Source organism: Lepisosteus platostomus, chromosome 14 (genome assembly GCF_059453375.1).
Source record: "Lepisosteus platostomus isolate fLepPlt1 chromosome 14, fLepPlt1.hap1, whole genome shotgun sequence".
Classification (NCBI taxonomy): domain Eukaryota; kingdom Metazoa; phylum Chordata; class Actinopteri; order Semionotiformes; family Lepisosteidae; genus Lepisosteus; species Lepisosteus platostomus.
The window spans coordinates 27,846,752-27,990,930 of NC_142624.1; the positions used below are offsets into that span (position 1 = coordinate 27,846,752).

The window sequence follows — 144,179 nt, forward strand, 5'->3', positions numbered from 1 at the left end:
TTTATGTGGTAGATATTTAATGGTGGTGTTTATTTCTTTCCTTCAAGAACCAAGGTCTAGAGTCCGTTGTTTAGTCTGTTTTGGTTTTTTACTTGTTTTTAAAAATTATTTGGTCATAGTTGGGGTTTTGTCAGGAAATGCTTCCTTTGTATCTGACAAAAATAATACTGAGAGGTTAAAAAACACAAATGCCTTTCCTGTCTGACAACTACCACACAAAGAGCCTGAAAAGGAAAATAAAGATTTATTAATAGTAGTACATTCAGTATTATTATTATTATTATTATTATTATTATTATTATTATTATTATTATTATTATTATTATTATTATTATTTGTTGTTGTTGTTGTTGTTGTTGATGATGTTATAGCCCTAGAGCCTTTTTTTTAAATGAAGATGATGAAAAAATGAAAACATTGAGTTATTTAAACAAGCCGTTCATGTGTCTGTGTCCTTCGAATGAAATATGTGGCTATTCGATCACATTGAGTAAAACAGATGAATATTTAGTCTTTCCCCATAAGAAGAAAAGGAGAACTCTATATTTTCTTCAGCTGGATAACATGATGAATACAAATTGTACCGTAGGCTGTAGTCTCACTTGAGATTTTAAGAGGATATGAGCAGGGTACCCACTGTTGGAAAATTACTGGTAGTTGAAACTGAAGTAGTCAGTTAAGTACAATTATTAAAAAAATAAGATAAGTTGAATCTGTAAATTGCGAATTATTGATTCAATCTGAAGTGTAAAGCCACGGGAATGGAATAAAATCCTCACCCTACAATGTGAGACTACTTAAAACTAATTATGATTTATACAATTGAACATATCTGTTTACCATTTCTTTTAATATGCAATAAAATATGGATAGAATAAAAGTTGGTGTTATTAACTTTTTATGTCAAGCTTTTCTTTTTGTGTTTTATTGATAATGATTTCATAAGACAGCTCATTTAATAGTGTTTAATACAGTTTATACTAGGTTGACAGTGACTAATACATACAGTAGCTTTTGTGACAACACAATATTGCAATATGTTAGCACATTGTATACAGTTTTCAAAGAAGAAGAAATTGTGTTATACTGTATCATGAAAGTATCGCCACTGTACGCAAAGAAAACAGCTGTTGTGTTTTTTTTAAAAAAAACGTCTATTCAATTGGCTTTTTAAATGTTGCTTCCTCTTAACATACCCTCATGATAGAAAAAAAAAACCTTCTATTGAGTGGAAGCCTTGAGCCCCTGCTGTTAGTTATTAATCATCTTGTGTTGTATAATGAAAGGTTATACAACAGCAATTCTCAATTTCTGTGCAGGTGAAACACTAATGTTTAAAGCTACCATCGCAGCAAGACCGCAGTTTTTGTCCCCTTGTTTCAGAGGCAGTTAGTTGAGCTGAGTTCATTAGACTCCCTGCGAGGTGCAGAAGAGGGAAAGGAAGCTGTGTGAAGTTATTCATTGTCTTACGACTCAATTCTAATCACCTCACTCAGCATGACTGACAGAGAGGCGCTTTCCGCTGTGATTGAGAGTATTGATTTCTCAGCCCCTTTTCTGGGCACGTTGAAGAGACACAATCAGAGCCTTCACTTTCAAAAAACCTCTTCATCTGCCTTAATCATCTGATCAATAATTAGCGTCAGGATAGTGGATCTTTGACAAAGCTATCTCCGACAGCTTTTTTTTTTTCTCCTTTTTTTTTCCCTCCACTCCTCACTTCTCCTCTGGGTAGTGAATCTGCTGAGTCAAGGTGATCTATTAGACCAAAGGAGTTAGCAGTTCACAGCAGAGGGTGGCAGCCCCTAAGCGGTGAATGCCAGCCGCAGTAGCTCCTCCTCATTGCTCTGACTCAACCCTTCTTTTACAGCTCCCTTCCCCCACTCTTTCATGCAAGAATGGTTCCCTAGCTATCGCCATCATAAACTGCCAAAAAACTCCACAAGCCCTTGGTATCAATTCTCACAATCCTCACAGCCTTTCATCTTCGAGTGCCTTTTATGAACAGCCCATAACTATGTCAATCAGTCATCAAATAAAAAGACATATAAAAATGGCTTTTCCCCATATAAGAAAAACATAAATGATTACTCTAGGATTATAATTATTGTCTTATGTTATGTATTGCATTGTAAATGATCATAGCACAGACTGTCCTGCCATGAGGAGTAACACTTTTGTCAATAATTGAAAACACATTTGGTAGTTTACTAGTGTACGTCTTTCACAAGCTAATCTTTTCCTTTCTCAAATAGAGTGGTAGTTAGAATTGGAGTCCCAGTGCTGTATAAATGCATTCTTATTCACGGTATTTGAAAAGAAGTGCTCCTTTATTCTCAAATCAAAGGTTACTCGGTCCAAAATACTGCATCATAGCCCTAGAGCAATAATATTGCAGTACACTTCAGTAAGGCTTGTTTTATGTTTTGCCACCTGCCCATGATGCCGTGGGCTCTCTGTGACGAGCACGGCAGGGGCCCAAGATAATAAAATTCTCCACAATTTCTGCTTCTGCTTGCAGCAGCTGGACACCTCTGGAATTGCCCGGGCTGTTAGCAAACTGTCCTCCCCTCACGCAACCATCAACACTACCTAAAATACATATAAAACTTAACAAACAATAGAGTGTGGCCACACAGCACTCCAATTCATAATGTGAACATAGCGCTAGTTTCCCACAGCACCTCTTTATTTAAATTACAGAGCACATTTATCATGCCTCTGTTCCACTGACTGAGAAATACCACAGTACAGTAGCTTTGTTTTGACCCCATTCTCCAAAGCCTTCCCTGAAAGTGTGACTAATCTAGTGCTAGATGACAGCTAACTTCAGCATCAGCCGACAGAGAAATTGAAGTCACTTTTTATCTACTTGCCAGTCTGTGAGCCATCTGAATAAGCCTCGTCAACTTCATTACAAACTCATAATCTCTTGTGCAGATAATGATAGCCTAGGCTGGTGGGGAGCTCGGCTTCTTGTTGTTTTACTGACTCTCACTGCCTTTAGGCCAAGCATCTGTGGGGATAATGAATAGAGTAATTCTTTTGGAGGAAAACAAAAGGCTCTTGGGGTGGAGGCGAGAAACACATGGCGTCAGTCTAGAACTTGCTCTCACAAGCTAAAATGGTTCATTATGAATAAAGTTCACAGAACAAAAACAGCAATAAAAGAAGGAAAAAAAACAGTGGTACTTTGTCATTTGTTTTGGAAAAATGGTTCCACTATGAATGTGAAACTATTTCAAAACAGCTCTTCTGTTCTGCAGCAAGCTTTTGTGAAACTTTCCTTGCTTTGAGCAGAAAGCAATACAACAACAAAAAAAAGACAAAAAATTCAGCCATTGTTTAAATGACGGAAGTGATTTCTCTTCATTGTTGATTTTTTTAAATGGGGATTTTATTTACCAGACCCTCTAGGTTTAAACCATTTAGAAAAAAAAACTATCATAGAAGGACTACGATTTTATGATATTTAATTTTTTTATTCGACAGTAAGTGAAATCATAGTGAGTCGTTTATTGTGTAATTACCCTTTTGAAGGTGTATTTCTCTCCTGTCTTTAGTACCTTCTCTCAATATACCATTTCCATTGAAACATCCTCCCCCACAGTGCAAACCTTAGATTCTATATCTCTTTCACATGATATAGCCAAGACACTTCTTGCTGTTCCGTGTCACCTAGTGTCATGGAAAAGGTAAACACCTTTTAAGATAAACTATTGGTCCTCTTCTCTGAAGCCACAAAGTATTTTCAATGATTACACCACTAAACATCTCTGCTCAACAACTAGTTGGCATTTGTACATATACAAGTCATGGCATTAGAACTGTGTCAAACAATTATTTGTATTGCTAACAGTGAATAGCAATAGCAATGCGAAGTAGGTTTCTACTCCAATAATAAGTAAACTGTATGAGTGGAACTATGGAGAGATGATGTAAAATAAAAAAATAAACTTGAATGATGAAACAAAAAGGTTGAAAAGACTGATACTGTTACAAAATCGAGCCCTTTGCAGTGCCTTGTGAAGCCTCCTTTAGCTCAACAAAAGCAGAGAAAAGCAGAAAAGTGAAGAAACTGGAAACAAAACATGCAGAATTTTCCAGATGAAACTCAATTTCTGAACTGTATAATTTGGAAAAGAACGGACAGAATGTGGTGTTTTTCTGCATGAGATCTGATAGTAATATCCCCTGTATCGATTTATTGGCAGGAATATCTGTAAAACGTCCATTGCTGTATAATATCAAAGACAGCAAGTGTCTCTACTGAGACTGACTCTACTGCCATTAAAATAATAATTCTACCTAGAACGAGGTATGAAAAATGTCACATAATGTCTAGGGGGTGAATTTAAATATGTGCTATTTAAGGTTTATTTACAATGAAGTAGCCTCAGAAAAGAAAACTTTTTGAGCATGGTCTAGAAAAAACAACTTGATTTCCTGAAGAAATGAAGAACCAGTCTCCGTTCCACCCAACATATCTGCTGCACTAGGAATCCAGGACTCCACATGCTATTAGGATTTGACACCACTGCCACACCACTATAATAAAAATCATTTTGCATATATACAATAATCAAAGAATAAAAGCCAGTTCAGATTTGCTGATATTTCACCTGGACAATTCAAGACCACACAGTTTCCAATAATTACAATGGTACTGTAGGCCATTATATATGTCAAAATAAGGCAGTGGTCAGTTTTATCTCCTTAAATATTCCTGAGATCACTTAGCCAATGATTTCACCAGGTCTGTGCTTCTATGTTGTCACAATTGTGTCCATGCCGTGGAAGGTCTTACCCAATATTTTGTAATGTTTTAATTTTAACAGTATGTCGTGTCTCATAATGAGACTTAATCACAATTCTTTGATCTATATTTTGTACACATTTTCTACAATTGCATTTGATATCTATGTTTAAAATATATCACACCTGAGTGTCAGTATATTAAGAAGAAAGATTTACAAGATTCATTTTTATTCCCACTCTGGTCGTTAGAATTAAGTGCCAGTGTGGGGATACATCTGTATTTACTTATTATAAATCCCTTTTCTATACATATGGTTGTGGGAGGTAAAAAAAGATACAGAAAGCTTGGGAATAATAAATCATTCAACCTCTAAAATAAAATAATAAAGGAAATTAACTTCATGAGCACAAGCACATTTTCCAGCTGCTACCTACTGTGTTCTTTATGTGAGACAAAATAACATTTTATTCATTTAGTAGTTTACAACATAGGTGCAAACAGGACTCTAAAATAAAATATAAAGTGTTTTTGTTCAGCAAATATCTCGTTTCCTTTTTGTACGGCTTAAATGCATTTGAAACAGAATGTGTTCAAGTGGTTTTGTTAAATGACATATTAAATCCTGTTACAAACAACAGGATTTAATTGAGTGTGATTTTGAAGTGAATGTAAAATACCTCAAAAACAGAAACAGAAAAACAAAATGCAAAGCTCTTCAAGTGATCTCCTACTGTTTTTCCCTAGAATCACAAATAGTTTTTCGTTAATTTTTTACAGTTTTCCAGTTGAGAACACACAAGAAACCACATATGCTTTATTTCATCAATCATATTTTGCTTACCTACCTATCTTATCCTACTTCAGCTCTCAAAGAACACGGACTACTGTATTTCTACAAACAACAGATATCCCATATAAAGCAATGATTACACTACTGTACATATTTCCACACCTTTCTTATATCCAGAAACGCTGGCAAATGTATAATTTATATTCAGCTTGTGGACTTTAGCATCAGCTCCATGGGTGCTGGGTGGGCTCAAGCGCCTCCAATATTTTTGATCTTATTATTGTTAAAACTCAAGTGAATTCATTTTAACTTCATTGTGTTTGGTACATTACCATAGCATTGTACATTCACAATGGTAAATAACTTATCTGACTGTTAGTTCAGTATGATTTAGTTAAGTTATTAATGATCCACAGTGAATCATAAGTGATCATAAGTAATAGGCAGGCCACTGCCAACTGACAAAATTCATCTGGCATTAAATATTTCAGGAATGAATAAATTTGCAATCTGAAGCACCAGACCTACAAAAAACCAGTCCAGTATCAACCTTTAATGTGACTTAATTTAGAAACACAGAGTGATCTTCCAATGAGCTTAATGATGGCAAGTAAGCCAGCATCTAAATCAGAGCAAACTTTTAGAAAGATCAGAAAATATCAGGAAAACAGCAGCATTCATATGGCTCATCTTCAGTGATGAAATGGTAAAACCAAAATGACCCAAGACACACATGTTAGTCCACATCCAATATCTTGGAGAAAGGTGAAAAAGACACCTTACAAAGACAGTTGTTTCGCAAAGCTTACGAAAGTGCTTAACATCATAAATCTACTTTTGCTTTTGAGCATAGAAGTGGCTGTCAGGAATTGAAAGGGATTGATATGGCATGGATTTTGCATTCCAATGTTTCATGCTCCAACAATAAAACATTTTCTCAAAAATGAAGAGAACCATTTTTAGGAAAACAATACAAGCTCCTAAAATCTGGCTGATGTTCATCTAGCATTTTCTTTTTACTTTGCTCAACCCAAACATAGGTTTAAATTATAATTTATTAAAATAATAAAAAATGATGAGCATTTTATTATTAAAGTAATAAATTTGTGTTAATATTGTTACCCATGGGCTATATGCTGTATAGTAGAGAGATCACAGTATGATTAGAGGTTTTCATTGTTATTATAGTTGTAAATGTCATATAATTTTATATATATTTAATCATGATTGAACAAACTTGATTTGTTTTAAATAAGTTATAGAAGAGTTTGGTTCACTTCAGAATACTGGTCACATACTATTGTCTTAGACTATTGACTTGTGAAAATGATAAGCATTAGAGGGTATTATTGTAAATGTAATTATAAAACTCCCCAAAAAGTTATAGCAAGGTGACAGGAAAAGAACAGATGAATGCATATCTCAATCACCAATAAAACCCTAACTTGTTGGTTATGAATTTATAAACTGAGATTACATGTATCACACTCTGTTAGTGATGCAAATTTTATAATTATTATAACCGATTAAGCCAACTTTGTTTAAATTTATGTGCTTAAAAAATGTTCATATGGATATTTCCCCCCTTGGGATAGCCATATTCTTTTCTTCTTAAAGATATCTCGGATCAATTTATTCTAGCCTCCTTTATCATTAATGTGGATACACTCCATAAAAAATGGTGTCAGCCTTCACTCTCATTATATTTAATTTATATTTATATTTATTTAATTTTTTTTTGGAAATAATTTGTTAGTAACTGGGAAATCATGGGTAACCATACATCTTTGATTTTCTTAGTTACTTAAAACATTTGTTAAATTATCAATATTCATTTTGCAACATTATGGATCAAGTAAGGATTTTCTCTTAGTTACAGTATATTACTGAACTGATATATTTTCAGTATTCTGGATTCTTGGTTATTGTAAGTGATTATTTATTTCTTATATATATATATTTCTTGTTTCTGGATTAACAATTCCATAGCAGTTAAAAAAGTATGGTAAGACACGACATTGTTATATATATCATTGTCATTCCCCTCTTTTGGGGACTAAAATCCTATTTACTGTAGAAGTGTTGAAATGAAATATAATGGATAAAACATTTTAATGACATTTCTAAAATTTGAACTAAAACCCCACGATTACAGTGTCTTATACAATTACAGTGCATAAACAAGGGCATCAGGTAAGAATTTAATATCTTAGGTAAGATAAGAAGTTTCAGAAAGATCTACAACTAATCTGATGTTATTCTTAGTGTCTGAGTGGACTCTTACAATGTATCAAAGAAGAGATTGGGATATCATGTTATGATCTGGCAGTCTTTCTTTACCCACAATTTCTTTTACATTTTGATTTACTTAGGAAGCTTGAAAGAATTTACAGTACCTTATAACTAGAAATTAATTAAATCAATTAATGTTATATATTTTGGACTTTTATTTTTTTTCTTTGAAAGCGCATAAAGAATATAAAGGAAAAAAAAATGGACATTTTCCAATGAAGTCACTTGTTTTCTCATTTTCCGTTAAGAGAAGACGAGCACATGATTGCAGACACTCTCCATATACATGGAGCCTACCAATGGAGGTTTAAAAGTGGCAATTTTCAAATACTTTAAATTAGAAATACTAATATCAACTCCTGCCTTAAAGAGTGATGAACTTGCACCCCCCATATGTACTCAATACAACATCTCTATTCAGTAAGTGCCTGTTGGAGTAAAAAAAAAAATCCACAATTGATTATATAACACTAGAGTAAATCAAGTAGCCCTTCCTTTACTGTTTCCATCCACACTCTTTGTCTGTTTATAATTGTATTGGACCCGTTTCTGATTTTTTAAAAAATATTTTATTGTTGCCAATTTGTTTTTGAAAAAAAAAATGATAAAACTTTATATTTCCATAATCACTCAGCAAAGAAATGATATGTTTTTTATATATAAAAAGTAATTTAGAAAATAAAACAAAAAGTGATATTTATTAGTAACTAATTGCTCTGCGTATCTCATTGAGCCATTATTTTATAAAAGCCACAGTATTTGCTGAAATAACATAGACGGGTAGGTTGTTACATACCTCAAACTCTACACTCTATAAAGTATTTCAGATTTTTATCTTCCCATAATGGTGTCAGTTCTGGATAGGCACTTTGTTTGGAACATTGGTACTTAAATTATAATTATTGAGTAACAACATCACACAATAATGACATAGGAATGTGACTCGTGTATGAACAACTTTAGCTTAACCTGCTTAGCTGAGTGCCAGCTTCCTAGTTGTAAAATAAGAGAAATGGAACCCCTCATAGAGAAAGAGGACTTAACAAAGGGGCTAAAAGAAAAAAGATGAATGCAAGCAAAAGAGAGAGGTTTATTATGGTATTTATAGTTTTTTTCTGGAAGTGACACGATAAAGAAATACAAGTTAGTGTTACAGAGGTGAGAGAGAATCTGGTTGGTGTCATCTCTCTCGAATATTTGTTAAAAACTAATCCTTTTCCAAACAGTGTTTGTTTTAGCAATTGCAGAATTTGTTTCATTCAGCAACATATTTTTTAAAGTATGCACCTTTCCTTCTAAGAAACAGTGAGCTGCATATTGAACGATAATGTCTTTATTTACAGTCTTTCACATTTTGTACCCAATAACAATAGTTACTTTCTGTGAAACAGGGCTTTTTTTTCTTTTGACTGAGGACTCTCAAACGGGAGTTACATTGTCCTACATCACAATCAGCGGCACAGTCACTAGACATCACGGTGGCCATTTCAACTCTAGAATATCTAAATAGTGGATTCAGAATGAAGGTGTCAGGATCTATCATACACATTGGCTTGTTGATTAATTAAGCAACTCTTCCTGACTGGGAATGAAGACATTCCAACTGAAACTGGGCAAATAGTAATTAGTGTAATTTAGAGATATTCAGTGATAATTCTTGGTTTAATCTGGGTTCAATCCAGCACAGCAACAAATAATGTACTACAGACGTTTCAGTGATGGAGGTGTGATGGTAGGGGCAATACACAATGGTCACCATTAGTTTTTATTGATGGCACATTGGCTGTGCAATGCCATAGACAATATTTTTGCTTCACACACTGCCTCAAAATATTTTCTTTGTGCAAAGTTATATAGTTCACAGAGATGGGGCACCTTTTTCACCTGACATGAATCCAGTAAAGCACCTCAGGGAATCACTGGATTGGTGTGTGTGTATAGTTAGGATCCATGGCCATGTACACCTGATGACTTGGATGCAGCACTTCTTGAGAAGTGGAATATGAATTCCTAGAGAAAATATAAGCACTTTGTTAATGCCAATGTCAAGTTGGCTACGAGCATTGCTAGTAGCAAATGGAGGATACATGTTGTACTGAACTTGTTCACTGAAAAAAAGCCCCCCCTTGGTATTTAACCTCCTTTGATTTAATAATGGGTTTGAACATTAATGTGTCATAAGTGTCCCAGCTTTATCTATAGTCCATTTTTTGCCTTAAGCATAATCTATCTGTATTTTGTTCTTGTTCAGTAAAAGTTGATGTTAAACTCATTTCATGCCTCTTAGTATATATCTATATAGATAAAATAAGCGCTTTCAATTCTAGAGAATTTCTTCCAAAGGACCCCAAAACATTTTTAGGAGGGTTCCCATTTCATCCACTACAGAAGTGCCCAACTACAAATACAGCAGATGAAATGGAGAAGTGAGCAATTAATGCACCTGTTGAACTGAGGGAAATTTAAGTAAGTCATATTGCAAGCTCACAGTGGAATTTAGCAAGGACACTGGGATAAACACTCCTACTCTTCCAAATCTTGCCATGGGGTTTTTAATGACCAATCAGTCAGGACCTTGGTTAATGTCTCTTCCAAAGGTTGGTAGTTGGTATCACAAGCGTGATACTGTACTGTAGCCTAGCTTGGAATTCTGTTCCAGAGAAAAGAAAATAACCTACTGGTGTGCGAATACCAGTGACTTTTGCCTACATTCTTGGGACACCTCAATAGCCACTTCAAAAAACCTAAGCAATACATATTTCAGAAGATAAGACACACTGAGCTAGTCAATACTGCAATGGAAACAAAAACGTCCTAGGAATTTAGGCAAAATAGTCAAACATCTAGCTAGTGTCAACATTTGTAGTTCTCAGGAGCTTCAAAGCAAGAAAGGAACTGAACTGTTTACTTGAGTCTGAGACACTGATCAAAGGAATCATCTGATTTACCTTAGTTAATTACGTTCTGGGTAAATGATTAAGAGTCTTCAACAATTGAGAAATAGAGGATAAACCAGGTACTGTACTGTAGGTATAGAGAGAGACGAGAAAATAAGGAAAAGAGAGAGGGAAGAACACGAGAGGGAAGAAGAGACAGTGGAGGCAGAAAGTCCTTGTTCCGATCGGCCTTTAAGACTAGATTTGAGTTAATTATTTGAACCCTGTTAAGAGAGCTTGTCCTTTGGTTGTTTTTAGGAAACTGTGATTTCCTGTATAGAGAACTTCTTGGTTAAAAATGTCCTGTCCTGGTTAGAGGATACATGTTTAGAATATGGAGATAGGTTCCCATTCACTTTGTATTATCTGGATTTATAGAGAAGGCGATTTAATTCTAGGTTTTATTTGTTTTTATTGTTTATTTGTTGTCTGTTTGGTGCAGAAGGCAGATTTATTGTATTTCAGGGTGTGTTGGGTATTATATAGGATTCTTGGAAATACTTGGTAGCAGTCTGGGGTCTTCTGTTTCATCAGAACATAATGTAGGCCTTCGAGATGCCTTGTTTGTAAATACAGTAACTTGTATGTTGTACCCAGTGTGTCTGACTTATTACTCTTTTCACCAATGCTAAGCCAGAGCAAAAAAAAAACTCAGGTGCCTCTTATTATACCAACTGCCCAGACATATTTTATGTTTTACTTTTGTTTATGTGTTTTATAATTAGGGTGTAATGATTTTTTTAATTGTTGATTATCCAGCTTGCTCTATTTCTTGTATTCTCTGTTTTCGTAACCTCCTGTTTGTAACTTTATATATTATACAGTACATCTATACCTCTCAGAACATCATGTATTTCAATAGCTGGTATTGGTGATAGCAGGACCAAACTGCACTGATTTTTGGGCAGCCAGGTAAGATAAGGAGCTGTCTCAAAGACTACTTCAGCATTCAGAATACTGTCAGCATTCCACCATATACTACACTAGCCATGTGAGCTGATGTCTGCAGTGAAGCTTGTTGACATACTGTAGTTCTGTGCTATCGACACCATACATTGGAAAACAACAAATATAACTTGTTACATTCATTACACATGCACACAAATATATAGATGATGTCTTGGTGAATAAAACATTTATCATTCACTCACGCATGAACACAGAGTTCAACAGTATCCAACATAAGAAGGCTACACTGGCCTCTGCAAATAATACCTATAGGTTTATTTTAACATGTTTTTATTTTTCCTTGTTGTTTGAAAGATACCTCTGATCAAATAATTAACGAAAAATGAAGAACTCTTAGATTAGTAAACTGACAAACTGTTGTAGAGGACCTAAGCAGATTAATGTAATGTTTTTCTACCTTTAACCTCCCAGCCTTGAGTCCCTTGATTCTGTGTCACCAAACACAGCAGTGTAATGGAGCTGTGGACTAGCTAATAGTGTATGCTATTCTGACTGTCATGCTCTATCACTGTAACTTACTGCATGTGGTCTCCTTGCAAACACAGAAACCAGGGCAAAAGGGATTCAAATAGAGCATATAATAACCTATTCAGTATATCGCAATCATCCTTTATATGTAATTACACTATATGGGGTTACAATTAAATAGAGAGATCAACAATGGACAAGATAAAGATGTTGAGCAGAAAGTAGCATATACCTTTTATTTGTTTTGTTTATTTCTTTATTTTTGCTGATGCCTTTTTTTTCCTCTTTGAAAACAGCTTACAAAAAAAAGAACCTCACAGCTACAATGGAAAAGGGCATTCAAGCCCTACAGGAGGAAATAGAATGTTTTGTGTGAGTTAACTTCTCTTTTTAAATTGCCTTTGGTAAAAGCACATATGAGGTTCAGCAAACTCTTAAACATTCAGTGTCAATGCTTCTTTTCCACATGGTCAGAATAACATGAATTATCCTGGTCTTTAATGCCAATGGGTGGCACAATGAAATATTCTTTAAAATAAGACACAGTGAGGTAATGTGATACTCGTCTAGTACACAGACAAAAAAGACAGGAAAAGTATAGTGACAATACATTTAAAAAAAGACATCTGTCGGTGGACATTGTCAATTTAAGTTAATGTTGACTTTTTTGTTACTTAAGCAGGAAGAAAAGTAAAATATTAAGAAACATAACAACAATAAAAAAAGAAATTTTACTTGTTCTGCAAGAAAGCAGGTGTGTTGAATTCCTGAAACGGGTGCCATGTGTTACGACCCCAAGTGTCTAGGGGTAAAGGGGTGTAACATTTAGGATACTTTTTGGATGTAAGGTGGGTCCTGGTGAGGGACTAGGAAGCGTGATAACAAGGGTCGGTGCAAAAGTGATGAATTTAAGTTGAATAAGTGACTGGTATGAAATAAGACACAATAACACACAGGGTAAGGGAACTAGAGTGGTGCCAAAGAAAAGAAAATAACAAACAAAATGGAGCTACTGTAGCTAAGAAAGTGAGGAAAAGCTAACTTAACTGCAAAAGAAAACCTGAAACACACGGTCTTCGGCGTCTTCAACACCCTAGCTAACCTCCACTGACTACGCAAAACCATACAAGACAAACGGCATTCACCATACTAAGCTAGTGTGAATAATACGAGAATCAACTACGTGTGTGCAAAATGTACCCAACAACCTGAACTAACTCTATACACAAAAGTTCACACAAATACACAAGTGAACTACGAATACAAATGAGAGTAGACAAGTAACAGGGTAGAAAAGAACACAAAGGTTGATACAATAACAAGTTTGGGCAAGGTTATGGCAAAATAAGGATAACACAAACAAACAAAAGTACAAAAAGATGAACAGAAACCAACAAAATAACAAAGCCAAAGCAAAAGCGAAGCGAAGCCGAGCGGGACCAAAGTCAAACGAAAGGCCCCTTCCTCCTGAAAACCTCCATGTTTTATACTGAATAAGATGAGTTGTGATTGGTCGAGAAGCTAATTGAAGATGATGTCATATGGAAACAGTGTGTAATGGTGGGCCAATGGGAGGTAGAGAAAAATCAAAGTCAGAAGTGCGGAACACAACAACAAAAACACACACAGACCACACACTGGGACGTAACACATGGGTTGCCCTTTACTATGATGTTCCAATTTCAGGTAAATGAATTCCAAGCTGTCAATAAGCATAGCTTACAGTTTGTCACCTGTCAATATCCTCCAAATCCCAAACTAAAGATAACCAACTAAAAAAAAACAGCCATCATATGCATTCAAGTCCCCTGAACCCCTATATGTGATGGAAGAGGTGAAATAACATGTCAGATCAGCATTTCAGGATATGTTTATTGTCATGAATGTTAATATTTTACCCCATAAAGGTGTCATTGTCATTTATTTTGTAACAACAGGCTGTTGGATGCATCAGGACAAATATATATATATATCTTAAAAAAAAAACTTATATTTTTATATAGTGTGTTATGGTCTACTTTCCACCTTTGTTCCAAGTAAGACACATAGATGATGTAATTTTCCTCTTGGAACTGTTTAGCTGGGCATTTCTTTGTTTTTCAATGGCTTAATTATGGATCTTCAGACAGCAATGCTGTTTTCCCCCAGAGTAAAGCCCTACTGGAGAGATGCCAGATTTTCCTGACTTGATTTAATCTATAAATCATTTATAACTATTTTTTTTCTTAACCTGCTAAAGAGGAAATAAGAAAACAGAATATTGTAACTAGATCTTGCAGTATAGTTATGACATGGGTGTTTTTCAAAATGGTAGTTCCATAATTAATTTAAAAAAGCTTCTTAAAAGTACAGATGTGGAAAATGTAGAAAATGACAAAAATGTTATTAGCTTATAGTAACTGAAATAGTTGACTGTGGGCATAAATTACATTTAAATACAAAACTGAATGCATGTAGACAGTTGTTAAAAGTGTTACTCTTACAATGATTCATTATTTACTCTATTTAAAAACTGTTTTATGTTCTCCATTCCTCTTTTGTACTGTAATCCGCAATCTGTAATTCTGACCATTGACATCAGGTAGCAACAGCCTTCTGCTGTTCCAGTGGTCTTTTCTTTCGGCAAAGGTGTGAGTATGTAAAATTTAGAAAATGCCTTTTTGTTCTACATTTGGTTTTATGTCCCAAAATAGTATTTTACTTTTTTTATCTTAACACTAATCATATTAAAATGCTGAATTTCCTTCATGCAGAGGACATTTCCTCCTTCGAAGCATAAATATTAACATTGATAATCATAATTATCAAGCTCTGTAGGACATGCTTAAAAACTGGACTAAAATCAAGAATGTTTAGCAAAGTGATTATTTTTTAATTGAAGTCTTAGTCAGTCATCCTTCTTAAACAATTTTTATTTAATGTGTTAACTAGAGCCATTAAACATTCTCATAGAAATTGCACACAGAATAAAATTTAATGAAACATAATCTCAATCAAAGAAGTTTTGAACATTTAGCACCATAGATGGACTATGGCATGTTGGCTTGCAGTATATTGGACATATCAGCTCTCACTAGGCTTTGAAAAACTAGGCTTTTCATAGCTACTGTACCAAGGAAGACCCTTGGGTAAGCAAATATATTGATTATCTAATGTGACCTTTGGTTCGATTTGGTGTGAGTCGATAGTCTTGGAACCAAAATTTTGAGCAGTTATTAATTGTACAATTAAGAATCTGAAAGGGCTACAGAGTTACAGTATACCATCTAAAATAAAGACCAGACATCCTGACAGGCAGAGGATTACTTCATTTGGAAAAGGTCAGGGGGATAAGAGTGTTGGTGAAGGACATGCATTACTACTTATGCTACTCTACTTATGCAGCTCTGAGCTCTCATATGGTGGGTTCTAAGTTTTAATCTTCTATGGGATGTACCCTTAAGCAAACTCCTTCACTTAAATTGCTGCAGTAAAGGCCCTGCTGTACTAATGGATATCTACATTGCCATTGTAAATTAAATTAAAAAAGGTTCCATATTAGGCTAACTAGAAAATGAAATTTTCGAGTTCAAGCACAGAATTCTTTTTTGCTTTACAACAGCTCTTAACTACCAAGCTGAGAGCAATTCTTAGCTTGTGCAAAAAAAAAAATATAAGTGCAAGAGCCTCAAAACTATGTTTGAAAATGCAATTCATTTAGTAACAGAAGGGGGTAGAGTTGGTAGGGAGGTTGAGTTGGGCAGGTCGTAGAGGGTTGACTTCATTTTCTAATTCTAGAGGAGCTAGGGTAGCATTTAAAAGCCGTTGAATGGCACAGTGCTGTTTGATGACTGAAATTAGAGTGTCAAGCCCACAGCAGATCAGCTGCCAAAGAGATGAATCCATTGGACACATGGGCAAAGCCTACACATATGGAAATGGATACCTCTTGAACAGCAGAACAAGCAAAAGAAAAAAAAAATATTATGATTGCTACAGTACAATACAGAACGTGAAGAATGGGTAAATTCTGCAATTCTACACCAGAAAACAATTTTAGTCTTGTTTTATCTCAAGGAGTATTTTAAGCCCGATATGCACAAACTGCAATGGTTTCATTCTGTATTTATTTCCTTTTCATATACACACTTGGATTCACCAGTTGCTGTGACATTCCATATAATGTCAGAGATTTAAGAGAATTGGAAACTGGCACGCTTGTAGGAGACACGTGGAAAGGTCTGTCTCTTTTTCTCAAATGTGCCACTTTGTGTCAATGTGCCATATCTTATGTTCACTGGTAAAACACTATTAGGAGTGATAGGAAAGCACAGAAGGTCCTAACTCATTCCTACACCCACACCAAAATAATCTTCTTTGGGAAGAATCTGCACCAGCACTAATTATCTTCTAAGAGAGATTGTCCAGGGGAAAAAGACAGCAAATAATATTTATGTCTTCATAGCGCTTGCTATTTCCCACATTTTCTAAGTATTTCCCCCATTTATTACAGACAAACGGGCCATCTCATTACTTTTACATTCAGCAAGAAACACGGTGTTTGAAAGTAATGCCTTTAGCCCTCCCGCAGGCTTAAGAATTTCAGAGCAGGTATGTGCGTGTTATTGCCTTATGGCAAGCAACTGCTGTCTTGCATCAGTTAGTCAGGATTCTCTTATTTCCAGCATGCTCAAGACAGCAGTTGACTGTGACTCACACGTACATTTATGTTAGTAAGTGTTCTTTTTCTCGTAACTAGGACTGGATTTGCTAATAGCATTAAATTATTTTCACTGTGTCTCAGGACGCTCATAAAATTGAAAGGAGTCATAAGCAGGGTTCTAATATTTTGCTAAAATCAGAAGACTTATTTCATGAATGATTTTGGGCATTTAACACCACTGTGTTCTCTTCTAGCAAAGACTAAAGAGCCTATGGTATGCTCATTAAACTAATGAATGGCATTTCATAATTTTAGAAACACAATTTATTTTAGCTTGGACCATGATTATAATGCATATTATTTGTAAATTGGTTAATACTGAATATGTGCAGTTATAGCTATAAGGGAAATATCAAGAAAATTTTGTATTTATAAAACTTTACTATAATATACTTTACTATAGTAATAGTATACAGTATACTTTTTATACTGTATACTATTATACTGTAATTATACTTATGTTTTTTAAAAGACCATAAACCTCCAAATCACTACTACCTACATAAAAACTATTTTCCTACACATCAAATTCTTTGGCCATAAGAGAAGTTCAGAATTATTTTACATAGAGGCATTCCAGAACTAGAACTTATACTAAAGGATGTGTGGAAGCTAAGCTAATATTGCAACTATCATGACTGTTTTGATCAAAGAAACTCAAAATTCAGACCACCGTTCATTGCTTTAAGAGTAACCATCAACTTATACTGAAATGTTCTTTCTCAGCTAACATGAATCCAACCGGTTTACCCAGAGAAGAAAAACTTTAATTGTTTATAGTGTGCTTATAGTGTTCAGCCTACTCATCAACAGACCCTATTGGGAACAGCTTGGTAGAGTTCAAGCTCTGACCCTTTCTTAGTGAGGGTAGCTGGTGCATGTATTGACTGAGTACTGCACTAATGTGCCTTAGTACAGCATACACTCAGATTAACAACAACAAACAAAATTGTGATGTCATGTTTTGTAGATGCAGACAGAATCCTCCCAAAGGTCTACAAAGATTTCTTTGGCTTGCTCTGTAATCAGTGTGCTGCTGGGTTCACAAACAAAGAAATATAGAGAACTCACTTCTCACTTCAGATTCCAGATTCCCTGATTTAATGTATTTTAAAAACAAATTCGTTTTTGTAGGTTCGCAGCCATGTACTTATAAAATGGTGAAATGAACTGGGGCACATAAGCTTTATTGTTACTGTGCCTTCACATAAATAAGCAATTTTTGACTCTGTACACCAGCTTAAAAAATTAATTGAAAACCATTATTCTCCGCTGTGTTGTGATAGGTTGTGGAATACTACAAATCAATATTCCATGTTAATTCACATAAATTCACAAGAATTAGTGACACTGCTGTAGTAATGTATCTTTTACCAACGTGTTCATTGGGGCCCTTTAAAGTAAAAGCATCCTTCATCAATGATTTACCTTTGCATTTGTCCAACATTGAGTACAGACTGAAATACTGCTGAAAGTAATGCTGTTCAAAGAATGAGTTTATTACTCAATTCAGACATCAGCTGCACTTTTTGTACAATAATAAATGCTTCTGTCTCTTATTTGTAAGTCCTGTCTGTCAAGAAAGCACACCTCATGAAACCTAGACCTGGACATCTGGCTGACAGCTTTCTATTGGTAGTTATGGCATCACCGTCACTGCAGACTGCACTCATGCAGAAAGACATGGAAATAAGTTCATATTCAATCTTTTGCAGCCATACAAGAAAAAATCACCCTTACGGTCAAACGGCTTGCAATGTATTGAAAACATTAAATAGTATGCCCATACATTATAAGCATAAATATTGAAAAGACTGTACAGTATGATCCAACATAATTGTAACCTTATTTTATGCACATAAAGACACTTTTGTTGTTTTTAATATTCTTAGTACAACTACCTGCATGAAAATTCTAATAGAATTAATTTTTACTGCCTTCAAAAGTGCTGTGCTGGAGAGGCTACATTATTGGTGCCTGATATTCTCTCTCATCCAAGTATTTTAGCTCATGTTCAATCATCCAAAAGCTAATAGAAGCACCCCACTACTGAGCAATAAACAAACACACGCTGGCAAATAGTACATAATAAAATGGAGTGGTATAGGTAGGACAATACATATTTAGTTCATTTACAGCACTTTCCCAAGGGACTTTGAAGAGCCCGTGAGTCCTGCTCAATCCACACAAACACTATCTGTAAGCAGCTGAACCCCGGTTGGGAATTTGTAAAGTACACTGAAAAATAGCCTTGGAATCGAGCATCAGAGAATTCCATTTCTTGTCTAACGTCTTCTTGTGAGAGAGCGTTTGGTTTAGACTCAGTAAACAGCAGACTCCATCACTCACAATGAGGTATTTGTGAAGTTAGGATTACCTCAAATGAGGAGCTTCAGGAATAATTGCAAACTAAAATAAGGACGGGCAAATCTGGGATGGTGTAGTAAACTCATCATGGAAAAAAAAGTTATTTTAATTTTCCTGGCTGTTTTTGGTCCAGCTAGGGCATGCTTATTTTTGTGTTTATTTTTCAGCTGCCTGCATCCCCTTTAAATATTAATTAATAAATATGAAGTTATCACTGGATCTCACTGAAAATAATTTATTACCTGCAGGATTTAGGAGGATTTACCTAAATATCATAAGGTTTTAATCGCAGCATCTGTAATTACTGTATACTCCATATGTATTGTAACGATATTGTAATGCATCTATTGTAATATATAATGTAGATGATGTCTCCATTGTAATACATATAGTCATATATATTTTAATATGAAAACATAACATACAAAATCAAACTTTACACAGAAACTAGTAATTAAATGTGAATTTAACAGGTTCAAAGACGACAAATCAACATTAACTGTATAACCTGTTTGAAGTCTAAATGGAACAAAACAATTTGCATTTCAGTAAAGATATTAAGCAATGAACCATCATGCTTGGTACTCAACAGCTTTATGTTGTTTTTAATTTACAAACTTAATCTACACTTAAGTTTAAAAAGTAGTAATATGGCCAAAAGTAAACCAGGTACAATTCAGTTTATTAAGAGCATTCAGTAAAAAGTAATTAATTTTGGGCACATTAACTCAGGGTATGTTTTTTTTTTAATTACCCCACAATGGAATTTTATTTTCTTATTTGTAAGTCAGTGTACAGGCCCATATTTTTTAAATGAAAGAATTAAAAAAAATAATGCAATTGCATTGATCATAACATGTTGTTGTATTAGCTCTGTGGAACAGTTTCATCTATAAATATCTGCCTCACAGCTAAGCAACCAAAAAATTCAGTATGTCAGCAACTGATCTTGCAGCTGAACTGAATTTTCCTGTATATCCTCAGCACTTATCAACAGGGTTTTCCCCAAGAATGAAGTGATGTGCACTGCATATAACATAACTTGCATATAGCATACTCTCTACTCTGTCATTGCAGTATACATATTTACATAAACCTGATACATGAGGTTTGTAGAAAAATGCTATTAAATACTGCAAGAAACTACATATCATACTATACACTTCTTTGGATTTCTGTTCTCAGTAAATTTAGAATACTGATTTCACTGCAATGCTAAACCATCACTTTTTTCATTTCTGTGAATCAAGAAGATAATGAAAAAAATAAGGCATATAAATAAATAATCAACAAAAGTGACTGCGCTTTAAGCTCAAAATATCTATACTTTAACAATAAACTAAGTTAATTAAAACTATTTTTTGAAATTCTGCATTGTTATGATTATTATTGGAAATAAAAGTGGTATGGTAATGCAATATGTAGATGATTGCATTATTTTTATTTGAAATGTCCCAATTATTGTGGAATCTCTGCTCTAATCCACTTTACCACTTAATGTTGCAATTTAAATGTTCTAGGAGAAGCAAAGCCTTCAAGTATGAAGCATGAATATTACCACGAGGGGTTGTAAAGTGGAGTCTATTAGAATATATCATCAATGTATCAAGGGACCATTTTGCACGTTGGTCTAAATACATCATTTAATTACAATAGAGACATTACTTCATGTTTCTAGTGATGTAAGTATTATTACAATTCATGAAATTCTTAGACTATTGTGGGCCATTACTTTGGGGCATAAGCTATTCCACAAGATTTAGTACTGGAGAATTGCAAGGATATTTCAGCATTAATGGATTCCATGGAAACAGGCTTACCAGTACATCTAAGATCCCAAAGCAAGGACTTGTTGACTTATTATCTTCGTGGAACATTCTTTAAATCTTATTAAATTCAAAAGGTTAAAGAATTGTAAATCTTTATTTTGGAAGCACCCACATGGAGCTGTAACAATAATAATACAACTCTCACACGACATTGTTATTTTTCCCTAATCCAGATCTCTAAATTTTTTATTACAATAGCCCTTGGAGTTGTACTACATTGTTTACAGATAATCCCTGGATACATCAGCTCACATACAAGATAAGGCTGGTATATACATGAAGTGCAGGATGTGGTTGCACAGGAAAACACAAAAACACAGTGGATTATGGTAGTGCTGCAAGTTGCTCACGTTGAACTAATAATGACAGCAACATTAAAGAACAAACTGTCAGAATTCAATAGCTGGTGGTCAGTCTTTCTCCTTCACCGCTCCAGAAATCCACTTATCATAATTATCTGCTTCCAATGGCATTTTCTGTGCTTAACCTTTTATTTCTTGCTCTGTGCCAGGATTTGTATTTGTAGGTAATTAAAAAAGAATAAAAAAACTCATCTCTTTGTATTGTAAGAGAACTTGAATTATCTTGTGAATGTCAGTAGCAATATTTCCAGGAGTAGGTATAGAGTGAATTTCACGAATTCTTTTGGTTTAGGTTTTCTCTGTAAAATGTACAATTATTTTAAAAAAGTAAACTAGATAAATGTATCTATAATAATCTTACTTTTAAGATATCAGTGTTCTTTTTAAATAGTTTGTAAAGAATGTTAACAATTATCTTACTGTTTTCTTTAAAATTCATTTTTTGGGGCATATTTCAATCCATCCATCCATTTCAAAATGACAATAATCCCTGGATAGCATGTTGACAAATAGAAGTTTATTCTACAAGCATGGAGCTTTAAATGGGACTAAACACTGGTCAAAATGGGTCCCTATACACAGTTCAGAGACACTACTTAACCTAGAACGTTTTTGGAAGAAAATCAGATCACTAGGAGAAAACATATGTAGACACAAAGAGAACATGTAGACTCTACACAGACTTAAATAGAACACAAGCTATTTACAAGCTATGGGTTCTAGTGGTACAAACTATTATGCCAGCTTGCCACCTCTTTGCATAGATAGTGTCATAAAATAAAGCCAAAAAAGTCTAAAAGCAAACATTGTTCTTGTACGTTAGGCTCTTTGTATGAATATAGTGCTTAGATGGGATGGATAGGTTAGTGAATGACAAAGAGTACTGAAGTTGAAAAGAGTTATAAAAATGAATGAATTGTATAACCTTAGCATCAACTGTTCAAATGAGGATAAGTTCCACTTAACTATCAAAAGGGATACAGTTGAAAAATATTTTAATATCTATAAAAAAACAACTTTGACAAGTCCCACTAAACAATGACCATTGCAGTACTGAATGGAATTAAATTGTTAGCTGTATTGACCTTCTAAATGATTCTATTGAGCTTAAAATAAGTATAGCTGTCTCAGTAGTTACAAACCAATTACAATGCATTCCACAAGGTGTGTCTGTAACATAAATTGCCTCATAATTAAGGCACTGTGAAATTCATGGGTGAATTTGAACAACTAGCCAACATTGCTTTCAAATGTCAATCAAGCCACTCCATTGAAACTGATCTAAAGAATAATTAAGTAATCAACCCATCAGCTACTCACTAATTATAAAAATAACCCCTGGAAATGAGGGAAAGTATTGTCCATTCTGCAGTTGATGGGTTTAAAGGTAAAGCTTGACTGCATCAGAGCAATATATAATCTCATAACAGCACAAAACAAAATGAAGTACTTTTATATTCTACTGTATTTGTCTGCAGTGACATTTTCCTGAAATAAAATGCAAATAATACAAAGCTGTATGAATTCTTCAGAGGTACAGTTCATTGAGTGAGCATCTGTGCTGTAAAAATCTTGTGCCATTGCTAGGAATGCATTTATTAATTCAGCAACCGTATAACTTTCTAATGAACTTTAACATTATGGCTCTGTCAGGTTTGCAACTCCCTTAGAGTGCATAGCATTACAATCAGGCAGAAGTGAGATTTTAACTATACATTCTTCATCAAACAGAAAGGGCTAATAAGTGGGGGGTGAAGAATTTACTTGGAAATTTAAAACATGTAGCTGATTTGAATTACCATACACATACTTCATGCAATTATTAAAATACGGCTCAAAAACACTTCTTTTAATCTCTTATAATTTACTGAAGGTATACAAGCCTATTATATAGGTGTTGCCTGTTTCTTTTGCAAAATAGAAGATATTTTCACATTCAAACGGACACAATCAAGCCTCCTTTCTTTCCTCACGCATCATTGTTCATTCGCTTTTTCTAAGAAGCATATTTTTGTCATATCAGATGTTAGCACATTGCAGTTCATCTACTGTATATAAATGTATTGGCTGTAAAATAACATTCATTGTTTCTCATTAGTAGAGGATGTTTGCACTTATGAAATTTGCAGGGCCTTAGTCATTAGTCATAATGCTTGCAAAAAGCTCTCATTATAAGGAGAACATTTGCTGGCAGTTTGTCCATAGCACAGTTTTAATAGTTTTCTATTCTATCAAAGTATAGCCACTACCATTGAGCCCAGTTCCCATCTCTCACCAGATTCTACAGGTGCATCAGTTTCCCAAAATATATGCTTTTTAAATTAATTCAATAGTATCAGAACTGAATATTCTGTTTTATACAGCAAAATATTTCATAGCTAAATCAAATAGATAATAAGCCATCATAAATAACTAACATGTTTTGGTCACATTGCCATAATTACCACAGGTTCCCATTCAGAGCTTTTTACAGGTTAGTGTAAAATGAATTTCTTGATGATAATGTTTGCTCAAATAAATTAATGTGGATATCCGATTCTCTATATACACGTACACATTTCATTGGTATTCAGTCATTGGTCAAAATGTGCACAAAATATTCCCAGACAACTTTTATTCTCCAAGGCCTTTCAAATGAAAAGTGGAAGCTTTATTACAAATGAATGACTGTATCTCAATAAGTAAAAATGCTTTCTTTCAGAGGAAAAATGCTTTCTAAGTCAAGGCCATTTTATTTTTCTCTCTCCATTTAAAACTTGGAAAATCAAGTACCCTCTTGGTTTTACTTCACACATCTGAGTACAAATCCTATTTGCTGGAGACGGAGGGATGATATTGTTTCAATTGGCTGAAATGAATAAATGTTCCTTTTATTGGTCTGAACAGGTTTGTATTGATATTGAATAAACATCACTTTGGCAAATTGGTTTCAGTATTTAAAGAATAGGACCAATTGCTATCAAATCCCTTTGGGTAACTGGTCACTATTTCATTCGTTCTTAAATTGGTCAATTTGATTCTCTACCATTGTAAAAGAGACACAAATAGAACTATATTATTTATTCCTGTAAGGTGTTTTAGGCTAGATGAAAAGTGACTATTAACCTGAAGGGGAGAATATATAAGGGACACTTTTTTTGCTAAAAAATAAAATATTTTAAAAAACAGAAAATGCTAGGAATCATAAACCCAAATATTTATTTTATTCGCGCCATTGATTATATACATTTTCTATATTAAATATGAAATACATGTTAATTATTATTGTTGTTGTCATTGTTGTTATCACTGAATAGAAACCTTTTGGTGCAATGTTTTCTTCATAAAGCATATAATAAATACTTTATAAAATATTATTAAAATAAGCATGATAACAAGTGAGGTAGAACAAATGTTTATCACCCAAAAATGAAATATATCTTTAAACATCTTTATTGATATGACAAGATTCAAAGGGTATATAATTCTCAGACATTTGAATGCAAAACAATTCAGTCTGTCCAATGAACCATATCTGTAGTCTTGTCAATTCTAAATTCATTTTTTTCTTGTTTTCTTTTTGCCATGCTGCTGTATACCTGAATAAATATAAATAAAAAATGAGTTCATGGCAAATCTATAAAACATTCTTCTATATAACTTGATACTTTGTAAGAGATGCAAAAATTAAAAATGAAACTGACAAAAACCAAGACAAACTGTATCATAAATGACTCAAATTATTATTACTATGAAATTCTGAAATGCAGAGCACACATTTCTTTATGCTAAATTTTTTTTTTTGACATTTTACACAGGAATATATTTGGAAGACAAACACAGGTAGAAAGAAAGAGTATTTGAATGACAGGAAGCACAACCTCACAAGCAGCAGAGATGCAGGTAGGTTATACATCATCTCTGTCTCCTCTGAATGTTTTTTCCCTGTCATATATTTTATCCCCTAAGAAAAGTTAATTCTGGTGCGATGTGAATTTGAATGTGCTGTTTTGAGGTTAATAAAATATTTGATGCCTATACTGTATATATATATCATACATTTCTACATTTATTTAATATACATGGAAATCTCAATTTAATGCATTCAGTATATCCAGTTGTAGATACATGTGTACGAGCATTGTGAGACACATTTATTTGTAATTACATCTAAAATACACCTATATCTGGACAAAAATATATTGATGTTATTTCAGTCTTCTGGTGTTACAAATGTAAGTCTCTTGATATGGTACTCATGATGGTTGACTAAATTAGAGACCCTCGGTATCATTACACATTTAGATTTAACAGAAAGCTTGGTGAAGTGGCATGGTGGTGCAGTGCTTAACTTTGCTACCAGGGTGCTGGTGCCCTGAATCTAATTCCTGGGATGTTAACTGCATGGAATTTATATGTTCACCATGTGTTCAGATTGGTTTCCTCTGGGTGCTCCAGTTTCCTCCCACAGTCCGAAGACATTCCTGTAAGTTTATTGGCTCGTGTAAAATTGAACCTGGTTTGAATTTGAGCGTGTGTGTTTGTGTCTGTGTCAGCCCTGCAATCGAATGGTATATAATGTCTTGTGCCAATTGCAGGTATAGGCTCTGGCTCCCCTGTAACAATATACAGGATAAAGCGGTTAGAAAATGGCTGGATAGATGAAGCTTGGTTTGGTGTATTACTGATATTATCAATGTTGGTGGCAGTAGTAGCATAGGCCTTACTAGATATAGTAGCAGCTGTTGTAGTCATAAGGACAAAAAAATCTAGATTGTCATCATCAAATATATTTTAAAATATGAATGCAGATACGTAATGTAGAGCATGTGGTTGCTCTCAGTCTGTGACTATACAATGGCTATTTTTAAATATATGATTATGAACAAAGACGTGTAGGAATAATTGCAAATTGCTCTGCCTGATTGATTGATGTCACTTAAGTATTAGCTGTCAGAACATGTGTTTAGTCACTGCTTGTACTCAAACAATGGAAAGCTATTCCAGTTTGCTAATCTGATATTAGCAGCCCATTTTACAATTAATGAGACATTATTCAGTTCTATCTAATCAACCTGATCTTCACCTTTTTCGAAATTCGTTACATTTCAGGGAGACTGTGTTTTATCTAAGCAAATATCATAAAAGATTTCTTGTTTCAGCGTAGACATTTAGTGAGCATCAGTCCACACCAAATGTCCACTCAACAACAGGGCACAGTTTCACCTGCTGCTGACCCACAACTAAGAAGCAAGGAATTCAGAACAAGAGCTAAGATAAGCTTTAAGGGATATGAAAAGAACGCTCTTGTTACAATTACTGGCACCATGCACAACTAAAGTCAGAGTAATTGTCCTTCACCTTTGGCATATGCTCACATTTATTTTGAAATTGTAATATTCATAGACGGTTTTCTTTCTTTGGTGCTAGAAAAAAGACAGCCTTTGTGGATGCTCTTGACAGAAGAAAATAAAAAAAAGAAAGGGGCTGTATTTTATAATATTGAAAAAAATAACCAAGAAAAATCACTTCCAATGTATTGATGTATCTATTGTCTAATTATTTTAAAATGTATCTTGAGAAACAATTCGTGGACATTTGTATGGTCAGATCCTGAGGAGACTCAAATCAACTTCCAGCAATATGTTACAGAGGAAGTTTTATTTCTTTAACTCCTCACACTCTTGTTCATCTCTCAGCTTTCTTGATAACTTGTTAAATCCTACAGTGGAACTATTGCTTTTCATAGTTTTCCATCCACAAGTGTTTTGAAACTGCCAATATTCTCTAACCTGAACAGATGGAGCAAGTCTGGTACAGAAGCTATGCAAATCATCGGATACACTAGTGGGACTTACTTCCGATTCATTTGCCAAGAGGCAGTCTTATTTGATTATTAATTGAAACTTGAAATGTGACAAACCTAGTCATGGGAAATTCGTATCTTTATTACCGTTCTTTTGACTTGTCATCCTTTTAATGATGTACAGTACATATGAAATGGACTCATGGCTGCCTTGGTCAGTTTTGGGCAACTTGTAAAAATCAAAGGTCCACAGAAACATGTTTTTAATAATAGATATTTTGTATTTATTTTCTGAAATAAGTATCTACAATCTAAGCTATGGGTACTCACAGCATTCTTATAAATACATATAAATAAAAAGACAGCACATTAATCTAGAATTCATAATATTTTATATTAGTCTTCCTGCGATGAGCTGTACAATGACAGCAAGCGAAAAAATACAAACAACACACATTTGTAAATGGATTTCATATTTCCAGTCTTTTTGGTTTTACAATAAGAAATACGTTTCATTTTCTTCTATCCCACAATATTTGAGTTTGATGATTGTTTTCCCCCATTTCTTAAGATCAATGTATAAAACAAATCAACAGACCATTTCTCATGTCAACAGTCAATAGTCAAACTCAGTTTTAATAGTGACATATGATTGGTCAATAGTCTCATGGAAGCAGGCAATAATCTCACATAAGTGGGCTACAGTCTCACATTAGTAGTCATTTGTCACACGTAGCCTGATGTTACAAGTTCAAACTGAAATTCGAAATGGCTGATTGCTCCTCAACAGGCAGCTCCTCTCATCTCTAAGGAGGATTTTTTTTTATCTTCAGCAGGGGTATTCAAGTAGAAATTGCTTTTAAGCCAAAATCTCCTGGTCATTTGTGCAACTACTCCAATTTCAGAAAGGTCTTTGTTATTTTTTCAACTTCTATTATTTCTTCAGCTCCAAAACAAGCACAGTATATGGATGGAGAAAGAACAAAATTTAAAATAATAATAAAACATAAACCTTCATTATTGGGACGTCAGCAACTTGTATTCTCATTTACTTGAGAAACACAATATATGTTGTTCATATGTTTACATTCTGTAAAGTCTGCTTGAGGTAATAGATAAAAGCCTGCCAGTAAATAATACACTGGCAGATGGCAGACTGGTAAATGATCAACTGCAAAATAGCCCACAATTTAACAGGGAACAAACCCCATATTCCCCATAGACAAATGGGTTAGAGCTACTTTATTAAAAGAGGTGCTTAATTGACAATATATTAAATTATATTGTGGGGGGCATTTCACCTTGTGCTCCTTACTCTGGTAAACTATCATACTCTCAGTGTGTTTGCATACTTCCAATTCATTTGCCAAGTGTTGGTCTTGAGGTAAATGTAAAATCCTAATTACCTAGTAAAATATGCATCGTTACTATAATTCTTCTGTTACTTGTCACTTTTATCTGTCGCATGTGTGAAACACACGAATGAGTGGCTTGATATGTTTTTGGCAACCAACATATGTGTGTGACCTGTTTTCTTTAAAAAAACTAAACACAAGTATCTGTGTTGATTTTAACTTCTTTACAAACTCTACTGGACAAACTATAAAGAGTCATAGCCATGTGTTTATTCCTTAATTTTCTGATGTCACCTCACCAAGATATTCACAGAATTTGCTAGAATAAAAGTATAAGTGTGAGAAGCATCTTTTTGGTGGACAGATCACAGATGATGGATAGATATGAGGGGGTGTTCCAAAAGCTTTTCAACTGAGAGCACTAGACACATGAAGACAAGCAATTCTCAACTTTTTTTCCCAATGTAAGAATCATCCTAGTCTCCATACTTAGCCAATTTCTCTATCATCACTGGTGGACTTGAAAGAATCATCATCTTGAAACCATATCTCACTCAACATAGAACAAATGTTTATCACTGTAACCTGTACTGTTAAGTCAGGACTGTAGGATGAATTATTCAACTGCACAAACCCACAATAGTGAACATGGCCTACACAACTTTGGCTTTGTGAACTGCTACATTATCTTGCATCAGCAGAACAAGACATCCACCATCATGTTCTTCTGATGGTTTTATTCTAGACTAGGACGGCATGTAATTAATTAACAGAAACAGTCACAGTAAGTCTTCTGAATGCTAAAGGATGCTACCTATAATCTTGCCATCTGAGACAATGAGGCTTTGAGGGGGAAAATGCCTGGTGTTTCCACTGCATTGGCCCCTGTGGTGAGCACATGTTTCATCACCAGTAACCAGACAAGGACAATCCCCACTGCATCGATGTTGAAAAGCACCAGCAAACTAACTTTTTATTGGATTCTATTCCCAAATTGCAAATTTGGGAACTGTGATTTAAGACCCTGGCAGAAACTTGTGACATACTAGGATGTTCCTGAATAATAGTTTCAATGCTTTCAACAGAAAGGCCAAACTTGAAAAATCCTTATGCAAGAAATTGTATATTCCTAATAAGGTGATCTTAACCAAGAATTTCAACCATGATTTGGCTATCAGATGCTGTTCATTGTTTCCACAGTAGAGATTGCTCAGCATTGCTCACATCACCAGCCTGGGCTCATTCGTGATCAATTTTCTGTTGTGTCTAAGGTCATTCAGACATTACATCAGAGTATAATAATGAAGGGCAGCGTCACCTAACAGAGCAACTATGCATCCATGGATTTCCTTTGTGGTGAATCCTACCCTGCACAAGAATTGATGATCAAACATCACTCAAGTTTTGAAAAGTCTTTCACTCCACAACCCTGAAAAGAACATAACATCATTCATCAAGGAATGGCAATATAAACATGAAATAGACAAGATTTATAAGCTTATATGCTGTTTTCAATAATGCATATGGACTCTACATTGACATCCAAGAAATAAGTCCTGAAGGATGTCATTAATGCTACAGTACATAGTTTCTTTTGGCCTTTTTCATACTAATCATTGCATTTACAGTATTTAAAGTATTAGGGCAGCATACCATCTATTTACAGTAAATGTACATGTGTTTATGAGGCTTGTCCAGGTTACTTTAATCTGAATGATTGAACAACAGTTTATTGAGGTGGTCTGGACAGCTAAAACTTGTCTTTTTTCTTCTGGTTATTTCCAGCTTTTTATGATATGCATGAAAATAATGCCTGAGGGGAAATACCACAGAGAGAATAAGAGTGAACTGGAACTATGGAGATTGAATGAGAATGTTTAGTGCAGGCATTCTGCTGAAAATGCAGTAAAATATAAAATTAATCTTACAGTATATGTGCGTTTTTTTAAATAAATATACTAAATATAAATATTTGCATAAGCAACTTTGAACTAGATTTCACCATTATGGTATATCCTGGTTAAATACATTACTGTGATAAAAGTGATATTTTACAATGCTTTAAAATTATTTGTTGGCATCATAAGGGTCCTTTAAATTATACTGTAGGTTTTATTTTTTCCTTCCTTTTTAGATTGTATGTTTTTTTACTTTTGCTTTCTAGGGTATTTTCAGTACAAAAATCAATTGAACTGACAATATACATGCCTTTTATGTAAATTGCTGATGTGCCTTTTGAATTTTTTGTAAAAACTATTTAGATTCTGTATGCTACATTGAATTTGAATTCAGAATGTTTATATTTTCGATTTGAATCAGTGTTTTCCTCCTTTACCATATATTATCAGTTAGATTATTTAGTGCCATAATGTGTTTGCTTTACAGGATCTCTGTTTATGTAATGTGCTCTTCACTGGCTGCATGAGTATTATACATGCTTTCGGGAAATGATAAAGGAAGAAATTCTGCATTATAAACTGAGTGTCGAAATAGATTAATTCAGCAACTGAGAACAACAGTAATTGTGATCTGCATAGTATCCTTCATTTTCCTCTGATTTTCTCTCTCCCCAACATGTTAAGTCACTTGTTTAAACCTGATACGAATACTACAGTTGTAAGCCTGTTAATCCAAAATTTGGCCTGAGTCAACAATCCACTCATATTCTTTGACTTAACGGCAGCTTTTCTGATTGTGGGTAAATTGGAGAGACCGGTAGTTCAGGTGTGTTTAGTCGGACATTCAGATCACGCAAAGCAAAAAGCTATATGAAGTGTTTAAGATGAAGTTCCTTTTTTTATTTACGGACAGAACAGTGAACTTTGCGTCCACAAAATGACACATGGATGGCATGGTGACAGTGGTTAGCATTACTTTCTTGCAGTGTTGGGGCCCTCAGTTCAATTCCTGGGGTGCTATCTGCATGGAGATTGTATGTTCTTGTGTTTGCATGGGTTTTTTCTGGGTGCTTCAGTTTCCAGTCCAAAAACATACTGGTAGGTAAACTGGCTTGTGGCAAAATTGGCCCCAGTGTGAGTGTGTGTGTTTCTGTCTTCGGACAATGGTGTATCCTGTCTCGTTATTTGCTGGGATAGTTTGCCTCCCCCACAACACCGTATTGGATAAAGAAATAAGAAAATGGGTGGATGAAAATCACATCCAGAATTGTAATGAACAAAGAAAAATCCCCAAAGAAAAAAAAAACAATTAGAGAATGGGTTTAACAGTAAAACAGAGAAGGCCTCTGTAAGAACTAATCAGAAAATTCAAAACTCAAGACAACTGTAGAATGTCCAGAACAGCAAAAACCCTTGTCATTCATAAATTGATACGTTAATGTACTACAAGCTATTGGCTATTCTGGAACTTGTCTTTGATTCATTGCTATTCAGAGGAGCTGTTTTTGTCCTCCAACTTTCTGACTAAGCAAGCTAAACATTATAAAACAGATCTAATTAACTTAATGATTGCTGTGATTGCTACTGCTTTCCATCCCAAAAAAGAAGTTGTTGATTTAGTTTGTAGTAACAACATTAAATATGTTTTTACTCAGTGTCTCTGCTGATCACTGCAAATCTAATAAAAATGAACAATGCTTCAGACAAATTATGTTTCTAAACTTTGTTAGTTCTGTGATGCAGGTTGGAGAGATTGGGTGAAGTTGTGTTTTGCAGTTTGTAGATTTCTTCTAAGTTCCTGGTGATTTGAAAGAAATATGTTTGTTTTAAAACAAACAAATATTCTTCTGTAGTGAGGTGTTGTTCCCATTGAATAGACTCTTCTGTGAATATACATTTTTATGAATGGAAGCGCTTGGCTATATCCCAATATATATCCTTGAGGAACTGATGGTAGGCTCATATTCAGTGCTCACCTGTTGTGTCTGACAGAGTAGTTTTTGAGAAAAGTATTGATATTATCTCTACCCTTTGTATAACATTCATCTGGTATACCTGAACATTACTCATGAACAGAATGTTTATTTTATGCAATGATTCTTAGCATAACTGAAACTACAGATGTTCAGCACATACATGCAAATGTATTAAGAGTTTGTAAAATTCGGCAGCAACTGCAAAATCACAGCTGATGTCAAGAAAGGAATGAAAAGGGAATATTTTAGTTGGAATTTTCTAAATAAATCAATAAAAAAGATTCAGACTAAAAACTATTAAATATTTTTGAAAGGAAATCAATACTGTTTCTTCTACAAGTATTTTAAGTATCTATAATTATTATTATACGTTTTCAAGATGTACATTCCACCTTACAGCAAGAAAAAGCCCTATGTGTAGAGTGTCCTATGTTTTCCGTTGAACTGCATACTTCACTGAGCTTATACATTTGATTGAGCCCATCCAACTGGAGAGCTATTGAATCTAGAAACTAAACCACAGGGATTTTGTCTAGCCAAGTAATATTCCCCTCAGTCTTAAGATGGGTACCTAGCCAACTCCAGTATGGTCATTGTACATTTATAAGTGTACCAAGCCAACCATAGCTGAGGTCACACTTATAGCCCTCAGATCAAAAAGGCTCATGTTAGAATCTTTGGGTTACTGTTGAGATTTTTTTTTTAAAAAAAAGATAATTCAAAGCATGTTAAGGTATGCACTACTTAAATCTTTGCAGTAAGAGCAAAGGTGTTGTTTACCTTTGGGTTGAATATACTGTATATAGTGCTTTTAAGCAAATGAAAAATTTTAGACACCTAAAATGACTGAGTTTTTTGTCAGTTCATTCTGCATAAATTAACACACATGTGTATTTACAGGAATACAATGCCAAATGGTATTTTTTAAATGGTAATCTTTAAATTATTCTCTTGGTGCTTTGACAAAGAAAATGACTTTCATTTGACATTAAATCTGGAAAATTAGCTTAAATAAAAAAATATTTAAGTAATTTTGTCAATAAACCAGGCACATTCATTGATTGGGAGTTACAAATCAATAACATCTTACCTAGTTTCCAACCCTGTTTTCCAATTCAATTTTTAATCCTTCTGATTACCTACATTTAAATTAAAGTTACTGAAAAACCTTGCTTCATTTTCACAAGGGATTTTTATTAAGTAAAATGGAGCATTAACCTTATTAACTATATCTTCATCTATAAGGCATGATTTATAAACCTGATTTTGTCAGTATTAATCTATATTTATAACTTGATATAATAAAATCTGAAAAACATGGCAGTTTACCGGGCAATCTAAATATACTTCATATATAGCTAAACACATACTGTATATACAGTAGGTAATATCTGAGACTTCCAGCTTTATTCCAATGTGTTAAATGTTCTTAGTCTATTGTGCATAACAGACTCTCTTGAAAAATGTAAATTAGTTAAAATATAGATCTGATTTGATCACATAATTCTCAAAAACACCTTAAATCAGCTTTAGCCTTCTGACTTGTCGAATACACTTACAAAAATGTGTATAATCTTTAGAAAAGGAATTTTCAGTCACCTTGCTCTTGTATTGATTCAAGTTCTAAATGCAAAAGGCCACTGCTAAAATAGTAGAGTGGTCAATGACACGGCCCAGTTTCCCATTTTCAATTACTAGGAACAAGTATGCATGTTTCAAGTAGTTAATTAGATGGATCCCACTGTTCAGTGAAATAGTTGTTGCAAACAAATGTGCTGTATTTAACATTCACGTACGATGCAGAATAAGTGACAATTGCTTATCTCCATGGAGATCAATAATGGGATTGAGATCATTGTGTAAAGTGTCTGCAGGTTTAATGCAGATAGGATGTCATTATTATTTTTCTCCTAATGATGGTCATTATGCACGAACACTGATTGAATTCCATTTGTTACCTGCATTTGAGCTGAGTGGAATAATTACCATTTAAGTGTCTCCATTAAAATTCATACAAGAATTTTAATGCCCAGACCTCTTGCTTAAAAATAACTAAAATATTCTTTGAATTTGAAATGAATTGCATTATTACAAAGCTTTGTTTTAAATACTTGATTAAAGAAGTGTCTACCTGTACAAAATCTGGGTTCAATGAGCAAAGCCTTTTCTGTGTATGCAGTGTTATTTTAATAGGTCCAAATCACAGGAACATCTTAAACCCATACCACCCTGTATTCTTCTGTTACATTTAATTAAAATGAATTCTCTGATGAATCATAATCAATATTTTACTCACTTTTAAAATTGCCTTTTGTTCCTTCTTTAGCACATTAAAAATAATTATTGGAAGCACTTTATGGGTATGCATGATTTAGATAATTCTATATTAATAGTCAATACATTATTTATACATTTATTTTTGGTGTTTAAGTCTATTTAAAGAAATCCTCATATAGATTACTTGAACATATCCTGTAGGTTTGTAATGTATTAATTATTTATCTGTATGATTCATGAAAATTAAATGAAGTGTTGCATCTGAACACATTTATGATATCAAATATAATCTACAAACAGTGCTTGAAAATGTTAAGTGACCTGGGAATGACAGTATGGATTAAAGGGTGGATTTATTTTGTCTTTGTATAAAAGAGATTTGTCTCCAAAAGATACAGTTTTTTTTAATGAGCTAATTTAAAATCCTTCATTTAGTCCTTCAAAATGGTCCAGCATGAGAAGGACCTGAAAGAAGGAAGATTATATTATAAACATACAGTATTCCTAATGGACTGGCACATATTTATCATGCCAATAGACGAACAGACTTTATACAAATAAATCCCAGTTATGACATGGTGAATATACTGTACATCTCTTTTGTTTCCTTCAGGTCTGTCAGTACTTAGATATGTCAATTCTTTCTCTTTTCTTTTATTACAGGCAATACTTGCACCCATGCACCCAAGTGGAATTAACAGCCTTAATGTTTCAGGTAAATACAGCATACACTAATATAGCTATTCTGTTGTAAATTCACAGCTGTGCAGAGCAGAGAGCTGAAAACGGAGCGGACTAGGGATTTGGTAAGGCCTAATCAATCACTGACAGATTACTGCTAAAGCCACTTCCATACCCATTAAAGCAGGACAAATGCAGAATTGCAACTGAACAACTTCTAGTTTTAAGCCAACAGTGGGACTTCCTAGTTATTTATCAAAGTCATTGCTGGTAAGCAGCATGCTTCAGCGCGCGATTGTAGTTCACAGCAGATAGAGCTGAGTGAAGGCCAGGCATTGAAAGAAGTGTTTATGCCCTCAGCTGTGGTGCTGTCAGCCCTCTGGAATTTACTGTAAATCACATTGCTTTTATTGCAAGATTTAGTAGCTTATCCTCTGTGGGCTCTATTCACTTCAAGCTTGTCCCCATTAGGATGTTAGCCTCAGTCCATAAAGGGACTTGGCTACACATCATCAAACAATGCAGAAAACCCAACGTTTCATTTTTCAATTTTTGAAAACCCCATACTTCTCAACAGTCATTGAGTTTCATTGTAGGAGCAGAAATCTACTTTATTTTATTATACTCTTCAGTTTTCCCAGTGGAGTTATACACTTATAATGTTACTTTTATTTCCATTCGGGGTCCTGGTAATTTGTTCGGATTTTATTTGTGTGTAACATTCAGAAGGTTACACTACAGGTGAGTATCTATATTAGTGCAAAATAGACTTTGGCATCTCTTACACAAAGCAGCACACCTTTAAGAGTTCAGACATCAGTTATAGTAATAATTAATATTTTCAGCAAATGTTACAATATTTAATACAAATAAACTGCACAAAGTATGGAATTAAGGCAAAACCATTTGTCTATGATTCTCAACAGCAAATAATTAGCTTTGTCTGTATTCAGTTTGACTCTTAAATATCAAGTCACATTACATAGGCCTTTTAAAACTCCATCTGTATTCTTTAAATTTAACATAATTAACAGTGTATTTGAGAATAATAGTCAACAGTTTCTTTTCATATACATATATATGATGCTTTAGAAATGGCCATTATGTTACTGCCAAAATCCTTGTGTCTTGCAGAAAACTGTCATAGCATCCCACACTTGAACTGATTCGAGGTGACAACACAGGCTACAGGCAAAAGGTTAAAATGCAGCCAGTCACATGACTCAATAAACCCCTAACCTCAATCCTAAAGGGATAAACAATTTCGCCGCTGGGAAAGCCTCTCAAACAAACATTATCACAGCAACAAATTTCTATTAAATTAGGAGCTAATGCTCGTTACATTTAGGCCCAGATCATTACTTCTGAAATGGTTAGTGAGTTAAAATCTATTTAGATTAATGTAGCAGTTAAATCAAGGCAACACTCGCTAAAATGGTGAACAAAACGCACTCCCACCACAGAATTTCAACAAAGTACCCATCAACACAAATCAAATTGTGCATGGCTAAAAATTAAAAATGACAATGGATCAAAATAATTGAATAATTTGTGGTCTAAAACAAAATTAAGAGTGAAATCAGTGTGATACAATTGAAGTGAACATGGCTACACTAAGTAACTAACTTAGTAACTTCTGACTTCCAAACGTTTGCTTAAAGAAATGGTTTGATTGAGTTGCCTTTGATTTGGAATCAATAACCAATCAACAACTCAGGTCATTGCTACTACACTTGAGTCAGGACATGTGCAACTATTGTAAGCCATGAATTTCTTATTCATACAATGTGATGTGATACATCACACAAACAGAGTAATGCACCCCTTGCTTACAACACTGTCACCTCACAGGTGCTTGTCAAGTGAGAGGGGTCACTATTGTCTGGCAATGTGGGGATAACATAGCCGATTCAGATTACCCATTCTCCAGCCACACTGGTACCCAGTCCCTTGTGGAACTGTGGTCAAAGTCTGCTGATGACGTAGCCCAGACCTTAACTATCAATGCTGAGACTGTGCACTCTGCACATGCACTGGTTAAACCAATGGGAAAGTTCATGAAACTAGTCCATGGAATTCTTAGGTTTTCTTGAAATGTAGAAATTAATTTAATACATAAATATTTTAAAATCACAGTAACTATTGAAACATATTTTAATTGGCTGCTTCATATACATGCATGGTCAGTTACTCTTTAATTTACATCTGTTCAGTGTGTGATTAATTAATTACATCAGAAATTACGTAAACCAAGTTCAGATCAAGACACAAGCCCTGGGGGAAAAAGAGAAAAAAAGAGTAAATAAATTTTGTTCATATCCCATAACTCATTTTGTCACCAATGCCATTACATTTTATTGTTTAAAAGAGGTCTGATATTTTTTCAAAATTAATATTTGTAGTTTTGAGAAGTATATATTTTGTAAACCAGTGAGACAGAATAAAAACAATAACCTAAGGCATTCTATCCATAGCAACAATGCGCATCCCTTCACTCTGCCACACTCAATCAAAGCAGACAAAACCATAAAATATTTATAGCTAAAAATGAATTGTAGGCATAACTCGTTATGAAGTTATGCAACCATAATAAGATGCTGCCTGAAATATAAAGCTATGTAAGTTCCAAAAATCATATGCTCCTTGTGTCTGAGGTATAGCTGTAGATCTCTGTTTTCTTTTTATACTTTTGGCATTGTGATAATATCAAAATAGTGCAATAGTGGAAAACGCACTTGAAATGGATCAGCTACTAGTTTCAATGAATGAAGGCACCATCATTAACACATTACGTGATTCACTTAATATTTTTCACATCTTTGGATTCTGAACAATACTTACAATTTTGATTTGGGGTATCTCTGAAAGGTACTCCTTTTAAAATGAGATGAAAAAGCACAACACAAGAAGTGCACCCCAGAGGTATTGCTTCGGTAAAGAATCAAAGGACATGTTAGAATCAGAAAACTCAAAGAACAAAATAATTCATTATTAATAATTTCAAACCTATATAAAGTCTTATCATTATTTGCTGAACTTGACAAACTCTTTAAGAAAATTTTATTCTAGTATGTTGTCCAAAATGACTTCATTGAGAAAAATACGAACTGGCACAAGAATCCTAGAATTGTTTTTCTACTCTGCATTATTTGCAATACACAGAAAGTAATATGAAGACATTTATGAGTTATTCATTTGTTTCCTTTGAGATGATGCATACAGTACAATAGTAATTTCACCAGTTGATATTTGTGATACTATTTTTATTACCTTGGACTGTACAACCTTGGATTTTTTTTCATTCCGAAAATAATTTATTGGATTAACAGAGTAACTCTTTGGTTGGACTTTGGTTAAGAATTCTCCAAAGAATGGCAGTGTTGCAGCAAACGGTGCTATTGTGTCTTTAGGGAGCAGTCTGGGCAGTATCAATACATCATACCAAGGTCCTAACACATGCATTCAACAAGTCATTCTGAGACCAAGGCTGCCAACTTTCAGATCACACATCAAATTGAGGTCCTGTCTGCTGTCCCTGTGGACATTAAAGATGTCATGGCATGAGCAAACAGAGAATAGAAGAGGTTTGTTTTCCATATCTAAATGATCACCTTTTCATGTTTTTAAAACGTAATTTTAGGGATCTCTGGGGAAATAAACAGAAATGGATTCATTACAACATATTCTAAATATGTATATAAAAAAGGGAAAGACTGGTTGAGTGGTTCAAGGTAAAAAAAAGATTGCTTTTTAAAATAAAATTATATAAACGTTATCACACAGCTTACGTGTAAAACACATGATTTTTATTTAAAACACTGAATGCCATTTGATAGTCTTATCAACCTTGATGTTTTCAACTCATCTTCCACACTGATCCTCTAACAATGTGCTATCTAGGACATTCAGGCACTAATTAGGAATGAAATTAGTAATTCCATGGCTGTTCTATAATTATCATTGGGGAAATACGGAGCAGGATGAGCTGGTGTGTGGGTGTGTAAATGATGAATGTATACAGTGTACTGTATGTGTACACAGATAGAGATACGTGTACAATACTGTATATACTCACAAATACTTGTAGACAGTATACAGTATACTTCTATAACATTTTGTTGGAAGATACTATATTTTATTGAATGTTTGTTTTTTCACTTTTTGGAATGTGATATTTATTCATGTGATATGTTTATATATGGCCAGTTATGGACATAAAGTGACAAACAATGATTCCTATGGATGTATATGTGGCAGCAATATTTCGCTTGTGATTAATTAATTTCTATTATTCAGTAAAATCATTTCTCTCTCTCTTTCTTTCTTTCTTTCTTTCTTTCTTTCTTTTTTACTTTGTATTGTTAAGTCCATTTTGATCTTTGCTCTGTTTTTCCTCCATGCTAAGATGAACTGAACGTTTGTTTTGGAATCCATAGAAACAACAAAGCCAATATTATTAAAATTAAAATATTGTACCACTTCAATACTAGGAAAAGCATGTTATTTTACACCCAGTGCACACAAATGTAGGTTTGCTATATACATCATGTTTTTAAAAATGAAGACTGAAGTATTTACTGCAATAGGTGTCAAGCAATGAAAAGCACAAAATATTGTCAAATGCAAAAACTATTGTCTGTTCAAGTACATTTCTTAACAGTGCCTAATTTTTGGTGATGTTTTCCTGAGAGATTAATGTGATACAACAGTACACACTATACAGTATGTGAACTTTGGTAATTTCCTTTCTTTTTACAATTGTATGCTTATATACTCCCAAGCTGAGCACAACGAGGATAGTTTCAGAGGATGTACCAAGCTGATTTGTCAAATAATGTTACTCAACAATGTTATTCAAAGCTCTATCCCAAAGTACATACAAATAAAACAACAAAAAAGAAATCCAGCATTAACCTACCGAGGGATTATAATAACCATTTTTTTAACAATTGATATAAAGTGCTGCAATTCTCCCTGGTGCAGTTTTTCAGCACATTAGAAGTCAGATTGCTATCAGTACATTCTGGTAATTACCAACCAGAGTGTTTTCATTGGAAAGCAGCCTTGTTCACCAACACAACAAAAGCCATGAGCAGAAATGTCAGTAGAAGAGGCAGTATTTGAAGTCTACTTTAATGTGAAGTAGAATCTTAAGGGCTCATCTTTCTTTTTGGCTTTTGGTATCACATCTTGTAGTATACTTTTGTATGATGCAGACTGCAATACATACAAGGAATGACTGAACTACCTGACAAGCTCTGACATGTGTACAGAGAACATTTATCTTCAGGGACCAAATGATTGTCAACACTGGCTTCCTTCTTGACTACTTCATGCTGCAGCAGAAAGACGGCAGCCAGAAATTATTTTTCTGTAATTTGTTCTATTTTAAATTTGCTCATCATCATTTGTATCATCATTTATGAAATATACAGTACAATATAATCATCGTATACACATAGTGCACTATTTCTGCAAGTGTCTGATGTTTGAAGAAGAACACTTGAGCTACAAATATTTTGCTTATTTGTTTTAATGGGTTAGCTTGCTGTAATATCTTACTAGCCGGAGTTCCTAGCTAACTCTGCCTAGGCTACTTCAAAACACACATAATTAGACATTTTCTTATTGGACCCACCTCCTACCACATTACAAATTAAACTAATAAAACATTCCTGCATGATATTCATTTCTCAATTAATATATCCTATAATTTGTGCACTCTGTGCCTGGGATGACATAAAAAGCCACAATGATATGTGAAGCTACACCTGATAAAACACGTATGTCCCCAAAACCATCTTCAGTTTTTGTCTCTACGGAGCTGATAGCTTGTGACTGCACATACAGTATATATAAAGAGAGAGGCAGCTTATAAACATACAGTAGTTGGACTATTCAAGGTTCTGTATCTTTAAAACTGTGTATGGCACAGCATTGAACTTTGGTGCCCAAGGAAATGGAATTGTTCAGACAATGAAGGTACATGCCTATAAGGTAATATATTGAGTGTATAGAGCAATCTTGTCTTGATGTGATCACCAGTTTTGTCCATAGCTTGCATATGTGTAAGGATGGTACAGTATCTAGATGTACTGTATAAGGCTGTTCAGTGGCTTTAGTCATTGTCAATGGAAATATGTTTATTCCACTGTTAGGTTATCATTTTTTTGTGCACAAAATTGCATTGCTCCATTATGCAATTTTAATCTAGCTTTATCGTTTGATGAGTACTCAGCTTTAAAACAACATTTATTGTCTTAATTTCCCTTGGATAGCAGAAGAATCTACATCAGTAAATGAACTGTCACACTGTGTAAGACAGAAGAAGTACAGAGCAGTGCAGTGCTGAATACTTGTATAGCAACTGCTGTCACGATATTAGTTCCCCCTCCTTAAGGGTGCTCCAGCCCTATCACTCAAGACTTTATTCCATGCACCTGCGTCCTATTCCCTGCCCACCTTAAAAGCCAGGCGCTGACGCTCTTCCGGGCTCTGCATCTGATTTCCATATCGTGCGAGTCCGGGACCAGGAAGCGCCTGGTCCCGTTAAGGTTTTAACCTCGGTTCCTGTTCCTGTTCCCCGTCCGCCGGTTCCGACCCGGCCTTCGTGGTTTTTAATTCCTTCCTCTGATGGATCTCCTGGTTTTGGACTTACCCTTGCGTTTTGGATTTTCCCTAAGGATTACTCTCGGATTGTTCGCCTCGGCCACACCTCCCCCGTGCACCAGCGCACCTTGGACACGCCCCCCTGTCTTCAGCCCCGTTTTCCTGCATGACGTTTCCCTAGTGTTTCCCCACTCCGTCGGACTGTGTCGTCCGCATAGGGTCCGGAAAGAACTGTTCGTTACAACTGCACAGTTTAGGATCTACTATGTTGTCTGAACAGTTGAGTTTTGTTGAGGTGTTTGAACCATTGAGTGACAGTGTAGTCCCGATGTTCACTGATAGCATATTCCAATAAAGAAGACAAAGAAAGACAAGGAGAAGACATTAGTTTGGAAACCAAGGGGAAGGAATGAATAGTCAGGCAGCAGAGGATATATATATATATCTTTATATCTATTGGTGAAATATGACACAAATACAAGGTATTTGTGAAGGGAAAAAACACCATTCCATTCTTCAATGTCATCTAATAACCTCAGAAAAGTGACTTCTGGTTAAAGGCTTTTCTTTTATTATGACCCTAAACGCACAGCTAGACTGAACCTGAATTACTACAATCAGAAAGAACAGGTTACAAAATGCATGGACTGGTCATGCCAGTTCCAAAGCCTGAAATCCATTTCAATGTTGAGATGAGCTTTATAAAGGACTAGGAATAATGTAACTAGAATAAATATACTCTGGCATATATTAACACCAATAGCACAGAAATAAAAAAATATTACACTAAAGTCATGCAATTTCCCTCACGGGATCAATAAAGTATCTATCATGTCAAGAATGCCTGGATAATTGTTTAATTATAACAGTTTACAAGGAGGATAAAAGTCAAAGAAATGACTGTTGTTAATTCAGTTCTATCTTGACTTTGTATCTGTTGCATTTTTGTTTGAAAAAGCTAATAAGCTGTCATCTTCTGTGTGATTCTTAGTTGTACTTCAGTATGCTTACCCCAGTATATCCATAATATCTCCAGGCAAATCACTCCATTTTCATTGACAGATATACAACACACACTGGTACACTGCACTGTGCATACAGTATGAACATATAAGATACTTATTACTCATCATCATTATGCCACTGCTACTCAGTTTTGTTGTCCAACATGTTGGAAATGTCAGTGCCAAACCATGACTGTCAAATTGAACAATAAGCACAGTAAGACTTCACATCTAACTGGGACACTACTTTGGTATAGTATAGAATAAAGCATATAAAAACAGGTAATGTATAGTACCATACAGGCAGAAATGGTGCATGACTGGTCAAATTTATCAGAGTATGGCATTTTTGGCACAGAATTGCCAACATGAGGAAATAAATTATTAATAAATTAAATTGGGTTCTGGGAAAATACTGGACACATTCTAGAAATGTTGTGATTTTTTCTTACTTGAAATGTTTATATTTGGAAATTGACAAAAATAATTAAAATATAATAAATCAGAACCTTTTACACAGGAACATAAGAATAGTTACAAAGTAGAGGACAGACCATCCAGCCATCTCTAGCTTATTTAGTTTCTGGCAGCTAATTGATCTGGTGATCTCATGATTTCCAGCAATTTTTTTTATAAGAAGCCATAGCACCAGCATCAATAACATGGATGGATATCTTGTTACACACTCACACAACGCTTTGTGTAAAAATGTGCCATGTGTCTTCAGTTTTAAATGCACTTTGTCATAGTTTGCACGTGTGTACTGCACTGGCTTTTACTGTCCATTTACAATTGCTGATGTAATATTTTTATATGTATCTTCTTCAAGTGTTTCCCATTCCATATTTGCTACTTGCTGACTTATATCTGCCTTGGTACATCTTCTGTTGTTTAGCCCTCCTTCTTCGGTAGAATCCACAAACATGACTAATGTCTTATTATTCCAGTAACTATATAATTGACGCACATTCTGAAGAGCTCCTAATACTGATCTCTGTGGTGCTCCACTTATTACAACACACCACAGGAACATTCAGTCCTTATCTGAAGTCTACTCTATGATTTGTATCCATTAACCCGTTCTTAATCTAGGTACACAGATAATTTTGAGGGCCTAATTGTGACAAATTAAGATTTATTAGGAATTTCATCAAAGTTCAACGAATTCTAACAAGTTACTTTAACCAAACATTTTTTTTTAAATAAAGGCATAATACATTAGCAATTTTGCAGCCAATGATTATTGCCCTTGTCTCACATGATTGCTGGTAGAGCTTTACAGGTCTATAAATAACATCTCTTGTTTCCATAAGCACAACTGAAAGATGCAAAACATCTACATAATACATACTAATATTATATAATATGGAACTTTATCTTTCCTTAGCCTGTAGAGATGTTCTTGATTCCTTGCATGATAAACATCTGAGTGAAACAAGCATTTAATACATCTGCCATTTCCATTTTATTGCCTAGAGTTCCCATTATTATCTCTGAGACACTTTCTTTCAAAATCTTTTACTATTGTCAGAACAGTTCTTACCTAAAATATCAAGCAATGCCAAAGTAGGTACACTCCTAATGTTGCGTATTATTTTAAAAAATAAACTTAGTTTACTGAGGCAGTGGTTTTATCAATTGCAGAAATATAGCTGCTTTTTTCATCCTTCTTCTTTTCACTCCAAAGGAACTCAATTGAACAGAACGGAGTTTTATGCTGCTGTTTGTCTAATTTGCTTGTTTTTGGGAGGAGGCAAAAATGAAACCAGAAGTGTAACGGGGGCTGTCTGCTAATTTTTCCGTGCTTATAACTACGACATGAGGTTAGGTTCGGTCTATGCATATAGCAGAGCGAATTAATCCCTGGTTGAGAGTGAAAGGATTTGAATTTGGCTCCTCAACCTAGACGCATGCGTACTGAAGTCGCATGCTGGCTTCTCCAGAGCAGCTGTTTTGGGTTTGAAATTCCAACATGGCAGAGGCTGTAGTCCGTCTTCCCTTCAGAAACTTGGAATGATTTCAAATCGCAGGCATCCTCGCTTAACCCTAGCACCCATTCATCAGCAAACATATCGGATCGATGTTACTCTAACCTCCGAGGCTGCTCTGCCACACATACAGGTAAGAGTTTACATGGGTATCTTTGAGATCTGTGCAATTTTTTAATAAAAAAAAAATACGGGAGCTATGCCACGGAAGAGCGATTGCTTTATGTTTTAAAACACCCCTTAAATGTTCATCTGCATCTCCCAGAATTTCTGCTCTTTTAATTCAAACGGAGCAAAGTGAAATTGAACTAAAAAGCTGCGATTCCACTTGGCTTATGATTGCAAAGTATTTTAAAGCGTTTGGACTCTGCTGTGGTTAAAATAAGGTCCACACACGTATTTCCTTTAGGTTTCCAGTGTTTGCTATTTAATAAGAAAGTGAGAGTGGGGTGGGGTTTGGATTGTTTCAAACTAACTTTTACGGTGATGGGAAGTTGATGTAACTAACATTGAAAAAAAGTTGCGGCGATCACTGCAGACTTATAGCTGTAAATAAATACAATGTCACTAGTCTCTCGTTGTGGGGGCAACTGCAGGCGCATAATCTATTTTTAAAGTAGAGGGGGACAGCGTGGTGGGTGTAACGTTTCCTCAGAAAGCCAGAGAAAATGTGTATTTTTAATGGCATCTCTAGTCCTCTGATCCTGTTCCTGCCCTCCCCGAAGCTCTTGGTAGTTTCAACGGGAGCGAGTGAAATTGACATGGACTTGCATTCTTGGTCATGTGCTCGCTTTTTCCCCCTTCTTCTTTCTTTCTTCACTTGTTATCCAAGAGAGCTTTTGTTGATGTTGCTTTCCCCTTAATTATATGCATGTAGGTTAAATGAATACCTGACGAAAAGGGCCCACGTTTCAAGGCAGTGAAATCTGATAGCTGAGAGGAAAAGTGGCTTTAATGAAAAGCAACCTTTGGAATTCCTGCTTGTGAAAATTCCGATTCAGCTTTTTTTTTTTTGTTATTGCAGCAAGAAATGATCAGTAGCACCAGTGTTTATGGTATGTCAGTTTTGGGATCTACTTTATTTATAAGGAATTTGAAAAATACACATCTTAATATGTCATTAGGATTGCTATTGATTTGCATGCTTTTAAAGCACGACGTACTGTATTTATGTGTATGTGTTTTGTGTTATTTTATTTTAGGCGCTTTAAATTCCTGTTTAACGTTAAGTTTATTTTCTTCTTAATTTAGAGGTAGAATTTGTAAGCAAACTTACGGAAACCATTAACTGTAAATTATACATGTATGTAGATGTGTATCTATACTTTAAGAACTTATTGCATATTTTAAAATGTTAATTTCAAGATGTTCTATGCAAAGCTTGTATTTGCATATGACAAAGCTCAAGTTTTTTAAGTTCTGAAGGGTTCGTATTGCTCTGTTTGTATTTTTATTAGGCGATTTTATCCGTGGGTGCTTTTTCGTTGCAGTGTGGTTTTGGCTTGGTGTCGTTGATGCGCATTAAAGCACGATAGTGTTTTTTTTTGTTTGCATCTAAAATAGTTGTAGGTTATAAGAAAACAATCATGTTGCGGTAGTATTTTCTAATATAGCTGCAGAACCACTTTTCCATCTTGCATAACAAATAATAAATACCTGATTTGATGGAATTTTTGCATTTGAATCCGCTGAAGTCAAAAGGACCTCTGGTGTAGATGTTTGTTTTAGATGCACATAATTTGAGGGAAGAAAATGTTTTAGGAATGAGAGCAGAGCCCTTCTCCCCGAGCTGTTCTGCGGAATGTGATTACCAGATGGGAGATTTCTCCGTTCTCGTGTTAAAGCTCTAATATATATTCAGAGCAGATTGGGCTGCTTGCTTCTGATGAGCAGGATATCGCATTTATAAATTTTAAATCGGGGGCAGGAAGGAGTGTTAAGATCTAGACATTTGATGGAGAAAATGTTTTTCTCTGATTGATGCTCATTAATAGTGTGATTTGAGGAAATGAAGATGATGTGATTAAATCAACGTCTATAGTTCGATAGTAAAATGTATGTGGGTGTGTGTATAATGTATGTATGTGTTCACGAATGTGATTTCATGCTCATGAATGTGTTTATTCGTATTTATTCGATGTTCTTACATTGAGTGCGAATTTACACAAACCGTCCACGAAAACAACGCAGCAAAATAATATTTTTATGCACATTTAAATAAATGTTGTTATTTTGGGGATTGGAGTAGTTCCAGTAGTTAGATTTTTTCCACAGGTTTGTAAAAAAAAAAAGTGAATAGCATTATCTTGTCAATATTGAAGTGTGTATTAATTGGCGTCCGTTATTAAGTGCGAGGTACCGGTATAATCCATGTGCAGTGTTTTTTTTCTTCCGTTTAACTTGCATGTTTTGATGTTCTAGTAACATAACTAACCATACGCGCTTAATTTTGAGATGCTCTGGTGTAATTAATAGTCTTGCTCCTTAAAATAGTCTCACTAATCACCGTTTTCCTACTGTTTTAGAATTAGCTTTTCGTCTGTTTTTAAATTTGTGTTGCAATATTAAGCCCTTAAAGTGTTTTTCATTGTTTTTACACATATTCATCAATGTTGGCCACGTTGCTAGTGTAAAATGTAGAATATGTCGCGAAACACTGTTAATGCCCTTTAATAGCCTTCTATGCAAAGTTTTAATGTTATGTTGAATTGGATAAAAGTGCTGGTTTATTTTTATTTATCTATAGTCAAACTGATGTTGTCAGTTCATTTCGGCAGACGTCTGATTTCCACACTATATTCCTATACCTAAAAAAGTACTAAAAGGATAACATTTTAAGCCGCAGTTTTGAACTGGAATCACACTTGATTAAAACTATCTATAAACTACATTGACGAAAAAATATTTGGATTTCTCTATGAAACAAATCATAAAAATGAGAAAGTTAAACACTTCTTGGCTACCAAATAACAGCGTTTGTATAGCTTTTGTTTACTCTCACACCCACAACTACTGTACCTTCCAATCTGGCTAACAAAACCTAAGTACAATGTAAACTGCCAAAGTCATAAGTATTCAATTGGTACACAACATAGATGGCTCAGAACATGAGCCAGCACAATGTTACATAACATGCTGTTAATTCATATGATAAGATTTATAGTTTTTTTTTAATTTTAAGTCTAGTGGGATGTTATTCGCTATATGTGAAGTACTACAGAGATTAAACATCATATTGTCTTTTTTCTTAAACGGGTTCATTTTGATTCCAATAATCCAGTCTTCTCTTAAAACCCTTTGTTCTTCAAAACATTCTTGTGTTCTAAGTGTATTTTCCTGTTATTTAGCAAAAACATAAACAGTTCTAGCTCAAGTATGTTTACGTAGCTCTTCAGCAATGATAAAACTAAAGATGCATTATCCGGTGTAAACCAGTCCTGTACATTGTGAAAAGCCGATGTTAAACATTTCATTTTTATCCTTGCTTTTGATTACTATGCTGGTCATTTGTATGTGACAAGGCAATCAGTGTCTTCTGATTTCATTGGCAGTATTGTGGGTAAATAATACAAGCAACAATTGGTAGTTTGCATAAAATATAACAAAGTTTACTAGAAATTAAACAACTCTTTTTCCAAAAAAAGCATATTGGGGACAAAAATCACTGTTAAAATATGGGTGTTATATACTAAGTGAATTTTGTTTTTGTGGTTGATTCTGGTCTGTGGTCCAAAGTTCATGATGTTTGTTATTTAACATCTATACAGCATGAACAATATAATGTGATGCACAGACTGTCCTGTGATGTGAAAAACAAGCTGTCACAATATCCTACGGGGAGTATAAGTGCTAAGTGTTTCAACAGACTATAACATTACTCAGTATTTTATGTTTTATAAATAGTTGCATAATAATCTTTCCTCTGACAACCTGGTGACATGGGTAACCTCTTCATAAAGATGAAGTCTGCCAAGTTTCCTAAATTTTCCTTGTTTTTGTATCTCTGATAATTGAGGTCATGAACAGTTTTATCATTTAAAAAAGGTTGTTAGAATAGATGTGATATGGGGAATACTAATGATTAGTGTAATTTTCAAGAACTAGTTTGCTTTAGATGTAAATTTACATTCCAGCTACTTAAAGCAGATTTTTTAAAACATACTCTTGAAATTTCCCATGTACAGAGATTATCAAGGATTTGAAAAAAAGTTAAAGTATTTTTTACTACAGAGATTATCCAGAGACCATTACTCACCTTTCAGATAAAAGCCTTCTTTTAGAGTAATAACAAATATTTTGTTTGGTTTATGCCACATATATATGCGGTGAAATAATAACCTCATAAAAGTCTAGCACTGCAATACAAGTAATAAAACTGTTAATGTATATATAAGGAACAAATGGTACATTTTCCATTCTGCACAAGGAAAAACAAATCTAGGTTTAGAAGTTTAATAGGAAGTAATTCCCGTATCTGCATGAAAAAGCCTGCAACCTAAAGTTAAGAGTTCCCACATTATGAGGAGAAATTCTGAGTTAGTCCTGGTTTAACCTAGTGCTTTCCCAATAAGCATGCAAAATGACATGACAGCTCAGTTTATTCGTGATTGTGTGGTACTTATGATAGCAATCTGAGCTTGAAGGTTGACATAAAGCCTTACAGTTGAGTTTTTGTGGTATGTGTGATGACAGTTGCTGACCCCACCCCCTTTCAGCACTCTCTTTCCTTGATGTCTCGGATGTTGACATGTGGAGTGAAACATTTACTTAGATAGCTAGATAAACAGAGCTTCAGAGTTGAAGTTATGTTCTATGTTGGAGCCATAGGAAGGTCCTGAAGGTTGTAATGCAATGGGAAGAGTGTGTAAATTAACTTACCTTTGCGCTTTGAATTTGCGGATGTATTTTGCAGTTGAATTCTGAACCTTTGCTTCTGTTAATTATGATATTTTTTTTGTCCCGTACTGAGAATGTCAAGGAAATCCCCAGGTCATTTGGTGTAAAATGTACACTTGATCTTTTGATTGGAAGGTAACAGATTGTGAGCGTGTAATTTTGTGTATCGCATAAATAAGGCTATTTTAATGTTGTGTTTCAGGAGGACAACTTATTCGGTGCCATTACAAAACATTGCTTTGATGTTTTGTTGAGAGTGGTAGCTGCATCTAATGAGCTTAAAGTAAAATTGAATGTGTAATGAAATATGTAATGATATGTTTTGATAATTTATTAGGAAATGCACTTTATTTAAAACAATTTTTGAACTCCCTTTAATACCTGTACCCAGTCTCTAAAAATAACGTCACATTAACAAAAAGATCATCACTGAAATCCTGACAATAATCTAAATAATTTCTGAAGCTGGAGGGGGGTGTGATTGATGTTTTATATACATATAGTTTTATTATGTTTTTGTAGAGACAAACCAACAAGATGAACAATTCTTCTTCCAGTCGTATTTTGTACCTATACGTGGATAACACTCGAAATAAAAAAGAACGGATCCGTGGAGAAGCCCCAGTAGGCTATGAATCAGTTTTGATTTCTGAGAAATATTGTGACATTTTTTTGTTTAAAAGGTAGCTGAGAGTGTGATACGGTTAAATAATGAATAAGATGGTAATCAGCCAAACAGTATGTATGTTTTGGAATGGTTTACTTGTCATCTTTATGTGATATATTTTCTTAACTGTCAATCTGTTCTCCGTTTCCATTTTATGTTGCTCTGCCTTAACTCTTTTAGTTTTCTGCCAGATATTTTCATATATTGACAAGTGTCAGTGATGAATAATTTAGCATTCAAACCATTGCAATTTTATTCCTGAATGTCTCTTTCTTGTGAGTTTTTCACCACCTAAGTGCAAATGAATGTTCTAGTTTAGTGTTTTAAGCCAGAAGTTTTTATTGCTGTGTTTTTTTAGATGTGATTTTGAGCTGAATATTAGTCTGTGATAAGCAAGACTGCAGTTTGATTGAGTAGTAGTGCTACTTTACAGTAGTAAGGAAGAGGAAAAAATCTTCAAAACTGTTTATTTTACTCAAGGCATTTTCACTATACTACTGTATACTGAATTGTTCTGTAAAATGTAAAGCATAAAAAAGCAGATATGTGTTCTGTAGGTTCTAGTAAGATTTGGCTATATACTGCACATTTTCTTTAAACTTTCTTTATGGAAGACCAATGTAATGTACATTCATCCAGATTTATGATTTAAGTCATGATAAAATTCAGATGTCTTTCTGATGTCAAAATAATACTCTGACTGCAAGAATAGCCAGTTCTTTATATAGTGTGTCATGTATGTTGACTTCCAAGACACTGACATAAAAGTGAGTGGTGAAGCGATTTGGTGGCCTCCAGTATGATGGAATTATAATTATGTAGTAAGATCTTATCACTGTCTGTGCTATATCTTCAACTTCTGAGAATTTTGTTTCCCTAATTGGCATTCCTGGTGATGTTATGCGTAATGTACATAATGTGTCATTTTTTTAATCCAGCTTCATGTTTTAATAGCTTCTGACAAAGGGATAATGAAGAGGATAATTATAATCATTGAAAACATTCTACATTATGGTTTTGGGTTGTGACACGTGTTTTGACAAACAGACACAGTAATTTGGTACTGCTTCTCCTATACTTATTTATTTATACCTCGTTTCCTCAGTGACACTAAAATGAATCTATATTCCAGGTTTGTGTAAAAGGGAGAACAACACAAATCCTGAGAGAATTATATAAATAAATTAAACTGACAGTATTTATCACATTTTAATGTTGTGCATTAAAGAAACCTTCCAACTAACTAAAGTTACTTATTGGATAACACCCCTGGGACAGTGGTGGAGCTGTTTAAGTAGATGAATCATTCAACTGTACAGATGGATACATTTGTCAGTCTCTGTTACAGATATTATTCATTCTCATATCTCCAGTCTTGACAAAGCTGGGCTCAAATGAAATCAACACAAGGTTGTCATCTTTAAGCAAATATGTTAAGTGTTGTCTTTTGTGCTTTCCATTTGAAAGCAAGGGAGACCCAAGGGAGCCAGACTCATGCAAATAGAACAAATCCCATTTCTTCTGTGAGTGCTGTTTTCCCCTCTCTCTCTTCCCTTATGGCAGCTGGCTATGTTATCTTTGTGTGTTTCTCTGTGCGTTGACAATTCTTTCAGTGATCTAAGTTAGGGCGCATTAGAAAGTGGAAGCAGCTGTCTGTTGCTATACTGAGAGACGTGTTTGCTCTACTGCAAAGATGAAGGACCATGAATCCTTGACATACTCCCCCCCCCCCCCACCTCCCCCCTTCCACCATCTCATTTAGACGCAGAGACTGTCTGCTTAGACAGTTTTTTTGTTCTGACTGACAGCATATGGCATAGACATTTTTTTTAAATGCATATATGTCCATTATCCATGCCTGTATAAGGCTCCTGTATACCCTTCATGTGTCTCTTTGCTTACTGTCCTGCTCTGTGATGTATGGCTTCAGTTTGAAGAAATCGGCCAGCATTTTTGTTTTCTGATACACTTAATGCAGAGAATTTATACCAGCGCTTAAAACCCATTGCATGGTAAATGAAAAATTACCTATATTATGATACATTTACACTCGGATCTATGCAAGCAATATAGACAATAAAAATAGATTTTACACAGTGTGTATATTACAACATTTACTATATATAGGTTTCTCTGTGGTGTATGATTGTGTGGACATTTGTATATATTGCCAAATCTTTGGGACATACCATTTCTATCTCAGAACAGGAGAAAGTTACATTAGAAAAGACAAGAGTGACATTACAGGCACGTTTTGATATTTATTTCTTCATGCGTCAATTTAAAAAGTGAGGCAGAGTATACACAGACACTATGCTACCTGTACTTTTTGAGTATTAAATTTCAGAATTCATGTTTTCTGTATCAGAGTGTTGGCAGTACAGAGTCCCATGAAACATAACACCAAATGGCAGCATGGCACAGATTCGAATAGGCACCATGGTATAAACAGTGTTCAACACATCATTTTGGTTTATTTTCATGTTTGTCAATCGGCATGATTACTAAACTGCTCCGTAGTGCTCTGGCTTTTTTCTCATTGCATAAAAAAACAGCATTAGTGTATTTGTTCCCATTTCAGTATAATATTAAGACTATTATTAGAGACACTGAACAATGACTATTTGACTTTCAGCCTAAATTTAAGAGGGGCAATTGTTCAAGTGAGGGGCATTGACTCTGCAGATTCTGGTTCATGAATTTAGAATGTGTTTAGATGTAATGTCCTAAATGTCCTTAGTGGGAAGATGTGCCTAGGCATAGGCTTCTGACATTGCCTGTGCTTAGTTACTTTTATCAGTGTTATTGCAGCGCAGGTGTGAACAGGTTTCTTTATGTTACTAATAATTAAACTTCTATCCAAGACATTTACATCAAAGGTAATTCTATTCTCATGTACTTTACAAGGGTTATTTTTTGCTATGGTATTTTCAGTTTGTTTTCTAAATTAGATGATTGTTGTTAAAATATTATTGGCTAGGTGCTTTATTCTTGTGTGGCTTGTGGGATACAGTATTGTAGATTTAGCATGCATTTAAAAATTTCCCTTGTAGAGGGAGGAGCAAAGTGGTTATGGCTTACGTGGTACTGTTGTGAACTGTATCCATATTGCGAATTAGCAGTGACTGAAACCCTGCACCTCTGTGTCTTCAAACCATTTTTACTAGATGAAAAAGTAGTAAAACAAAATAGCCAAAAGGTTCCTGTAATAACACTGAAACCAAAGACAATATTAGGAAACACATGAACACATTATTAGTGTGTGGAAAGCAGCTGTTTTAGGTAATGTTCACAATGTCAATACAGGGTTTAAAAACATAGAAAAATAATAATTGTATAGCTGTTCTGTGATTCATAATCTAGTTAAAAAAGCTTCATATGTGATTTGAAAAAAATTGCTTGTTTTTTGTACTTAATGCCATCAATTTCTTAATTAGTTCCAAATCCCCCCAAAAAACATGGAAGCAGTGTTATTTTAAATTACTGTTTTTTTAATTACTAGCCTTTAAAAAAAATAACAGATCAGCTGATAGCAGCAGTGGATTAGGGTTCCAATAATTATATATGATTGAATGTAACTGTTAGGGCTGTTAGCCACTGATTATTTTGTACCTGTGTTCCACCATGATAGAACGATTAAGATTAAGCATAATGATGAAAATATAAAATCCTTATCATAATTGTGTACTTAAAAACATCCAACCATATTATTTACTACAACAGGCTAATTTTAGATAAACAGAGAAAGTTTAAATGGCACACTTCAGTCTTTGAAAAGATACATCTTTATGAACTCTTTGCAATATTTATGAATTATTTTCATACAAATTCTAAAATGCCAAGATTTCTAGTTACTACAAATAAAGCTTGTGTGCATGGTCTGGGTAGGAGATTTCTCTGTATAGCACAACTATTAAATATTTTCAGTGCCAAGATATGGCACTTTCACAAGTATAAATCAAATATATAGTTGAAGACTTATTTATAAAACACTGTACATTAGTGTTTAGTCAGAATTCTATAAAAATCCACAATTTCTGTTTTGCAGGTTCTGTAACCTGCACTCATATGTTTGCTTTTAAATGACATATATACGGTTTGTATGTGACACTTTAAATTTCAGCCATGTACAGTACATGCAGTTGATTGAAATACATAGCTTCTGCTCCCAACCCTTTTTTTCCAGTTTCAAATAATATTTTTATGTCCTCTTGCCGTCTTCTTACTATTAAAAAGGAGAAACAGCTATAGGCCTACTGGGGATTGGTTAGAATAGACAATCCCCTCGTGTACAAAACTAGGTTTAGCAGTAATGCTTTTAATCTGGACTTGTAGAGGATTCATGAGCATTCATAGATTTGCTTCAGTAATTATCATACCCCAAGTGGCAATGAGAGAGACGTTTGCCTAAAAAACTGATGTCTTCATTACACTGTTTACATTTTAATTAGACGCTCTAAACTTTTGATTCTTAATGGCCATTATAATAGGATCTTTTCGCTTTAGTTCAAAGCAGACAAAGGGTAAATACTGTGTGTATAGTGAAACCCGGTCAGGCATAATATTTTATTTTTCTGACAACTGTGCCTTCTATTGAAGGACTCTTTTTTTTTTGTTGTTTTGTTTTTGTGTAAATTGTATGGAGATGATTATTCTTTTGGATGTTACCTGGAGACTCTTCATACAAAACTACCTGCTGCAATTCTTCCCTCAGGAGTGCTGTAATATATATGATTTCTACCTTTAGTCAGACAAAAGTCTGTGCACGGGCAGCACAATGATGTGGCTGTTAGCACTGTTGCCTCAATAGCATTTAGGTCTTGGGCTTTTAAGGTGGGGCACCTTCTATGTGGAGTTTGTAAGGTCCCCCCTTGTTTGCATACGTTTTCTTCAGATACTCAAATATCATTTGACCTCCCACTATTGTTAAGGCTTGACTGCGCATCTACTGGATATAAACGCTCAGACTGGAAAAGAAAAAATGGAGGTGCTTCATGCGGCCAACAAAACCTTTCAATTAAATTCTGACACTTTCACAGGTTGGAATTATTTAAGCGTTAGGTGCATCTTTCAATAACCTGTGGTCAGCATTTGTAAATATAGATGACTTATTACAATTTATGCGTTCAAGAAGCCTTATTGAGGAATAGTTTATACAACCACACAATGAAAACTCAACATCTTAAGTTTTTCATCACTAGCTCATTAGGAACGTGCCTATTTTTTTCCATTTTTAAATTAGGAGTTGACAGGTTTGTTAATTGAGTAATAGTACCCCATGGGATAACAAGATACTGAACACTATGATATTAAGATAGTAAGCCCTATGACCGCTGAGGTGTTTGCAGAGACAGTGGTGGAGAATTGTATTCATTGCTGAATGTCATTTCGCCCTAGACCGATCTGACGGAAGAGAATGTGTGGAGATGTCATGGTGAGTATTATGCTCTCTGTTGCATTCGAGCCAACCGGTGGGGAGGTGGAAGTGTGATGATGTGAGGAGTATCTTCTGTAACACAAGAACAGCTTTGGTACAGTCTGAAGGCAGACTTACTGCTGGGTGGTATGTTGTCAAAGTCTTTGGGCCAATAGTTTCTCCATTTCTACAAGCCGATCTCAAATTCGCTGATTTTCCAGCTGGGCAATGCAAGAACACACTGTTGACATGACTACAATGGCATGTTTTCAAGCAAACAGTGTCCAGAAACAGCCACCTTGCAGCCAGCTTTCGCTCGGAGAACAGTCCAGTTGACTATCTATGGGACCAACATGCCAGTCCCTCACTAGGAGATGGTGGAGACTGGACAGTCTTTGCCAGCTGGCTGCGGCTGTCGAGGAAAGTGGCACAGCATCCCAGCAGTCTGTCCAGAGGGACACCAAGTCTATGCATCAGTGCTGCCAAAGCAACATGTTTTGTTGGTGTTATATTTTGAATGAGTATATTGTATATACTGTATCTTGCTGCCTTTAGTAGACCTTCAGTTGCTACCTTATAAATAAAAATAAAAATGGCTTCAAGCTTTAGCATAATGAGTTTTCACATGCACTGTCAATAGCTGATATTGTATTATTCTAAGACAGCTTGGGAAGCTGGTGGTCTTTGTAGCATTAGGTCTACCCTTGGATCAAGCTGGTTATTGATCAGAAGCCGTACAGTACTGAAGAATACTTTTTCTGCTCTTAATTACAGGAGGGTTTTACCACACCCTTTTGGGGGTACCCTTTCCACTTTTCCCCTAAACACTGACTCTAGTCTTGCATAATCTTTTTAATTACTTTTGGAACATTAATCTTCCTTTCAAGGACTTTGAAACTTAAAAGTGTTTGAAGTTTTTTTTAAAGTACAGGTTCAGCTTTTTTAGTCAAATAAAAACTTCAATCGGTTTTTAATGATAATTTTTGAATTTTAAAGTGGGAGCACACATGTAACGAAAGCAGCTTTTTTTCTTCAGCTCCTCCTGAAATGATCTCATGATTTTTTTAGCTGCTGTATTATAAGATTTCCATAGCTGATGAGAGGGAACAGGTTAAATACACAGAAGACCTATTAAGATACACTTGTGCTGAGAATTTACCATCTCTTAAGATCACAGAAGAAGTTAATATGGCTTAACTTGTACATTATATTGGCAAGTAAGTCTTTACAATTTAGAATATTGAAATTACCATCTTAGGAAAATTGTGTTGATATGTGACACATCTCTCATTTGCTTAATTGCCTTGAAAACAAAAGCTAAAATCCTTTGGATGCGTTTCTTGAAATCCCTCCTGGAGCAAAGTAGAAATTGTTGCAATACATTCAACTGCAAATTGTGTTGAATTGATATTGTTTTGATGTACTACCAAGATCACATAAAAGAAGTTGGTTCTTAATTAGGACAATCATGAAAGATGTTTCAAATCTGTAAGTCCTTGCTAAATTCCAAACGTTTCATTCATCCTAGCCCGAGACAGTTGGTTAGAAAGATTGGCTGCCTGCCAGGGATTGACTCAAAGATCCTTGGCTACCTGAGAGCTTATCAGTCTGCGGTCTGTTAAAAAAAGGAAGAAAATGTGACGGAAAAATGTTGGTAAACTGCCATGGAGGTTTAAGGCTGCTAGAATAAGGGACTGTGTAATCAGATTGTAAGCTGGAGCTTGTGCAGTTCTGTATGGGAAACATCCGCCTGTTGGAGACACAGTGGGATGTGACTGTGTTGACGGCTGCATTAGCAATCAGCTGTTTTTTTATTATAGGAACTGAGGTGGATGGGAATAGTGGTATGTAAAAATTATCGCATTTTACGTTTGAGCAGGGCAGGCTTAACATTTTTTTTTTCTGCTAACTTCGTTAGACACTCTGTAGCAAGTTTTAAGGTAGCATTTCCATTTAAATGTATGCAGTTGCTTGGATGTTGTGAATCGGACACAGAAATACCCTTTAAAGGGAGTGCTTGTGGTGTTTTTTTCTAAAGATGAAATAACTGAAACCCAGTCACATAATGAGATTTAAAGTCTCTTGTGAGGAAAAAGGTGTTTTTCTAGGTAGAGAAGTGCTATTACAATTGTGGAAATGCAAATTACACAAATATCATCCTTTTTTCTGTGTTATTGAACCATATTGTGATACTAAATGTCTTTCATAGGTATTTTAATGAAATTTACTTTAACTCTTCATTTAAGCTTTTGGGCATTGATGCTTGAAGGCATTTGTGATATTACATGTTTGATGATATGCCTTTGAAGCAGATGTAAGATTTCCTATTCTTTTAGTTATATATGGAGAGTAGGTTTACGTGTCTAATCCAGTGTTGAGACAGAAAAAATATGCTTAGTAAAGTATGTGTGTTTAATTTCTTGTTAAATCAGTTATTAAATATCTTATGCCACACTATTGTTGTGGGAATTTCACCTAAGTTCTAGACATTTTAGACACTCAGAAAGTTGTATAAGCCCTTTTTACTACACCTTGTACTAACTTCTGCTACATGTGGGTTAAAGTAACTGACACTGTAACTGACAAGATATACTATGCTTATTTGCCTTTTTATGTGCATTTATGAATGTCTTTCATTTTATGTTCATTCATTGAATCCTTGTTATTTTTCTGGTGGACTTTGCTGGTCTGATTTTTGTTATCTGATGGTAAAACGTCTATTCTTTTCCCTTCATCCTTCGTATTTGTGAAATTTGAAACATTTCCCTTAATCTTGATTAAGTTAAGAATTGTTTTTTCAAATATCAGCAAATCATGTTACAAAATATTTTTTTTAAAAATGGATAACAGTTCTCATGTTTGTGACCCCATCTTCCATATGGTGCATCCCAAACAGAAAACAGACAGTAAACATTGCTTGAAAAAACAAGTAAATCACTTGAAGGTCATTTTCATTGATCCATCTGGAGCGTCCTGTCCAGTGTACTGGACAAAAAACATGAATTATTAATATATTGAGAGAAACATGCATTCTGATGAAAATGATAAATTTCAAAACCCAGTATTTCTATAAAAGAAACGAATAGAGTGAATTAAAATAGGAAGCTTCTGTCCTCTGTATGTGTACAAACCTTATGTATCCTCTACGATTTAAAAATAATGACTGTAATAATCACAGATAATCAGAAGAAAAACAGGAAATAAGCGTCTATATACAGTATATGGTATGTAGTGGTATTTGAGTGCTGAGTTTCTTTTCTAGAGAATAAGGGAATAGTTAATGGGTCATTTACTGTTTTTTTTATTTTGTAATATGTGTGTCATTAGAGCCAAAATATTTTTTATATTTCCTAAGGGATTTTTGACGTTTGGTTGTTTTCCTGCTGTGTCATTTATGGTTATATATTGTAAGTTAACTTATTTTTAATTTAGTGCAGCCATACCTTATTCTGTTGTTTCAGTCAATACATATAGTTTTTAAATGTTTCATTCCCAGAAATGTACATTTAAATAACATTGATATGTGCATAAAATGCACTATAGAACTAATAAGAATATTCAGAAATCCAAAGAAGGCAAAACTACAGTATTAATTTGAACTTTGGAAATTGAGGTGGCTGAATACCATCAGCAATTATGTAGCAAAGCCATCTGTGCCTAAAAGAGAAGCAGGATATCATAAACAGAATTAGTCTCTTGATATTTGATATTTACATAAAGTTTTTCAATGTGCATAGTTTCAAAATCTGTATTTAAAAAAATAAACATTGTGTTTTATTTCCGACTATGAAATCCACTGATAGTTACATGAACTTATATGGATAATGCAACTGCTATGTAAAAGAGAAAATTAATTAATTTTGTACTTTTTTAAAGTGAAGTCATTGTTATTGGCATTCAGGATTTGTGTATAATAGTAATACAGTAAAGGGGTCACAATCAATAGTTTGGTGTTATTTTTGGATATGAATAATGTTTTGATATTGGAGCTATTTTCTAATTGTTAAATATTGTTAAATTACCCTTATTATCTTGTAGCATACCTTAGCTTTTGACCAAACCCACTTCAAACTGAAGCAATGCTATCATGTTCTACGACAAATAAATGAAAAATTATTTTAATCTAGGCGAGTTTACAAAAAAACACATTCCTGGTGTAATGCAGTCTTCCAAATTGACGTTATACTTTTTGTTCTCTAACTCTCAAATTGCTTAGCTCTTCACCTATCTAGCAATTATATACATGAATAAGTGTATATAATACTTAAATTTAAGTAATTGTCATGGTACAGATAATACCCAAAAAATTGGAAAACAATGTGAAATTTCAATCAAATATGTAACCAAAGTTAAAAACTCTTAAATGTTCTGAATGTATAATATATTATTAGAATATTTGCAGTTATTGTTCGATTTCTTAGAGTAATTTATTTTACATAATCATGCAGATTTGTTCCAATGGCAGGTCATTGTTCATGACCACAGTTTTGTAAGAGTGTGGAGGTTGGTGGGGTGATGTTATCCTTTGTGAGATCTCACGTGGGCAGAAGAAGTTTATTTTCACATGAAATCTTGAATTCCCACTGGAAGGCATACGATGAAGTAGAAAGCAGTGCATTCACGTTCCGTTTTCTCACACTTTTGCACTCATGTGCTTGCGCCAACTTTTACACTTTTTTCCTTTGTCTTAGTTTTACAAGGGAGAACAAGCATGCACTTCTTTTAACATCTGTTCTGGGAGAGCCTAGATGTAGTTGAGTTTTACAAACGTGTTTATTTTTTTCCCAGCTCTGTCCACTGGCCTGGACAAGTTCTCTTACTAAATGTTCCTTGTAGTCCTGGCCTCTAACAGCAACAAATGCAGGACTGGGTGGCTGGTTTCACAACAGCTAAAAAGCCGTTGGTGCTGCAGTGGGACCCTGCACACTCCCTCTCCTGGCATCATTGGATGATGGCTTACCTTGATATAATTTATATGGAACTTTCAACAGCGAGGATCCATGGTGCTGGGAAGGGTGAGAGTGGGGGCTTAGAGCAGTGCTGCTCTGGAGGTCATGTCCTTAGTAGGAGCTGCTCCTTCTGTTGTAGAGTAGAAAAGAAGAGGAAGCAGGGGGTGGTGAAACATTTTTATATTTTACATTTGTGTTGGAGAATTTAAAATAAAACTTTGTAAGTATGAGAGCAAGCAAGGGAAAAAAAACAGCCTTCCACTTATTCATTTGTTTTTCTGTTGATAATGTGAGTACCCCAGTGCTTTTTGTTTTCCTAGGATACTTGGAAAGCAGGATGTTATCTGGTGTTCTAATGGTATTAGAAATAACAAAGCATGTCACCAGCTCAGAGAATGTGTATGTTTAGGGGAAAAATGTACGAGGTTATAATGGGATTTAATAATAATTTACAATGTGATTTGAAGTAATTTTATAAATTTGTCTTGTGTTGTTTCGTCCTGCCTTCTCTCATATTTGGTTAATTAATGTGCAATTTAAAATTGTCTAATGTTTCAAAATGGAAAAAAAAACACAATTTCTGTGTAGTAAAGGACACTGACAGTTCCCCCACCCTTAGATATTCTGGGGGAAACTGCCAAGAAAGTCATGTTGAATATTGTTATCAATATGAAAAAAGTATGTGGGCAATAGGAGTCATTCAGATCATTCTGAATGGAGTATTCACATGAAAGAAGAATTAGTGAGATGGCATATTGTTGCTTAAACAATGATAAATGCATTTAAACAAAGGAGGGATTGTTCAAGGCTGTATTTTGCAAGTTACGCGATGTGGCATTTTTGTGTTCTAATAATGAAGTTTAGAACTCAAAATGGAGTTACATTTATTTTTGTGAGATAAAATATTTAGTATGCTAAATACTTGTATTTACCTTTTATAACTCTTGCATAGATTGTGGAAATAAGATAAATGTATAATTGAAGATGTAAAGGTTTTGTGCATTTATGGTTCATCTGTGACACAGTTATTTGTACAGAAAGACTCTGTTTTTTCATAAAACAGCAGTGTTATTCTGTTGCTGGATAAATATCTTCTGCTTTTGGAAGTTTGCAGTCTATAAAATAAAAAAATGATGCTAATTAAAATTCCCCTCAGGCTTTTACTTTTAGGGGTCTTAAGTCGAATCTCTGTTTTCCCTCCAGAAAATAACATTCAAAGTTGACCCTATTTTATCCAAGGTATGTAGAAGATATTTGGTAAAAATGAGCCTGGAGGTGCCACTTAATGAGATTTTTTTTAGAATTTTTTATTTAGGAGATGGCGTGAGTACATTACTTTTTTGTTATTTGTTTTGAGCAAGACACTACCCCTGTTAAGAAAATATAACAGTATGTTTTGTTTTGATCCAAGGATGATGATAATTTCTAATGCAGTGAATAATAAATTGGGAAATTACTGATTGTTTTGCTTGAGATACACCATGAATGTATACCACATTCTTCTTTAATGTGCTCTCTTCAACGAAAGTTTAGAGTTCTGTATCCATTTCAGAAGAAAGTCAAATGCCTACAGTATTTGGGGAAAAAAATAGAACTGCCTCACCAAACTATAGCAATGACTTTGATATTGTTGCCTCACCTGTAGTTTGTGGATCTTTAAATTAATGGCGCATGTTCCTTTCAGTGATTTTTTTTTTTATGAATTGGGTCATCCAAATTCTATTACCATTAAGAAGATTGATATTTAATAAAAGCTGTGCTGTTTTTCTAAAACTGACTCAGTGTTTACAATTAAAACCTAGACTGAGAAAATTGATTGGATCATGTGTTTGTGTTTTGTATGTGTGGGCGCATTGATGGGTCTGCTGGGTGACAACACAGAATTAAATTAATTTCTAAGTCTTGTTTGAAAGTGGAAAAAAAATCTTGTCCTTATTGAGAGTTCAGCTGCATTTCTGTAGATTTCAAGGCCATATGGGAGTTGACACTTTGCTTCTGTGCACGCCATCATCATAAATTCACATCAGGAATTAATCTTACCGTAACATGTTCTAAAATAGCTGGTAGATCAATGTTCCTTGTAGCCCATAAATGTTTGGGTGGTTTGTATTTAGAATGGAATAAATCAAAATCTTGAATATTCTATCAAGGATTTTTTTTTTAAAAATCAGTCAGGCCAGCCTTGTAGGACACTGATGACAATAAGGAGAAATGATAGACTTCAAAGAACACAAATAAGAAGATTTAAAGTTCTGCTTTCCGTGTTTGAAATGAGTTCAACCTAAGGTTAAATTGTTATTGTATTGCTGGCTGCTATATTCCTTCTTTCTTTCTTTTTTTGCCTTGTGCTACTACACAATGACATCTTGATTTTTATTTAATACATACTTGGGGTATTAATCACTACAGTATTTCCTTTGGAAAGACTTTTATCAAATTTATTGTTTTGCTGCTTGGGACAATAATGGGTGTTTAATTACTCAATAAAAGCGGTTTATAGATTCCATTTCTCCTGTGTGTTGGACAAATGGTATTGATTTTGTACTTTACTGCAACATGAAACTGAGTAAAGCAGAATTAGAATTCTGTGGCTGCTGGAGTGAAGAAGCTATACCAAGATTTTCTTTTTATCTAAAGAAGTTTTCACTAGGTACTTAGAATTGAAAGACCGTTGAATATGAATTTCATAATGCATACTTAATTTATGATTCATTAGGGTAGTATTCAATCTCTTTGAGAACTTATAAAGCTTTTTTTTCTCTAAATGACAGCTAGCCAATTTATTTTGGAAATTAGAATGTATATTTAATGAAAATTGTTTTAATTGTGCTTGTGAAAAGGGGCCTTTTTGATTTCTGTCCTTTATTTTAATCCGTTAACATTATGAATACTTTCGTGGAAGCTAAGAATACGTTTTCCAGAACTCAAGGTGAACAGAACTTTCAAAGGAAGTTTTAAAACAGCTGATAAGATTGTAGAGTATCTGGGATTTCTGTGTGTGACTGAATGAGCTACATTGCACAGCTGCATGTCTGTGATGCTATCAGGTCTGTAAATTTTGCAGATTAATTGCTTTAGATGTCATTTTCACGAACACCAGCACTCTGAGTGCTCCCATACCCTGTAGGAGAAGACTGTATAACTTACTGCCTGCTTTGTATTTTTTAAGTTTTAACAGAATAATTTAATATGACGGAAAAAAATGTAAAACAAAAACCTCAGAGACCTGAGCAGTCATCCCATGGATACCTCTTTTAGATGTCTGAAAAAGTTATCTATTCTGAATGGATGTTCCTTTTCAATTGGAATTATAGAACACATTTTAATTAAAGTTAAAATACTCTGTAATTCATGCTGTGTGATGTTTAAGTTTCTTTAAAAAAAGCCTATCTTCCAGGTTATTATCACACTGTTTATAAAGTAGTCCTTTAAGGCTCTTTTTTTATTTAATTTCACAATACATGTGCTCAGATTTAAAAAAAAATGGTTTATTAATTGAAGAGGAAAAATCATCTAATTCCTCAATGAAATGGGAGGTAGAAGGATAGTGGTGGTGGTGGGGGTTGTAAAGATGGTTTGTGCCAATTTACAATGCATCAATGACTGGTGTTCCCTATGATTTCATTTACCTCTGGGAGAAATGTGGTGGATTGTATTTCAAAAGGGTGTGTGAGCCATGATAGTAGGGCAGCAGTGAGCTGCATGTTGGGGAGGATGAGTGTGACTGTCAGTCTGTCAGTGGAATTCCTAAAGTTCTTCCCTGGGGGTACCTGGGGGATACCCAGTGTTTCCCCAGTGGATTTCAGCCGTCTTCATAGTGACAACATGTTGCCATGAAGAAGAAGGGTGTCATTGTATATATGTAAACCAGTGACAGATGACTGGACACCGGCACACCATGGAAACAACTGCTTAAGCAAAGCTGTTTTTTTTAATTTAGAGCTCACCAACTACCTGTGAAATAAAATGGCCAAATAGCCTTCGGGTCTGGTGGTAAATTCATGCTTCAGTTCCATTTAATGCAGTTCTGACCAGGATGAATTTTTTGTTTGTGGGGGGAACAGATTTCTGTGTATAATTTGTTAAAAATGTAGTAATATGAATTTGGACACAGCTGCTACATCGCAGATCCAGTTGTGTCCCTTTTTTATTCTTTCAGTCTTAAGAACCTTTATAGCCTACAATCTTCATAACTTTTGTTTAAATGACAATCGAGCATTCTCCCATTAAGAGAAGTATTAAGTTAAATAATGAGATTTTGTTTTTAAAGAACTGAAAAATATTTAGCAGAATCAAAAAGCACCATGGAGTTATTAATCAGTAATCATTTTTTATGTATGATATCTTGAGTGGACCGGTACAGAGATTTCAAGTTTAACCTGGCAGCACTGATCTCACTGGGTGAGTGAAGAAATCCAGAAGGATTTCCCTTGTTTATAAGGTTTGACCACCTCTGGTACAGGTTCAAAGTTCTTTTAATCTTTCGGTGTTTCTAAGAAAAGAAGGTGATCGTGTTCTATATTCGCATCTGAACTACAGAGAAAAACAGTAATTGCCAACTAATGTTTCTGGATATTGACAATTCAGAGCTGATTATAATTTGAGAATGTCAATTTTAAATTCGATTTTATTTTTTAAGTTATAAGGCGTTCTCATCTGTCAGTCGACAGGGCTCTCTCTTTGAGGTTTCGTAGATATTTGTAATGTGGATGGTAGTTGGTTAATTTTTTTTTTTTTTATGTTTCCTCTAATACAGTATTACATGACTACTAAATATGTTAATTTTAGTTATATACCACACCAGTTCTCACACTTTTCATGGTTTACTATTTCAAACTTAATAGCATAGGTCTTGCTGGACTGTGCACAGTATGACTTAATACAAGTCTTTCGTGTTTTAGTGATTTTTAACTGGAAGGTAGAATTAATTTAAATTGTGCACCTTTGATTTACATTCCTGATTGCAGGCTCTTAATAGAATTGTAGAAGGATTGATATTCTCTTTCACTGTCACTCTTGACAGTATACCAGAAAAAGCAAAAAATAAAGAATTGTGATTGTGGATGTGGGGTGGAAATTTGCATAAAAATGAAATTTGCTACGTTTGTATTAAGTTATGTTTGTGATGGATGTCCACATAGTTAAAAACCAATTGTAAACTGATATTAAAAATCGTCAAATACAAACAAAACATCATCCTTTTTTTGATTGTGCAGTACAAATTAATTTAGGATAGATATTAAAATTAATTTTAATAAGCCCACAATAAATATGATTGTCATTGTAAAGGTGTTAGTGTCATATTATTGCCCACTATCTTAGCTGTAATTCAGTAAAAATAAATTTATACCCCTGTAGAAGTGGTAAAACATTTGTTTTTACTTTGATATATTCTGGTCCTTAGTGTTCCCCAAGATTAATGAAAGAAACTATTAAGTAATTTGTGCTGTCTCTTCTTGGCACAGAATGCCTGCTGTTAAAAATGCTATAATGATAAACACTCAAGAATAGGCAATAATTCTTTAATACTGAGTGTTAATGCCAACTTTGCTATAATGAAATGTATGTATTGTAGTTAGTTGCTGTATTCACTAATGAAAGGGGGAGTTTGTTGTTAATGAAGGCCAAGCTAATGGAATAAAGGTTTCAAAATGAAAGCTTTTTACATTTGTAGAATTCCTGCCTACAAACTACATCAGACAAACAGGAGTGTTTATGTTTTCTTCTCTGTGTAAGGCTGTAACACGGTGTCGGCATGCAAAAGAAAATTTAACAGACCTCAAAATGAAAATAGCACAATACGTGTATGAAATGCAATTCCTTTACAGATAAAGGGATTTTCATGGGGATGTGCATCACAGCAGTGGGTGAAATTTGTCTTGACCCTGAATAATGCAATCCTATTCATTGGTCTTACAATCAGGACTTTCAACCTTTTTTTGGTATTGTTTTGATTTTAATGCACTGACATTAGTAAAATACAGGAGGTTAGTTTCTGTTAGACTAAATGACAGTCTTTGAATCAAGTGCAACACGGCTCCTTTAGATACAGTTACAATTCCATAAGGCCAAAATCAGTGAACCATGATTATTTTTAAGTTTAAACACATTTTAAGTAAACAACATACAGTAGTAGAAGTTATGTAACTTTTTTTGAAAACATATAATCTTGTTGAATTCCTACCTGTTGCATTCAATTACCATCACGAAAGCCAACTTTATATACTGTATTAGTACTTTAAGAAGTTGCTGTCCTTTTGCAACAATTGCTTTGATTTAATTGTAAAATTATATGAAAAAAAATCAAAAAGGCAGCAGGAGTTTTCAACTCTTTCAGAACTGTTACATTTTCTTGCACGAGTACATTTCTGCATTTACTGTGAACTATTGTCAGAATTCGTTATATTGGCAATGTGGAGCTATTGTCCTGTTGTGCTTGCTCTCTTCTTCAGGCTTCTTCCACTTTGATGTGTAGTTTTCCCATTCATTGATTCATATACAGTATTTAATGCTTTCTGGGGTTTGGGTAGGTTATGTGTTTAAGTTGTAATAGTTTTACATTGTGTGCAAGTGCACACAATGTATTGTCTGAGCTCTCATCTGAATGGGATGGAGTCCTTTGAGGGTTAATTCCTGTTCAAAGCAATTGTATAGTGCTTAACAACAATTAAAATGGTGATTTTATTTATGTGGCTAGTGTCAACTAGCAAGATCAAAAGAGTAAGATCTTCTTCTAGTAAATCTTTTTAATTTCCTCCCAAGTTTTCCCAGAGGTGAGAAGTTAAGACCTATCTACTGTTCCTTTTGTCTGCCCTAGGATAATACCTATCAATTATTGTTGATCTATTTTGCCACCTGAGAACATAATAGCACTATGTGGTATATTTAAATCGCTAATACTACTACTTTGCTTTTTAAGGTTTGCATGATGTTAAAAGCCAATTCACACTTGAGCAATGAATGACCTAAGGTTGTGTATATTGATGAGTGGGATTTGTTTCTTAATAGAATTGTATCTAATTAATTAGCTTTTAATTGGGCAAAAGTAGAACATGCAAATGCAGCACATTCACATTTAATCATTATTGTACTGCATAAATAATTATATATACATGCTTACTTAATGGAATGTGGCTGTTTTACTTTAAAATCTTTTCCATTAGATTGTATGTTGCTGTGGATTGAGAAATGGGATTTGAGTCTTATTCAAATCTTAAAGACTTGTTGGTCTTCTGTGTTACAAAAGAAGAAAAAATCTGTTATAAATAGGAACATAACTTGAGTAAAAGAAAGCAAAGATTTCACTGTCCACACTATGATAAATTAGTGCAATATTCTTTTAGCTGAAAATTGTTTTTCTGTTTTTCTGTTTGTAGGAAATTATTGTATTTCATCTTATTTAGTGTAGGTAAAGGAAAAGGTTCATTTTATGTCTTTGCGTGGAAAGAAACAACAAAATTGGACATGAAGCTTTAAAGATTCATCTATTTAATAAATAAATATTTTGTTCAGAATAAGGAAAAAATAATTGTTGCATGGGAATAATGTGACCCTTTTGCTAGTGTAGTTACTCTAAAAAAAGTACTAATTTTTAAGGCTTTTTCATTTTCGCATAGCTCAACCAACTTGTATATCTCATTTGTTCTGTAAAACCTTTCTCTGCATGTTTCTTAATCAGAAAGAAATGCAGAATTTAATTTAATTTAAGTTAAATTGCTGATCAGTTCTTCAAAAATGTTTTTTTTTGCCCAGGAAGTATTATGATATGCAGCATGTTTTTAAGTTTTATAGTGAAACATAAGCTCTAGACCAGCCTATGTTAATACTCCATGCTATATTCATTGACTGTGTGGTTCTTTTTATTCTACCAAGAATGCTTGTTCTTTGAATTTAGAACAAGCATTACTTCAGTGCTTCTATGAAATCCTGTTTCTCTGCTTCTGAATTAGGTTTCTTTCCAGTCATTTCACAATGTGTGAAGGATTTTTCTGGAATATTTTCATTTCACTGACCTTTTTGCCTCATTTCCTTCAAATCTTTGACCACTTAAAAGGCTTCTCAGTCCTGGTTGTGATTGTTTTCTCCTGAATTTCAGGGCCTTGCTTTGCTTTTCTGATATTAGATCCATCGGGATGCTCCATCAGGACTTCTTTGCAAATAGAATAGTTTCTATTATTGTTTACGGAGTTACCCAAGAACCAAAAATTTGTCCCAAGCTATTATTAATTTGCAATGTGTTTGTCTCTATCTTAATTTGACCAAACAGTGGTAGGTTCTGTGCAGATATGCTGGGTTTCTGAATAAACCACAGCCTTGTATTTTAAGTTTATTTTGGATATTAACATATTAATAATCATTAACTTACAAAGACAGGTAATTGTATCCTTTTAAGAATGTGTTGCTATGCTATTCTAAACCAGTAAGCTTCCTCAAAAAAATTACCTTTACGAAATTTATGGAAAGAAAAATGTAAAAATATCTTTTGTCAAAATTCAGGAAACAATGATAGATCAGACAGGAATAATCTTACATAAATATCCAGCTTCTTAGATCCAGTCTTGGCCTGCCAGCTCGGTTTCATACCAATAAATTGTGATCCTAATTTCCTGTGAATAATTACTAACACTTTCTTTGCATTGCTTAAATGACAGAAAAAATGTAGTTCAAATGAAACACATTAATATTTATTAACACTGATGTTTTGATGTAGACATCTGAAAGCATTTTCCTCTGTAGCTTTTGTATGGCCATTCACTTGGTTAATAACTAGTGTTGATTGACTGTAGACCTGGCTCAGAGGTATTAATGCTGACAAGCATTGAAGGCATGTGTAGCCTTGAAGTAACTATTCTCAGTCTGTAGAAATTGTCTAATGCAGTTTTCATTGATCTCCTTAGGTTTGGAAAAAAAGATCTCACATGCCTAAACATACTGTGATTATATTTCTTCATTTCTCAGCTTTACACACATTTGTCAGGTTTATGTTTTTTTTTGCTTTTTTTTACCTCCTGAACATTTGACTTTGCAATTGTATTAATGCTGAGTTGATATATCTTTTGTCTCTTGCCAAATCGATACTTGTTTGACAGATAAACCCAAGCAATGAGAAATCTTTAGCTTTGTAAAACAGATCCATCTATGTCAGGCGGGAGGATGCTACAGTTTTTAAAAACATTGGGCAACCTGAATCATAACCATACATGTCTGCTAGTACTTTTTATTTTCTGCAGTAATTCTGGCTTAAGTAGCATAAATAATTACAAACCCTGTTGATTGACAAATTGTGTGAAAGGGATATACAGGTATACCCCGCAATACATTGATTCTTTATCCTTTAAAATGGAACTGCAGTCCCAACTCAGTCCAGTTATTAAATCTCAGTAACAAAATAAATTAACTGAAGATTTTAGAAAAATAGAAATTTCGAAAATTATCAAACAATTTCACAAATTGTGAATTAAGCACAAAATCGTGAACTTTGTGAAAGTACTGTATAGTTGCTATGTCGTAAATCCTTGGTTTCGCCACAGGCGAGAGCGAGGGTTTGCGGGAATTGCGACCTAAACTGGCCCTCCCAGCCGACTAGTCACTATAACAACTGATACTGTGTGATTAATGAGCGAAAAAGTAGAGGTTGGGCAGTACGCATTATATCGCAGAAATGTTCCAATGTGATCGGCATGCAGAGTTAACAAGTTGTGTTTGTCGGCAAAATCGTCTTGAAGTCAAGAACAATATTTCTATTGAATTAAAAGAGATGTATCTCACAAGCCTGCTAATTTACAATATAATATCTACACTTACCTCATCGGAAATTTTGTTGCCTTGTTCTGAATCTCAGAATACCTGGAAGTAAGCTGTGCATACCTAGGAAATTTTGCCTAGTTTGTGATGCAAATTTGAGTTTTACATGTTACTTTTTACATTGTGATTTGAAGTGCATTCACTGATGCCGATTCTTTCTAACCCTGAAATATAAAAATGATGTTGTAGTTCCCCCTTAATTCACCAATCCATTGCGGCAATGGTAGTACCAAGATTTGGCTTCTGTTGCCCAATGCCCCACATATAATTCCCAAATATACAGTTATAAAGCAGCATTAGCTGTATATTACAGACTTATGGATTACTTTACATTGTGGTGTAAATGCAGCATTTTGCCTGTATTTTAAGGTTCTAAAGCAGTATGTATATTGCCATCCTTTATTCAGAAGTGTGGAAAATACAATACGTAAGCAGTATGTAAACAGTTATTTATAGTGAAATGCATTTAATACTGCATTAAATATTCTAGATGGACCAATAGTCTGCAGAACCCCTCCCCATAAAATATAAATATTTGCAGTAGAGCTCAGTATAGGTAAGATTAAATTATAGTCTGTATGTTAGACTACTATTATATTATAATATATATTAGTTTTTATTCTTCTATTATTTCCCCATAAATTTCCATTGTTTGCTAATACTGTATTTTTTAATTTTGTGTAGTTATGTTCTGTAGTATTCATAAAAACTGATGAATACTGTGCCACGGTACTTCTTAAATGAGTTTGTACACTTTGTGTAGAGTCCTAGAAAGTAACCCCTTTTCCATTTATCTTTATGGAGAAAATTGATTCATTTTCCATTGCTTCAGTATACAGAGCACTTTTCTAGAATGCATCCCGTACATATACCAGGGTAAGACTAGATGAGAATTGCCTAAAAGAGGTCATAGTCCATTAACTTAGTGTATCATCTTTAAGTAGTTTAATGTTTGTTTTGCAGAGTGTTCAAATACAGCCATGACTGCACATAATGTAAGATTATTCTCCACCTCTGAACACTGGCATTCTAAAAGAAAATTTCCTTCAGTAACCATGTATGTCAAGTGGTTTTAATAGCATTACTGCTACAAAACCAAGCCATGTAAAACAAATTAAGAAAATCACTTTCTCAGGATAAAGATTTTCACATGGTACCAAATAAGGTCTAAATGATATCTTACATGGCTTTCAGCTATGTTAGAGGTCTGTATAAAATAAGAGCATTTATTTAAAATACATCTTAGGGGCCCTGCAGGCTGGTGGCAGTGTCATGAAGGGAGATGGCTCTCCAGTAGTCATTGCAGAGTTCGTACCGTGTCAAAAGGAGGAACAGCTCAAAGGTTGAGCAGTCTGGAGGAGTCTGTCTGCACTTCCTCGTTCTTTATCTCTGGGTACAGTCATTGATGCAAGCCAAAATATATATTTATAAATGTTTAGTGATTCCATATTTGTTTGGTACATAATTAAAAATGGCAATAATAAAATTAAAAAGATCAGTATGTGCCTCTGCTTACACAACTTATAGCCTTGTTATGACTTATTGCTACACTCACCTATTTAAACGTCAAAAGAATGGATAATGTCCTTCCTAAAATTACTTTTTGTTACTTTGTTGCATATCTTTCAATCTGAGTACTCAGAGTACTTAAGTGAAATTCACTAAAAACTTTGTGAAATTAATGATGTAACTTAAGAACGTACTAAATTATGGTAACTTGTCAAAGGCTCAGGCATTAGTATCGAGATATTTTAGCACTCAGAAAAGCCAGATATAATCTTTATCATCACCATAGTGCCAAGCCAAATGTTTTTTGAAATGTCCATTTTAAGGGAAATGCATAATCAGTCTTGCAAATCAGCCTGTATAGATTTCTCTTGTTTGACAAAATCCATATCCTTTCTAACACTTCTTACCTCTGAAGCAGTATAATTTTCAACAAATTTTAGTGCCCAGTATAATTATGTTCAATGTTATTAATATTTTGATATTCGGATGATAAGGATGAGGAAGATTTTCTGATATGTTAGTTATTGTATATGATTAGTGCAAAAGAACATAAGAATGTTCAGAAATTAGAATGCAATTTACCTAATCTGGCTTTTGCTTTTAGGAATTAACTGATCCAAGACATTTCTTGAAAATAAGCCATTAGTTTCAACAACATGGCAGATATCCAGAATCCGTTTACATGACTAAACATTCCGTAAGATATGTTTAAGCAAATGGGTATTTACCAACAAAGAAATGCAAATACAGTTTTCTATCCTGTTTTATATATTTTTTTAAAAAACTGTGCGATAACAGCGTCTGTACTGGTAAAGCATAGTAAAAATAATACTGAGACAATGCATTGTAACACTGCACCAGTATGTGCAGAGTACAGAGTGGTGCTGAAGCATATTTTGCTAGATGAATTAAGGTGCATCCACACTGCACAGAGTGACATGAGTGAAGTATCCACATGTCAGTCCACTCCAGAAAACAATCCAAAATGCTGCAAATAAGCACATAGTCATAGACACCAGTGTGGAGTAGTAGTTAGGGCTCTGGACTTGGAATTGGAAGGCTGTCATTTGAAATCCCAGGTGGGGAGACTGCTGTTGTATTCTTGAGAAAGATACTTCACTCCAATTGCTTTGGTGAGATACAGTACCTAGCTGTAGAAATAGGTACAAAAGCAAGCTGTTTTGATTATAAGCATCAGCTCAAAAATTTACTTTTAAAATTAATGCCTATAGACACATAATCTCTATATATTATTCTATGGCTTATTGGATTTTTGGAGTCAATATTGATATATTACAGAAGCCAGTGTTTAAGCTGTGTTATTATAATAACACACAGTCCAAAAATGTAATTGTAATTTAATTTTGGATTTCAGACATCCCATCTTGATACATTGCTAATAGTAGTAATACAAATAGTTTCTCTTTTGAAGTGCTTTAAATGAAAGGAAAGCTCCTGTCAGTTGTTGCACAATTACGAAAAACGTGGGTGTGTGCTTCATTTTACAATGCGTCAAATGGGTGTAACCTTACTTTTGAATGCTCAAAAGTATCCTTTGAGTCACAAAGTGGGAAAACGTGGGTTCAACTTTAGCAAAGTAAATGTTGCTTACAGTGACATCGCTTGTCTCACTGACCGCGGGTGTGGATACTCCCATTGAGCTACTGACACTCCTGATTTATTCTCTTCCATTACATGTCCAAGGCAGATGCTGTCCTTGCAAATCTTTACACTAAACGCTCAAAGACTCTCACCGTAGAGCACGCAATATGAAATACAACAAATAAAAAAAATTATAGGCGAAAAGAAACCAGAAGATTCAGATGTAAATTATAATTTTCACGTAATGTAATATGCATTGTACTGCACTCAACAGCAGGCTGCAAGGGGAATATGCCTCCGTGGGCGAACCAATTTTCAAGACAGCATTCTTCTTGTAAAAGTTCCTTTTATAGTTATGGCACTTCAGTTCAGTAACTTTATTACAGTATGGCTCAGAGATTTCTATTTCTTATTGACCAAAGATTGCTTCAGTTGCCTAGTTTCACCTTTGTCCATACTATGCTTGAAAAGTGACCTTATTCTTGAACAGTAGTCAATAGTAAATCGCTGCATCCTGAAGGCCTGAAGGAGAATGTTATTTGCAGCCACAGACAGTCCCTTTATTTAATGGCTGTTACATCCACTTAATTTTTTAATTAATCTTTAAAGCAACGACTCTTAATTACTATTTAATACGAGGTAATTAAAAAGTATGGTCAGGGCCGATTTTGTATAAAAGGCATCAATTTGAACCTGCCTTTTGATTAATAGCCCTGCTGTTGTATAAAGTTTACCACAAAAGCATGTAACACTGGGGTCACTGGCTTAATAGCTGTATAAAGTGCATTTTAGCTTTAATTCTCTTTAACAATTGGACTGAAATAATAATGTGTGCAATCTCCATTCTTACCATTGTGAAAAGGCTTTAATTTAATGAAATCAATTGATATGTTATGTAGATTTTAGTTTTATTCACATCTGAATACCCAACTTTATAAATTGCTGTTTACTCCTTTACCAAAAAATTAAAAGTGCTGAGATTCATGGAGGTAAGAGATGTCTATCTCCATACTGTTTATTATAGCTTTAATCTCATTAACATTAGTATGAGAGTTTTTATTGTTTTGTATCTTAGCCACAATGTTTAAATCTGCTGCAATGATTTTTAAATCGATGCTAACGTCAAATATATTCTAAAACTACAAAACACTAGGGTATTTTTGTTCTTAGAGAGGAAAGTATGTCTCTTTTCTAAAGGAAAGGGAAGAAAAAGTCCTTTTGTTATACAGGTTCAGGATATGGAAAGGCAGATTGCAGAGGAAACAAAGGTGTCTCCTTGTGTTGGTGGGTGTATTGTGAACAAACGTTACAGTCTATCTGTAAATACATCTGTGTCTACAAATCCCCTAACGGTGGAATTATCCAAAGACTGGCAAACATGGTGAAAGAAAAATACAGAAAGAAAAAGCTGAAAAAAAGTGAGAGAGGAAACAAATATAAACTTTCTTTTTATGGCTTTGCAGATCTATTTACTTGAGTAGGTTTTGAAATACATTCTATATTTTTATTCAGTTTAATTTCAGAAATCTAAAAGTTAATAAGAAAAAGACATGCTGCATCCATTTGCACTGTGAAGCATGAGTGATTTATTTGCTGTTTAGTGAAGGAAATTGAGGAACATTTTATATTAAGGTTTTGTCAAATTTTCTAACAACTCAAATCTTTTCTTTACAAATTTACTCGTGTTGAATGTAAAAAATAGTCACGCAGTGCTAGTTCCTTATCAATTTTAAGTATATATATATAAAAAAATAATTTTCACCATGTTTAAACACATTTTTTACAGATGTGATCAGGCAGTTGCTCAAGAATAAACAGGAAAGTGAACGTTTCCGATGGTGTGCAGTATTTAGTTGAAGTATGTGGTATTTGGTAGTCAGCATAAACAACAAGATCAAAGAATGATTGCTAGAAAGAAACCGTTCATCACTCTTTGTCAAAAAAATCATGAAGAAGCTATAGGTTTTCATCAACAAAGTAATTTGTTCATGTGTGTCCAAATACATTTTTGAGAGTGATGTTCTGCTCTGTAATTTAAAAAAGATAGTCTGCAACACACCATAAACACAGAGCAGGCCACATTAAAGTATTGAAGGAGGAAGCTATGTGATAGCTTTAGGTGTGTGGAGAAAATGGACACATTTGTAGTGTCGTGGTATATAGCAGATAGATATGAATATTCTCATGTTCCAGGATTGAATTTACGTATTTTGTGTCAAATGTTTTGAAAATGTATGTAAAATTGATTTGATTTGTTTTACCAACTATAAGTCAAAACAATAAATTTGTACATATGGTATTTCTGCACATATACAAGACTTCTCAATGGCATATACAAATATAGGAAAAAAATAATTGTGCTGATATAGGCCTTCTAGAACAATATTATCATAGTATATATATAAAATATTATATAATATCACTTTTATAATAAGTGTACTTTTTACAGTATATACTGTTATATTTAGCTTGTCTTAAAGTTAAAGGTATGTGCTGATTTCACAAACCAGTGGCATTCACAAATTGAAAACTGAGAATTTTAATGAGATGTTTAGATTTTAACAAGAATGGCAGTTGTGATCTGAAAAGGACGATGTCATGGAGGAATGACGGGGAAGGCTGTTTATATTTTTGCACGTACCTTTTTTTATTTTAACATCTTTAAAAGGGGGATTTACATTCTGCAAATAAACTGCCTAAAACTACAGATTACAGATAAATCTCCAACACCTTTTCAGATAATACTAATATATTCTTAACTGCATTTTAACAAAAGAAATTTTGAGTTTGTTGCTTGTGTTTCTTTCTGTGGTTATACAAATTTTCTTAAGAGGCTGTCAAGTAGGGTTTTACTCTGAAAGAATTTAAGGTTTGTCTTAAGACGTCTCAGATACTGGCATTTATTTCAGGATTCTTGTCAAGTCATGACCCGATTATCTTTCCTTTTACCCTAGCAAGCGTTAGAGGCATCAGTTCAAAGCATTAGTTTCCTTGTCCTTTATTGCAGATTCCTGGCAAGCAGTTTCATGTTCTTATAAACAAATATTGTGGGTTTACATGTTTATATGTTAGGTGTGTTTATAGAAACAGATATACCCACATATGTTGCATGTGGTATATGTGTTGTTAATTTAATTACATTTGTTATGTGTTATGAATAACGTTACCGTTATAAACATGTTCTGCACATTAAGTTTGAAGTAATTAGAATTCTGCATCAGATCACTGAACACATACATTTTTGAATCTGCGGAACTGACCTGTTCTTTTTATCTGCATGCTCTGTTAAATTGTTTAAAAAAAACAATACAGGTATGATCAGGTGATTGCCTATATTCTAGGTGCTGGTCCAGGGAACTCCACTGAAATATTTTTGTACAAATAATCCCAAGAGATGTTTCCCTTGCTAGCTGTGTGCTTGCAAAGTAGATTTTGGTCAACGTTCTTACTCAGCAGGGTTTTCTGTTCCTTTGGAAAGACTTAGTGATCCTCAGAAAAGTGAAGCACAGTCATCTATAAATGCTTTATTGAAAGACTTTCCCAAGTCCTTTTCTCTGAATTCCAATATGCAGTGATGCCTGGATGGAAGGCATAGCCCTGCTGTACAACAGCAGCTATCAATTTACCAATACTCCCGACCATTAAAGCCCTTCCTAGCTTATCCAACGTGAAAACTTTGAATTATCGCTGGCAAGGTATGAACTGCAATAGACAGGCGTATGTACAGGTTCATTTCCTTTTCCTTGCAGTTAATAGATGGTTTAAAACCAGGTTCATTAGTTATTCACATTGTAGCAAATGTACCTTTAGACATTCACTACTAAATTATTGGACTTACCAGCCAGATATTTAAAGCGAAGTACAGCACAGTGCTGATAGAGCATTGTTCTTTGCTTCACCCTCCTTATTGCTCAAGAATGTGCCCAACCTGCTTGACTGACTTAAAGGTAATGATTGGTTAAGTCCTTGTTTCCCAGCCTAGAATCCAGTCTCACTCTTAGGAGCATATAGGTTGCACATTGTATTGTAATAGTATAAGAATGACAAAACAGTAAGAAATAGTAGCCTACCTAGAGGAACTCAAAACAGATGGCACAAATTTAAAAATTCCAAAATACAAATCACCATTTAATGTTATATACATTTTGCATAGTAGTGTGTTTTTGCTACAGCTGAAGATTCCATTATATATGTTTTTTGCACCACTCCATCATAATGTAGTAGTAGTCATGTATACTAAACAAATATATTTAACATTTTTTACTTTATTCTTTTTTGGTGTTTCTTCAGTTATTGGATGCCACCTTTTTTGGTTATTTTTTAAAATTAAGTTTTGCGCTAAATGGTATTAGTGACATGTATTAAGTATATTTCGTTAGATTTTTTAAAATACAATAATTTGTCAGGGTGGCGTATGTTTAAATAAACAATAATTGTGAGCCACAACTTGAATCCGCATTGAATATGAACTTTCTGTGTTGTTTTAGATAGTTACCATCTACATTTAGTTGGCTAAAATGCATCTTCCTTTGGCGCACACTAATCACTAAGACAGTAATAAAAAATACTGTCATGTCCATCCCTGAATTGTCACACACAAATCAACAACAAAATAAAGAACATCAGTTGTCACCAGCCTACTGCAACATAAGAACAGAAGACGGGTTACAAATGAAAGCACCATTTGGCCCATCTGGCCTGTTTGGTAGCTAGTAATGTATGGCCAGCAGCATCAAGTACACACATGTCAACAATGAATTAGCTTTTAAATTATTACGGTGTGAGTATTGCTTCATTTTTAAAAGTTGCATGAATATTTTATGCCATTTATCTAGATTACCTCCAATAGGATTTTAAATCAAATAAAGTAATTGTAAGTGACATGCGTCAAGTATGAAAATTACCACTGAAGGTTTGAACATTTTCTTCTAAAATGCATTCACATCTTTGAATGTCCAGATTAAGAATTGAACCTCAAAAGCATTCACGTTTTACAGTCATACATTTAACATTTGGGGTAACTGTTATTTTTTTCTTGGGTGCGTGTCTCTTCTTTTGCTGCTCATTATTGATAACACCTTGTGTTGTTCTATGAGGGATAATGTGCAAAATATCATTAGCCAAAAAGTAAAATGATAAAATTGATGTTCTCCCCTGCTGGAAAGGTGCTTAAAATCTATCCAGTCTTTTGATTAGAAGTTCAGTGATAGAAGTTATTTACTCATGCAGCACTTAAACATGGAACTCTGAGTAGGACAGAAGTGGAAACGTACGTATTCAGCTCTTACAGATTCTTTTCATTTTCTGCAGATTTTATGATTTGGTGGATATGAACTTAGAATCCACTTCTGAGAATTGAACCACATCTAAGGATGAAATTGATTCATGTCTGTCCTGGCTGGTGTAGGCACAGTTTGATGATTACTGGTGTGACAGAGCAATGATATCTTACACATGCTTGTAACACCCTCGTGGTTTACTACTTACATTATTCAATGTGAATATAGAAAATGCACAAAATTGACATTTTTGAAACTCTTGTATGACCACAAGAAAGGAAACTTTTTCATTATTGTAATGAACCCTACTGTAGTAATAACTGCCCTGTATCAATTTGAGGAAATATAACATTCTATGATATAACACGATCAATAAATATGATTTTACAAATCAATAAATTGTAACACACTGTGTAGTTCAGATGTCTTCTTATGAGAAGTGATTCCACTAACATGAAAGTAGTTATACTGTGGTTAATACCACGCATTTGCTTTTCCTGCACCTTGATGAATTTGGTTCTTTATTGATTGTACATTATTCTTTGTCAGCTGATATATGCTCCATCATTGTATCATTGCACTTACATTTATGCTATTAGCTTTAAATGAGCAGTGATTGTGAGCTCTGTTAAAATAATTTCAGAACAGAGTTTGTGAAAAGTCAAATATCAGTCTTCTAAGAAAAGAATGTGGAAAATCTAATTAGTTTACTTAAACAATAATATTATATTCCTGTATATGGGGCAACATGGTCATTTTACAAACGTTTGTGGATCTGCCTTTTAGAATTTATGGGCAGAAGCATCCATCTAGAGGGGTGGGGGAATTAAAAAAAATTTCTAAACTTAAATTGTTTAGTTTAACTTACCATGTTCTATATATAAAATTGTTAGAACTCTGGCAAAACATAAATCAAATCAAAATATGTTTTGCAATTATTGATTACAATAAGAGATATAAATAAATTATCCTCACTTATTTATTTTTAATGCTAAATCCTGACTATATATATATATAAATTGGTGCTGCTTAGCAGTCCAGACAGGTTCTTCCGGTGCTAGGGACATTTAGCTCATTTTAAATCTCTAGCAACTTCTGTTTTGAGGGTATCTTGTTGACCTTTTGCAACCCAGCTGGCTTTTAATTTTTGGAGAATTATCTGTTTAATACAATGGCAATCATTAGTGGTAACATAACTCTTAACATGTGAACCCATGTACTAACTACTGTATGTGTAATACCATTCACTGTGTCAGTGCAGTTTAACAATTTAATGTTCAAAGAGATAGTGTCATTGTAATCGTCTACCATCGACAGAGCCGACACAGCAGTGCTGTTTGCCTGCTATTCCATCTAAAGGCTTTGGTTTCCACTACAATGAGCAATGAATGCTGAGCAGCCATCTGACAGATAGGGAAACAGCTCATTGATATCAGGTTGCATTTATCACGATTTAAGAGACTGTGGCGATGTTCAGTGTAAATAGTTTTGTGCCACAGTTGGTTTTACTTTAAAAAAAGGTATTAACCACAGGTAGCAAAAGTAAAAAAAAAGAAAAAAAACATTTTTGATTTTGGGGTGTAACCATATTTGAACTAAAAATGCTTCCTTTCTCAATGCTATGAATTATTTGTCAGTACATACAGAAAAAATGTGTTTGTCCTAGGAAATATCGGAGAAGTGGTATAAATAATTTGCTTTACCTCAACAGTAATGTGTAAATGCATGATTGTGTTATATTATGTCTATAGCAAAAATAGTTCACGTCTCTTTTAAGGTAGGTAATTTCTGTTTTACATCTGTGAGTATTTTAACTAAAACACTTCTACTTGAACTGTAGCTGCGGCCTTTTGGGTCTGTCAGAAAGTTTGAGGAACCTGCACTTAAATTTTTTCTCTTCTTGCCTACTTTCACTTTTGTCGATTTTTTAAATGTTCTTATTTTTTATTTTTCTGTGTTTACCCAACATTTTACTAATGCAGAAGACGACAAAGCCATAAAGTTTGGAAATTATCATTTGTGCAATGAAGGTCATCCTCAGGCTCCATCTCGGTGTGACCTCATCTTTGGTAATGACCTTTAAATTGTAATTTTGGATTATATATGAAAGTCTTTGTTGGAAGCATCTAGTAGATGATGCTTCCTGAAATGAGACACTTGAAAATTATTATTGCAAGCAATATAAGATAATGGACAGTCATTATTCACCTTGCTGTCTGTGCTCATTTATATTGCCTACTCTTGAAATATGATGCATCTACTGTACTTACCAGGCACTTAATAACAGAAAGCACTATGTTTGTAATGATTTATAATTACCACAATAAAATGTGCAATGTAGACATAATGTCTTGGTTGTTCACTCAATAATTATCTCATTTTATTTATACAGATGGATAGTTGTGGATGGGGTGAAAGGCTTCCTTTGGTCTATTAGTAGAAGCTTTCGTGGGTGCACTAAAACTCTTAATCTAGACTCTAGAACAATGATTTTTTTTAGGAAAGTTTTGTGTTGTGTGAAAAAAACAAAACAATGGGAAAACATTACACTGGGTAATACTCAAAAGAAAATTGGCATTTAAGTCCATAGTGTGCATTACTGAAAAAGAAATCCACGGGCAGCAGTATATTTAGTTAAATATTTAAATACCATTAATTCGTTATTATTTCCATTAACAATCCAATGGAAATATTGTTACTGAATGCACTGATGCTTGTAGGGATTAAACTGTTGCTTGATTGAGATATTACGTTGGTTGCTATATAAAAATGGGTAACTAAAAGCACATTATTGCATTTAATCTAAAGTTCAGTGGTTTTAGAGTGTGTCAGGGTTTGAAATTGGAGAATTTATTTTAAAAACGGCAATTGCCTATTTATGCCCACCCAATTAGGAATGGTCAATTGCGTGTCTTTCACATATTAAAGAACAAGGGAGTGTAGACAGACTCTCCTGATGATGATGATAATTATTAATAATATAATAGCCCTACTCAAAATGCCTTACAGGTAATGGGGGACTCCCCTCCACTACCGCCAATGTGTAGCCCCCACCTGGATGATGCCAAAGTGTGCCAGTACACTCACCACCCATTAGATATCACTGGGGAGAACAGAGTGATGAAGTCAGTTTGTAGTTGGATTATAAGGAGGCCAAGACTGGTAAAGGCCAGGGGAAATTTTGCCTGGACACTGGGGTAACACCCCTATGGGAGGTTACAGGGATCACCGTGTTGCTGAGAGCTGACAGAGCCCTTAGCAGCACTTAGCCAGTTGGGGAATGGCCCAAGCTTGAGTCCGTGACCATAGAGCCCAGTGTGTGCTCAGATAAGCACCTTTACTTGTTGGGCCACTTGAGAGGCCTGGTACTTAATTTGAACAAACCCAATGATCTAGTTTACAGATGTGGGTGTGTTCACTCAAACACTTTCTTTGGTGTCTTACCTTCCTTGAATAATAAAAATTAATCATCCTAATAGTGTTAATGAAACTAAGGAGTTGACTCACGTCCTTGTCAAAAATAATTAGTCTTGAAGACAGAAGCATTATAGGTCATCGAAAACGTTGACCTTAAAGAGCAGAAAATCTTTCAGATTTGTTTGTTAATATTTATACTGTATGTTTGGAAAACCTTTCCTCGAGAAAACATTCTGTATTTAACCGTTTCCTAAGGGGATTCTGTGGGAGGTGTTGCACATCGAGAGGAAGGAAAAAGGAACATTGTATCATACAAGGATACAGCTGCTTTGAAATACATAATAGGTGTTTACTAGATTGAAATGATTATACCTCTGTCACAGCAGGCTGCATGCACAGTGTCTTTTCTGAGAATAGCATCATGAATATTATTGTGATTAGGAAATGCAGTCTTGTCAGAGAAAATTGACTGGCTGACTGATGGGTTGACTATATTAAAGATAACTACAGTGTGTACATGTACTTATTTCTCCTTTACATTTACATTATAGTAGTCCAGATGTTTTTTATATGTAAGCAATGTTTTTATAATTAACTTCTAGGCAGTGGAGATACAACTGACAAGTTAACCCAATGTTTTTGGAGGGGCAGATACAAAAGCAATAAAGTATATGCAGATGGAATTGGCTTCTTCAGATGACTAAAATCTAATACAAAAAAGAAAAATAAGCTTTGCCACTTATGCAACCTGTTTTCTTCAATGCTTAATTTAATCATGTTTCTTTGCTGTAAAATTTTGTGTGTGTTTATCGAATTGTAAAATACAATGACTGGCAACCAGATGTGATTCTTGTCACCACAGTACCCGTCACGACTTCTCTCATTCATATGGTGTGCACTACTGCCCTAACAATACTTCCAGTAATTTAGATGTCTTTTGCACTTAATGACAAGTTTGTGTAGGTCAATAGCTTACCAGTGTGAAGTGTGCTTATCCTTAGGGTCTGCAGATGAAACCATACATGAGAATGACCAGTAGATTTTTTTATTGACAAGAGTCGCTAAATATTAAATCGGATGGACTGGCAATCCTGATTTAAAAAGGTTTGAAATACTGTTAGTGTCCAAAAATATAGATTCAATTCAGTCCTCTAAAATATACATATGCATATGTTTGTATTTATAAAATAAGTGGATCAAAAAGGCTTGTATTCTTTGCTTTCTGCTCGGATGAAACTGAAAAATGCCCTATAGCATTACAACTGGGCATGTCTGTGATATTCTGAACTAAGTATTTTTTTTACATTTCTTATTGTAGCAAGTTTTTAAAGCCTATATTTGTTCTAATTTGGTGGTTGTACACTTGTGATTTTTGGTTTACTTGTGCTTTGATGTTTTTACCACTTTAGAAAAGTAATTAAAATTAAATTTACAAATGATGGTCAACCACTTATAGCATATGGTGAATATGTGGAATATAATTGTTTTTCAAGATGGACTTCAATAAAAGGCTTGCTGTTTCCTTTCTGTGAATTTCAGCATTTGTAAGATCATCTAGTCATGCAGTGTGTCTAGCATCACCTTCTTAATTTACTGTAATGCAGGATGTTACGTATCAGAGAAGGCTGTTTGACTCATCTCACTCATTTTGATGTTTTTAGCTTAATGATTCAGGAACCCCAACTAGATCATTTTTATATACTCCCAGTATCCCACATCTCCCACATTACCTGTCATTTTAAGATGAACACACAAGAAAGATTTCATGTATTCAAAAGCCTACTGGTCTCTTTTTGGAATTTAGGGGTTTCACTTTTGGACCCCTACGCTGAGCTCCATGATGATGTTTAAGGAAAAAAATAATTTATTTGGTCTCTTTTAGTGATCATTTTTAGTCTGTCCTTTTGAGCAATAGCTTTCAGTTCAGGTATCAATTGAGTTGGTCCCCTCTTGGACACGCCCTTCTTTTGTAATATGGACATCAGAACTGCACACTGTATTTTAGATATGATTGTTCTAGTATATTGTAATGTTTTAGCGTGACCTCCCATGACATATTGCTTGCAAATCTGTGTGCCTTGTGTATATTGCTTTTCATATTTCAGCTTGCGCTATAAAGTTGACTTTTTTTTCTCTATAATCTCATTTTGGTACACTTTGCTATTATACTGTATGTCTGGTGATATTTGGAGAAAAAAAAAAACTTAACAATTGGTTTGCAGATTAAAATATCTAGGGCTTTTTTCTCAAATTCTACAGATTACATGTGCAATGTTTTTTTTTTGTCTCACCATAATCACAACAATGCAATTATATGTGTGGTATATGAGACATGTAGTGTGATATGGAGAAATGGATGACTGTCTAAATTAACCACCACTTTTTCATCATTTGTTTGTAAAAAGGTGACAGTACAGTAAATGAACCTTTTTGTAGATGCCTTCATTCTAAACCCTGTTTAGAAATCTGACACTGGGGTATTGGGTAATTTCAAATAAGCTATTTATTTTCAGGGACAAAGTTCTAGTTTCTTAAATGTTGTGGTTGTCAGAAAGCTTTCTGCAGTTCAATAACAGTTTTTAGTTTTGCAAAATTCATTAGTATCTAATGAACTATTGTTATTCCATTGAAACTGTGTAGGTTTGATGCAGTAAGCATGTCTTATTGTCTTCACAGCTATGTTCTAAATGTTTTCTGTCAGATCATTTTATTTTACATAGTTGTTTGAGTTGTGAATTTACTGCTTTCAGAGATTACAAAATACTTGACATATCTATTGTTCTATTGAACATTTTGAGGTATCTTTCGGAAAAAAAAATCAATCTTGATATGCCTAAACCTACAATTATGCTTGCTTTTTTTCATTTATTATGGCTGATTTGCCAAAGTTACTGTGAAGATGATTTGGAATGCCATTAAAGCTTAAATGCTTGCAGTCAGTGCTTAAAACATTTTTTTTTCCTGCTCCTCTTCTCTAAGCCAACTGACAGTGGGTGAATTTAAATTGCATACTTCAAAGTGAGGGCTTATTTTAGTTATTGTTTTGTTGTATTTTTTAAGGCTGTAGAAGAGAAAGATAATATATTGCAAGATACATCTGTTACAATGCAAACGTATGTTGGAAGTACGATTTTGAATCCAGCTGTTTTCTTACTCCTAGTAAAACTCACAGCAATCTGGAGTGTAGAAGGCAGGACTACATGCTGCACACAGTGACAGTCCATTGCGGGGCATATTCACACTATTTAGAGTCACCATGTAAAAAAGGCAGCATGATGTGGGACACTGGAAGAAAACTGGAGTACCCACAAACAACACACAAACCTGTTAAAGGCATGCAGACTCCACACAGCAGGTGCTCCTGTCTGGAATTGAACTCGGCAACACAGCCGGGTTAACAGTCATTCCAGTGTACCCACTCGTGACTTTGAGTATCTTGGCGTTTTTCTTCTTTTCTGTATCTCAGAGACTGCCTTTTTACATTTACATGACCCTTAAGAAGCGTTCTAATGCATGGTAATTTAATAACTCTTAAACTGTGTATCATTTAGATATACTGTTCTGAGGAATAAAATGCCAAGAACTACTTGGGAAGAATTGTTCAGAATGTATATATTGTAAAGGCTCAGTGTCCACTCACATCTGCATTTGACTGGTTGTTTTGTCAGGTACATCTTGAAACACAAGCCTGTATTATAAACTGGTATGCTCATACCTACTCATCGTCTCCACCACAGACCATTTCTTGTGCTTCCAAACGCCAGATCCACAGAAGACGTCATTGTGTCCAAAAGCATGTGGTCTTTTCTTTATCTTTCCTAATCAAATTCAGAGGTAATATTGCAGCAAAATCTTTTTTGTTGCATTTTGTTTGCCCAGATTACAGCATGTCTTTACTCCCACATTTACACTAGTTTTATCATTGTGCTTTAAATGTTTATGTGATGATTAAAACTTTGTTGGATTTTTCATATTTGAAAAGAAATCTAGGAGATTTCAGAAGGAGAGTGCATTAAAAATCATACAGTTTTGTTATAAACATTGCTTTAGCATCTTTATTGTTTACTGCTTCATGTAGGCATTTATTATCTTCTTGATTACCTAAGGCTGTTTTCAGGTACTGTATATCCACCTAAAACCCAGCTCTTAAAGGTTAATCATCAAGATTTAATTGTTGATCTTGTAAAAATTCTGAATTTATAAGGCAGTATCTGCAAAGGTAGTAAAAATATAAATATGAACAATAGCTATTTTCAAGCTCTCTTTCAGAGCTTCATAGAGCCTGTCATGGTTATGGAAGACCAGTTCACATACAGGTATGTATAGAAACCTATGTACAGTATGCATACAAGTATATATGTCTATGGAATTAAAATATGGGTGCAAGCAAGGGTATATTCTATACAGAAGAAATTCTTTGTTCATGCATTAGACCTCACACATTAGTAGAGCTGAAAAGAGAAAAGACATTGACAGAGGCACACTGTGTTTGACTAAATTCGGGGTTAAATGGTGCTGCCTGGCCTTTAAGACTCATTTGGATGACTGCTGTATAGATTTCCAAATGGAGTTCATGTGGTTCTAACTTAATACTTAGCATGTTATGTTTTTTGTAGTACAACATGACCACTTTATTTTCAATTATAATGCTTAACAGTAAATGTTTAATAATATAAACTAGAATGTTTCATATTTAAAGCTTCCACTCTGTATATGCCCAACTTTTTGTATCATTTTGCCAAACATTTTTGTGGTAGGATTTTTTTTTTCTATGGACAATGCTTTTTTAATTGATAAAGCCACACTCACGAATATAAGAAACAAACGTAAAATGCAGATTGATTTTGTAGGAATTTTAAGGTCAGCTAATGAAAATCCCAACACTATAATCAGTAATTCTAAAATACATATACCACTTTTTTGGAAAAAGAAAAAAAAATGGCTTGGCTATGAATCCTGTGATAATATAAAATCCTTTCAAACCAAGTTCTGCAGCTTAATTATTATATTACTAAATGCAGCAGTCTGTTCGGTGGTAGAAACACTTCCATATTATTATCATGCTGAAGATTGACTGTTAAGAGCTCATTACAGTTATTTTTCTAAAGAGTGGTTTATTAAACACAGTTACCTAATAAGCATCTTTGGTGGAGCAAATTGCTGAAAACAGTAATGAGTCTGATTAGAGCACATTTCAATTACGACAGCTCAACTTGCCAAAAAAAAAAGGCATTTCTTTGCCTTGATGCTTGGGAATCCTGCTAGAAGGCATTGCACACAAAAAAACCACAGCCACCTCTGTGCTTCCTTTCAGCAGCACAGTAATGAATAGAGAATTGTGCAAGCAGCAGTCCAATTTACGCACTGGGAAATTGGATGGACAGAGCGGAGGCACAGTCATGTTTGCTTAAAAACAGCAAAGGCTACCAAGATTAATAGTTCCCAAAAAGGTCAGCTCTCTGTTTCTCTTGCTTCTTTGGCGATGATTGCAGTAACAGAAATTAAATGAAATTCAAATTAATACAGTGCTCTTGATAGTGAACTGTTGAGTTGTTATAGTTTTAAGATCTACATATTTCACTGTCACACTTTACATAGTGTTAAGAGCTTTTTTGGGGGAGGGTTGATGCATCACACATCGCACATTTTGACATTCGAACAGAAAACTTTCTGAAAAAATTAAATATGTAAGATACCACAAACCTGATAAAACAGGTGTTTCACCATGTTCTCTGTAATTAGATAGAATATTTAATTAAACTTTTTAATTTGCATCTTTATCATGTTCGGATGATACGTATGATTGTGTGAACTAATAGATGCACTGTCAATTTTCTTAATGTTTCTTTACAAGACTCTCGCGTTATTTGCACACATTACAGTTAAATGCACTGTAGACGTCATTGAAAGATCTGAATATGAAGCAGCCGTCTGCTAATAGATAGATTTGCTATTATAAGAGCCAATTAAAAAAGGCTAATCTCATTTAAAAAGCAATAAATAGATGTGGGTTATAATGAAATAGCTTTATTTTATTGTTTTCCTAATAGGAGTTGCTGATATGACATGACAGCTAATATTGTACTTAAATAAGCTCTGCTACTTTGCTTCTGCAGCTATTCTTTTCATTTCATTTTTTTTAAATACTGCTTGACATCTTTATATTGGACAGGTGTAATGACTAAAACAGTGTGGTGGAAGTAGCATCAGTAAAAGCCCATTCTAATGTATGCTTTTGATGAGAAGAATATGTCAATGACAGTGCTTTTGCAAATCTTGTTGCTTAAAATTTAAACCTGTGATGGCTGAATTAACCGTCTTCATCATGTTGTGCCGTCTGTAATGGTGCTTTTTTGTTTCTTACGAGGAGAGCGTTAAGGTTAAGTAGCATGCATGAATTTAAATATTATTAATCAGAACTACATGGCAGTGATTTAAGAACTATAAAGCAAAAGACAATTGTTTCTATGATTATTTGCATTATCATAAACTGTAGTTAGTGAAAGTGAGTTTTAAAAGCTAAAATCTTATGTTCCAATTTCAATAACATTAGCAGTCAGTTCAATTTATTATATAAAATAGATCTTATTATTCTTTAAATTGCTTAATGTTTTGGTATTGCGTACAAAGCTTGACCAGTAGACACTGTTAAATTGTACAAAGATCTCCATTTGTCTGTCCCTCTTTGTTTGTAATCAGTGGAATTTGAGCTAATGCCCTAGAGCCATTGAGAAAATATTTAACTAATGGGAAAACTCGCTAATTATACAAGTCGTAGTTAAAATGAAGCTAAACTTTTTTTCATGAATAAAAACAATTCATTTATCAACATTATATGTGTAAGTTAATGATGTTTACATTTTACAATTCTGTGCACCTTATTGTTACAAATTTCTCTTGGGGTATTTTGAGGTATATGTTAATACGATGTCTTTTGCCCTCCATAGGCTAAGACACAGCACGCTTCATTTCGGACTCTCTGTGGCTTTTTTTAAAAAAAGGCTGACTTGCTGCTGACTGGTGCAGAGGGAGGTGACAGCTTCTCTGAATGCATTTTTTTTCCTTCTGCCCCAACCCCCACTTGTATCCTGGCTTCTCCTTCTCTTTGTCTCTTTCTCTCCCTCCCTCCCTCTCTTTCCCCCTGCCAACATGCCTCAGTTTTTTTTTTCCTGCTGAAAGCTGAACTTTGCTCCCATGAGCAAGACCAACACAACATGAGGAGTTAGTTTGTGGATTCTTTTACACAAGGAGAGAAGCAGTTTAGGCAGATGATAGACCACATTTCAGTGCTGGAGGGAGTAACCAGGGATTTTTTTAGCTTTAAAATAAGTTCTCGCTAGCAGCCTCTTGTATATGTATTTCAGAGGGCGGTTGCACTTATTCATTTAGTTACACAAAGATGTGTGCACATTATTTAAGTCAAAGTTATGATCAGTATTTACACAAAGCAGAGCAACCTAAGCATTTATTACTGTATACAGTACATCCACCTGGACTTGATAATCTTCCTAATTTTTTTTTTCACCTATGAAATTGTCAAAATGAAGTGTCCCATCTTGTTCTTAGCTACATGGAGAAGAATGCTTCTCTGGAGCTACAGCCCAGTCCACAGCTGAGTGATTTTTGAGTCACTCATGCTTTATTTTAATTTTTTTCTTCTGTTTCCATTTCATTAAGCATTTGATGTTCAGGGATCTGAACTGTACCTGTTAAAGTACACTTAGCCAGAAGCGCCTCTGTGATTGTTGAAAGTGGCACTTTATGCAGATGAGATGGAATAAAAAAAAGTAATTTGCCGCAAATGTATTGTAATTTGCAGACGTGAGATGTGAAAGTGTGATTTAAAAGGAATCATCATTTGGCAGTGTTTAAATTAAATAATTAGGATGTATTAGTCCAGAGCTGTGTGCTTCTTGGAGTCACCTTTAACCATGTTGGTGCCAATTTCTTTAATAAGTACAGTATAAAGACATTCTTTGTCTTTGTGTTAAATATAAAAAATCTTCCCATTTCTTCAGTAATACAGAAATTAGGTTGTAAGTAGTGAAACTTAAATATTTCCATTTAAAATGTTTTCCAGTTACTTAAAAGTGTTTCAGTTCCTGTTTATTGTACCACTATAAATAGGATTTACAGATTTAAATAGTCTTATTATTTAATGCTATATTGAGACATTCTTTTTTTTTCTTTCATTAAAGGGCTCCTATCAATTGGTAAATTTCCGTCTCAATAATAATCATCAATCAATGAAAAATAAATGAAAGATAAATGATAAGCTTTAATCCTTGAATCTGATTTAAGTGTTTTGAGTGGTAATGTTAATATTCATTTTTGGTTTTACAATTCTAAATTCTATTTGTTTGGCACTTGATTTTAACATGTAGATTTATAGCCATTTTTATGCCAAGAAGCACATTTGAAATTTCTCATTTTTGTGTTGAATTTACTTCGCTAACTCCCAAGTGGTTGTTAAAAGTATTTTGTCTCTTTTATTTTATGATTTTTGTTTTTCCCCATTTTTGAATTTCTCAGCTACTTTCTTAGAGATAGCTGTTAATGCTGTTTCCAGATACATATAGACTTTGTTTTAAATATCTGGCAAATAGTAGTGACTCTATTCACCCTCAGTTCATGTTCTCATTTTTTTGCTTTCACCTAAATAATGAGGGTGGTTGTTGCAGTTAGCAGGTTTGCAGTATGTAAGTGTTACAAAGACCATGCACACAGAATTCTGCCTCTCGCATTATGGAAAGAAACTTCTAAATCTGTGTAACAAATGATCAAGTTCTGGATTGCCTACAGAGGCTGCAAAGCAATATTACCAATGGTTAAGAGAAGCTAATTATATGAGAAGGAAGAGATTTTTTTTTACCATGTTTAGATTGTTAAAAAGTGAATTCTGCCATATTGATCTGACAGCTGATTTGATCTAATTACTTTTATGCCTCGGATCTGTTGTCAGATGCATTTTAAAGAAGTAAAGAACAGCATTGCAGCAGAGACAACGTTGTTCAGAGGGTCCCTTCTTGTGAAATGTTTTATTTCAACATCAAAACTGTGATTTTTGTTCTTTCTTCTTCTTTTAGACAATAAACCTACCTGTCAGAACCACTAATAGAAAGTCTGTCATTTGTTTTCAGGAGCTTATTTCCAGTATTATTAATTGATAGACTTTTTTTGTGGCTGGTATATTTATAGCTATGTTTTGCTCTTTGTCTTAGGCATTTCTTAATCATTAGCTTGGAAGCCTGACAGGAGTGCCAGCCCTAGCTTGATTTTCTTTGACTAAAACCTTGTAAATTAACACAATTAGCGCAGCATCATCCTGCTAATTAGCTTCCAGTGTCTGGTGCAGCAGTTTTGCAAGCGGCGGGGAGGGTGTCAGATGGGAATCGACATGCCGCTCTGTTACCAAACAAACAGTATGTTGCATTTGTGTAACTTAGGAAGCCTGTGGCAGCCACGTTTGATTCCTTGACTGGACTATAAGATGCTAAAGGGGGGAGGGGGCGGGGGTTGGGGGGTATAGCAGTAATAAAGCAGACATCCTGTGTCACAGATGCCTCATTTCATCTGGGTTTCCTCTTATCACACAATCTATGCCAGAGGGCGCTGGACTGTTTGTGAAAAATCACTTTTGGTAATATGATAGAGATTAAATGTGCCTGTTGATACAGCTGCACCATTGTCAGTAAAGTGTGCACCATGAACAAGTAAGAGGTGGAAAGATATAAAGCTTAAGCTTACATGGACTCTGGTTGTGTACTTGTGGCTTAAAGAAAAAATAACATTGTCATCATTTTACACCCTGTTATTGTACCGAATATGACTTTAATAATCGCACGCTGAGCTCAAAATGACAGCATATGTAACTACCGGTATTTGTAGGAGTAGTTTGGGATTAAAAAGGATTGTGCCTTTTGTACCCTGGAGGCTAAAATAAAAAGAAGAAGAGAAAAAACCACAGAAAGACAAGTGACGCTTGTTTCTTAGAGCCTCCGCTACAGGACTAGCAGGCAGAAAGGAGCCCGTTGTAATTCATGCCGAGTTGTAGGTTTTGTGTGATGAAAGCGACAGAGCGCTGCCTGGGAGATTGCTTTGCTGCACTCCACGAAGCAGATTTGAAACTGTCTTGGACCGCTTTAGATGAGAGTTGGATTATAGAGTGACCTGCAATGTCTGTGTCATATTGTTCTGTGCAGGGTGCATTATACTGTGCTAACTAGGTGTTGGGCTCCAAATCAGAGAGGTATCCTAGATGTGATCTGTCAGCTGTGTCTCATATTTATTATATGGGGGTGGGGTGGGGGAGAAGCAGGGTCGGAGGAGTAAAACTAAAACCGTCATGGTGAGGGGCAGAGGAAAAGGGCAGAAGCCTTTTTTCCCTTGTATTTGTACATTGATGTACCCCTGTTGCGTATATGCGATTCCGATATTTTTAATACTGTACATTATGGCAATGCTGATTAGCTTGGAACCGTCCTTGATTTTTGTCTTGTTTCCACATTGTAATTCTTCATTGTAATTAAATTAAACTGTCTTTCTTGAAATTTCAGGCTTAAAGATGCAGTGGACCCCAGAGCATGCACAGTGGGCAGAACAGCACTTTGACATCACCTCAACCACCCGCTCTCCAGCACACAAAGCAGAGGCATACAGGGGCCACTTACAACGTACCTATCAATATGCCTGGGCCAATGATGATATTTCTGCACTGACTGCCTCAAACCTGTTGAAAAAATATGCAGAGAAGTACTCTGGAATTTTAGAAGGTCCAAGCGAAAGGGCACTCCTAAGTTCCTACTCTGATGCCCCAGGTCTTTTGAATGGAAGGAAGACTGAAAGTGAAGGCTGGCAGCCTTCTGAAGGAGTTTATCCTATGAACTGCGTTCCAGACGTTATTTCTGCAAGCAAAGCTGGAGTGACAACTACCCTACCTCCAGCAGATGTCTCTGCCAGCATTGGCAGCTCTCCTGGGGTGGCCAGCAATTTGACGGAGCCCAGCTATTCCAACAGCAATTGTGGAAGTCACACGGTAGCCAGTCTTCACTCGGGACTCCCGTCTCAGGAATATGCCACAGGTTACAATGGCTCTTACCTGCATTCAAGTTACAGTGGCCAGTCAGCCCCTGCCCTTCCTTCACCTCATCCATCTCCTTTGCACAGCTCTGGGCTTTTGCAGCCACCCCCCCCACCCCCTCCCCCTACTTTAGTGCCAGGCTACAATTCTGGGTCTCCCAACCTCTCAAGCTACAATTACCCCTCAGCTGGTTACCCTCCGCAGACTGCTGTTGCCCCTGGATATAGCCCTGGGGGGGCACCTCCTCCTTCGGCTTATTTGCCATCGGGTATCCCTGCCCCCACACCCCTCCCTCCTTCTACTGTACCGGGCTACAGCTATCAATCCCATAACCTTGCACCACTTGCACCCACACCTCTGAACAGCAGTTCAGCCAATTCTCTAAAAAGAAAAGCTTTCTATATGACCGGGCAAGGAGAAATGGACTCCAGTTATGGAAATTTTAACTACAGCCAACAGCGCTCGACTCAAAGCCCTATGTATAGAATGCCAGACAACAGCATTTCAAACACAAGCAGAGGGAATGGCTTTGACAGAAATGCTGAGACGTCATCTTTAGCATTTAAGCCTACAAAACAGCTGATGTCCTCAGATCAGCAAAGAAAATTTAGCAGTCAGTCTAGCAGGGCTCTAACCCCTCCATCCTATAGTTCTGCAAAAAGCTCCTTGGGAGGCTCACGATCAAGTGAATCATTTGGGAAATTCACTTCTCCTGTAATGAGTGAGCATAGCGATGAGCACAGACAGCATCTTTCCCACCCAATGCCAGGATCGGGAATTAGTACAGCTACCTCATCCACCCGTCCTGCAGAAGAACAGCTGAAGAACACCGACCCACACCTCGTTGAACTTGTGACCAATGAGATCATCAACCAGGGACCTCCAGTGGACTGGAATGACATTGCTGGTCTTGAACTGGCCAAAGCTACAATAAAAGAGGAGGTTTTATGGCCTATGCTGAGGCCAGATGTTTTCAGTGGACTCACTGCATTACCTCGCAGCATTCTATTATTTGGACCTCAGGGAACAGGCAGAATGTTATTGGGTAGATGCATAGCCAGTCAGCTGGGGGCTGCTTTTTTTCGGATCAGCGGCTCTGCTCTAGTCACAAAGTGGCTAGGAGAAGGAGAGAAGATTGTTCACGCCTCTTTTCTTGTAGCACGATGTCGTCAGCCTTCTGTCATTTTCATCAGTGAGATTGACATGCTACTTTCATCGCAGTTGAGTGAGGAAAGCCCAGTAAACAGAATTAAAACGGAGCTTCTCATGCAGCTGGACAGTGTTCTAACTTCTGCCGAGGACCAAATTGTGGTCATCTGTTCCACAAGTAAACCTGAGGAAATAGATGAATCTGTGAGAAGATACTTCATGAAACGACTTCTTATCCCATTACCGGACAGCACAGCAAGGCACCAGATAATCATTCAGCTGCTCTCACAGCACAACTATTGCCTCAACGACAAAGAGGTTGCACTGCTGGTTCAGCGAACAGAGGGCTTCTCTGGACTTGACGTTGCTCGGTTATGTCAAGAAGCAGTGGTTGGGCCTCTCCATGCCATGCAGGGCACTGACCTTTCAGCCATTATGCCTAGCCAGTTGAGGCCAGTCACTTACCAAGACTTTGAAAATGTTTTTTGCAAAATTCAGCCTAGTATATCACAGAAAGAACTTGACACGTACACTGAATGGAACAAAATGTTTGGTTGTAGCCAATGAAACAAAATCAAGAAAACCCGGGAGAACAAACCTGTTGAAGAGGGATTTAAAAAAAAAACTCTCTTGCAGTAGTGATACACCTGGAAGAAAGGAAGTACAGACAACAGTGACCTTAGCATCTAAAAGCATCAGAATAGACTTGAAGGTGGTGTACTTTAAACAAGAGCTGGTAACCTACAAGAAACAAATTCAGATGGCTTATTTTGATGCTACATACTGCTGAAGCCAGGCATCACTTACGAAGGTGCAAGTGGGTTGACTTCAAGAGGACACAAACCCTGTGTGTTTATATCATTCTGCTGTTCTTGAGATTTAGTTGCTATCAAGTGCCTGAAGTGGTGCTTTATTTTTTTGTTTGCCTCACAATCTACATTGGTGGCATGTGCTAATATAAAGAGCTTTAACTTCAAACATTATGGGACTAAAAAAGAGAGATAAGCTGTTGTAATAGGAGACAGTCAATTTTTGCCATTATGAGAGCAACAGTATTCCTCAATCATATCTGTTCTGCAGTATCACCTGGGAACAGACAAATTTAGGGTATTGGTAAATTGGACCTTAATTTCTATAGTTGATTTCTTTTGATGTTCTGTCTGCAAAAACTCAGGAAAGTGATTGTGACATGTACAGTACCTCAAAAGAATGTGTTGAAAGCACTATGTACTGTGTACTGTGTACTGCTGAGAGTTCTAGGCTAGGCTTCTATTTTACTTTATCTAAATGTATGTTTACCTCAACAGCTGAAAAAAAATGGCAAGGAGATGACTATGAATGTATCCAGATGTGTTCTGGAGTGATGGGACAGAATCAATAATATGAGATTTGCAAGTGTTAAGTGAAGAATTTATTAAAATAATTTTTGAGATGGGAAGAATAGAAGCCCACATTTTTATTTAACTTCATATTATGTAACTGTGCATAACTTGTTTGATGACTGACTGCCTTCATCCACAGTACATGGGGAAGTGCATATTTGAAAGAGTAAAGTATAGGGGAGAAAAATGAAGTACTACAACCAAACGTAAAACATGAAAAAATAACAGATTTACTGTGTTAGCACATGTTTTAATATCAGAAGCTACTAGTGTAGCCCCTAGGTCACTTTGTTACACATGCGCAGTGAGAGGATTTGAGGTCAGACATCTGCAAAACTGAGAGACGCGTTCAGCAGCAAGTTAATACCTACCGAAAATGTATCTTGTGGGTAAAAAGGATAAAAAGTTCTCCAAAAATAGAAAAAGTGCAGTTTTAAGGTATGTGATCCCATTCTGCTGCTGTCGCTCATCATATGTGTAATGATGCCTAAGGATGATGTATGCCCTGCTTTCTGTTCTACCTCAGTTTATTACAGTTCTCTCTGAAAGCAGAATATTTGAGGATTGCTAGATGTCAAAAGCTCTTTGGTATGCTAACTTGCAGAACCCTTCTTTTTAGCTGCATTTTAACAATAAGAGAGTCATGGCACACTTTTACTCTCATTTATTGCCACTTACATATATATTTCACAGGCACACATTTGGCTAATCTTCCTTCAAGAAAGACTATTAGCTGGCATGTGTGGCATTTTCCTCACTTCTTTCATAGAGCCTTTCTTTTTATCTTTTAATGCTTTACATGCAGCTCTTTTCATTACCATTGATGGACGTTTGGTAATGTCGCTGAACAGAAATATTGCAGGCCATAGAAGTCACACAGTCAGCAACTGCATGAGAACTAAAGCCTTGCTTTTGAATGTATTTTTGTTTTATTTTTTGTTGAAACAGTATGAAAACTGTTGCTAAGCACTAGTATTGTGGTATGGTAGTGCCACAAAATACTGAAAGAACAGTATATAATAGGTGCACTGAGAGAGTTTTTTTTTCCAGACTTAAAGTTAGGTCTTTTCCTTAACGTTTTCATTGCCTTCATTTTGATCACTCAGTTAATAGAGATGTCGTGGTGTCACAAAATAATTATGTAACATCATTCTGATTTAAAAAAAAATATGACCAGCTACGTAATGTTGACATATAGAAAATATTTGGTATTAAAATGGGAAATGGACAGCTTTAGGCTAATTTAAGGTAAACTTTTTTAACCTTTTGTTTCCAAAACCAGTTACTGTGACATCTCTGTTACCTTAATGTCCTGTCTCCAATAACTGTTGTTGCAATGTGCTGACCCATATGCTGGTATTCAGTTAGCCTTTAAGCTTCATTGAATTCATTTGAGACTGATGTGCTTTATAATCAGAACATATTGCTAAATTCATATGAGAGACAAAGTACGAGACATGATGGTATTTTAGACCCTTTAACATTATAACAGTCTTGACACAAAAATGGACACCATGAGTGCATTGAATATTTTGTTTGTTTTTTTACACTTTCATGAAAAGGCTATTTAAACATTAACTTCATCACCTTGCTTAGAAAAAATACCCTGCAGTTAGTTGTCAGCTAATGAACAATTAACTAAATGCAACATAAAATCTGCGGTTTATCTGATATTAATTTCTATTTTAATTATCCTCTTAGCCATCTGGAAATCAAGTAAACCTTCTGTTGCAATATGAAGAGTCTTTTACTCACAGAATTTTTTGTTATAAAATAAACCAGGATAGGCTCTGGTTCCCCCACAACCCTGTATTGGAGTAGTTAGAAAATGGATTGATGGATAAAATCCCTTTATGCTGAGCGCAAATTGCAAATATATATATATAGGTGACTAGTTTTTATTTGTCTGAAACTTTCATTGTGTAAATGTAAAAGCTAACAACTCAAATGAACAATGGAATGGGGTGACAGTTTACATAATGACTGTTTAGTCTTCTCTCAGTTCACCTTAAATTTGGAGGGATGTGTCACGTGCTGTTTGTCTTTTGAGCATGCCTACTTCTTCAAAGCCACTTAAGACAAAATAACCATTCTAGCAAACAAAGAATGTATCTTGCATTAGCAAGATCAATAGCTTGGACTAAAATCCCCATGGATTTTTAAGGATAGTAACTCAAGATCTTAACATTGTAAAAAAAGATGCAGTATTCAAGTAGTAGATCATGTAACTGTTGGAAAGATATGTACTGTATGTTGCAGACAGCAAAGGGTCAGCATTGCCACAGAGCTGTGAGAGACTGATTCGGTTTCTAGAATATTAAATATTTATTAAAAAACTTCTGAAGTACACCAAGGTTGTAAGCACATCCATTCCTTCCCATATCGTAGACACAACAAAATCACTTGAATTTATTTTAAATTTTTTTTTGTATAAAACTGCTAAGGATGGTTTTATTATGTTTATGTATCTGTTTTATAGTCAAGCATTGTTCTTTATAACCATTTCTACCTCATTGCTACATATTGTACATGTAGTATTTATTTTATGTCTTTTTTGAATGTCATGCATTTGTAAAAAAAAGAAAAAGAAAAAAATATAAAAAGGAAAAAAAAGAAAAAAGACTTGTCCTTGAACTCGAACAGTCTACCTCAGAAAGACTGTCTTTACACTGAACAGTATTAGCAACAGAAATGATAAGACACATTAGTGAAGTGTGGCAGTGTAGATAATGCACACTTACTTTGGATATTGACTGACTTCTAAATATACTCACAATGCTACATTTCTGAAAGAAAATTGTGGACTGTATAGGTCTTTTCCAAGGTCTCTCTTAATGCAAATTCAATTAAAAATACAATGCGTTGCTTTAATCTTTTGTGAATTGTAGTAGTGCGCGTGTGAATGTGTATGTGTGTGCACGTATATATAAATTTGTGCAGGTGTGCATATATAAATGAGAGTATATATATATAGATATAGCTATCTATATATGCAAAGCACATGCACAAACTTATACATAGTGTACATTTGTTATATATATTCAACATGCACCACATACATGTTTATATGTGTGTAAATATTGCCATACTTAAAGTCAACTTAAATGTATTTTCATGTATTCTGAGGTACAAAAGATCCATTAAAGATGTTTTCTTGAAACCTCATTCTGTGCATTTCTTTTGTATCTTAAATAAAACACTTTTTGAATTAGGTTTGCAAGCTTTATGGACACCTGTGGAGAAATTCCTGTTTTGTACACAATTTCCATTTAATACACGTTGAAGAATAAAAATGAAACTCTCCTCAGATAAATGTATGGAGATTCCAGCTTTCATGGTTGTTTTAGATATAACATTTCAACATATAAAGCTTTAAATATTTAAGACTTACAATATTAACCTCATAAAAAGTTTAGATGAGGCCCATAAAAACTAAATTTATCTTAATTATTTGTGTAACAGACCTATACAATGCACAATACAAACTGAAGTTTCTGTCTCTCCTATTTCTCTTTTTTATCTCCTTGGCTGTGTATTTGCAATTATGAAAATCATTTTTGTTGTACATTATTTTGCATTTGCTGAAACTAAATGTGTTATTATTGCACTCATTAAAAATGTAACAATCCATTTCTCTCTGAAAAAAATGACAAGCATCAAATGATGAAAGCTTAAATTATCCATCACTCGCATAATGAATTCACATAATTTGTGAGCATTATTAATGTAAATGAGACATTTCTGCTTAGGTTTTTTTTGATGGTATCATTATATGGTTGATCGTATGTGCGTAGGAAGCTGCTGTACAATTAACTTTGAGATCTGAAAAAGTTGCAATGCATTTTGTCCTCGTTGCAGTTTCATTTGTAATTTGTTGCATCTCATTTTCTTGGGTGTATGCACTGTAATGTTTTAAAAGGAAACCAGTGCTAACGTGTTTTCATTGGATATTTCTTTCAATGATGATTGTTACCACAGGGAATGAACATGGGTGGATTTTCAAAAATAAAAACCTACTATGAGCAGTAACCATTTAAAGAAATTGTGAAATATTGTTATTTTTATTACCAGTTTTATCTGTTACAATTTGTTGTATATGGCTATGCTACTAAAATGGAGGAAGTGACGAACAAGCATACCTCAAATAAACATTCTGAATTTAAAACAAATCCATATTTTATGTATTTTTAAGATGTATGATCATTATGTACAGCTATGTATGCTGACTTTGAAAAGGCGTGTTTTTTGTGTTGAGCATTTGTTAAATTTATAAATATAAAAAGAATGAAGTTAGGCTTTAAAGTAATTTTATTATCCTGTCTGTCAATCTGTCAGTCTAAAAATGAGGCATATACTCATTACTTGTAAACTCCCAAATGCTCTTGCAGTGTCTGCTTTAGGGTTCATTAAAATGCAATTAATTAATGATTTGCTGCTGAGTAGCTGGTGTCTACAGTGTCCCTTCTGCTGCATGACTCACAGTTGCCACGCCAACACTAAACTATACTGCTGCACAAAAGTAGTACAGCACTCAGGGCTAATGGAATTAATGAAATATTTTAAAACAGAGATATCAAACCAGATCACAGAACAGGTGAACAAAAACAGATAAAAGAATCATGATATGTTTTGAAGCACAAGCCGTGACACACTTTGAAAATAAAAAAACATAAAGTTACTATGACCTCCCTTGGCATTAACACTATTCTAATAGTTGAAGGTTGGTCCATTGCAGTTCTGTCCCGTTGGTGTCATTAGTGAGTTGGTTTCCCCACTTTTTACTGGACTTGGCGGAGGAGACGAGGCTGGCCACAACAAAACATTGACTTTGTTTTCTTGGTTGTGCCATTATAATCCACATGTCTCTTCTTATTGTCTTCCACCGGACCTGTCCAGGGCAAAATGGCATTAATCGGAGGATAGAACAGACCACTACTCTCTGTGCCACCTCAGGTGTTTTCTAGCTCAGACAAAGCTGCAAATTCTTATCTAAGCTGTCAACATTACCCCCAAATGGCCTGCAAGCACAAAGATGCTTTTCATGCAGACAACAAGCTATAGTCTTTTTGCTGATGCAAGAGTTATTTCTTCCTGGAATTCCTCATGCTGTAGCCACTGCAAGTGATTATGCAGATAGATGTGACAGTCCTGGGACAGTGTGGTGGCACTCTGCCTTCAAGAACATAGCCTGTCACTAAAAAATATCATTTTTTTTCCTGTTTTCTCTGGATTGGTCTGCTGCAACCAGGCAATCTTCATTAAACAATGTGGGCATGGTCATATCTGTTCACTGGTTTTACATTAATTAAAATCTAATATTTTGAATGACTGTTCACACATATCGTAATTAAAATATATTTTGTCACCTTTACCACAATTTTCAAACACTGAATGCCTTATATCTCTATGAAATCACAACTTTTTATTTTTTTTTATCCCAAGGAACAATACTGGTCGGAATATCAATAAAACTGCTCATTATTTGCAGTATCGAGTGTAGTACCCAGTGTAGTATCACGTATGTTCCCAGTGAGCTACTGATCCCAAATGTAAGCTATTTAATTGTCCATCAGTACATCTTGCATACTCTTGCTTGGCTAAATCACTTTTCTGGTCCTTCATAACATTGCAAAAAAGAATTGATAATGTTTTTATTAATTCAATGTGTAGATGATCAGGAGATGTAATTATAGATGGCACCAATTTACAATACCAACACTGTAAAATCCATTGTCTTTTTAAACCTGAAGATAAAAGTTGTAGAATAATATATTTTAGGTTTATGTGACAATATCAGTTCATACTGTGTACTCTGCGGTAATTTATATGATCTTGTAAACGACATAAATCATGACTGCTGTTGTCCTAGTAAAACTAGCAGAAAGGATCACCAACATTTCCTATTTTCACATGCTCTGCATCCTTGCATTGTATTCTAGTCTATGACCAATCCAAAACAGATACAGTAACTGTCAAGACCTTTTAAAAGTATTGCTTAAGTCTTGACTGATAGCTGTTGAAGGGTACATACAATTTGACGGGTGTTGTTTCAGTAACAAGATGTTAGTCTTATTTTTTTTTAATTCAGTCAAGAAAGATGGTCTTATTTTCAGCATTAATACAATTCTATTTTCAGGAAAATATGTTAAACGTTTGAAGGTGGTCTACTATTGTAATTTTAAAAATTCAGCATTATTGCTTTCATAAAATAAAAGCTTTTTCTTAAAATTTATATTTTACGGAGCATTGTAAATTATATATACTGTATTCTTCCTATATTTAGGTATTGGGATAAAGCTTATTATACAACATTTTATACAAAAAATGTGTAAAATGTTATGTATTGTAATAGTGTATGTTGCTGTATGTACATTAGATATTTTGGACTTTATCATAATGGAATTTTAAAATAAGAAAAAATTGGCTAGGCTATTTCTTTAAATGCAAATTTAGTGTAATTAGTTCAGCTTAATGAACCTGCTGCAGTTCACTCCATCACAATATTATTCTTCTCCAATTTTTCACATGACATTTGCGATCATAGCGTCCTACTAACGCTGTATAATGCACAATAGTCCAAAGCCAGAATCAGAACACCCCACTCTTTGATACAAATTATGCAAATATATTCTAATTTTGTTAACATTAAAAACAATCATTCCAATTCCACACAAAACTGTTTTTACCCCACCACTCAGGATTTCCTCCATTGGTCATCACAGGTTTTACCAAAAGTGGTTCCCTTTTAGTTACATGGGGATTATATTTGAGCTCTGAAGCACCAAGGGAAGAATCTGCGTATCCAGTTATCGCTTCCTGGCAATTGTTGTTTTGTAATTCATGTGTTCCAGGCTGAACAAAACATTCCGACACTAAGAGATCGTTCTCAACAAGATTGAACATTTTCTCTACTGTGTACTAATCTTGAAAGTAAGTGAACCTTTGAAAATCAGAGTGTTACTTTTACAAATGTGGACAGTATGCCGTGGATGTGGGATCAGTTCTGATCTCATTGTAGACCTGCCTTTCCAAAAGCAAGTACACAATGAGCATATGCTTTACAGTAGATTTGAGTAGAGTGCGAGTAATCATTCAGTTCTTAATGGCAAACCTTTTCTGAAAGGCAATCCATATCATGTTGGCTACAAGTTTCTCACCAGTGTTTCTCCTTGGTCATCTATGCTAATCTGATGCAATATCTGTTAGTCAGCAAAAAACGCAGCCTTACCATTTCTGGAGGGCATGTCAGGGTGATGTGCACGTCAACACATTTTGAACTATTCAGTAGGTTAAGTTCTAAGAACTTAAGTCCTTTGCTTTTCTAAATGTATTATATTTGTAATGAAATAAATGAAATATTTAAAGTGGGATAAGTGGTTTTGGTATCATGGTATTAAGCATAGTATGGCATTGATATCTACCCATAAATCTAGTATTTCTGAATGTATAACAGCAATAACAAATACCACAAAAAGCTAGCAAATAAAGCTTTATTTATTGCATTCTTTCAATATATTCTAATTGTCTTTTTTTTTCTTTGAAGCATAATTTAGATTTTTACATACTAGATTGTGATACTGTCTTGCACACAGCTAGTTAGGGTATATACGTTTTGATCCTTTTTTAGAAATGCATTGTATTTGTCCAGGCGGTGGAAAGTTTTGGTGGGGGAAAAAAAAATAATAATGCAGATAAGGGAAACTAAAGTTATGTCAAACAAATTACATTCAAGTTATTAGTGGCTATTTTGTAAATATCAAAGATCCACTTGTTCCAGCGCTTGGAGCTCCATTTGCATTCTGATGAAATTCAAGTGGATGGCTGTGAACTCGGGGGTTATCTCTCGTGGTGCAGCGATGAGCCGCGGAATCAGACAGTTATGCGTCTGACCGGCTTGAGAGTCTGAGCCACGAACCTTTTTCTATTCACTTTCTTCACAACAATTAAAATATGCAAAGTGATAATTTTCCTTAAGTAGCCTTAAATGTGCGATCTATTTAAATGTGAGGAAAATTGCCTAAAGCTTGCGGCAAGAGAAAAAAAGAATAAATTATGCAAATAACAGAAAGGACTCTACCACTTGAAAGCCTAATTTTTCTGTAATAAGCATACTGTTTCATTTAATTTTTTGCCTCTTATTAAAAGTGACAGTTCCTTTGCACTGTCTGATGGCTATATCTGACACAAGCCCAGGAAATGACTGCTAGACTAAATGCTAAAGCATTTTGGTAGCTTTTAGATGATAGTTACATTCACAAAGTAATTATGCACTGGAGAGTCCAGAAATAAGGTTTAATTACACAGTAATCGCTTCTGATGGACACTGCAGAAGTGTGAACACTGCCAGACTGCAATCCATCAATGACAAACCCCTGGCCACTTTTAATTCTTCCTCATTTGCATCATAACCTCCGCACCAAGTTGCACAAATGCTGTTAAATGTTAATAGGAGCTGTCTCTCCACTCAAAATGAATGCTTAAGCCATTTCACTTTTTTCCTTTCCTCTCTCTCAGACCTTCATAACTAGCTCCTCTCCGGGAGCAAGCATTAGGCAGAGAACACAGTACATGGTCACTGTTGTGCTAATTGGGAGCAACACTTAAAGTTTTATCTCTCAAGCGCTAATAATGTTCCGTGCTGACAAACCACTGCATAAGTAATGCATTCCGAGGAGGAGAAATAGGCATGCTTAGAATAAAAATGTGGCCCACACTGTTGTTTAGAAACTAGCTGTTTGATTGGGCCCTGTAGTCATATTTAATCCATATCCTCAGGGACCTGGGACAAAATTACATCTTTATTAATTGAAAACTCTGGCTGGCTTTAGTTGTCCAGCAGACCCACTTATTAATGTTCCTTTTAAAGCTTTATGAAGCTGATGATGAGCAGGGCTTCCCATTCCCAGGTTTCCTTAACCATATTTAAATATAATAGCCATGGTCATACCCACTCATCTATTACGAACAATAGACAAGGCAAATTGGTGAGCTGGTGGGAGCAATTTGTTTTCCACTTTTTTAAACTCTTTTCACTTGTTGGTGTCAAAGCCTCTGAACTGAAGTGTACAGGCTTGTCTCGCATTTTATATGCATATCTTATTTTCAGATTTTTCTTATCTTTAACATGTCTGTCTTACATGGGTTTAGTATTCTTTACGTGACTAGAAGCAACATGATGCTTATTAACGATTTTTCATTTTTTCCCCCAGAAACTTAAAGAAGAGGAATTACTTTATAGAAAAGGCAAGTACATTTTTAAGTCTTTGTATACAAATGATACATTCAATTTATTAATCATATTCACAGCACAGTTGTTTAAAATGGAAAAATTATTTCCACATAAATTCTGTAGTCACACCTTTTATCTCTTTAATGCTTCTTATGAGTTTACTGAAAAGTGTGAAGTTTTTTGTGACTGCTTATTAAAGAGGACAATGAATTTTCCACAGAAAAAGCCTCATCTCACCCTCAAAGGAAAAGCAGGCAAACACAGTAATTTGTGGATAATATTGTTTACTGCAATAAGGTGTTATTCATAAAGGTCAGCAAAGCACACATTTTCCTTTTCTTGGAGGCTGGATATTATAAAAACTAAATGATTAGATATTTTTCACTTAAGAAGCTTAAGGTAAACTTAAGTAACAGGACGCCTATTCAGGTAAAATGGCAGTGGAATGGTTTGTTTGGAGTCTCATTCTAGTAAAAAACTATTATTTTCAGAAAATGTCCAACATTATGATTCATGTATATTTAATATAAAGAAAAAGTTTCACAGATTTATTTGTGCATTTGTCTTTTTAGTGAAAATACAATACATTCATCTATGTATGTATGCATGTATTCTGTATATTTGTGAGACTTTTAAATATGTTTTTTCAGCCTTAATCTATGATTATTAATCATTAACAGGTGGTTGATATTGGGAGATATAATAGGTCATGTTTTCTCCAGTTTTGTTTTTCAAATAACATTACAGTCATATATATGTCTATATTGCAAATGAAAATATGTATAATATACAGATATTTAAATGAGTTACTCAATTTTTTCATTTTCTGTGGATTTTTTTTAATCTATCAGATTTATGTGTAGTGGTAATTGCTATGCATTTTTTTCTGATGTGCATATTTACATAAATGTTTATTGCAATATTTCTTTTCAGTCCTCTGGACTACATATTATGCTATTGTACAGTATCTAGCAAGATGGGGAACATTGCATTTCAAAAACCTCTGTTTAGATAAGGAATCTCACCAGAAACGCTTAACAAAGGACACTTAATTCGTCAGAATAAGAGTGAAGAGAAGTATTATTTTCCAAAGAATGAAATACTTTATATGTTTTAGCTCCAGGAACAATATGCAAGAACAAAAGCATACCAATAATTCCAAGACCATTTACAATGAGAGATTAAAAATAGAGGGTACATTGGTAGGACTGCATGGTGGTGTAGAGTTTGCCGTTACAGTATTACAGCTCTGAGGTTCTGGATAAGAATTTTCCCTCAGAAGCTTGGATGTCTTCTCACAGACATCTTCTTTAGACTTTGTACATGTGTGCTTTGGAACATCGTTGTGTGTTATGTCTAAGCTGAGGGCCTCTAGATATCGTTTCAGTTAGTAGTACATATGAGTGCTGTTCTGTATTTACATATTTTCAATAATGCCAAGGCTTCTATTCCCTGAAGAGCTAAAGTAAGCCAACGTGATGGATGTAATGTGATGGATCCTACACTATACTTGACACACACAGGTGCATTGAACAGCATATCAGAAGAAAACATCATTCCCCACAATGATACTCCTACATCCTTTCACTTGTTCACACTCTTCTAATTATTCATATATTGTATATTATTATATACAAAGAGAGCATATGTGAGTATTTATTGAGAGAGAAGCATTAAAAATGCAACAAATTCTATTGGTTCTAATCCTAATTTGTTGCATTTTTAATTCATTTCAGTATATTATTCTTGTTTGACCTCAAAACTTCAGTCAAAACTGAGGTAAGGAAATAAAGCAGCCCAATACTTTTTGATAAGGGAAAAAACAACACAACTGTGCTAGCTAGCATATAGATATCATTCAGTCATGAGTATAGTGATAGTAATTGACATATCAAGCAAAATATTTTAGTAGAACAACATAGGACATTATAAATCTTAATTATGTAAAGTTATGCTTTTGTTGCTGTTCCAGTTTGTTAGGATACATATCTTCCAATGCAAATTATATGATAATATATGCAAAATAGGATGCATCTTTAATGCATGGCATGGTGATATTAATAAGGTATTAAATGAATGTTTTTGGCTTGAGGATTTTTCTATGTATATGTAACATGGTTTTTACAGATCCAAGATTTAATACAAATTGCTGTAAATACATTTTTTCTGTAACCTGCTAAAGGTAAGATTTAAATTTGTTGCTGAAGTTGTGTTTTACACTAAGATGTGGTTCATCTGCATTCTCTGAAAGATCGAATGTGAAAAAAATGTCCATAGAACCCAAGACAATATTTGGTGAAAAGAATTGCCTTTTTTATCACTAACTGACTCATCCTTTCTCACTATACCTCCAGGGCACCTGAAAACCTGGCTAAATTGTCTGCAGCAATCCCAGAACTATGTTTGTTCTGATAACGTATTCCATGTGTTTTAAGGGTCCTTTTGTGTCAGGTGTTCACCTCTTATAATAAAGACTATTAATCAGATTTGATTTGTACCTGTTTAATGCAATACATGTATATCTGTAAAAATTGATGTAATACTGAAACAAAGTCTGTTTTAGATTAATAACAGTTTGCTTTCTTTTTTTCCAATAGTTTATAAAATGTGGTGTATTGCTTCCAACTATACTGTAAATAAGCTTTGACCTTTACAGTAGATGATTCTTTTATTAATTATATATCTAGTGACATACTGTACAGTACTGTACAGGAACTGATCAAGATTTTAGTAAAGGGAGTAATCCAGAACATCACAAAGAAATGTGTAGGGGGATGTTTGAGTTGGTATAAATGTTTTTAAAATGATTTTATGTGTTCAAAAACAATTTCATTTTCAGTATTTTCTTCCTGATAGTTGAAATACTCCATATGCTGTTTTTAACCTGGTTTGTCAGACATTTCATAGTATCTTTTGCCAATGGAAAAGATTTGAAATGTGAATGCTGTTTGTAAGAACGTTAATCTCAGCCCTTTGAGGAGCCAGAAGAATGTATTTACTGTGTTGATGACTGCAGTAAATTATTTTTTTACTGCTACATGTACTTTGTTCTGACTTCTTGATTCGTAAGGGTTTTCTATTTTTAGCTGTGCAAAAAGAGGTATTTAAAATATGCCACAAGTCACATTAGACAGTGGATTGTCACACCATATAGTGAAATGGTGGCAATAAAAACCAAATTTGCATGGATTTATGGCATACTGTATACTGTATACTGAACATAAATAGAGACTTCTCACTTATAAGTTCAACAAATGTACAAAGTTATTAACAGGAAAGTGACACTCTTATACAACTGGTGCACTGACATTTTATTGAACAGGCATGACATAGGAAAATTCATTATACAGGTTAAAATTTGTCATCAGCATAGTTGATTAACAGGCGGTTCAGCACTCAGAAGCTAGCAGCAGGTGTTGCAGCTTTCGTAAGAAGTACAAGCTGCCCATCAGTGGTGCATGCTTCTCACCAGGCTGCCAACGTTGTGGGATCTCTGTCCTATTCGCTGCGTAGAACCTGGATGAGCATGTTCCTCCTCCCTGGTCTCTGAAGCATGTCTCACAAATGTTCATTAGGGCTCAAATCTGCTGAAAGTGGCATCCATGACAAAGCTACTATGTTTTCATTTCATGAGAAAAGACCTTGTTAGATGAGAGGCGGGAGGATGTGCATTATCCTGCTGGAATATTGTCAGGATGAGCCTGCAGGAAGGGCAGCAACTGTGAAAGGAACTACTGTGTTACGCATAGTGGGAAGCTGCTGTAATAGCCTGTTGATTTTCATATACAGTATGTAATGGAAATACTTAACAGCCCCTGTAAACCACAATGTGCAGTAGTGTCTAGCGATTAATAGCGTACAAACATGACACCAGGCATGTCGAACACTACAGGCATACTGTATGTGATGCAATCTTCAGGATGCCTTCCCCATACATCACAACATGGTTGAGGTGGCAACCTAAAAAGAATCCACAGCCAGAGAAGTGTCTACAGTACTTAAAAAAAAAGATACTGTATATACAGTATCCCTGCGATGACTCGAACAAGGGGGATGCCTGACTGTGCGGTAAGGTAATATGTTGGTTTTAAAGTATTTTTATGTAAAATCTGTGGGAACAAGTGCCAGTTTCTCACATAAAACCATATATGCATTAATAATCTATAGTGCACTTGTGTCTGCTAACTACGTGCCTTGCAAAAGTATTCTGACCCGTCCTGAAGTGGTTCCATTTTGTGAAATTACAAAATGATGCACATGCATATTTTTAAACTTAACATTTCAACACCTAAATGCTCAACTTCAGGACTTCAAAAGGTAAAATAAGGTACAGGAAATGTCAGGCAAAGTCAAGAGTAAAAACTAAAATATACTGTATTAATTGACCTATGAACTCAATATTTGGTAGAAACACCTTTGGCAGCAATTACATCTGCAAGTTTTTTTTTGTAAAACTATCAAATTTGTAACACTGGCTTTGTGTGATTTTTGTATCAGGCTCCAGTTGCTTGAGGATCACTTTTGGACAGCAGTTTAGATGTCTTTCCAGAGTTTGTCAATTGGATTCAAGTCAGAATTGGGCCACTCAAGGACATTCACTTTCTAATTCTTAAGTCACTCAACTGTAGCTTTGGCCTGGTGCTTTGGGTCATTGTCCTGCTGAAAGGTGAATTTTTGTCCCAGTTTTAGGTCTGTAGCAGGGTTTTCTTTAAGTTGTACCAGTAGTTTGCTCCATCTACTGTACAGTATGTTCTCATTAGTTTTGACAAACTTCCCAGTACTCTGTGATGAGAGGCAGAACTGTAACATACTGTATTGTTGCCACCGCCATGCTTGATTATAAAGATAGTGTTGATGGAGATGCATTTAGACCAAAAAGTTATGAGTTTGTCTTATCTGACCACATGACATTTTCCCACATATTGGCAGTATCAATTAAATAATTGTGTGTTGAAAACTATATTGGATTTTGAGATTTTTTTTCAGTTACATACAAGCCCATATGTGGAGTGACTGGTGTATTGTTGACCCATAGACATTTTCTCCAATCTCAGCCACAGAGCTCTAACTTGTTCGAAGTCAGCATTGGCTTCACAGTGACATAACTAGTTTTCCTTTTTGCTGTCTGTACAATTTGGAGGAACATCCTGATATAGGCAGTGTTTGAGTGGCTTCCACTTCTTAATTCTAAGGATTACTATGCTCAAAGACGTATTAAGGTACTTCGAAGTGTTATTATACCATTTTCCTGATTTGTGCCTTTATACAGCTTTATCCCTGAGTTGTTTTGAAAGCTTCGTGGTCTTCATGGTTGAAGTATTTGCTGAAATTGAATATATGCTGAAATTCTCTACCTGACTGAAAGGCTTACAGATGTACTGTAGGTGCATTTTTTGTGAAATCAAACCATTAAAATCATGTTTCAGATCATTTTGTGTGCCTTAATTAATTTAAGTTTTCCACACTAGGGGGTAATTATGCAACCACGTGTTTTACGTTTTTCTGTCATATTACTGTATCTGCTTCTTTCTTTTTGTTGTTTGTTTTGAATATGTGTTTGGATATTGTGTATATAATATTATTTGGTACTTCAAAGTGTCATGACTGCAAGATTTAAAGCAACAAATAACTGCAAGGGGTTTGGATGCCTTTCAGAGACAATATGTAACTGGGATTCAATAATAATAGCAAAGGGAGGATGATTCACACATCCATATCACCAATACAATTTATAACAGGCATTAGATATTATTAGGTTATAACAGTTATTAGTCTTCTGTTGTCTATTGATCCAATAGACAATAGGCAAGTACAGTAAGTCATCATCTAGCTATACAATATACATTGCATAAAGGGTGACTAAATTCTTTATGAACAGGTGAAAAACAGAGCAGTCTGATTATAATAAGTTCAGGATTATTGTGCCTGATGCAATTCTAACTGATTTTCAAATACAGTTTTAACAATAGCCAAAGTAAAAGTATGTGCTAATATTTGCAGGCAACATATTTAGGGTAACGATGCTTTGGTGACATTTATTAAGACCATGGTTTTTGCCCTTTTCTTTAAACACTTGGGCATCAGTCCAAGACTGGAATAATTATCATCCAGTTAAATCTCTCTTTAATTAATGTTTTGAACTTGGTTTCATTATAGGTGTTCTAACACAACTGCCCTTTCGATATGAGTGTTAATGTCCCCAACATACTGTAGCACTGTCACCCTTTTGCAGTTATTTTTTACTACAGAATAATTCAAACCACATCCAGATGTGCAAGTGAGTGTAAATGTATGCACATCTTTCAGTGTAGCATTTTATTAAAATTGTATATTAGTTTAGAAATGTGCAGTGTTACCTAGAACGATTATGCACACATGACATGGGTACTTCACCACCATGAGTTCACCACAAAAACATGAAATAAGAAATCAGAGGTGGAGTCTTCCTTAAAATAAGGAAAGTACAGTAAGCAGTAAGCAAGCCTTGTTACTAAAGTAATGCATGGAAAGCTGTGCTTGGTGCTGGAAAAAGCTCAATGTTTCTTTGCTAAAGAGGACATCTACAGTAGATCCATTGTCCACACCTCCTTCCCCTCCCCCACCTTATATCTCCTGCTGGTATTAAGGTACAACAGGGGAACCCAAAACAGTAGTTAGATTAGAAATACTGAGTAGTGAATAGGTGTTACACCTGCAGGGTACGTGCAATAGCATTCCAAACAGTTCAGACTGGTTTTGTCTCCTTTGAAGAGTTCTTAATAGTTCACATTACCAGGCGAGGCTAGTTTTGTGCCTGCCGTGCTAAGGCAGGGAATGCATTTTTCTCTTGCATGGCAGTAAGAGTTGTGGAGTCAGCTTCTGATGTACACCTATTTTTGTGCAAAGAGTGGAAGGAATGATTGGGCAGCTCTCTGTTTGTAAAGTATTTTCCTGTTAAAGTTTCATTTCCTGCATAACAACATGCAAATATCTTGTAAATACATTTTCATCACAGTAGCTCTTTAATGTATTTCAAACAAATTCCATAAATAAAGCTGTCAATACAGCCTCCTCTTCTCAGGGCTTTTGAATATTTTTTTCTCTAGGTTTCTCCATTATCACAACCAAAAAGTCTATAAATACACATACAATGTAAGCATCTTTATGCTGCTTGCATTAGACTATCTGCATGACAAAATTGAAAAATATATAAGAAATATATTTTTTATGGCCAAAAGACGCTGTAATTTACACAGAAAATGATTTTCCTATTTTTTCCTGACATATAAACTTTCATATTCAATATTAGTCATCTTACATAAATTTAAAATTGGTTTAGTGATCCCCAAACCTCTAAAACAGCCCAAATCCTTAGGCATCTGTTTACAGTACATGAGTAGAGTAAATGTTTTTGATCTAAGGCCTTCTCGCTGTACCTTTTATTAGATTTAAAAAAGAAAAGCCCATCCCTGTCTTATATGTACACAATAATACTATTAATAAATCAAAAGCAAACAAAATCACTACTAGTTAAATCATCTGCTTTTCTTTATTGTTGGAATGCTACATTTGTAGTATCACTAGAGAGTATGTGTGCAGCTAATTAGTACATTTCACATTTAATCGAAGTTTCTCAACAAAACAATGACATTACTGAAGTTCTTAAAGCAGCATATATTATCAGAAAAAGATAACCATAAGTTTGTTTCATTAAGATCTCAACAGGAGTTCCAAGCCATATGCGTTTAATCCTGCCTTTCAAAACAACTTGAAAGTACATTTTACTGCTTAGCATAAAGTTTGCAGTTAACAGACAGAATGATGCTTTTGTCTTCATAGGGCTTTGTATTGTCAGTGTTTATTATTTATTTCCAGATCCTTTTTTACTTTATGAAGTGATTGTGAAGAGCAAATACGTTTTCTTTTAAACACAGAACATGTTGCAAAAAAATCCCCTTTCCCCACCACTCCATATCCTGTATTAAGGAAAGACACTTAAAAGAACTTAAGTATCATATTCAAGAATTGCTATTTTGGACTGAGGAAGGTTGATGCTGTCTTGATTCTGTAAGGTGCAGTTTATCTCAGCCTAAGGGATATCAAATGACAGAAAACTTCAATGCCAGTGGTGGAATGCTGTATCTCACTGACTTTTGTGATCACAACTACTGTTACACATGAAAAATAAATCTTACATTACCTTTTTTGAGACACAAAAATCACATATTTAGAATATATTTTAAATATCTTTATCAGTTTATCAGTATTTATAGGTTTTGCTATTAGTGTCACACAGTGTCCATCATAAATCCATTTAACAGGTTTGTAGATGTGAGTGCATATGTGTGCTGTTTGCTTCCTCCAAGATGTGGATGTACTGTATATAAATGAAGAAGCCAGGTTGGTGCAGATTCCATTGTTCTTTCTCCACCAGGATTGAGAATTGCCAATTAGTGCTGGTGATTCCTGCCATGAGGACTCTTGTCCAGTAACACCTGGCATCCCTCCAAGCGGATGTGTGAAGAGTGTGAACATCTTCTTCTTACCTTTTAAAGGTAACTAATTGGTTTCTCTGACCTGGAATTTTATCAGATACTAGTACAATGTGAGCTTACAAAGCAGTTCGCCACCTGGGAATGTGACAGCTGCAATATGATATTTTAATTATTTGTCAGTCTAGAATATATTGCTCTTAGCTCTGGTATAGCAATAGCAGGAATGTGAGTAATGTAAGTAGTGGAGTACTCTTATTAGTAAACCAGCAAACACTTTGATTTTAGAAGAAAAGTTAGTACTGCAGACCATGTGCACTACTTACCTATAAAAATTTGATTGTAATCAACATAAAATCATCAGCATGTTGCACATGTCTGACTGTTACATACAGCCTTTACTTCACCAAGTCTTCGGAACCAGGAACGCAGTGTGTATCTTAAACACACATGTTTAAGAATTAGAAGATCTATCCAGCCTTCAGTTGTTTGAAAGCTGCTTGTTCCTGTAAAGGGTCCAGACAAACAGGAGCTTGTCCTGGAAGGACAGGGCTACACTCTGGATGGAATGCCAATCCACTGTTGGAAACGCACAAGATGGAGACGTGAAATAACCTAGCTTGGATGTCTTTTTTGAGGTGGGAGGAAACAGGAACATCTGGAGAAAATACAGGCAGAATCAAGAAAATATGCAAACTCCTCATTTGAGGAGCTGCTGTCAAACCCAGGACCCCTGAGCTGGAAGGTATCAGCCCAATGCTCCACATCAACCAAAAGAAAATATATCAAATAAGATTTTATTATTTGTCTGTGATTAGCATTTGTTTTAATGGCCTAGAATAGTTTCAAGTTAGAATACAATATATTGTAATTAACACCAAAGATCTGTGAAAATAAGGTGACTGCCACAACACATTTTGCTGTTAAGTTCTGCTTATTGTGGTTAATGACTTCAAGATCAAATTCTTTCCACATTTAATTAAAAGAGAGGAGTCAAGATAGCTGTCCCCAGTTTTCACCCAATACGCACACACATATGCTTTGCAAATTCATTGTTTTGTAGGTCAGAGAATATTTTAATTAGCTAAATAAGTTTTATAGCCATCCATACAGTATTGCAGACCTTTCAGGAAGATGGCGTAGTGAAAAAAAAAACATTTAAATTTAGTGTGATATTTAGAAATGGAAAATTTTCAAGTACAGTACTGAAAAGGAAAATATTACATATTAAAGTTTCTTTCAATACAGTTCTAAAACATGTACAGACATTTAGTTGTTTTCACCAATTTCCTACTTTTACTATAAAATGTAAGAAGTACAGCTACAGAAACTGGAGGATATACAATGATCAATGTTTTAAACCTTTCCTGACCATTTATATCCCTGTGTGTCATGTTGCTCCCTTTAGTACAGTACATGAGATTTTTGCTTTGAAATATGATACTGAACCACTCCAGTAGACTTCTTTATCACCGGTTGTACTTGGTAAAAAGACAGAATATGTTAGATACCAGGGAAGATGGAGCACCATGCCCAAGTATTTTAAAGTTAGAACTGAAGAAAAGATACAAATAAGAGGCAATTCAGTGGGTAATTAATCCTAGCATCTAATACTGTCATATCTTGAAAGAAACTAAGGTATCAGCATTGACAAAATGGCTAGGTATGTTGTTCCCAAGTCCCACAGCCTTTTGTGTAAAGACGTGTTGCTACCAGAACTGCCAACCAGTATTTAAATGCTGGGGTTCTGGTATTATGGATTTGATGGGAATGTATGCTATAGTTAGAGAGGGTGAGTCTTTTTTATCCTTAAAGTGCAATTTGTTTTATAGCAGCGGATGATGTAAAGACATATTGTATAGTTATCTATCATATCCACTGATTCTTCCCTGATGCAGGTTTGAGCGGGGGTTCGAGGGCTCTCCTGAAATCGATGACTGTCCCTTTGTGTCCATTGGAAAACAATTTTCAGATGTGCTGCTCTAGCCAGCACAGAGCTGAATCGCACAATTAACTGACTGCTTCACTGTTCTGGTGAAGTTTGCAAAGTTAATTCCTCACGGAAGCTGCTGCTATTGTGGGTGCTAATCCCACGAACAAGAAGCAGGCGTATAATTAATCTACAATAACAGATGAAGTATTATGTATTGTAAGGGCTTCATAAACCTTTCAGTCATGACACATTGATACTTTCTGAATTTACAAAGTCCAGCTAAACCCTTTTCACAAATCAGTGATATTAACTGTACAAGTAGTCTTAAAAACAGTTTACCATTGTTACTGTACCAAGTCTAATTACACACATCACTTGTAAATTAGTGTTAAGGACTGTACAATAGACATTAAAGCTTCTATTGCTATAGATGCAATTCTTCTTTGTTTTGGCCTAACTACGTCAGCCTGGCGAAATGTGCGATAGTTGTAAATGGACTGGCTGTAGTGATACAGGAAGAAAGTAACATTACATGCCAGTGTGTGTGTGCGTGCCTTTGTTATTATATATATTTGTGTGTGTGTGTGTTTGTTTGTATTAGAAAGATCCCTCAAAATAATCAATACCACATAGCTGCTATTGGACCCTTTGCTGTGATCTCTGAATGCAAGAATTCCTTGATATATATTTTCACTCCAGGGTAAATTTAACTAGTATTGGAAAGGCTGCAGTGGCTGTGGGCTCCAGTGTGCCTGCCAATGCCCACTTCTAATTAGCAGCCAGCTGTGCCGTTTAAAGCTAAGAATCTAGAACAATTTTAGACTTTTTTGCACTGTCTTTCACAAAATACAATAGCCGTGGAGTAAGAGTATCTGGCTGAACAATACCACGGTTCACAATGGTTTAAGTTGAAACCCTGAACTAAGACATGACAGGATTCCTATTGTCCAGATTGCAGTGGTAGAAAGTGACTGGGTGTCACAATGGTTCTTACTGCCCTTGTGTATTGAAGCCACAGAAACAAGAGCCTCTACCAATGCTTCTCTCTAATGAGCCTGCATTGCTTCTGCATGAACTCTAATCTCACAAGGTCAGCTCTAGCCCACAAGAGAAGTGACCATTTCACTTTGTACATTTGAACTAGTTTTGCACTTTGGGATTAAGACCAATTCAGATGGAGCTGGAATTTGAACTCAAGAAACATCTTGGTGTTTAAGATCATCATCACCCACTGGCTCCACATTTAGCTAAGCCAACATGTCATCTAGTTACCCTTTACATGGTGAAATTCTGCAGTGTCTAGGGAATTAATGATGTAGTGATCTGAAATGATACCTCCACTACGGGTCTGGCACAATAAATACATTCATTAATGCTTGGAAACGAAAGTCTGAAATCTCCCATTATTTAAAAATAAAATCTTAATAAAGAATTTGGCTGAATAATGACATTATATGCATGTTTTAATTCTGTGGCAATTATCTCTTTTAAATGTAGAATTTCCAAGTAACATTTTAATTACAACAATAAATTAAGACATGGCACCAGTGTGGTACAAAGTCAGGCAGTTTGATTTCTCATTAATTTCTTAATTACTATTTAGAATCCCTAATTGACTGTAATACTAAGTTAGAGCAGTTATTTATCAGAGGTCATATCAAATACAGGAAACCATAGAAGACAGTGGAAATAGGGGTTTAGTTATTGTTACTTATTTACATTGTTCTGAAATGTCATGGCTGACATTTTCAGCTCCTGGACATTGGAATCCTTTTACTGACTCTTAACCTGTGACTGGACACAAGTAAGGGTAATGAAGCCACTCACACGTGCAATAACCAAGACATTTCATTCTTTTTCCTTGCAAATACATTTCCAAATACGTTACTTATACAACATTATTATCTAAATATACTGCTGCTTTTGACTGGGTCACATTATTCAACGGCAAAAGAAATGCAAATTGATTTTATATCCAAAGTGACATTTTTAAGGGGACTGTGCATTATATTCTTTACTGTTTCGAAACCCCTGATATGACAATCTGTTGTAAATGTCAAACTTCAGTCAGCTACCGTTTTGTAGGTTGCTGTTTATTGTGGTGATCACTGAGTAAAGCTGAAATTGGTTTATAGACAGATCAAGTTAAACTGTACAGCTTATGGTTTTTTTTTTCTGTGTGTCATTTCATCTTTTCAAGAGCAGATCTTTAATAGATTTTGCACCTGCACTAGCCCCTACTTACAAGATTAGTGGTCTGCAAACAGACCTGTATGTTCTGAATAATGTTTCCCACAGAAAAGTAAGACATTCTGTGGTTTTATCCTTAATTCAGCTCAATATATTTGTAATGGACGTACTTCAGTAAAATTCATGCAACTTGATAGACTTCAAAAAAGTTACTGAGCAACACTTTTTTTTTCTGGGATATAGAGAATGTACAAGTAGCATATTCTTAATATTTCCTGGAAAGTAGACCAATCCTTGCTAAGCATTTAAACACTATTTGAACTCATCCTCTAGTGATAAAAGAAACATTTGTTAATTCATTTAAGATTTTTACTATGCATGGTTTGGGGGCATAAAATAATTAAATTAGGTTTATAAGAAATCCAATCAGTATCTGTCTTAGGAGGTGTGTAATTGAGTCTAAAATCTTTATTTTTGTTATAAACAGTAATAGTGAAATATATTTTTACTATTTCTGTTTGCTGCCATTTTTTTCTAGTCATTTCCTGATGCACAGAACACAGAGTGAGTGATTTTCATTTTTTTTCTCTCCAAAGCAGATGATCAGCTCCTGATTTACTGAAAGTAGTTTTTAAAGTTTTAAGGTTTAACTTTCAAATTTAAGGAGAGTGAATGCAATGTCTTTAAAAAGGACAGCTGCCTTTATAGACATTGCCCTTTCTTGTTAGAAACTTGCACACTTGTTTGAAAAATGGTTCAGAGGAAAATATTTTTTTGTCTTTTTCATTTAATTTTATACGGGACTTATTTATAATGAAAAGACTTATATAATATTAAAGTTTAATAAAATATATACTCCCCATATACAAAAATATTATTATATTAAATCATTTTAAAATATTTAGAACATATTAAAGATTTAAAATATTTTAATGTTAAGGTCTGTACTTACATATGCTGGTACTTTGAAACAAGCATAAAAGCAGCTACATGTCTCTTGCGCAATCTAAATGTTTTTCTCCAATTCATGATTAATAACTGATAATGATAGATTCTAGTGGGTGTTAATTATGTCAGTAGGCTATTTAAAATATTGTTTTACAAAATTATTAAAAATGTTTTACCGCATGGTAATTTATAATATGCAAACTGCAATTATTTGTTTCCCCAAGTTATTACTGTTATCAGCAACACAACGGAATCAGATAGCTGTTTTACCTGGAATGCAAAATGAAGGAATTAGCCAAAACAGCCACAAAACTAATTGTTTTATCACATTTAATCAAGAATTTAACAACAAAGAAGGATTAAAGATGTGACAGGTATTAGGATTAATTTGTGTATAGGCACAAAACAAATCCCATACTGTGCTTTGATTTATAAAACAGCAATGATTAATTGCAATTTACTGCACTATATAAATAACATTGCATTGAGCTACAAGATGTTCTTCAGTTACATATGTTTTCCCCTGACAAAATATGTTGGTTTTAAACTGGCTTTTGTTTTCATAAGTCTGCAGGAATCTTCTGGCTTTTAGGTGATCTGTCATCCAACTGATACAGTATCTAATCAGCAGCATTTCTAATTAAATTCAAGAATATATAATATAATCAATGCCTGCGAGGTAATTGCTATGGTTGTGTTAAGTCTCTTCCAAAGTTACTGTGTCCTTAGGAGGAAAATAGTTTTACTGTACAAGCTGGATACCAAAGTGCCAAACCTCTGCAGAAGCACTTGGCTTTTTTGCCCCAGCATTAAAATGGTCTTGTAAATCTTAATTCCAACAACAAGCACATAAGAGAAGGGCTCTAGAAAAGAAGAAACAGCAGCCTTGGCTCACACTTAAAATTAGTAAAGGGAGCAATGGAACTTTGAGCTCAGAGGATTTGATAGCAGTGAAAAAAAACAGAAACAAAGGCAAGCAGATGGCTAAAGATGAAGGTCAAATCAGATTGAGAAGTTTGTCAAAATGTGATGACATAAGCAATCTGTAAACTGTTATTGCACCTAGCTGGAGGTGCTGAAAAACATTTTGAAATTACAAAAACACTAGAGTTGCCAGCATACTGGCAGCAAAGATAGCCTGAAGTGTTTTTTTTTTTTCATGGATGAATGCCAGATGTGGAAAGCAGCATATCTGGAATTAATGATATTAAACATGCTTTTCTTTATGCTCAATAATAACTCTATTATGATTGATACAAAACTGCCGACACTTTATCTGGTACAAATGGAATCGTCTGTCATTGAGTATATTAAATCATCAATTTCAGCATGATGAGGATCATTTAGGGTAACTAATCATCTGTCTAGTTTGGATGTCTTAAAGGCTGATCAGATAGTGGTTTTGAATACTGGTGGAGCAACCATGACAATCTAACCCTTCCATGTAAAGATTGAGAGAGGCCCATTATACTGGCAGCCTGTGGCAATATCATAGCTTTTTTCTACATAATACCCAGCTGTAAATAAATCACTCTGTGCCGCAAAGTTTATTGATCACAAGCACTTCCACACTTGTGTCTAGTGAAGTCTCCACAGAATAAAATGCTTCTTTATATTTTGTCCTGTCAAAATATTAAACGGCTCTGTCAAGCAGAGTCAGGCTTACAATGATGGTGTAATTCTACTGTATGTCTGAGGACTTTTCTTTGCTCTATATCCTGAATGACTATATAAAATTTACAGAGTGTATATTGCTTCAGTAACATTTTGTATTTGGTGATTGATGTAATTACGGGTTTTACATCGAAGGGTCAAAGAATACTAGACTTTCTTTAAATTTCATATTTTGTTGTTAATTATTTCAGTAATCTATACTTGAATTCACACTTTTGCAGGTGTTACTAAATGCAAACAATAACAAGATGTGGAGATAAAAAGCAATAGAAAGAAAAAATATTAAGTTGATCTGATGCATGTACTGTAGGCTTATTCATGATTGAATCTGTTGAATCTTAAATTCTTCCAAAATCAAACAGAAGACCAGGGGAAAAGTATTTTGTTCTACAGTATATGTACACTTAAATAAAACATTAGGCACAATCTAATGATCAATGGGATCTCATGCTTTACCAAGATTGTTGCCTGTGGCATTCAAGCATTTTTATTTCAATATACAGGTCAATTACTTGGGTCATGTAAAAATGACACAATCAAAATGCTTCTTATGATCAGCTCTGTATGCTCCATGGAACCACAGTATTGACTGCTTGTAAACATTCTCTTTTATGCTTTCAGTGTAATAAAACTATTCTTACAGGCCATTTATTTTTAAGCTTCTTCCATATGTGTGTCAAAATAAAATGTGTTTAATTGTTTAGTGTTTACACCAAATAAACAATTAGCAGAGATCTGGAAAAGCTAGGAAGTAAAAATATTGTATGTTCTTACAGAATTATGCATAAAATATACAGCTTCTGCAATATGACGAAATAATGAAATCTCTCATTCAAGTAGATTCCTGTTGCTCACTGCTCTCCAATGGTCACTAGAGAGAAATCTTACATCAGAATATTCTTGTGCCATGAGAAATTCTCCAGCCATTGTCTTAAATTAACTTTAGTTTTGCTAAGTCTGAGTACAACTAAATGTCTTGCATTTTGCTTTTCAGTTGCTTCTATCTGTTGATAAGAAGTAACCCTGTTATAGTTTTGTTTGTGCTCTGCTTATTGTTTTTAGGTCAAACCCCTCAAAATGTTCATTTGAAAATTGTGAAAACTCAATTGTAAAAAGTCATGAGGCTCATTTCTATCTTTTAAAGTTAAAGTTTTAGGAGATTAATGTAAGAAAATAGATGACTGATGGGGGCCATCATTGAAATGTCTTCTAAAGTGATACTTTAGCATGTGGAAAGTTGCCATGAATTTAAACTTAACTATGCTAAAAATGTCTTTGTTTCTATTAAAGTTGATTTTTTTTTCTAAAATATATTCCACTTTTTATACATTATAATACTAAATGTATCAAAGGAGTAAAAGGTCAAAATTCAGTTTTGCATATGATGGGATTTTCTTTGACCCAGCACAATAATTAATTTAAATATATACAGTATGTATTCATTCCATGTATTTTATCATATTTAAATTGCATTCAGTAAATTGGCCATGGAGTTCTTCAGCGTGAATATCATAAAATTAGACAAGATCACTAAAATTGTGTGACTGTTAGTGCACATTCTACAACTTTGAAATTGTGAAGAAGAGGGTCTCCTATGACACATATCATGCCATGGCCTGTCCAACTACTTTAATTTAAAAATCATATGATGAATCTTGAGATTGAAATACAATTTTGTGAAGGATGAAAAAAAGATTAGAAATATTCCAAAAACTGCTTAGGTGAATTACATTTGTTTTCCTTAAGAAAATGGTCAATGACCCCATATAGTACAGTATGTATTTTGGATGGCGAAGTATATAATCTATTAAGTTGCATTATGTACTGTATATTGCTGAAGGATGTATTTATGATTTACTCACATAGTACTGGTAAATATCAGCAAGAAACCTTGCAGTTCCGACTGCGCAGTACTTAACTATAAGACATGTTTCACTGTCCTTGTAGACGAAATTTGATTGACTTCATTTTATTCTATTGCTGTTGCCTTAGTGGTACTACTGTATTAGCAAGTGGTGACCAAATGACGTTGCTGTATTATAAATGTAATGATGTAAAATAAATAGCACTACAGTCTGTTATTACTACTATATGAAGGAAAAAAAATAACTTGGCCTTGTGTGTGTCTGGATATCAAAAAAAAAATTCTAGTGGCATTTCAATCCATAAATGCAAATGCCTGAGCCTACATCTGTGATGATAATGCATTGTTAGGATATAGGCTGGAAACTAAAATAGGAAAAAAAAAATTTTTTAAGCTAGTGGGTAGAATCTATTGATCGATGATGCATACAGCACACAGCTAATAAATATTCATCGCTGAATATGATTTGAAACTTTAATCAAAATAGAGATAGTGAGAAAGTGTAGCTTGAGCACTTTTTGTGCTATTAAGTCTTATTTTTTCAGGTCCAACTTTCTTTTTTACTGATATGCCCTATCAAGATTGCTACTGTATGTGCAAGCAAGTGTTAAACTGTAAGAACCCTTATTAGAGGACACCTCACGACTGGCAATCAGCGCTAATAAGATTCGTCTCCTCTTGAAAGATTCACAGAAAAGCCCTCAATCCATTCTGAGCACATTCAAAGGCATGGGACTATGCACTCCCCTCACAAGTTCATTATCATTCTCAGGTTATCCCAAGCCAAGTGAATCAGGAACGCAAATGAATTAGTGAGAATTAAGGAGCCTCTGTGGTCTGAACCCTCTCCAAATCTCAGCTAAGATGAAAGGTACACACTGATGTCTTGTGTCCCACGGTTCTTGGAATTGGAGCCCCAGTGCCAAGCCGCTTCCTCCAGAGCCCTGCAGAAATGTACAGGCAGTTAATGTTGCCTAACGTCTCCTGACCGCGGGTTTAGCCATGTGGGAAAAGTTTTACAGGGCTGCAAAACCAAATCCCCCCTCACTCGCGATTAATTACAGAAGAGCGGCAGTAGCACCTAGACGTCAATGATCCCTCTCTAAGCATGGCTTTCTCTCATCTCTGCCATTCACTCATAATCAAAGAAGCTCCAGCCGCCTTTAAAAGGTAACAGCACCAAGTGGAAGAGAAAAGGCAGTAGTGTGACATTTAGCTGTAGTATTTGAATGTGAAGTCACAGGTACCTTTTTTCTTTTTTTAAATGCTTTCTCAGCAGCCTAATTTTTATGGAACAGAACAAACAAGCCCTGCAAGGCTACTGTACATGCAGGTGTGCACTGCAACAAAAACAAAAAGCACGGCTTATCGATAAATGGAATTTAGTGATATAAGGTAGATTGGTATAGTTTATTCTGACCTTTAAGACATGCTTATTCATATTCTTTTTTTAATCTAAGGGAGTTCAAAGTAACATGGGCATATTTTTGCCACCAGCAGTTGCAGTGCTGGTCTCTACTATGTGATCAGTGAAAGTCGGGTTTTGAATAAAGATGACCTATAATTAAACTTATTTCCTCCCGGAGACACTTAATTATGCTACTGTACATACAAAAGGAGGTGATATTAAGAATACTAAGACATTGTGCAGCACTATCTACATGATGGTTAAATGGGTTTGATACAAAACTGTGTTGAAATAAAGCTTAAGTTAAAAATGACATTTAAAATGTAACCGTTGTCTTCTTCTAATAAACTGTGTTGCAAAACAATAAACTATCATAATTGGTATTAAATCTGATTTCTATACATACATGTGTGCAGATACAATATATAATATCTATTGAGTCACCATACACATTTATGCTTTATTTTTAAAGGCCATCTTCTGCGGCTGACTGCAGGAACAGCAGTTAATCCCGAGCTAATACAACATCACACCCTGTCCTTGTGCTGGACAAAAAATGACCAGTGAAACCCCAGAGGTACTCTCAAATTTCTGCCTTCTCATTTCATCAGCTGAAAAATCTCTCTCAGTCACGTCCCATATTGTGGAAAGTGGCATCTGCCAGTCTGAAGGAAACAGGACAATGATGTGTCTCACATGACAGTAACTTAAAATTTTGGTTCTAAAGCTGTAAGCAGTGCTACAGTGAAAACCACGCCTTATTTGCTACAGTATATACAGTACAATGCAACCTTTCCCTTAATCATTGTATTCAGGTCATTTTATTGTTTGAGTTGTTTTTAATGGGTTTCCAATGTCAGTAACCTTTAAATCAATTTGTATTCTTTTTTATAATGATTATACTATAATTAAATTATATGTATGTTTCACAAATCTATTTATTGATAACAGACACCAAAATTGATCGTGCAAAATTTACATGAAAATCTATTTCACAGAAACTAGAAAACTACAAATGATCTCCGTTTAAAACTGTTCTATTCTCCTCTGCAAGGTGAAAATCAATTTCCACTTTTTTTCTTTAATTGAATTTTTTTCTTCATATTGTTAATAACAATATTATGTATTTCAGCCAGAGTTGTTCTTTAATTGTACAAAGCATACATTGATAATTAACTGTTAGAAATGTTTTATGAAGCAATTAATTCGTTTGATTAAAAGCAGGTGAAAATTATTTTGCTCTGGCAGCAAAATAAATGTTACAGAGATATTTCTGGATTGGTGTACCAATCATATTATCAGCAATTAATATGCCTATGCTGTTATCTCAAGCATTTCATTATTATTTAATTATTTATTGTTTTAATACATCTATCAAACATTTGTTATTTTACATTGCTATTCAATTGTTTCTCAAATTGGTCTTGCTATTGTTTTTTGGCCGTTTTGTAAAATAACAATCAATTAAACAAAAAGCTAATCCAGTCATTTACACAGAATTTAATGTGTAAAATACAGCATATGGGTATAAAAACTTGACATATTTTCAATGGCTTTATAATTTATCTTGCAAAATCTAGACACTCATTTCAAGCCTGCTTTAGTGCAAAGTCTGAAAAGCCATCTTACTGCAAACAGCACTGGCCTGCAGCCACAAAAATGCTAACAGATCAGGAGTATTGCTATGTGCGGGTGCCTTCTGGACTAGGCTGGAGGTGAAGGAGAAAGTATCACACTATCCTTGTCAGCTGCAAGGGTAATTACTGCTGGCTGAAATTACTCAACATTTGTTTATAAGCTCCCCAGAGCATGCTGTAAATAGATTGTCTGTTATAGTCCAATCGCATTAAAACCCTGCTCCTCACAAACTGCTACCTCCTGTTTGCTGTAAGCTAGACGGAGCAAGCCTGCTGCTCACTTATTGAACAGCTAGCACCAAAGAGCCGTGTTAAATGTGATTGTTTTTCATTAGCTACATCCTGTCCAATACTTCATTTGTACTTTGTAATTACTGAATACTGCCATGCTACATCACCTTCATTAACCGACTATATGCTCACTCAGATACTGTGTCCTTTTATCCCCCTTCATTCCTGCTCACAATTAGGGATTTTGAATTTAAATTTGGTCTAATCAAACACTTCTTGCTCAAAATGTACATACTGTAGTTTATACTCATCATATATAATTACGTACAGTATGTCATGGGAAGATAGCAAAATAAGATACTGTGGGATGAAACCAGATTATCACAGAAATGAACGTCACTTAATTTTCTGCTCAGGCAGTCTGAGAAATGCCCACAGCCAGATGGTCAGATGTTGGAAACACAAATACTGTACTGTTTGTCACATTGCACCACACCATACTGAAAACAGTCAAATAAACGCTAGCTTACAGGCAGTGATTGAAACAGAAGTTACTGCCTTCTGTATGCCTTTTACATCCTCATGCACATGTTTTTTTTCCTTTTGTAAATGAAGATATCAACAACAGCATTACAATACAGAAAGGAGAATTTATTCAGCATTCCCAGCAGTAACTAAGCTCTACCAATGACAATTAAGTCAGTCCTGTCTCACGGTTGTGATCTGTCTTTTATGGTTTTCTTATTATTATGTCTGATTGACTGCAGGTATTTCAGGAAGTGCCCAAGCAGAAGCTGAAGCTAGATAAGATTACATATAGCTTTGGCTTCTGCTCAGAGTGGCCTAACAGTTCAGAAAGTGGCAAGGCATTTTGCAAAGTGCCCAAACTTTGCTGTTTACCGTTAATATATATATAGAAAAATTTAGAATAATAGAATCAAAGAAGATTTCTTTATACAGTTTATATGGTATATGGTATGTTTTCTGTATACAGTTTATATGGTACTGTAACTCCTAACAAAGATGACGTTCTGAAACACTTGATCCACAGAAACTAGTTATTGGCTAATACCCTTTGACATTCCAGAACAGTTCAACTTCTGGAAATTATATTTGAAATAGTATGTAGTCACAAAGAGACATACATAACACTTCTTTTAATGGTGGCACAGTAAGAATAATGAGAAGGGGTCAAGGAAGTGAGTTGAGTAAGTTTGACGTTGTCGGGAAGAAATCATACGCAATCTTGTGAAACTCCAAACTCCTAATTTGCAAAAATACAAATAAATAAAATGGAAAGGAACTAGATGAGGAAAGAAAGAAACGGTGTTTCTACTGAAACGAAAACAAACATTCCCTGCAGCTAAAGAGACATTTAGTTATACAAAAAAGAAAAGAAAGGCTTTGTACAACAGTGACAGGTAGAGCTAAGGCTCTTTCTCCTTTCTCCCTGGAAACCAGTCAAATAATATCACATCTTTCTGTTGCAGCCTCCCATCCCCTGCCTCAGATGTCCTCCTAATAATGGCAACTACAGAGGTGACTCTGTGCAAATAAGGGCTTAAAGCTACTGGACATCTATCATATCTCTCTGGAGCAACATTAGACCAACCTAATGGGCACTTTCGGCTTCATTATGATATTAATTCTCTAAATTTTTGAAGTGATTTCATTTGTAAAGTGACAAAGGCTGGCTGCTCAGGAGACAAACTGTTTTCATCCCCACCCCCACCTTCCCCCCAACCCCTCCATATTGTTATGCTTACAGTCTCAGTTTCTAGAGACTTTCAGGGAAACGAAATTTGATAACATCAGATCTCTTGCGAGATACAAGGCAACTTAACAGCTCTAAGTACTGCCAACATTGTACGAATGACCAAAAGACCAGATGGTTCTCTACAGCAACTCTGCACAATGAGCATCAATGCAAACATTAGATATTGCTTTGCACTTTTAACCCATAAACTACCGACTTGGGTCAATGGTTGTGAGAGGGTTAAATACTGTATCCCTACTGGTATCATTCAAAATTAGATATAGTTAATCCAAGGTAATTTAAACTGATGTTTTTCTTAAATAGAAAAATATGTTTTCTTCCTGTTGCTGAGATTCCCTGTCAATTGAGTTCCATGCTGAAGCTTATTTACTAAATACATGCAAGACTAATCTGTAATAGGAGGCTCTCATTGTTCTGCAATCACACAGTCAGAATCAGAATTTTTGCTCTGTTTTTTTCATTTATTCTGAAAATCATAATGATGATCTGGTATCATTAAATAATCAGTATAGAACATCATCACCTGTATTAACTTTTTCATTTGTGCATCGTGTACAAAACCTGATTGAGCTTTTCTTAATTCCCTAAATGATCATTCTACTTTTGTTTCCTCTGGGTAGTCCAAAATTCCACTCAGCCCAAGTAAGATGACTTCATTTGTGTTTATAGAAGAAATACAAATTAACTCTTTAACGCACCATTAATTTTGTTGTTCATAATGAACACATTCAAATTGACCTTAACAAGAAGATTTTCTTTCCTCTTAGTAGTTGAGAACTTGCTCTGCCTTTTTACTGCTGGAGAGAAATCACTCATACTTCAAAGTTAAAAGGAAAGAAGAAAAAAAAATCTGCGAGCTTGGACATCTACTGGAATGTAGATGTAGACGAAGTCTGAATAGTCGGAGTTAAGAAAATTTTACACTTCTCTCCTTTTCGTATTTTTTATGACTCAGAAATACAGTTAATAACATCAGCAAGTTTGTACTGACATTTACAAGGTTTTTAGATATGATAGATGCACAGACTCCAGGCTACATTTCTCTGTTTAATAATAAAAGAGAACTGTGTTCTATGTAAAAATTTTATTGCTTGTTGCAGTCAGGCAGTGGTATCATACTTGTAGAACTGTGAAAATGAACAGCTAGATATGTTGCCAATGACATCCAGGGTGATTACAAGGTCAGAAGATCTTTCAGTTGCAACCACAGAGGTTGAGTTGTCTAACATAACTTGTAAATTGTTTCATAAAAATTACAATATTTACTACCTTTTTTAAATTGATTATGTACTACCTCAGAGAAGGTTAAGTACACAGAGTAAAACAAATTTGCAGTTGCATTTGTAAGCAGAAACAATATAGTGCATTTTGGAATGCAGAATTGACACTGTCATACTGACTACTAAAATGTGTAATGGATTTTAATATTTCATACTGTATTAACAAGCTAAGCCAAATATGTAGACTTCAAGTGACTGCTGTCATGTTTTAAAATAAATAAACATATTTTTTGTTTAGATATTGCAGGTTAGTATGTTCAAATCACATCTCAAACTTGAAAACTATGCCTTAAGTATTAAACTGCAGTGCTTGGAGTTAAAAATTGAGCTGATAAAAAAGCTCAGGAAGACCAAAGCAAAAATGAAAGTGGCATTTCTAAAATGCAAAAATCATTTTCCCTTTTCAAAGTGGAAATATCAGACGGGGGAAAAAAACATCTGCTGAAGGATTTAATTCTTTCTTATGAGGATCCTAGTAGTACAACTGACGTGTTAAGTTTTGACATCACTGAAGTAAAATGATAATTGCTTTTAAAGACTAAGGAACGAAAAAAGAAGGAAGATGAAAGATAAAGAAAATGTACTAAAGACCACATTATAATGTAGAAGGGAGGCAGACCATAGAGACTGTCCACATAAATAGTCATGAAATGAGAAGTTTCTGATTCGTATTGAAGTAGAAAAATACTCAGGGAAAGGCCAGGAGGCCAGACTAAATAATCCTTGACTTAACGTCCAATTCTGAATCACATATTAGCTGCAGAGATTTTAATGTAAATATGCCATTACACTGTCATTACAGTGATCAGGCTGCATGGCTTACAGGTCACATCTCAGCCACTGTTAATTTTGCAGGCAAAAGCTTTTTTCTCTTGAAATGTTAATAACTTTCTATTAGTTAATGTAGCGTGACTAAAATTCAGATTAGATATAATTCATTTTAATATCTGTGACTGGCTACCCTGATCATTTAGCAATGGTTTCCAGCTGAATACAAGATGCTAAATTGGACTCATTTACATAGAACTGTTAAAGCATGGCTTGTCTCACAATTTAGCCATCATCAAATCAATTTGATGATTCTTTTTGCTCCTTGAGGTACGAGTGTCAAGAATTGAAAAATGTGTACCAGTGCATTTTTATAGACATTTCAATATTTGTTACACAACAGCGTATGTAATGTTTAAAATTGAATTATGGTAGAAGAAAAAAAGTTGGTACTCACCAGAGAACACAGGGTGAGCTAACAATTGCTCTTCTTTGAAAGCTCAGAATTGTGTAATGTGACTTGAATAATTTAAATGCAGCATTTTAAATGTTTTTTTATTTGATTATAGTCTCTACAGTTTGTCTCAGACTGATTTGGTACAGTTTCCATAGTTGTCAAATATCTGTGAAGGGTGTGGAAGTGTTCGGCACATTGATTTAGTATGGTCCCCAAAATAACTGATATCAAAATAAAGATCAGAAGTTTGATCTGTATGACTGCATACACCATTGTTAAAATATTAATAACCATTTGTGAATGCGGTGACTTAATATGTGTCTTTATGTTAAAGGTGTTGAGATCTAAGACCTGAAAAGGAAAGGACAACATGGAGGCAGTAACTGTTTTTTGCATAGTCTTTTAGAATTGTCTAAAGGCGTGTCTCAGTACAAGAAGAGTTTCTGCTTATGGATGTTTAGTAGCATTCAATTAATAGTGAAATAATAAAAGCTAAGTAGTCAAGATAAAATATTGCCGGGACTTACAGCTATGTCTTACAGCCTTGCCACAGCTGGACTAGATAGTCAACCACAACCAAGGAGCAGGATTGTAAAAAAAAATCATTACCCTTACGAATGAAAGGATGAGGTCATGTTGCAATGATAACCGTAAGAATAAATGTGAATGAGAAAAAAAAACCTATTGCACTCACTTCTAAGGTGATTGTTTTTCATCCCATAATGGCAAGTTCCTGGGAAATCAGTGCTTTGTTTATATATGATGTCAGCCCTCCAGCATGCACTCACTACTGTATGGCAAATTAATAAGCTCTTAAAGTGATAGAAAAGGAAGAAAAAGATTTGTGGAGGACCCTGAAGAATGACAAGGGGGCCAGGGAGGAGGCTTATGTACTGAACACGTAAACTAACCAATTACAGGCACTGAAGTACTGTATGTGTGTATGAGGGAAAACATGGAGTATGTCTCAAATTCCAAGTCTCTTGATCTTTTCTGTCTATGTATTATTTTTATTGCCTTTGTTATCATAATCTTATCCTTGAAAGAATGATTTCTAAACACTTTTTCCCAGTATTGTTCTGTGTAGGCACGAATTCTATTCAACATTTATGATGTGTGAGATTAATTGTCTGAACTTTATGTCCAGGTACTTTATGTTTACAATTACCTTTACAAGTCAAAGGTTTTTTCTTTCTTTCTACTATATTTGTCAACAATATGCACTTATACTGTACATACCTCAATGCCTGTGCTTATAATAAGGTTAATTTCAATTACTGTATATTCCTTTACTGATTAAAACAAACACTATCTCCTTTTCCTGTATCTAAATATGTGGGAGTTAGTGCTAACCACAAGGTGTGGAGCTCTGGTTACTCTTCTGATGCTGTAGTATATTTCATACACCTATATCTGCCTCTTTGTGAGTCTGCTGGCTCATTATAAGAGTAGAGATTGTTGTTTCTTTGATTCACTATCATCGTAATAAACAAGTACAAGTGGCAAAGTATTACAAATATCATGATGGACACCTGCATAATGAAAGATAGGGATTCTTTCTCATTCTGATTTGACCACACCTGAAACAAGCATTTCTCATTATTGTTATTGCTTTTGTTATCACTGCAGGAGTGAATGGTCACTTAATTACCTTAATCATATAACATTCCCAAAAGATAGACCATTTTGTTTGTATTTGAGACAGATCTGATCAGAAAGAGCTCCAAACAAGCAGATTTCTCTAAGGAGCTGTACACACAACCATGTGAAAAGAACAAAACATTTTTGACCTTTTATGCCTCCACCTCTTTTAATTAAAGAGCCCAATGTTGTTAAATACATTTTTAATTAAATCCCCCCCCACACACACACACCCCAAATAGAAAATAACACAGCCATTTTCTAATGGCTTTGGTGGCATGAAGCAATTCAAGAATTTCTCTGTTGAGGTGAGTTTAATGACCATGTAATTGTTTTTACCTTCTACGGTATGTCTATCTGTACCCTGCTAGTGTATCAGGCACATGAAGTTATGTTTCACTCAGTGTAGCAGGAGAGCCTTCTAATTTCTAGGTGTGTTAAGCAAATGACCAAACTGCTCCAGGAAATGCAGGTAAGAAACAAAGGTGGCCCTTTATCTTATTTCCGTGCATAATGGATTGCAGGGAAGGCTCAAAGATTAGAAACGTCTGGAAGAAGGAAATGGACACTCCTACACAAGGCAGAGCCACCTGAGATTTAGACTGACCTCAAAGTGACAAATTTGACCTCTCATGCATCTGTAGCAGCAAAATATAGTGCTAGGCGGGCACTACAATTCATGAACTTTATATATGAAATTACAGCAAGACATTCTTTGCTAGACTAGAGCTATATTTAATATAATTTGATTTCAGGAAGTCAGGAATGATACTGTAAGTGTGTAATAATTATTTAATTGCAAACCTTGAATATTGTTGTGTGTATTATTCATTATTTTTTTATTTTAATCTGAGAGCAAGTCTTCAGTTACCTTAAGACCTACTGTACTCAGTGATCTGATTATGAAATTATAAAGAATTATACATGTTGAAAGGCATCATTGATAGCCTTGTATTGTAATTTTCAGTTTTTATACTGTAGGTATAATACACACCTATATAGGAAAATAGTTTATGATAAATTGTTTCCAAAATGTTTTTTTTTCATGGTTATTTTGCTTTGCCATTTCAATTTGTGTGAACTGTAGAATTAGACCAAGTTTTGAAATGATCTTTCATTTTCAGCTGTACAGTATTTTAGTTTGGCTAGCTTGTGTCACACACTTTGGAAATAAAAATGCTAGTGGAGCAGACTTTCTAAAAATCTTCATAATCTAATTTCAGAATTAGAAATATTGAGTAATAGGATGTGTTACTAGATTTTGAACTATTATTTCTGCAAACAAAACCAGAAATTGATAGCTAAATATATTTATTGGCTAAATAACATTTATGTCAGCAGAATTTCTTTTGAAAAAAAAACTGAAAATATCTTATGAAGATACCTAGAGATGGCTTTTTGTGGCTACTCTTCTAATGCAATTATGTTCATAGTGATTGATTTAATAAAGACCAAGGCATTTAATTTTAATCCTATTTAGCAACTCAGTATCAGAGTCTTGGACATATTGCTAATGCTGTCCACCTAAAATTTCCATTTTCCAGCAAACAGCTGCATTAAATTGAATTACTTAGAAAGCTGCTGCATGCTGGTTCTCAGCAGTGTGTTTTGACCAAACAGTTTGTCTCTTTAAATGATTTCAGATGTTGCTCTTGGAAATCTTGTCTGTAAATAATGGGTTCACTAAAAAATGCCTTTTATACTTTACATGACAGTAACGCAGCTGCACGTTCAGTTAACTGTTTTATGGGTATAATCTAGCATGAGGGCTGGTTCAAAACAGAACAAACAAAAGCATTTTTTTCCAGTATGAATAAGCTTAAATTGAATAAATAAATTATAATGCCCAAATCTCAGAAACCGTTAGATTATTTTAAAGGGACTCATTTAACATGAGAGATTATTGTAAATCAATTTTCTATTTTTCATCCTTAATTTTCTTCAACTTTAATTACTTGCATGTATGTTGCTGCAAATGTAAGAAATTGTGTTATTTCAACTGAATTGTGTTACATTTTAAGCCTAGTCACCATCTTATTTTAATAGAAGACGTTGGTCACATTAATAATGCCACATACATTTTAATATCTAAATATGGTATGTCATAGTCATTTAATGATTTTGGAAAAAATACTTTTTTGAATGAGCAAAACACATGAATTGTTTAACAAATTAATGGGCTATTTAAAAATGTTTTTTATACATCAGGACTACAATCAAAGATGTATATAGGATTTAAAATATTCCTCTTGTTGTTCTAATTCCAAGTTAAATTCCAGTAAACTTTCAGGAAACATTTAGGAGCTGCAAATTTCATGTCCCTAAATTAATTAAACATCATTAGGCTGGAATGATTACAATCCTTGTATCAAGTTTATTTACAAATCCTGCATCACAAACTGTATGGATTCATGCATTATCACGGCAAAATCCAGTGTTAATAGTTTGTTTTTTAAGAGTTTATCAAATGCTATTTGCAAGCAATGAGCTAAATGTAAACAAACTCTCAATACAGTATATTGTCTCTGGCAAAATCTCCACAATTGTATTCAGAAAAATGTGACCAGATTTTGTTCTGGAAGTGTTATACAACAACATTTTGCATTGTTAATGTCTGAGGCTCTGCTGCTTCTTTCGTTTAGCTTCTGTCTAAAAATGTAATGAGGTAGAATTCAGTGAAATAAGATTACCATTTTAAGCAACCTCATTTCTGCTTTGTCTTAATGTTTCTTACAGTCTTAAATGTTTTATCAATCTGAGGTCAGCCAAGGCTTTCAGAGCTATAGCAGATCAACATAGACATTTGCTAAGGGTGAGAACTCTGTCCTACAGAGATTCTGCCATCTCTACCCAGATAATAAGTGAAATTTACTGAATAAATAATTATTTTCACCTATGTAATGGAGATACATATTCTGAAAATTTTAAATTTGGGGGGTTTCCTTATCAACCTTTGCAGTATTCTATAGACACTATTTGATAAAAATTTTCAGGCACAAGCACACCATGCAATGTGACTCCTATTAACTTCCATAAAGGTCTCAAGGCCAAGAAATACATTCCATGTAGCATGAAGCATGGGTGATAAAAATTATAGAAACTGAATGACAAATTGCATCCCTTAACAGTGTCAGGGTAAATTAATAACCTTGGTGTAGCGGTTTCTTGAGGGACAGAAGTAAAAAGAGACCTGTCTATCTGTCTAAAGTGACTCTAGGTTTTCATTATGTTTGCTATCATCTTCCAAACAGTATATAAAACAGAAAGAGGGTATTTTAGAGAGTAAGGACAGTTGGACTGCATTACTTCTCTTCATAGTCCCCTGGTTTTGCAACACATGCTTTCCAATGACACACTAGTCTCTTGATCCCATCCTGGCAGAAGCTTTATAGATGCTGTGAAACCCACAGTTTTACTGCCTGTTAGACCTCATGATCACCTGCAAACCTTTGACATTCAAGGCCATCTTTCAGGGTTTCATTTACATGAAAAATGGGGGATATGATGGAGGAAGGTCAGGACTGTAGTAGGCCTTATGTAGCAATGGGACATTTCATTGGGTGCATGTGCCCTCAGCTCCCTAAACTCCTCAAGGAGATACACAGTTGGTTGGTTCCAGGGCTGACTGGGTGTCACACCACTGGGGCTCTTTCAGTTTTCAAGACACAAGAGATTCACCTGGACCGCACAGTGGTCTGCAAGCTTGCAATGATGTCAGAGATACGTGGACTGCTCCATCAAATCGGCAATACCTCTCCTGGAACTGTGGAGCTTGCAACATGCAATACTAATGAATGGCAGTGACAGGTGAGTGTGTCTTGTTATCCCCTTGCTCTGTGCAAGTCAGTGTTTATTGTCATGAAGACATGTCAGAATTACTAAATTAGGCTGGTATAAAATGCTAAATGATTGGTTATTCTTCAATTTTAAAAATGGGATATTGAAACACTTTGGACTACCCCAACAAAAAATCTGGATTCATGAAGTACAGTATATCATTAATTGCATTTGTATAGCACTTTTCATCTCAAAGGATCCTTGATTGCTTTATACACAAGATGCACCTGGGTGACATGTGGTAGCCATTATGCTTCTGCAGCACACAAACAGGAGGTTCATGAGAAATTAATTTAGCAATTGAATTTATAGGGAACTAGGCCAGACTTTTCAAGCACTAAGTGGAATCTAGCCAACCAACTAGGAATATTACCCTTATTCTTATGAATAGTGCCATAGGATTAATTACCAAGTATTCAGGACTTCAGTTTTGACCTCTTATCTAAAAGTGGCATCTCATGTCACCCTGCAGAGGCAAATTTTGGTCCAGAGAGACAGGTCTCCCATCCCAGTATCAACCAGGCCTAACCTTGCATTACCTTGAGATATCAAACCATCCGTGGACCTACCAGGTTCACAATTACAAAAAAACATTGAACATCAGTAATACAGTAGATGGTTCATCATGTACATCACTTTCCAAAAGTTACCATGCCTTTAATTAAATGATCCAGCTGCACCAGAGAGATTTATGAGTAAAAGATTTTTTGAGAACCAATGGTAACCATTACCGGTTTTATTGGAACGGTTATACAGTTTTATCTTTCCTTTCCAGGTGGCCAGTAAAAGCATATGAATGTGACCCTGGGTACTTTCAATCAAACAATCAGTTTTATTTTTATGCAGCATCTTTCAATCCACACCATTCTCAAGACACTTTACATATATTTTATGTACCTGTACAGTATAAAAATGTATGGTAAACAACAAATAACATAAAACCTCATATAATTGTGAATGAAATAGGTGATGAATTAGCGGTCATATACTGTAGTAACCCTTGTAATGCTGGCCTTGGTGTGGCATCTTTGAGGATGAGTCCTCATGGAGAGCTCCATAATAGAGTGAGGGAGCAGGAGGCTAAGTGAGTGGTGGTTAGGAGCAGGGAGGCTCCTAGCGAGAGAGATAGTCAGGTGCAGGGAGGGCCTCGAAGGGTAATGAAATTCATTGCTGTGTCAGCCTGCTGGTAAAGTAAAGAAAACCAAAGAGTTGGTATAGGCAAATGGGATTGACTGAATCAAGGGCCTTTCACTGGTACTCCCCAAAAATGTGTGAGAGGGTGTGAGAGTCAAAAGTGAAGCTCATCGATTTGAGGGAAGCTGTGAATGTAGGGCTCAGCGATGCAAGGGACCTGAAGCATGATCTCAGAAGCAGATCATAGAGGACAGTGCTGTGGGCGAGTTAAGAGGCTCTAGGCCTGAGAGTCAGCAAGCCGAGGGTTCAGAGATCTCAAAATATGAGCTACATGTTCTGGTTGCCCGATGAGGGGGATGTGTACTTCACCACTGTCAGAGGAGAGTGCATGTACTGTAAGTAGGAAAAAGCCAAAAGGTTTTCCAATAGGTGTGAGAGGTGTGTCCAGAGTGGCGGCCATGCTTGTTCATGCCCAGAGTGGTGGCCACTCCCCCCATGGTGCCACACCCTGGACAAATAATTCTCTTTAGTGATGGTAACTGAAGGACAGGACGTGACATCACACTCAGTGCTTTCTCTTCATGCCTCTAGTCCAGACCTGGCACTGGGTTTTGTTATGAGAAGGCCAATGTACCATGTTGTACATCAATACATCTTGGCATTGATTTTACCATTTCTTCTGAAGGTGGTTATTTTAATTAGTTCACATCACTAGAGTAGGGAATTTTCTAAATATGAAGCAGAGTTTTTACTTTCATTTGTACTGTATCTAAGAAAATGAAGACACAATTTAAAAATAACAAATTAGCTCACTGGCAGCATTTGGAAACAGGCCTATAAAGTTGACCCAAGTCACATTAATAATTAGTTTCAGTGTTGAGAAGTAAAACCTTATTCTTTCTAATCTGGTAGTGAATTTGGCCACAACAGCAGATATTACATGCCCCTATGCATTTCCAAGTCCCTCTTTTTCTGTTTAAGGTTTTGGTTTATGTAGACAAACTAGTAAACCACTTAACACTGCAAGGCAATTAAAGCAGTTTGAGTAATAAACATGCTGCGATGAATGAATACATTTAGAGTAATTATCTCTTTAGGGTAATTTTCTAACTATCATGGTGCATTGTGTGATACATATGCAATATTAATAATAAGGATGGTGCTTCTGTAGCTTTGAACAAACATTGTATTAAGTAGATGTTTGTTAAGAATGTCTCTGGCAGAACAGATGATACCTGCCTGTAAAAACAAAACGTCCACTTCCCCAGGTGAACCACGGAGATATTACAATGGCTTTGGAATGGGATGGTGGAAGTTTGCTGAGCTCTGATCGCTTGAGATGAGGGTCTGACTTGTACTGTATTTATTGTGATGTGGTAACACATAACATTTTTTGTAGAAAACATTTTCTTCAACATTCTTTTTTTATAAGCCCCATTAATTATTCTTGATCTCATTAAATTTACCATTAGTGATTTGAAATCCATAACCCTAATGCCGAAAAGAGTTAAGAAATTTTCAAGTACATATTAATACGTTCTCTAGTAAAAGATGCTTAACAATTTCCACTTTCCTGAAAATATTTTTAAATAAAGCCTAAATGTGAGGTTGAAACCAATTTTATTAGTAACCACTTAAGACATTTGTCAAATGATCTTTATTGAGATTTCGAGGACATAAGCTTCTTATCAAGCATGTTATAAAACACACCATTCTGCTTCAGCACTGAATTTTGGAGATAAAATATTACAATAAACTTGACATATTAAATCTTTAGCTTACTTGTTAATTAGAAAATCCTTTTAAATTAAACTTAGAAAACGTAATAAGTGCATATTTTGACTGAAGAATGTGCTTAGTGCAAGAGAAAAAATGGTTTATGCTGATGCTTTTCAAATGCATTTGACAAGAGGTCTAGATTTTAGGTCATCTTATTTAACTTCTAATCAACTAGTATTCCAGGTGGGTTCATTTTCCTGAGACTTATACTTTCATATTACTTATTAATTTTAATGCTGTATGATTCCATATTTCTTTAATTTAACTTAATGGCAGGCATCTCTTTTTGCATTCTCTTCTACCATAAAACAAAACGTGCATCAATGGAGATTCGGTAAATTGAATAAGAGGCTTCACATACAAAAGCACGTACATTTCATGCAGGGGGCCATTGAGACTAAATTTTATACCTCCTATGGGAGTGTTCCTTTATTTTAAGGTACAATTCTAACCATGGTCAATTAGATGTAAATTTCTTTGCTGCTGGCAAGTAATCTAATTGTATATTCCATAAAAAAGGTTGAATGTAGATTTATTATTGAAAGTTATTTTTAATACATATAGCATCAGTGCTAAAGGCTATATTACTAAAGTAAAAGCATCCGAAGAATATGTACTTCGTTCTTAAAGGACTGATATATGACAATTATTAGCCACAGTAATTTTCACAATCTGTTCTTTTTTCAAGTGATGGTTTCTAAAAACAAATGAAGCAGTTGCTATTTTGTTTAAAAAAATCAAGATATTTTTAGCTATATAGTATTCTATATACAGTACACATGCATTAGCACAGAATGTTAGCAATTAAGTAATTACTAACAAAAGCATAATTTCCTGTAATGCACATGACTGATGATGATAAGAATCCTAATGCACATAATTTTCTTTTCTTTCATATCAGGATATTGTTTCACTGCAGTAGGAAATAAAGAAAAGCAACATTTTGTTTCTGGAACATTTCGGCCAGGATTCTAAATGGAGTGTAAGACCTGTGAGGTCATTAGATTGATTAAAGAAAAGAAAAAAACATTAAAAAAATAACTGTCCAGCTCGGACAGCTCAGAATTTGGGATGAGAGTTTGCACTGACTGAGAATCATGCTTTCCAGGCTTTCAGCAGGTGCAGCAGTGTTACCACCTTGCAGGCTGATCTCATCAAATCTTAAGATGTACTCAATACTGGGAGGGGAGATCTTTCAGAAAAAACGTTACTGCTCCAGGGTAGAACATTTTCCAAACCAATACTAATACTAAAGAGTATGGAGACTGTGGACACTGTGTTGTAGGTGGTGCCACACTCCAGATTTGACATTAATCCAGGATCCTGTCTAAAAGAACTTACGGGGTGGGGTGGTAGCTCTGTGGCTCAGGATCTGCACCTGTGGTTGGAAGGTTGCCGGTTCAAATCCCATGACCAACAGAGGAATCCTACTCCATTGGGGCCCTGAGCAAGGCCCTTAACCTCCAACTGCTCCAGGGGTGCTGTATAAATTGCTGACCCTGCGCTCTGACTCTAAGCTTCTCTCCCTGTCTGTGTGTCTCATTGAGAGCAAACTGGGGTATGCAAAAAACAAAACACTAATGCAAGAAATTGTACATGGCTAATAATGTGATCTTAAATATAAAAAAAAAATCCCTCCGTACTGTCTGTAAGATGGGGCTGTTGACCCTAGTTAGAGCTTAGATTCCAGTTAAAATAGTTGATGTTTTGTAGCTGGTAACACCAGCAATAAAAAGTGCTGAAATCAAATATACTGTATAAATACAGCCAAAATTTGTAGAATCAGATATGATAGGGATGTACAGTATGCTTAAATACTGTATAAACTCTCTTAAAATACAAATTATCCCAATTCAGAAAAAATGGTGCATTTGCAAGACTTTATTATTTATTTTGCCAGTGTTTGGCTTAAGTATATTCCAGTATGCTGTCAATTTCAGCAACACTGTAAAGCATGAAGATCTTGAATAATGTGCAACCAATGATTTCCAGCCATTTTACATTACAATGTGTGAATCAATAGTTAAACCTGTTATGAAATATTTATGTGGGTTTTTTCCTGTTGCATATCTGAAGTCATAATTGTGAAATGTTAAAATTATTATCGTACTTGAAGACTTTGGCTAAGCTCAGGCTTTGGCTAACTAAACATTCTGCAAATTAGAGAGCCTGTGTTTTATGAACTGGCCTTCTTCCACTAATTTTGAATGGGCTAAAAGCTTAGGAGAAGGCATGGTGACAGTATTAATTTTATTGCTGTTGTGTTTGAATTATGTGCTCATTGAACACAATACACAAAAATATAGTAGTTTATCAGTTCTTGCATTTTTTAGGTTTGCATGATTCCAGTCCAAGTTGCGTAATATTCTTATTAATTTACTTACATTTCCATTATCCATCATGATAACATATAAATTACACAAAAATTAAACTGGTTACGTAATATAAATACAGCATTGCACTGTCTCTTATTTTGAAGGGGAAATAATCATTGTACTTTGGATCAAACGTTCAAAAGAATCAAAATCTACTCTACAACTTCCTTGACTGAATGTCATGATTTCATATTTTTTTTATTTTAAGTCAATGCTTGTGAGGACTAAGAAAATTCTACTCTCTTTCTCACATTATGGCTTTCACATATCTGAGCAGCAGAACTGTGAAATAACAAACATAATTAAAATCTTTCCTACCAACTGTTAACAACGCATTCAGTACATCTGCACAATTAAATGCTTCAGCCTTCCAATAAAATGTATATACCCTTAAGTCAAGGTTTTCTCCTTAGATGAACAACTCTGCACACCATAGAAGTCACCACCCCCTTGAGGAATAAATAGTACAGCTATCAAATCAATTGTGCATCTATTAAGACTTTAATATCAGCAATTATTTCCAAGTCCAATTAAACAAAAACAGCCTTTTACCTTTTTGACAGCAAATTGAGAGTCAACATTCAATTGACCAATCTCCAGTGACAGGATGCTGTTCTATTGAAATGGGAGGCATGGTCAGTCTGTTGATTAAAAATCACAAAAGGTTAACCAATTTGGATTATTCCATGAGCATAATTAATGAAAGGACTTAGTTATTTTTTTTCTTTTGCCCCTGCTGTTTTATCTACCTGGAAATCGCCTTAACAATGTTCTTTTTTAATTAGCAACGATTTTGTTTTAACTTACAGTATAAATAAAATAGTCTTATTTTATTCATCCTTATTAATTCTTGCACTTAAGCGAGCACCCTAAATGCTAGCTTTTAAAAAAGTATTTATTGTTAAATATAAATCAGTATTAATGCTTTAGTAGGGTATTTATTTTCCCAGCTGTACTGAAAACTTTTCTGGTGTGATTTATTACATTTATTGAGGAGATAAAGAAATGCTATGTGGTATTATTCCGTCTTAACTTAACTCCGTAATTGCAGTAGACTATATTTTAAGGTTGTAATTAATTGTATTCCTTTAGACAGTTATATTAGTAATTTAAAATGAAAAACAAAAAAATAAATAGTTTGTTGTTTTATCCTATTATTTCCTATCTTTCAGTATTTTTGAGGTAAACAAAGACATATAATGTCTTTATTAGTTATTCATATGAAAGTCATAGAGAAAAAGCTAAATCATTTAGTTTCCTCCAACAACAATAATACAATATTATTATTATTACAATACAGTATTGTCCTTGCTATAAATGCCGGAAAGTAACACACTTTACAGTAATCATCATTATAAAGGTATTATTATGGTTTAGATTATCAGACTTTTGTCATCAATTTGTTAAAATTATTTCTGGGGAAAAAACAGTACAAAATAACTCCCCTTCTTCCTATCCATCTAACCCACCCCTTCTGCCCCAGTATCCACATTCTCTGCTCTGTACAGGTGAAATCCTCCTACCTCCCAAACCACAGAGAACCCAAGAATCCCAGAGATACTTTGATAGTACAGTATATGCACCATTTTCCAACCTTGGATATTCCTTTCTCCAGCCCTGTAGACCCAAAGAGTTTCTTTGACATCAAGAAAGTAGAGAGCCCACTGACAACAGGATCATGATGATTTGCCATTGACCCACTCACAAAACACGCACCAAAGAAGTGTGAGACAAGAGGTGCTTGATGCTGTCTGAAGGCACTGAGCAAACTCATGGATGTCAGTATGACCCATTAGGCAATATTTTTGAGTAGGCAAATTATGTTCTCTGGATCAGGGTAAAAGGATCAACTGCCCAACAGGGTTTATAGAGTCCAACTTCAAATGATTCCAAAAGAATAAGGCATATATAGAACCTGTAACACTAATCACCAGGGTTTTACATGAGAATGTCAATACCTGGAGAGAAGAGACCAGGCCTATTTTTCTGTGTACCTTGCATTGCATTTCATGCAAACTATGAAACTGAAGCTTTTAGCCCCAAGGAACCCCATAACCATGCACGGGTGAATAAATTTCTGATTGTGGTTCATACTTGATTTTGAACTCCTTAAACAGACAAAAAAAACTGTGACGCAAATGGAAAGATGCTGTATGGAATGACATTTTATTCTAATTTTAGTGTCTTTTTTATCAATTACCATACTGTCATCAGATAAGAAATAATAATAATAATGACCAAAAATAGATGTTCGATAAAGATTGTTCATGGTGCTATGTCTGAAATGTGACACCAGGCCTCTTCCAATTCCACACAAATTTCTAGATCACTGAGTGCAATTTGTTGCAATACAAAGGTAGTGGAAACGTGAGACTAGAAAAATCTGATGCTGGGCAGTACCTTCATTTTTATTCTAGAAATGTGCACCTGGAGCAAATTGGGCAGTTTTCTGGTATTAAAATTAATTAATACAAGCATGTGTGAGGATGGGTAGATTTTGAACAGTGAAATTGTTAAGATGCTTTACAATTGGTGTGTTTGTCATTGAGGTATTCAAAGGCAGCAGGTTAGACCACGACCAGTTGATTTTATATCCTAAACATTTTCTAAAATCATTGAAAAGACTGTATAAGGAATGGAGTTGTTAGGTGACATCTTCAAAAATAATACAGTATGTCATCAGCATAAACTGAAATGTGATCAATGCCATTTCTAATGTTGACACGGACAGTGTCATACTGGCTTAGTGATAATTCAAGGGTCACTTACAAATGCTCTGGGACAGCTGTGGAGAACAAACGTAGCTTGCGAACACAGTAGAAAGCGATTGCCTATAAAATGGACTTTATACACTTGGACTTGTTTCCCTCATATTCTAACACCAACCATATTTAGTCCCAATCCAAGTGATGATGCATGTGAAAAATACCTCTTCAGCATCTAGAGAAAGGATTGCAAGTGGACTTTTGGTATCGGTGCCTAAATAAATTATATGAAGGAAGTATCCTTCCTGATCATCACAACTCAAGTTCTAATACAGACATCCCATTTGATTAATTTATTAATTATTTCTGAAGATTATTTTTTTCAACAGCAAAATGTCTTTCAGAAGATAATGGAGCTACAAAAAATGACAAGAACACACACCAATAGTCTTTTAATTGAATGGAAGTAAAACAGAAGTAACAACATAATGTTTGTTAACAAATCCATGAACATCCTGCTAACAGAAATAAGATTCCTGTGTCATGGTAACATTTGATTTCTTTCTAAGAAAGAAAATCTAGGCTACTAAAAGGCTTATTAGGCCAGTTTAATTGCAGACATGCAAGTGAGTAAATTGAAGTTG

At 34.8% G+C, this 144,179-nt stretch overlaps 1 protein-coding gene across 2 annotated transcripts; it reads left to right on the forward strand.

The window, feature by feature from the left end:
• The first annotated feature begins 45,023 nt into the window (after positions 1 to 45,023).
• fign (fidgetin) lies at positions 45,024 to 99,362 on the forward strand. Of its 2 annotated transcripts, none has more exons than XM_088605446.1 (2): positions 45,024 to 45,180; positions 93,143 to 99,362. In XM_088605446.1, exon 2 carries the CDS (start codon positions 93,151 to 93,153, stop codon positions 95,380 to 95,382), a length of 2,232 nt encoding a protein of 743 aa, XP_088461572.1. In that variant the 5' UTR covers positions 45,024 to 45,180; positions 93,143 to 93,150; the 3' UTR covers positions 95,383 to 99,362. The 2 variants fall into 2 exon arrangements, with proteins under 2 accessions (XP_088461572.1, XP_088461571.1); XM_088605445.1 differs by lacking the exon at positions 45,024 to 45,180 and adding an exon at positions 45,542 to 46,102.
• The last annotated feature ends 44,817 nt before the right edge of the window (positions 99,363 to 144,179 follow it).

What these genes read in the sequence shown, in the direction of transcription:
- fign (XM_088605445.1), top strand. Translation starts at nt 46,078, where the DNA reads ATGATCAGTAGCACCAGTGTTTATG. An exon ending in CAGTAGCACCAGTGTTTATG is followed by an intron (nt 46,103 to 93,142) that starts GTATGTCAGTTT and finishes TTGAAATTTCAG; the next exon opens with GCTTAAAGATGCAGTGGACC.